We start from the raw sequence: 144,179 nt of genomic DNA, 5'->3' as shown, positions 1-144,179 counted from the left end.
CCTGTAAATCTCCCACCACCACATCACCTGTGGGCCATGTGCTCACCCCTCCTGTGTTTAGATCCTTCTCCCTACCCCTCCCATGCTGTATGCCTCAGAGCTATAGTTTGCCTGCAAGCTCTGTCATTTTTTTTTTTTTTTACTTTGTTAGGTTCCCCTATATTCCTCCTAAAAGTGATACTATCCAATACTTTTCTTTCTCCTTTCTTATTTCACTGATCATAAACCCTTCCAGCTCCATCCATGTTACTGTGAATGGCATGAGTTTATCTATTTTGATTGCTGAGTAATATTCCAATGTGCATATGTATCACATCTTCTTGAGCCAGTCATTTTTTGGGCATTTAGGCTGTGTCCATATCTTGGCTATTGTAAATAGTGCTGCAATAAATGTAGGACTGCAGATTTGCTTTCAAATTAATGTTTTTGTGTCCTCTGGGTAGATTCTTAGGAGTTTATTCCCCTATCTTTTATTTTTTTATATTATTTATTTATGTATTGATATTTTCCATCATTGTTCATTTTTGTTCAAAATTTGCTTTCTTTTCTCAGGTGTAGTGCCCATAGAATTCCCACCACTTCACCAGTGCACCATCACCATAGTCCCTTATGAAACGCAAGCATCTCTTTAGAACAAATGACTTTCCTTTTGTTTATCCTTATAAAGTTAGAGCATTGTGTTAATACCTATAGTCAAGTAGGTATTGCAGAATGTTTTATAAAAGAGGAGCATTGAATGCACAATATAAAGAACACTGACCTAGGGCAAAGTCAATAGCATGGGGAAAAAATTTAAAAGGCATTCTCAACAGATGTGAATGGCAAGAATTGCCCTTTCTGGGAACAGAGAAAATTTTGTCCCCTTTCTGGGGACAAAAATTTCAAAGGAGAAAATGGGAGGAGAGGTATCAATGGCTGTTGAAGACCTAATGAAAATGCAGCCATCACACACAGAAGACTAAGTTTAAAAAGGAGCCCCTGGACCGGTTTCTCACTTGGAACCCTGAGAAAATACCATTTTTCACTATGCCCCCAAAATGTGATAATCACAGCAGAACAGAAACAGCAGTGGGGCACATAGAGGTAGCAGAAATGGTGGCCCTGAGGTTCTGGTGGCTCCATGTGAGGGTGTGGAGGGATTCCAGCATTCTGAGGGTCTCTCAGTGAGGGAGTTCCATGCAGCTCTGCTCAGCAAATGAGAAGGCTAGCCACAGGTTGCCAGGCTGAGGCTAAAGTGACACTCAAGCAGAGGCTGCCAGGTGAATGATCAAAGCCAGGGAAGAATGGAGGCTGTGGCTGAGACCAGCAAACCACAGACCCCACAGTCTGAACCAGGGAAGGAAACTAATGGTGTCCAGGAATTAAATTTCAGCTGCAGAGTCAAGACCAAGCAACCATGTAAACAGGGAATATCCCCCAAAATGACAGCATGCAGGCCCAAGTCCAGATCCTTGTAAGGCCAGTGTTCCCCTATGTCCAGAAGCTGTCTGCACGGAGGCACAAGTTGCAGGGACAGCCTAAAAGTCTGAGCCATCACATCGCATGGAAGCAACAGAGTGCCCCTGTAAGAAGCTGCCGCGCTGCACAGGTGGGCATGCCTTGGGTGACCACGTTTTGGCCTCCCCCTCCCGCCACAGCTCTATCCTCACTAGACCTGACACTACCCGCAAAGTAAAAAATTAAGAAGCGACTATTTTTTGGGCACATATCACTTTTCCAAGTCCTGCATTTTTATCCTTCTCTTCAGTATGAGCCCTGCTTTCCATGTGCATCAGATTTGTCCAACCTGAACTTGAGTCGAGCACACAGCATTGCATTTATCATGAATCCTAGACTATTAAAATAAAAACAAGAATAAGAATGCCATCTACTGGCATGGAAAGCAGCAAGAGCTCTAACAAATCTGCGTTTAGTGTAAATAGGAAAAAGATACAATAGGAGAGCAGGGGTTTTTTTGTTATTTTGTTATGAAACAGCAGTAACAGAGAATGGAGACAATATTAGGTAAATAGTGTTAGTGAAATTGATCACAAATATAAATAAATTCCTTCTTAATTAGTAAATCTTTCACCTTCCCTATCTCAATTTTGTATTTCTTGGTAGAGGCTCCCTATAGACAAAAAAAAGAGGTAAATAGAGTGATACAAAAAGGTTTTGCTTTATTGATTTATCAAACTATTTTCAAAACAACCTAATCTTGCTCCTTAGTCAATCTTCTAACAAATATATAAACATATACAAATATTTTTGCCTATATAGACAGAATGATAGCGCATGTGAATCAGTTTCACTGGTCCCATTTTTTTTTTATATTGGAGTTGTAATGGATTTTTTTGCATGTTGTTATAAAAGGCAAGCCAGGGACTGATGAATTGTATTTGTCAACACTGGTTCCCATTAATATGGTCATTTGTCTGAACTATCCTCATTGGTTGGTGGTAATTCAAATTTTTAAAGTTTTTCAATTAAATTATTTCCATTCATTTATTTGTTATGAGAAAACCTATTCAAACCACATTTTATTGTGCTCTTGATAATTATTCATTAAAATGTCCACATCAAAATTCATTTTATTGCATACAAATACCCAACTGTTACGGCACTGTTTGTTGAAAAAGTATCCTTTCCTACATTTAATCACTTTACCACATTTGTTGGAAACCAATTGGCAATACATGCATGGGTTTATTTCTGGATTCTGGATTCTGTTCCACTAATCTATTTGTCTACCACCTGTATACCAGTTCCACATTCTCTTGATTGTTATATAGCTTTATAGTAAATCTTGATAGTAGGCAGCATGTAGATCATCTAAATTTTTTCCTCTTTTTAAAGTCATTTGATGGCCAACAGGCATATGAAAAAATGTTCAACATTCCTTATAATCAGAGAAATGCAAATCAAAACCACACTGAGATACCACCTTACACCAGTAAGAATGGCACATATCAAAAAACAAGCAGCAACAAATGTTGGTGAGGATGAGGCAAAAAAAGGAATTCTCCTACACTGCAGGTGGGAGTGCAAACTGGTCCAGCCACTATGGAAAGCTTTGTTGAGATTCCTCAACCTGCTAAAAATGGAGCTACCATATGACCTGGCAATTCCACTACTAGGGATCTACCCAAAGGACACAAAAACATGGATTCAAAAGAACACCTGTACACCTATGTTTATTGCAGCACTATTCACAATAGGTAAAACCTGGAAATAACCCAAATGCCCAAAAATAGATGACTGGATCAAGAAGATGTGGTATATACACACAATGGAATATTATTCAGCAATCAAAAAAGATAAACTCAGGCCATTTGAGCAACGTGGATGGAGCTAGAAGGAATTATGCTCAGTGAAATAAGCCAGAAGGAAAAATAAAAATATCAGATGGTTTCACTTATAGCAGGAATATAGGGGAACCAAATAAGATATCAGTGTAAAAAAATAACAGTACAAAACACAACAAAGCAAAAACGGACAATTATAAATCAGAGACATGCTGCAAGGGAGGAGGAGGGAGAGGGATCAGAAAGAGAGAGGGAGAAGCACAGGGGACTGAGGTGATGGTGCACGGGTGCATTGGGGAAGGAAACTATGGGGACGACACCTGAGGGGGTGGGGGAAGCAAATATTGTTTAAAAATGAACAATGATGTTAAAAAATAAAAAAATTAATAATTAAAAAACTGCAAAAAAATAAAAATACAAAAAAAAAGTCATTTGTACAACTTTAGGTCCTTTCCATACAAATTTATAATCAGTTTGTCAATTTTTATCAAAAAGGCTGCTGGATTCTGCCTGGGATTGTGATGAATCTATAGATCAATTTGGAGAGAACTGGTAACTGAGAAATGTTGAGTCTTCTGATCTGTGAACATAGTATATCTTTCCACTTATTTAGATATTTTTAAAATTTTGCTAACCAACTATTTGTAGTCAAAATTTAATTGAAAATGGATTGTAAGCCTAAATGTAATGGTTAAAATTACCAAAAAATTCTAGAAGAAAACAGGAAAAATCATAGAGATCCCAGATTTCACAAAATTTTGTAAATATAACATAAAAGATGACAAATTATGAGGTTAAATAACACATTGAACATCCTTGAATTTAAAATTTTGTTCTTCAAAAGAAAAAATTACTAATAAAAAGTTAGGAAAGGAAAAATATTTGTAAAGCATGAATATGAAAAAGACTTATCTATAATATCTTAAAAACTCCTATGATTCAATTAGAAAACAAACCACTTTTTAAAATGGGTAAAAGATTTGAACAGGTGCATGATCAAAAAAGACATACATATTTCAAACACATAAAGAGATGTCCAGGGCCTCCCTGGTGGCACAGCGGCTGAGCGTTGGGTTGCGAAGCTGCCCGCAGCCTCTGCAGCACCGGTTCGATCCCCGGCTGCTCCCCGGCCACCAGGTGAGGGTCCCACATGGCGCGCAGACCTCTCCTGCCGCCCGCTGCTCCCCTCAGCAGTGTACTTCGGTCCTTCTGCCTGCTCTGCTCCCCGCTCTTGCTCTGGTGAATTCTCTCACCCTCCCGCGCTTCTGACTGTACCCAGTGCTTGTATAAATAAATAAATAAATCTTTAAAAAAAAAAAAAGAGATGTCCAATATTTTTAGTCACTAGGAAAATGGAAATTAAAACCACAATGAGATCTCACTGCATTCTCCTCCAATAGATAAAATTAAAGACTCTCCATACCAAATATTGGTGAGGATGTCGAGCTACTAGAATTTTCTATACTGATCAAGAAAATATAAAATTATATAATCTATTTGAAGAACAGGTTGGCAGTTTTAAAAGTTAAACATACACCTACCATACAACTCAGCAATTCTGTTCTTAGACATTTACCTAGGAGAAATGAAAGTCTATGTACACAAAGCCTTGTGCAGAAATGTTCATAGCAGCTTTATCTGTTTTAGGCAAATGTCCACCACCTGAGGAATGATAAATAAATTGTGCTATATCCATATAATGGATTATGGTTCTCAACGAAAATAAGAGTAGAGCAAACTATTACCATATGCAACAACTTAAATTAATTTTAAAGTAATTTGCTAAGTGAAAGAAGTCAGACTAAAAAGAATACATTATTCCATTTTTTAAAAATCTACCAAATGCAAACTAAATTGTAGTGACAAAAAACTGATCAGTAATTTTCCAGGGATTGAAGTAGATTGGGGAAGGGTGTAAGGGAGACATTATAAAAAGGCACAAGAAATTTCACAGTAATAATATGTTCATTTATCTTGGTGATGGACTGATGAGTGTATACAGATACCAAAGTTCATCAAAGTCTACATTTTATTTATTTTATAGCGGCATGTTTTATTTATTTGTTTGTTTGTTTTGTTTATACAAGCACTGGTTACAGTCAGAAGGGCGGGAGGGTGAGAGAATTCACCAGAGCCAGAGCGGGGAGCAAAACAGGCAGAAGGACCGAAGTACACTGCTGAGGGGAGCAGCGGGCGGCAGGAGAGGTCTGCACGCCATGTGGGACCCTCCTCCGGTGGCCGAGTAGCAGCCGGGGATCGAACTGGCGCCGCAGAGGCCGCGGGCAGCTTCGCAACTCAGCACTCAACCGCTACGCCACCAGGGAGGCCCAAAGTCTACATTTTAAATGCAGGTATATCGCTGTACCTAAAAGGAGAATGTTCCTATGAAATCTTTCATAAGCTGAAATGGTGTAAAGCAAAGAATGAAGGGAATTGCCATTAATTTATATGGAAAAGTTTTAGCATTCCCAGACTCAAAAAATAACCTACCAAATTATAGCAAGTAACATATAAAACCTAAAGTAACACTAACATACAGAAAAGGGAGGAATGTAAGCCTGTATAAAGCAGATCCAAGAAAAGAGCTTGTGGGTACCATGTTGCCACTGTGAATACACAGTGCCCAAAAATACATGACTGGACAACTTTGAATATCTGTTTTGCTGTTGCCTTTCTTCATAAAAATGAAAATCCTCTTCAGGTTTCTTTCAGATAGCAACAACAGCTTATACTATAGCTTCTGTAATAAAACCTTACTGATATAACACAAACTTTTGAGAGTCATAGGATACTTGTGTACACAGCTTATTATATGTTAACTATAACTCAATGAAGCAACAAAGGTAACATGATTCAGCTGTGGTGAAAAACTGGTTAGATAAAACATTAATTTGCAACTTTTTAATCATTCTTTATTTTGAGGAATTTACTTTTGCTTTCATATTTCTGCTGTTTTTATCATCAGCGGTATTATTAGCCCAGTGTTAATAAAACAGAATCTGCATTAAAAAAAATCTGTCATTGTGCAAATTATACCTATATTTTCTATAAACTTATTAAGAGTTCAGAATTTATCTCCACAACTGAATTTGACCATTCAATTATTAAACCCACCTGTGCTGATAGATTTGCAGCTAACTTCCAGCTACTCCTATGGTTCTTTATGGTCAAGCTTATTGTGCATATTAAAAACACAGCCAACCACAAAAATACAACTCAATCTTAAGTATTAGTAATTTAGTGTAAAAAAAAGTCACTTTCCCTTTACTTAGAATTGACCATAATAAGTCAGAAGGAAAACTTTCAAATCCTTCTCCAGCTGTCTTCCCTTCCAGTGGCAACTGGACCTGCTTCCTTTCACTGGGAATGCATAATAAGAAGAGGAAGCAGGAGCTTTTCCATTAGCTTCATGGGATACAGGCCAGCAAGGGGCACTAAATCTGGCCAAGGACCGTGCCCAAATAATTTTCTGGTCATGTCTGGGTTCTTTATCTGTGCACACAATTGCGAGACACTCAAGTTCAGAAAACAACAATGGGGTTTATTTAAGAAACAAGGAAAAACAGTATCACAGAGACCACGAATGGCTATTTACCCTGTTGCAGGGCAACCCCAATGTGAAATGGATGGCCTGACTGTGGGTCCTCACCTGCGCGCTTAAAAAGGACTTATAATGAGACTCAACCGCAGGCACACCCAAAAAGGATAATAGGCTTATTTACAAAAAGAGGAAAATAAAGAAAGGAGAAAGAGATATAATTGGTGAACATGTCCTACCTGTTTCGCTGAGCTGGAACCCCAATAGCAGCTGACGGCTGTGAAAAACCAAGGACCCCACCAAGGCACACGTGACTGGTTATAACCCAAGCCTGGCTGCTTAACTCCACCCTCCATTCCCAGCATCCTTCCTTTGGTGGGGAAGACATTATGGGATTTGTAGTCCTTGGTGTCTTGATATCTTTGGTCTGGGATGGGGGTGTGCAGGGTAGGTAAAAGTATCAGGCTTTTCTGCCCTCCAGCCATCAGGATAGATGAGGGAACCCTAAGGTCCCGAATGCATGCCTGATGGCGGCACCTGGAGTAGGTACACCTGGGGTGAGAGGCTGAGTTTATAAGGGTGGCGTCATGGAGACGCCAGCAGAAGCCAAGAACGAGCAGAAACCGAGAGAAGAAGAGAAGCAGAGAGAACGCCAGAGAGCCCAGATAGAGTGAGGATTTGCTGGGGGGCCGGGAGGCTGGCAGCCTCCCGGCCCCCCAGCACCCCTGCCTGCCATATGCCTGGTAAATCTAAATAAAAGACCTGCAAAAGCCACTGAGGACTCTGACTCCTCCTGTACCCGGTCTGCTGGATCAGAAAACCTGCTTTGTGGTCTTCCTGCCCCTACAGGGTGGGATCCATAAAACCTGTTTGTGGAGTTTGCTGAGGACACCCTTTCCCCCCAACAGCCCAAAGCAGTGCCCAGTGTTTCAACGTCCTATTCGCGAACAGAAGGCCACACTCCCAGGTGGCGTCTAGCCACACAATAGACAAGGATCCAACTCACAAAGACAGCAGGAGACACAACAAGAGATGCTCACCGGAGCTGCCGAGATGCCCCCGCGCAGCACCAGGCAAGCAACACTCAAAACAGCAGCTGCAGTAGCCAAAGACCCACAAAAGGCCACACTCACGCAGCTCAGCCAGCGCCCGGGGGGCTCCAGTCCTTCCTTTCCAGGCTCTAACAGCAGCAAAGCTGGCAACAGTTTCAGTTGCTGACTACCTGCAAAGCCTCCTGACTTTTCTTCTCGGAGGCTGGCTGCTAGAAGCCTCTTCACATACTTCAGAGGCCCACAACAGTTGCCTTCTGGAAGGCTGGTGGGGTGGGGGCAGAATCACTGACCCCGAAAAATGTTGAAATACCAAACGCTGAATCCCAGGTGTTGCGTCTGCAGACCCTTTTATTTCTTATCAGAGTGTCCTATACTCCACCCCTATCCATACTTTGTATTTTGCCTGGGGCTGTGTATCCTCACCAGCAGCCCCATCCAAGGAGCGCCAGCCCCCAGTTACACATGGGTCTGCTGGGTGAAGGGAGAAAATTTCTTGACTATTTAGGCTTAAAAAGTATGTTGAGAAGTGACCTAGAACATTACCTGATGCTGTAACTTGCTAACTACTTTATAAGGCAGAAGAGCTCATTCGATCTGTTTCCCTCCACCCCAACAGGAAAACTTTAAACAATCCCAAAGTAATTATTTACAAAATTCTTCCAATTTTCAGAACAGATCCCTTAATCTCTGTTAAAAGCATTCTTTTTGGTCCAGGCTCCCCTCAACTCTAAGGAAACTCTTCAAAGATCAAAGGACTCATTACCCTTATTTTCTCTGAGTTTTGTCATTTCAGAGTCCATTACCTGATTTTTCTAAGTCCCACCTGTGAACATGCTCCTAATTCTTCAATCTGGTACTTCATGGGCAGCCCCAGGGAATGGCTGAATATGGATGATTTTTGAGGGGCTCCAAATCCACGTTCCTGCTCATGTAGGACCTAACCCTTCAATAAATATCTATTAAATAATGTATGCAAAATATAACTCAGGTATAAACACATTGGGCTGAAAAATCTTTAGATTTTAGAATCTTCAGAATCCAATATGGTTTAGACCAAACAAGTGGGGCTACTGATGAGAATATTTCCTTCACATGGTCATTGTGAGAATGAAATGAGATATTTGCACATATGCACCTAATAGAAAAAATCTGGAAGGACAGAACCTTAGCTAACATGAATAAAACAAGCAGAGCAGCTGAAGCAACTTGTGTAAGTCACTCCTCTGTGAGGAGAAGCCGGTTTAGCTCTCAGTCTCCTGGCTCCCATGTATGTGCTCCCTGCACTTGAGAATGTCACCACAAAACTCCAGGAATTCCTAGGAAATTTGCAATAAATCAAAGATGCACATCAGAAAAATAAGACACAAAATGAACAAATTTGGGTGGGGAAAAATGTGAGAAAAATAAAGCAGGAAACATCAAAGCTGCCATGCTAGTTTGCCATGCCAAGCTTTCATGCTAAATATTCTCTCAGTTCTCAATTTCCACAGTGTAGGGTAAAGAAAATATCAGGCTTTTCTGCCCTTCCGCCTCAGGATAGATGATGGATCCTTGTCCTGAATACATGCCTGATGGCGGGCACCTGGAATAGGGTGTGGGCATAGGTAGATGGGATTCAGCTGAGCTAAGACTGTGCTTTTAAGGGCGGCGTCACAGGGACGCCAGCAGCTGAGAAAGCAGCAGCAGAAGCCGAAGAGAAGCCGAGATCACCAGAGAGCCCAGATAGAGTGAAGACTTGCTGGGGGCTGGGAGGCCTGCCAGCACCCCTGCCTGCCATATGCCTGGTGAACCCCAATAAAAAACCTGCAAAACTACTGAGGACTCTGACTCCTCCTTTACCCGGTCTGCATGGGATCAGAAAACCTGCACTGTGCCCGTTCCTGCCCTACACACAGTATCTCTCATGTCCATTTTTAGCTTCTTTTTACTTGCAAGGAAACTGGCTGGGGAAGGTAAGCAAGGTATTGTAGCAAAGGAGCAGGATCTCCTGACTTCAATTTCAGTGCCATTTCCACTTGATAGCAGCACCAAGGGATAGCAGGCAGTGAGCAACGTGTGGCTGAAAAAGGCCACACCAGGCAACTGGTCTGGGGAATATAATTTAGGTCCTTGAGAGAGAATAGCACAAAGACAAATTCACCTGCTTTATAGTGGGGTTAAGTCCCTTCTGAAATGAAAGCATGGAATTCGGCACCCTGGAAGTTTTCTAGCCAGAGGGTTACAGCTGTCCAGCTGCTCAGGCCAAAGAACTTGGCACCATCTTTAATTCCTTTTTTTTTCCTCACTCCCTGCAGCCAATCTGCTTCTAAATTCTCATGGTTCTCCCTCCACACTATGTCCAAAACCCTGTTCCCACCTCTGGCACCCCTCAAGCCACCTAGGTCTTTGGGGTGGCCTCCTGCTCTCCTTTTTAATACTCCCCTTTATTTTTTTGTAATAGGTTATTGGCCAGAATGAATATTTTTCACCTAAAAATTAAAAAAGAAAAATGTATTTCAAAGTTAAATGTATTACAGTGAATTCTTAAATCCACAACCTTGATTCTACCATGAAAATTTAATTATACTTGCTTTATCATGCTATCTACCCCTTTTGAGGGATTCTTTAAGAATGTTAAGTGAGATTCTGATGCTCTCTCCACAAGAATTTCCCAAAGTCTCCTGTGGTCCTTGGAGTAAAAGTCCAAGCCTGGTAATGACCAGCAAAGGCCCATGTGATCTGCCAACTCCCACCTTCTCACCTTCTACCCTGCTGCCTCCTGCCTCCTCCCCAACTCGCTCCTCTCCAGCCATGCTGGTATTGCTGTCAAATGATACACCAGCCTTTGTCCTGGCTCTTCCCTCTGCCTGTAGTTTCTTCCTACTTAGGTGACTCATTCCCTCATTTCTGCTACATTGGTCAAACATCCCATTACAGTAAGACCTTCCCTTCCCACTCCATTTAAAATCATAAACCACTCATGTCACCTTCTTCCTTTCCCTGTTTTTTACTTCCTCAGTAGCCCTGATTACCACAGCACTCTAAATTTTAGTTACTTCTCTACTGTCTGTCTTTCCCACCTTATGTTATTGTTTGCAACATACAGAGCATTGCAGTAGGCACTTTATAGATATATTGATTCACCTCATTGATTTGTACAACTCTCTGAAATAGATTATTATCCTTTTTTAATAAGGATGCAAATTTAAGGAGGCTAAATAACTTGGCCAAGACTGACATTGTGTGCTCTAGCAAGAATTACAACTCCAGTTTGTCACATGCAAGATACATTTTTTTTTTTCACCACATGACACAAGATCATCTCCGATGACACCGGCAGAGCCCACAGGTCACACATACTACCCAAAGGCCTCTATCATATTCGCTTCTCACTAAGCAGTTGTTTCTTCAAAATGTCTCTATTGAAATTCTACCCTGAAAGTGGAGAAATCTCAAATCAGGAGGAATTGATTTTGGAATAGAGTACATGACAAAAAGAAAACCAATATAGGGTTTATAAGGTAGGGGTCTGGAACATGTAGAATAGAAAAGCAAGGACTACAGAAATACTTAGGCACCAAGGTGCCCAAATGCACGGTTCACAAGCTTTTTATTTTCCCAAATCAAACTAGAACTTACTCAAGGAAAAGCATATATTTTCATTCCTCGGTTACAGAATTTACTATTTAACATAGTAATAAATCTGTTGGTACATTGTTTTTTACCAGATTGTGATTATGGGCCTCTTGAATCTGGGAGATGCAGCTACTCACCCCCAGTGCCTAGCAGGGTTTTTGACATATACTAGAAACTTAATAAATTCTTGTTGAATTAGTTAGTGAAGTGAATGAATGAATGAATGAATGAATCTAGGAGGAACAAAGGGAAACCCTACTACAACTTCTTTTAGGAAACTTTTTCTCTTGACTTCAAACTCGGACAGTGTTATCTTAAATAACACTAATGCAGTGGAATTTTAAAATGATTACTGCTTATCACAATAACTAATGTCCAAGCTTAGAGCTGTGGGTGATTGGTTCAACACCAAACACTAGTGAATCCTGAGAAAAGTGTTGAAATCCAGTAGCTTTTTGGTTATATATTGGTTTAATTTAAATCTGAATCTTAGTCCATGCACATCATTGTCCCCCACCCTTGGCAACAACCGTTTTTAGCTCTCTCTCTCGTACATTAGTATTTGTATCTGTGTCTGTGTACTCTATTATACCATAATTCCTGAAGCCAGGGATTTTTGCTTATTCCAACAACTAAAAGAGTAATGCCTGAAAGATAGTGAGCATTTATATAATGAATAGGTAGATTTACTGTCCTCCCATCCTGTGAGTGAGAATAGGCTTTTACTATGAGTAGTCAATTGTGATTACTAATTCAAGCACACATAAGGAAGGGGAAAAAATAGACAAACTACTGGTCAAGCAACTTCATAAACATCACACAAGACATACCACAAGACAATCCAATGGACCATATATAACAAAACAATTGTCATTATTAATTTAATAATAATGAAATTAATAAATAATAATTAACACTCATTGACCATTTGCTTTACCTAAGAACTGTGTGCATTTATAGATATCAGCTCACTTAATCCCCAGTACACAAAATTCATTACGTACAATTACTCCCCCCATTCACTGAGTGAACAAATTTAGGCATGGAGACATGGAGCAAATCTCGAGTTGTCACGTGTCGTGCTAAAGCAGGGAATGAGCAGGTTTGTATAGACTCAGGGGGTCTGTGACGTATGATTTGTAGCATTATTTTGATTACTTTATTTGGAATTTGATTTTTTGTTTTATTTTGTCTCCTTTTTGTTTGGCTTATATACTTTTTGTTTCATCAAACTGTTCCTTAGATTTTCATAGATTATCTTCAAGTACAAAATCTGTAGCATTTTCAGAGAGACTGCAGGCCTTTATAGGATTTGAGAGTTGATTTTTTGATTGCCCTACACTGTTCTATCACTTACTGTAATAATTACAGAAGTAAAAGTATAATAAAATGGGAGGTTTTAACCCATATTTTATGAGTCACAAATGAGCTCTAAAAAAGCTGCCATTTTATTATTTCCTTTAGAGATACTTAATAGGTAATGTCAGTGGTAAAGTTTAGTGCCCAACCGGCACTTAATATTCTCTACCTTCAGAATTATCAACCCTACTTAAAGGAAGAATAATCAAAGGAGGTTTATATTATATATGTGTCAATCCAATTTCATATCATGTAGGTTAATAACTCAATTGTAAAGAAGTAGGAATTTAAAAGGCCTCCATCAGCAACATATATTCAACAAAAAGAAAAAGTTAGGAAAAGAACTGAAATGCGGGTATTATCCAGAAAATTAAAATTGTATGTGACTGTGCATATGGCATACACTACCTGGAAGAAATGGCCTTAAATTGTAGACACAGCATGAACAGCCATTGCAGAGTTGGTTTGTTTCACATTAACTCATATAATCTGACCTCCTCTGACATAGTTCAACACCTACAAATTTTTCATTCCTCTCTAATAAACGAAATATCTCTTCACCTTGGTTCAACTAGATTTCCAATAACTACCTTTGCCAGAAGTTGCAGATAAGCTGAATTCTTCTTGCTCCTTACTGCTGGTTTCTTTGAATTTTCTGGAAGCAAGTGTAGAACTTTGTATCTAGGCACCATGGAAGTAGCTTGTCACTTCATAATTCAGCTTCAGCAAAGCTTTTCCCGGCCTTTCCCAATACTATTCCAAAGTTGTAGACCGAAGTGTGGTCTCTATGTGGATCTAACCACACAGCTCTTGTCGCTCAAGGTTTTACCAGAGATTTCAGAGTATCTGAAGATCTGGAAGATGTAGGTCATGGGCCAATGTATATAATACTGATCCTTTGAAATTTGTTGAGACTGTTTTTTTAATCCTATTCATGTATGCTTCCATGTATTGTTCCATATAAATGTTCCAGGTGTGCTTAAGAAGTATAATCTTAAAGCATTTGGTTCAGGTTTCTATTAGATCACTTTATCTTATTATGATTTCTGTATCATAATAAAACTTTTTGTTGGATATGATAATAATTGAGGTAGGTAAAATGAATTTTTCACTAATGAAGGTGGTTTGGGTTTATCAATTTTTGCCTTACTTAAGATACTTCATTAGAGGCATACAAGTTTACAGTTGCTATATCTACCTGGTAATTTCAGTAATTTGTCATTATTTATTCCTTTTTTTAATTTATTCCTCTATTCCTTTGTTTTTTAAAGATTTATTTATTTTTATACAAGAGCTGGGGTATAGGCCACAGGTACAGGAGGGTGAGAGGATTCACCAGAGACAGAGTGGGGAACAGAACAGGCAGACTGACTGAAATATACTGCTGAGGGGAGCAGCAGGTGAGACAGGAGAGGTCTGCTGCGCCATGTGGGTTGCTCCCTGGCCAGCCGGGGGATCGAACTTGTGCTGCAGAGGCTGCAGATTGCTTCATAGTGCTGTGCTTAATCCCATGCACCACCAGGGAGGCCCCTGACCCTCTATTCCTAATAATGCTTTTTGTCTTAAGAAAAAGGCATTTTTATCTTTTAATGTATCCATAGCACCATTGTTTTGATTAACATTTACTTGTTATAGTCTTCCATCTTTTAAACCTTTCTATACCTTCATACTTTAGATGTAAACTTAAATATTTTTATCTAATCTGACCACACTAGCATTTCACAAGTATGTTTAATGGGTTTTTCTTTATTGGATTATTGATATATTTGAACTCAATGTTACCAACTTTTTATTTCTATTTGCCCCATTTTTAATGCTTATGACGTTTTTGATTAATTTGTTTATTTTTGTTTGTCTCTTATTTTGTCTCAATTGAATCTACCTTGTATGTTCCTTCAGAGTCTCCTGCACTACCTCCTACCTCTCTCCTATTCCAGCAGCTACTGCAGTGACAATTTCTATATGGACACCCAGCCAGCTTTATATGGGTACAACTGGACAACATCTTGCCTCAAACCCATTACCTGTGTTTCCTACTCAGCCCTGCAGCCTCTGGGGATGCCAGCCATGCAGGCAGAATCCAGACATTCTGGGAAACAGGAACCAGTGGCTAGATGTTATTCCTTTTTGAAAAGCAACCATGAAATTCATTTCACATAGTCTCTCTCGAAGTTGTATCCCAAATGTGAACTAAAGCAACCAGTTGCCTGTGCCAGTGAAGAAGAAAAAGAAGAGGAGAGGGTGTAGAGGAAGCAGAGGGAGTTCAAATTAGAAGATCCTGATTTCTTACTGTTTAGTAACCACTGGCACTGGACAGATGTTGCCAAGTCATAAGCCTCCATAGTGTGATAAAATCAAGACAACAATGTTTATCTATTTACTTCACAGGATTCTTGTAAGAATTAAATATGTCATATAGATAAAACTCTATTCTTCAAGCATGCCTCTAATTCTAAAGTGCTATTTTATTATGGAGTGTTATTTATGACTTGCAGTGTGCTTGGGGGTAATAAATGATTTCCATGGTTTCTGAAGATGATTCTAATGCTGGGCAAAAGCAAAGAATTACTTATATGCTAACAACAGTGGACTTGCCATGGAAATTATTCCACTTATTAATCAATTTAGTTCACAAATATTCATTGAGCATAATGTTGCCATCTATGTTTTTGTTTGGGAGCAAGTTAATTCCTGGCTCCAGCCTGTGTAATGTGACACGAACAAATTATCATCATCTTTCAGGGTAACAGCAACATATCTACCTTGTATAATAACTAGAGAAATGAAGACTAGCTGCTTTACTTCTACCTCAAAGTGCTGTGTAACAATAAAGACTCTGTGGAAGCAAGAGATCTTCAGATCAGCATGACTGCTTCCTTCAACAGGTTTTAAAAAGCATTTGTTTCATAACCAAGAAGAATTTCTGGTTTGGGTTGAACTGACCCCCTAGCTACCTCTTTTATTTTAGTTTGGAACAAAGGTGGTGAACAAGAGTTAAGGCTGCAGGAAGGAACTCATGACTTGAATTCTTCCAGAAGGTTCCCCCAGCAATGAGGTGCAGACTCTGAAATCCCCACTGTTGGGCTAAGGAGGGACCTCACACATGTGATTAATTGCCAAGACCAGGGACCTAGCAGCTCCAGGAGAACATTATTTATAATTAGTGCAGGCAGGACTAGACACCTATCTGTCTGCTCTATAGGCATGAAATGCACACAATTTACCTCCCATCCTTGCAGTTCATCAAGAAAGAGCAGCAGACACCTCTGTGCTAGAAAAGCACAGCTGAACGACTCCCTGTTGACCCCTGTCCAAGTTTTGAGTTGATGCAAAATTTCCATTTTTCTAGTTTTATCTTTTTTTTTATGACTGGGATATGTTATCTAGATCTTTGTGCTTGCTCATATTAATGTAGTCTCTAAACACAAGTCAAAATTCATTCTCTGATCCCAACAGAGCCTATAACTACTTTAAAGAATTTCTCTCCTCCAACTCTTTTTTCAAGGGAATCCAGCTGACAGGCCTGAGTTATTTCAGATGGTTTAGATATGAAATTTTATGCACACATTTGTTTTTATATATACTCATAGGTGTTCACACATATCTTTCACCTACTTCAAAATTTAGAAGGAATAAAAACACGAGCCTTGAGTAAATCATACAAGATCTACTGTCTGTCTAGCACATCCTTTGTTCAGATACATCTCCTTCCTGTGTTTCCTTCCTTGTTTAGTCTATTTTATTCCATTTGAAGAGGCTGGTGTAAATCTCTTCAGTGTTCACTCACTAAGGACCTTGTGCTCTTGTATAATCTGGGAAACTGATCTGAAAACCAGCTCTCTTTCAGGACCTCAGAAGCACCAAACCATAATAAACTCCACAGAGGGAAGCAACTAAAATGAGAAACCTGACCAATATTTCATTCCAGTTCCTAGGAGGAAGGCTGCGAAGGAAACTTGTTTACACATAAGTCAATCCATCCAGAACATTCTTTATGCTTTCTAGGTAGGCTTAATATGGGATTACAAGATGAAAGAAAGCCTTGCAGCTGTCAAATTATTTACCAATAAAACAGCACTCAGCTTGAAAGTGAGTGTACAATTCCAGTGGTGTTGCCTAGTCTCATTGGTAACAACATGTGCAGTATCAATCACATTTCTTTATAACTTTAATTTTTAAAAGGGATAATAAATTTATATGGTATAAAAATATCACCATGTTTAACATTTCCTATTTGTCCTGACATTTTTATTATTCCAAACATAAAGCAGTTTATATGTAAATTGCCATATGCTCTTAAGTTAAATGATAGAATACAGTCTGTGAAGGCCTTGTCATCTTGTTGTATATGTGTAAAAACCCATTGCACAAACAGTTTAAAGAAAAAAGTGTCACATAAAAGTAGCAAACAAACTTTGTGCCTAGTTCAGCTGCGTCATGAATAATATTTTGTGCTTGCTTCTGTCTATATTCTGATAGTGGCCCATCTTCTCTGTTTTAACTGAAGGACATTCAGCAAGGAAACATTATTCCTTACCAGAAAATTCAGAGATTAAACACAAGCTACAATGTTCAAGCAAAAACTGTACCTTCCACTGTGTAATTGTCCCAGCTTTTAACACAAACACACATGCACACAGATGCACACACACACATACACAGTGCAACACATGAAAAAGTATTTATATATTTATGACCAGAAAAGCTCATATATAAAGCAAACTTTCTGTGTGATGAAATAATTTAACTCAAATTTATTCTCACCACCTGCCCACCCCACCCGAAAAAAAAAAAAAACCTGTCCTGGGTAGAGTTACTCCTGAACTAGACTATTTTGCAGAAAGATCCACAATAGCCATATTTAAGTCATTTAATCATCTATTTACTATATACTTTATTTCATTATCCAGAATTCTAAACTATATTTAAATAAATTGAATAGGGTAATAGAACAAATTGCATAGCATTAAATTTTTATACATCTAAAAGATCCATGGGAGAGTGGCTATTTAGGATGAGGCAGGAGGACAAAAGAAGCAATCATTTCTGAAAACAATTATCAGATCCCAGGAGTGGGCTGCTTCTAAGATTGTTCATTCATTCATTCATTAAATGTTTACTAGTACCTCCTAAGTACCAGGCCTTCTAGACACTTAGGGCATGGGGTTGATATAGAATGTATATTTGTGTTCCTCCTCAAATTCATATGTTGAAAACTGATCCCCACTGTGATGGCTTTAGAAAGTGAGGGTTCTGGAAGTTTATTGGGTCATGCGAATGGAGCCCTCATGCATGGAGTTAGTGCCTTATAAAAGAAACCCTAGAAAACTTCCTCATTCCTTCCACTATGCAAAAATACTATAAACTATGAACTAGGTGCAAACCCTCACCAAACACCCAATCTGCTGACACCCTGATATTAAACTTCCATAACCACATGAAATAAATTTGTGTTGTTTCAGTCATCCAGTCTATGGTATCTTTATTTTAGCAGTCTGAGTGGTCTAAGATAGCAGTGAACAAGACCAACATTATCCCTGCCTTCATGAAGCTTGCATTCTAGTAGAAAAGAAAGTAAATAAGAAAATTAACAAATAGTTAAAAAAATATCCCAGAGTGGCTGAGTGCCATGAAGAAAATACAACAGAACAATGTGATGTTTTTAAGCATTATCATATTTGCTCTCCTAAAATATCTATGTGGAAAGATTAAACCGTAGTTGGGCAATTACGGAAGCAGGGGACAGGGCAAGGAAAAAAAGGGCAATTTGATTTAGAGTATTACTAATAAAAGCAATAAGAAGGGGTTATATGTAGAATATATTTTGAAGGTAGAGGCAACTGGATTTGCTAATAGAATGAATGTGGAGTGTAAGAAACAGATGTATCAAGGATATTTCATGTTTTGAAGGATGCAACATGAACCTTTTGTAGAAATGAGAGACACTTAAGGAAGAGTGGATATAAATGGAAAAAATCAAGAGTAGGGCATGTTAAATTTCAGAAGCCTGTAAGTACCTAAATACACATCAATGGAAGGATTGGAAGACAAAGTTGAAGTAATATTCAAAAAACTAGGTAAAAATCAAGGTGATGGATAACAGGAATAGATAGATAGATAGATAGATAGATAGATAGATAGATAGATAGATAGATAGATAGATAGATAGATAGATAGATAGATAGATAGATAGATAGATGGATGGATGGATAGATGGATAGATGGATAGATGGATAGATGGATAGATGGATAGATGGATAGATGGATGGATGGATGGATGGATGGATGGATGGATGGATGGATGGATGGATGGATGGATGGATGGACGGACGGACGGACGGACAGACAGACAGACAGACAGACAGACAGATAGATAGATAGATAGATAGATAGATAGATAGATTCACAGATAGACAATAGATAATAGACAAGTAGGTAGGTAGGCAGATTGACCAACTGACCCAGGACCACCTAAGTGGACCAGCCACCAAACAATGAAACTCTGATGAGAGAAAATAAAGACAATGAAGACAGGAAACTACCAAATAAATGATTAAAAAATATTTGTCATAACTATCCTGCTACTTCTCAGAACTATCCTCAGAACACAAAAATGTGAATCTTCCCATTAAAAGGGACAAAAGGAATCTAACACAATAAATGAAAAATACCCTCACATCATTAAAATCCAGTACACTTGAGAAAACAGCAGACTCTTAGAGTTCTAGAAAGAATGCAAACTTCCTCACAAAGAAACAAGCATCAAAATGTGTTAAGCTTCTCATTAACAAAGTTAGGAACTACAAGGAATGGAGTAATAGCTTTAAAATTCTAGGAAGAATTATTTTCTCTCAAACTTTATACCTAGCCAAAGTATCAAGGAAGTATGAGGATTGAAAAAATTCAAACTTGCAACAAGAAATGCTAGTGAGGATGTGGAGAAAAAGGAGCCCTCTTAAATTGATGGTGAGAATGCAAACTGGTCGAGCCACTCTGAAAAGCTGTGTGAAGAATCATTATAATACTAGAAATGGAGTTATCATATGATTCAGTGATTCCACTCCTAGGAATTTACCAAAAGGACACAAAACACTGATTCAAAAGAACACCTGCATTCCTTTGTTTATTGCAGCACTATTTACAATAGCTAAGATATGAAAACAACCTAAATGCCCCAAAACAGATGACCAGATCAAGAAGAAGTGGTAATATATACACAATGGAATACTACTCAGCAGTCAAAAAAGATAAACTCATATAATCTGTGGTTACATGGATGGAGCCAGAAGGAATTATGCTAAGCAAAATAAATTAGAAGGAAAAAGAAAACTGTTGAATGGTTTCACTTACAGTTGGAATATAGGGAAAGTGAACAAAGAGTCAGGAAAAAGTCAAAACTTGCAGGCAGACCATAGATCTGAGGCACACAGCAGGGGAAGAGAAGAGAGAATTGCCAAAACAGGGGAGGGGAGAGCACAAGGGACTATGGTGATGGTTCACAGATGTTGTGGTGGTGGGAAAATTAGCAAGACTACACCTAAGGGGAGAAATCAAATATTATACAAAATGAACAATTATATAAGAAAATTAATTAAAAAATATTTTCAGCCATGTAACTTCCCAAATTATTTGTTCTCCATGCATTCTTACTCATAAATTACTGATAGACCCTCTACTAAATTGAGGTAGAGCAAGTCAGGAGAGGAGAGGCATGGGATACTGGAATCAGAAGATTAACCATAGGAGAAATAAAAAATAGTTTCAGATCGACAATAAATGGAGGACCCAAGAGGCTAGTATTAATCAGGCTAGAGCATTTCCTCAATTGGAGTAGAAAATGAATGGTAACAGGAAGGATATCAGAGGTGAGATAAAGAGAAGGATTTGCTAGATGATCAGACACATTCAATCACTTTTAAAATTGTGTTGAGAGGACAATAGTCCATATGGAAAAATTCATGAAAATAACAAAAAATAGCAAGAGGAAAAAACTGGCTATTTTTAATACCAGGAAAATGACTTATTTTAAAAAAAAACTTAAACATAGTATACTATTTTGCTTAACATTTAAAAATATTTATATTGGTGGAATAGTGTAAACACTAGTTTTTTATAAAAAAATTTGTCACATTATGAAGGAAGGTGACATAACTATGTGGGTGATGAAATAGTGAAACGAGCTATCTTCATCTACCATGTTATCAAGTTAATAGATGTTTCTAAACTGATACATCAATTTAAGTAACAGCAGTTTAAGTATATTATCTAGAAATATGGTTAAAGGCCATAAGAAATAACTAAAAGTCTTGAAGGTAGTTGCTTTGGGGAACAGGTCTGAGGAGTAAGGAAGAAGAGAGTAGTTTGCAGTGCAAGCCTTCATTAAAAAGCTTTGACATTTTATGTTCAACATCACTTGTAATCAGGGAAATGCAAATCAAAACTACAATGAGGTACCATCTTACACCAGTGAGAATGGCACATATTAAAAAAACTAGCAACAACAAATGTTGGTGAGGGTGTGGAGAAAAAGGAACTCTTCTGCACTGCTGGTGGGAGTGCAAACTGGTCCAACCACTATGGAGAGCTGTGTGGAGATTTCTGGACCTACTAAACATAGAGCTTCCATATGATCCAGCAATTCCACTCCTAGGTAATTACCCAAAGGACACAGAAACATCAATTCCAAAGAGCACCTGCACCCCTATGTTTATAGCAGCACTGTTTACAATAGCTAAGATTTGGAAACAACCCAAATGCCCAAAAATAGATGACTGGATCAAGAAGATGTGGTACATATATACCATGGAATATTACTCAGCATTCAAAAAAGATAAACACAAGCAATTTGCAGCAACATGGATGGCGCTGGAAGGGATCATGCTCAGCGAAATAAGCCAGAAAGAAAAAGAAAAATACTGGATGGTCTCACTCATAGCAGGAATCTAGAAAACTTAAATAAGGGACCAGGAAAAAGAATAACTATAAGAAAGAAAATATCAAAATCGAGAAAACAACTATGAACCAGCGACACTCTATGGCAGGTGGGGGGCAGGGAAAGGAGGGCTTGGGGTCAAAATAAGGGGGTTGTAATTGTATGGGGAATATAAAAAATAAAATTTAAATTAAAAAATTAAATTAAATTAACATAAGAAGTTCAAAAAAAATACAGATTAATTTTTTTCCAACCCTTAAAAAAAAAAAAGCCTTGACATTTTAAATTGTGTTATTTTAAGCCAGAAAGAAAAAGAAAAATACCAGATGGTTTCACTTATAGAAGGAATGTAGAAGATCCAAATAAGGGATTGGGGTGGAGGGAAACATAATTATAATAAAATCAAAATCAAAATCAGCAAGCAACTATAAACCAGAGACATTCTGCAAGGGGGGTTGGGGAATAGGATCAAAACAGGGTTGGGAAGAACACAAGGGACTATGGTGATGGTGCATGGGTGAATGGGTGGTGGGAATTTCACAGGGACTGTAACTGACATGAGAAAGCATACATTGTACAAAAATGAAGAAGGATGTAAAAAAATACAGAAAATAAAAAATATAATATAAAAAATTGTGTTATTTTGGGCCTCCCTAGTGGCACAAGGGGTTAAGAACCACACTGTAAAGCAGTCCATAGCCTCTGCAGCATGAATTTGATCCCCAGCCCACCAGGGAGCAACCCACATGGTGCAGCAGAACTCTCCTGACTAACCCGCTGCTCCCCTCAGCAGTGTATTTCAGTCAGTCTGTTCTGTTCCCACTCTGTCTCTGGTGAATCCTCTCACCCCCTGCATCTCTGGCCTGTACCCCAGCTCTTGTATTCCTAAATAAATAAATCTTTCTCATGGGAGAAAGTCCCTAATATCGTGAAATAAAGAATGAAGCAATAGATACGTTGTCTGGAATATCATTTCCTTCAGTCTGAAAATATAAGAATGCCTTTTGTGACTTAGAATTAATTAAGGAACCTATATTTAGATGCAGGAAAATACCTGCCAGCTCTTCCCATAAAAATAGAAGTCCATCCTTACACTTCATCCTATCTAGATCTTAGAGGGTTTTTATTTTGTTTTGGTTTTTGTTCGGGATGCAAAACAGTACTGCAAATTGATGGCAAATCAAGCCTGACTAATTTACAGTCTCAAAGTTAACTGACATTACATTACATTAAACTGATGATCAACCATCAAAATTACTACAGCAGTGTTTATTTTCTAAAGCATATTTTGTAGTCTTTGAAATGTCAAATATGCATTCCCACTGAGAGGCAAATGTGGATATCCATATGCAAGGATGTCATCAACATGGAGAAGATTGAAAGCAAATTTACAAGGATTCATTATAGAACTAATCCTTCCTAAAAATTCTGATTAAACAAGGGACTGACAGTTTGCTTGATTCTGGGTTATCCAAGTTACTGATTATGACATAGGTACTGAAGTTTCATATTGTTTTACCTAATGTTTTTTCAGATTGGAAGTTTGTGACCTCTAAATAAAGGATAACACGTATACCTACAGTGTATTTTATTCAAATTAAGCTGTTATATATACTGTCTCCTCTGACCGAAAACAGACTGAGTTGTCACCTGACAGCTGTATTCCTTATCACATTAAAGAGCAAGAGGCCACAAACATGCTCATAAGTGAGACTAAACATCACATCCCTTGCAAACATATAAACCTTTTAGTATAAAGTTGGGACATATGACCCAGACCTGCATGCCTATCACTTATGCCTTTACTTTCTGGCTTAACCAATCTGCACCCCCTTCCATCCACCCTCCCCCACATAGGCATCCTTTTAAAAGTACCTATAAACATGTTAAGCCATGACATAAAAGTAACTGACTTCTGGGAACCACCCTCCTCAATAAATCTTGCCTTGCTCCCACCCACAACACACCAAGGCACTAACTGGGCACAAGGACTCTCCTTTGGAGACCTTCTAAATTTTTCCTTACATTAAATATTTGTCAGGGCAATTGCCAAATTTTCTCTCTTGAAGAACTCATAGTTCTTGTGCATAAACGACAGCCAAACAGATAATCTCTATATTCTGACTGAGAAGGGAGGAACAGAGAGAAGGGATGTTCACTTTGGCTGCATTTGAGTGAGGCTTTCAAAATTGGAGGGGACAAGGTAGTGGAGGTCAAGGGCAATATCACTACCTATAAGTGCAGAGTTTTCAAGAACCTATAAATGGGTTCTAGGTAACTGAGGCCAGAAGACATTGATAGAGAATATAAGAAATGAGGTTGCAAAGACAGATTTTGAGGAATAAATTACAATGAGCCTGGTGTGCTGAGCTCAGGAGCTTGGATTTTTATCTTGTAGGCAATAGGGAACCATTTAGAATTTTTAAGTGAGAGAATATAGTCCTAGAAGTTTCAAAATTAATCTGCTTCTTCATGTTTTACCACAAATTCACCTACCAAGATCTGAAAAGGCTCTTATCTCCATTTTAGAGTTGATAGAAGGATTCACTCACTAACACAAATTCCTCTAGTGGCCTTAGATCTAGGGCCCATAAAAGGAGAGAATACATCTCTTCTGTGTGTTTTATACCCCTCTAACTTCTCTTAGCCCTAAGCAAGGGAGGGTCTTCAGTGCATGCTAAATCTAGTCCTAGAATTTCTTGAAGTATTCTGCAGCTTTGAGACCTCTACATATAATATTCACCAAAGAAAACTTTCAGAAACTTCTTGTCTTTCTTCAGCATATTGCTTCAATTTTTCACCACTGTCTGCCAATAGAAAATTTGAAACTACTTGGATTTTTGCCCTTGGAGCAGATGTAGGGTAAATGAAGTTGGTCAGCTTTTTAAGCCATTAGTTTCTGTGGCTATCATCTGTGGCCTTGATCTTGTTAACATAGAGGGTGCATGAGTGTGGGGTACACATTCCTGACTTTGGACCCCATGGGTGTGTGCACATGTGCACGTGTGCACACCTGAGTCTGGAGGTCAGGGATATAAGGGTGGCATTGTCAGAGATGGCAGAAATGCAAATACAAGAAATGCAAATACATGAGGACGAGCAATGGCTATGAGAGGAAGAGACCACAGGAAAAATCCCAGGCAGTAAACAGGCTTTATGATATATTGGCACAAAGTTTAGAGCATGTTTCACAGTGAGAAATATGTCTAGCTTCAGTCAAAGTAAATGAGTAAGTTAGGAAATGGGTACAGGTAATCAGTTATAATTGGGTACCCCAAGATTCCAGCCCAGGTGTCCCAAGACCATTTACCAATGTGAATAAGGAACATTTGGTTTGAACCAGGAGGGCACCCCTCAAACCTAGGTATCCCAAGTCCATTTGTCAGTCTGATTGAGAAACAATTGGTGGAATCAGGGTGCCTTCCAACCCAATTAAAAATAGGATGTTCAGGGCCCTCTTGGTGGCACAGGGGTTAAATCTCAGTGCTATCAAGCTATTGCCAGCCACTGTGGCATGAACTTGATCCCCGGCCACGGAGCTAATCCACATGGCACAGCAGACCTCTCCTGACTCGCCTGCTGCTCCCCTTAGCAGTGTATTTCAGAGATCCACCTGTTTGGCTCCCCACTGTCTCTGGTGAGTTCTCTCACCTCCCGCACCTCTGGCCTACACCCCAGTTTTGTTTGCATAAATAAATAAATCTTTAAAAAACAAAAAAAAAAATAGAATGTTCTGGGCACCAACGCAATAACATAATGCTATAGCAACACACCAAAGCTGCTTCTGGGAAGACAGTTCAGGTAATGTGGGAGACTCAGTGGACTCGGTAACCTAGGAGTCCCCATCCCCCAATCAATCAGCACGAGACAGAAACTGAGATACCCAAGAGCCAAACCCTGACTACTTGCCCACCATAAACACCTACTTCTTACCCCCTTCATGGCTGCCCGCTTGGAACCCCTCTCTGCTCAGAGATCTTTGCTGTCCTTACTCTTATCTATCAATAAATCTCTTACTTTGTTGCCTAATTCTGGTCTCCACATTGAATTCTTTCCTTCAAGAAACAAAAACTGAGAGCCCCTGAGAAACCCCTGGGGGACCCCAGACCCTAGGGCCCAATTTATCAGCAGTGGAGTTGCTAAAGGTGCTGACCATTCATCTCATGATGTTAGTGGTTTCTAGTAAACTGATTTGTATGATCATTTCCCTCCCTCCCTGCCACTGGCCATTGTTACCCTTTCTGGTCTGATGGCCATTGGTCATACCTACGTAGGAAGATCCTCAGGCACCAGGAAACATGCCCGGGGCAGTTCGAGGCCTTGTGTGTTGTGCCCTGGTTGTGAGGTGGCTAAAACAGAAAAAAAAAAAAAGTCATTAAATTTATGTTCTGCTACCAATTAGTTTCCTTCTTTTTCAGAACTCAAATGTTGTTCCTAAACCCTAGGCTATGGGGAAAAAAACCCTCTTTTTCTGCCTTTTCTCACAACCCATGTCTTCTTTCCATGGTGTGTCCAAAACTATTGTTTAGGGACAAGCTGACTGAGAAAACATTTTGTGAAATATAACAAGAAAGATAATCCCTAACTGCTCCTTACATAATAGACCTTCTTGAGGCCCATCTTAGACACATCAAATTATAAATTATAGGTCTTTTGATTACTGAAGTATAATAATTAGATTACATAGAAATTTCCTTAACTGTAGGGTTGAAAGGAACAAAATAATTGGTAATTGGTCTCAACCAGAGTAATGTCCTTCTTTTTATTTACATTTAGTTTTCCTATAAACTGCCTACTGGGTTGTGTGGAACTAAGAGGCTAGCAAAAAACTGAATCCCCATCCATCAGTATTAATCTCACACTTTACTGTGGCTCCATCCATTTATCTTTCCGACACAAATTAGAAATTCAAGAGTTTTAACAAATGAGCCTGCAAATGTAAACTTATTAGGCCATATATTTTTACTACACACTGTGCAGTGCCCTCCACAAAGCTGTCCCTTCAGAGAGCATTTTCCTATTTTGTGTTATTGATGGCAGCTAACTAATCACATTTTTAATGTTGTCTTTGGGGAGGGCTGTTTGAGTGAATGTGCAAGCTAAACTACCCAGAATAAATCTACCTTATTAAATGCTTGAAATTATGTGTCTTTTACGATAAAGAAACTCCCGAGCATTGTTACATTTGCTAACCTTCTTTCTGCAGGAATCAAAAGACTGGGATTAATTAAAATAATACATCAAAACTGGGGTGTTGTACAGAATGTGTCTATGTGTGAGGAAAGGCCAAGAAAAATTGGTTAATTGGTCTCTTCATCCCTATTCACTCCCCTCCGTCTAAATAGCTTTAAGTGTTGCTTTCTGAGCGGGAACTACAATAACATGAGCTGGGGAAGAAGACTCCCTCTGCCTGCTGGTCTATAGACAATGGCTGGTCTATATCCCCTACCCCCACCCCCAGGATTTCATTCTGGGTCACATAATGGCTCTCTGATTAACAAAGAACTGCAAAAAATTTGGTCCTTAGATCTAGATGCACTACAACATACAGAAAGTATAAATACAGCATTATATTTCATCTAAACAAAGGGGCACTGACTTAAATGCCTCTAAACAATATCATTTTTCACAATATCAAAAGCAAACATCTGACAGGTGAATGTGTCTCCCCACAAAGCTCAGGTCCTCCTTTCCTTCACTGTGATGGGCAATCAAATGGTGGGCCTCCCTCAGAACTGTGTGCAATCATTTCATTATTCTGAAGTGGTTTAATTACTGGCAGGTCCTTTATTACTGAGCTCAAGTGCTAATCTGAGCCCTGAGTGCATCTGCTTTCTACCTCTGCTCTTTGTAAAGGTTGCACTCTCAGGAGCAAATGCATACATGGCCACAATTCTGGCTTGTCACATTAATTTCAAGGATTACAAATGATGCTTAAGCTTGAATAGAGCGGATGGAGATCATCTGGGAGCCTCAGCTCTCAATGGCACGAGTGGTACAGAATTCAGAATCCCCATCAATATATTTACTTCAGGACATAAATGTAATAGAAAGTTACCTACAAGGGAAGTAAATGTTTTCAAAGTGGGAGGTGATAAAGTAAAAACTCAATTTTTAACAAATTATTTTCCAATTTCTTGACTATCCCACTTGAGATGTATGGCTTTTGTGAAACTGACATTTGAACACAATAAGCATATGCTCTTCATAGAAATTAAAGTCACAAGCATTTCAAGACTATACAATAGATGACTTTAGTGTTCCCCTGCAATTAAAGTTCTTCTCTCTATTATTTAGCGTGGAGAAGAAACATAAACTTGATTAGTACTTAACTAGAGTGTAATGGCTGATAAATTGGCCTTAATGTTTCAAAACTCAACAACTCTGCTAAGATAGCCTAGAATTTATTTCTTGACTAAAACAGATACACTCATTTTTCTCACTCAGTCATGGAAACCAACAACTTAAGAATGCACTGGCTCTTTTGAAGCGTATTTCTTATTTATCTTGCATTACTTAATCAGAGTAAAGATTTAGCTGTTATCTTTAGCAAAGGTACAATCCAAAAAGAGGTAAAGACTGATGAATTTAAAAAAAAAAAGTCATAGTTGGCAGAGGGGAAACTGACTAGGAAAGACTTCTGCATTAGAATTTGTTTTGAAAAATGCAAGAAGATGTTTATTTAGTCACTCAGCAAATATTTATTGAGCATCTAGTAGGAGCCAGGACCTGTGTCGAGTGTTGGAAAGACAAGCTTAATAGCTCCTGCCCTCAAGGAGCTACTGAAGAAGACAGCCAGGTAAGCAGGCAATAAAACACAGTAAGTGCTACTATAGAAGCATAAACCAAGAGTTAGGAGCTCAAATAATCACTTAAAGAAATGCTCCTGCCTCTCAAATTATATTTGTTACACTGCTTAAAATCTAAATTATACTTGCTTTCATTGTTAATGGAAACAATATTCATGTTTTAAATAGTTACATTTTATTCATTGAAAAACAGGTTAAACTCCACATCATTACAGAGCTTCTAAAAAGTTGGGTTTAGACAGAATTAAAGAAATATTCATTTCAAATAGCCTATACTAAGTGATATTTACTCTTAAAGAGCACCCTGAAATTAATCCTTTATTTAAGCAAAGAACCCTTTTGCAATTTGAACAATTCCCATGTTTATTTGGAGTATTAGCCTGGATTTTCATATATTAGGTTTCAATCATCAAACCCTTAGTGATAGGTCCCCAGGCACTACATTGTATTATCTTCTTAGGCCATGATACTGTCTGTGCTTGCAATGAATAGAACAAAAGACATTAAAAGCACTAATCTCTTTTGCCCTCAGGATAAGGTCCCTACTCTTTAACCTTTCATGGATCTGTTCCCTGCTTAATCCTCCAGCCTCCCCTTGAGTGACAAAAAAGAGTGGAACCTGACAGCCTGGTTCCTGAGTGACGATATGGATCAGAGACCCCTCAACCCCCACCATTGTCGCCTCCTGTCATGTAGGATATAAAGTGTGAGCTATATATAAATAAAACATTTTTCTGAAGTTCCCGGATTCAAAGGTTGTTACAGCAGCATAGCCCAGCCTCAACCTCACCCCTTCAGCAGCTTAGATATTTTGTAACACAGAATTTCCCACACTTAACCACTCAAGTGACATTTTCACATTTTTTACATATATAAATATTTTTACTTAAAGCAACTGAATGTTATTTACCTAAAAACATTTATTTAAAATTGAAACTACATAGCACTATTTCAAGAGAGAAATCAGCATCACTTCCAGCAAAAAGAAAATAACTATAAAAACCATGTCTCTTATAACTATAAAAACCATATCTATGGGCTTCCCCAGTGGCACAGCGGTTGAGTGCTGGGTTGCAAAGCTGCCCGCAGCCTCTGCAGCACCGGTTCAATCCCCGGCTGCTCCCTGGCCACAAGAGGAGGGTCCCACATGGCCTGCAGACCTCTCCTGCCACCCGCTGCTCCCCTCAGCAGTGTATTTCGTCAGTCTGCCTGTTCTGCTCCCGCTCTGGCTCTGGTGAATTCTCTCACCCTCCCACACTTCTGACTGTACCCAGTGCCTGTATAAATAAATAAATAAATCTTAAAAAAAAAAAAGACTTTATAAAAAACCATATCTAATCAAAATCTCTAATGCACATAGATTTAACAGACTTTTAAAAATACTAGTAAAGAAAAGAAGGAATAGGCTTTGATGTCCAACAAAATTATTGAATCCCAGTTCTACTACCAACTATATCTTCAAGTTAATTACCAGACTACTCTGAGTCTCAGACATTGTCTCTCTAATTTTAAGGTGAAAAACTACTAATAAGATTCATTTGAAGATTAAATGAGAAATGTATGTCTTGCACCAGCTAGGACAGCTATTATCAAAAGAACAAGTAACGGGCCTCCTTGCCCGTGCAGGCGGTTGAGTGCCAGCCGCACTGTGATGCTGTCTGCAGTCTCTACAGCACGGGTTTGATCCCAGCCAGCCGGCTGGCCAGCAAGAATCTCTCCTGTCTCACCCGCTGCTCCCCTCAGCAGTGTATGTCAGTCAGTGTGCCTGTTCTATTCCCAGCTCTGTCTCTAGTGAATCCTCTCACCCTCCCATGCATCTGGCCTGTACCCCGGTTCTTGCATAAATAAATAAATCTTTTTTTTTTAAAAAAAAAAAGGACAAGTAATAATAAGTACTGGCAAGGATGTGGAGAAAACAGAATGCTTGTAATTCAACACTTATAATGTAATGTAATGTAATGTAAACTGTAGAGACACTATAGAAAATAGTATGAAATTTCCTCAAATAATTAAAAATAGAACTTTGATGTGATCCAGCAATTCCACTTCTAGGTATTTACCTGAAGGAAACAAATCACTATTTTGAAAAGATATCTGCACCCCCATCTTCATTGCGACATTATGCATAACAGCTAATAAATGAATACAACCTAAATATCCATTGACAGATGAATGGATAAAGAAAAGTGATAACCAAGTTTCTGATGTCCGCATGAAATTATAATTTTTTACCCATTTAATATAAATATTTAACTGCTTTAAATTTACATAAGGATATTATAAATACAAAGAAGATGCAAAATGCATTTGTACATGTATTGTGTGAATTAAACTATGCCTACTTTTTGCCACATTATTGTGATGTGTTGATGACATATATAATGTAAAAAAAAAAAACAGAAGAAAATGTGATACATGCACACATTGGACCATTATTCAACCATTAAAAAAAAAAGAAGGAAACCCTACCATTTGCAACAACATGGCTAGACCTTGAGGGTATTAGGCTATGTAAAATAAGTCAGAGATAGAAAAAATACTGTGATCTCGATTATATGTGGAATCTGAAAAAAAGCAAAAACTGATTCATAGACACAGAGATCAGATTGCTGGTACCGCAGGTGGGGGTTAGAGGGTAGGCAAAATGGGTAAAGGTGGTCAAAGGTGCAAACATCCAGTTATAGGAAAATAAATAAAATAAAAGATATATATGAAATGACTGGCAATATTTTTTGGTGCACATTCAAGGGCTTACTATAATGGCACGTTTTTGAATGCTCAGAAATATTTGATGTTATTATTATTGCTGTAAGTCACTAAGATACACTTACTCATCTTTTAACACTAGCAGCAACAGATACAGTACACCTAGTACTGTACTTTGCGCATCAGAGGTACTAAACAAATGATCTGCATGACCAAAGATTTCTCATCTGTGGCATTTGTTTTCAGTACTTATGTGAATCGATTCTGCCATGCAACTAAATTATTTCCCAAGTTTTGACTAACTTGTTTTGGTTAGGCTTTGCCCAATTCCCACCCATAGGCTCATCAAGAATCCTCATTTTTACAAACTGTTATCTTCCTTCCAAATAATCGATGATAATCTTTCAGTTCAAAGATCTACTAATTAGTAGCAGAGGGAATCTCAAATTTGAAAGTTTGATCGATGGAATTATAATAGTACAAAGAGCCAGGTTTTATATCCAGAAACCGCAGGAGCCAGGACAGTCAGACACACAGAGCATCCATTTTGACTCACTTTTCACTGGCATGTCAGGAAGCCATTCTATGGTGGTGAAGCATACAAATCTACAACCAAGAGTTTGGAGCATGAATGCACCCTGGGGAACTTACAAAACCTCTTTGTCCTTAGTTTTCTCTCCTATGTTATGACCCTATTAATAGCAGTCTCCTCTTAGCATTGTCATAGTGTTAAGTGAAGGAATACGCCTAGCTTCAGTGGATTTAAAATAGGCTGTTGCGCACAAGATGCTAATTATTATTATCCTGTTTAAACCTGATTGTTGTACTTATAAAACTTTACATTCTGACTATATTCGTGAGTTCATACTTTGAATCTCTATAAACATTTTAGTTGACTGAAAGACCTTTAGGCAACCTACAACTTTATATCTGTGTATATATTTAATGTGGTCATTTTGTTAACCCTGATAAATTATGCAGAGGTTAAAAAAAAGTTCCATGAAAGTTTCTCTCTGACCATCCCAAACAGCAGATAATGCTTTAGGGCAGCTCATCTCCATGTGCTGCCTTCCTGCTTACCTTCTGGAGTTTCAGGGTGTTGCCGCATCAACATGCTTGACCACGGAGGCTGCTATGGGACAAACCACAGACTGGAGAGTCCAGTCAGTTCTTCTACTTACAAATCAAACTGCAGATTGTACTATAGAACAAGTGAATTAATCAGGCTTTTTACATCACTACCCTCTGTGGCTATCACCTGCGGTCCTGATCTGCTGATGCAGAAGGTGCTTGGGAGTGTGGACGCGGGGCATGAGTGCCCGATTGTGGACACCTGGAGCATGGGTGCGCACACATGTGCAACTGTGCACACCTGAGCCTAGAAGGCAGGGATTAAGGGCAGTATCACTTGGAGATGGAGGACAGCTATGGGAGGATACGTGACTACAGAAGAGGCCAGACCACAAGAGAATGCCAGAGAAAGAGTAAAGATTCGTGGACTCAGCTGCCTGCCTGCCTCCCAGCCACCACCCTGCCCACCCAACCCATGCCTGCCTCCTTGCATACTGGCCTCCTGGCTCCCTACCTACCCTGGACCTGGTTGCCCCACAACGATACATATGCCAGTAATGGGGAAAAGCTGCCCAACCATCTACCCAAAGGTGAAGGAAAGCCAGTGTAGGGTAAAGAAAAATATCAGGCTTTCTGCCCTCCCGCCATCAGGATAGATGATGGATCCTTGCGGTCCTGAATGCATGCCTGATGGCGGGCACCTAGAGTAGGGCGTGGGCATAGGTAGATGGGATTCACCTGGGCTGAGACTGGGCTTTTAAGGGCGGCATCACGGGGACGCCAGCAGAAGCTGAAAGAGAAGCCGAGAGAGAAGCAAAGAAGCAGAGATCACCAGAGAGCCCAGATAGAATGAAAACTTGCTGGGGGCTGTGAGGACCGCCAGCCTCCCGGCCCCCCAGCACCCTTGCCTGCTGTGTACTAGGTAAATCCCAATAAAAGACCTGCAAAAACCACTGAGGACTCTGACTCCTCCTTTACCCGGTCTACATGGGATCAGAAAACCTGCACTGTGCCCAATCCTGCCCCCTACAGCCAGACACTGAAGAGGAATGGTAATGCCCCCCCCACCCCAAGACTGTGAATGATCAAATAATCACTTATGCAGTGACTGGATCTTGGCAATTATAATTTCTCACAGCTCTTACTAAAAAGCCATTATTACCTTACAAATCCAATAGAACACTTGAAATTGCAAAGCAGATCTTAAATGGCATGAAACAAGGGTTCTATTAAAACATTGTTAACTGACACAATTTCAGGGATTTATACTACCAGTTGCTCCCACTATATGATAGTGAAGTGTCCCTGTGGAAACTTCCCCAAGCCAAGATGGAGCAAAGGGAAGAAGCAGGTAGTTGTTTACATGAAAATATTTTTGAGTGTTCCCAGACCCCCCCAAAATCCTACCAAATCATGCCAAATAACACATAAAGCCTCAAGTATCATCTAGCAAAAGCAGAATTGATGCGACACACACACAGTTTGTACTAAGTAGCTCCAGGGTTAGAAGCTTGGCTGGGCCACCTCCCCACTCAGGGTGTCTGCTGCCTCTAGAACAGTGACTGCCAAACAGGTTGAAGGCTGATTTTGCTTTTGGTCTTTTGCTGCAAAAGTAGAAATCTATTCAGACGTCCCTTGGTTAGTGAGAACAAGCGCTAATGTTAATCTGTTATAAGAAAACAATGTGGCATAAAGCAAGTGTAGGGTAAGGTAAAAAATCAGGCTTTTCTGCCCTCCTGCCATCAGGATAGATGAGGGAACCCTGTGATCCTGAATGCATGCCTGATGGCGGCACCTGGAATGGGTACACCTGGGCTAAGACTGCTTTTAAGGGCGGTGTCACGGGGATGCCAGTAGAAGCCGAAAGAGAAGCAGCCCGAAGCAGAAGCAGAGAAGGCCAGAGAGCCCAGATAGAGCGAAGATTTGCTGGGGGCTGGGAGGCTGGCAATCCTCCCAGCCCCCCAGCACCCCTGCCTGCCACGTACCCGCTGAACCCCAATAAAGACTTGCAAAAAACCACTGAGGACTCTGACTCCTTTACCCGGTCTGCATGGGATCAGAAAACCTGCACCGTGTCTATTCCTGACCTTACAGCAAGTTTCAAGCAGCAGGGGATACCTGTTTGGTCAACATGTTGTTGCTAAAAATTAATGCTTTTAGAAACCACATTCATTCTTCAGTTTTCTTACCACTGAGGTTGAAAACCTTGGTCTATTCTGTGTAATTCCTGTGGCATTGCTTGTTTCCTAATCTTTATGATTTTTTTAAAATGTGTTTTGTTTATTTTTTTCCAACTAACTTGTAAGTTTCCTAAGGTCAGGGAAATGTTTTCATAAAATTAAAAATTTAAATAGGACAAGATATAAACATAATTAGCCAAAAAGTTGTTGGACATTATGTTCCTTTTTCTCCAGTCCTGCCAGCAGCAAGACCAGGAGGCAATCTTAGAGCCATTCAGGGACAAAAAGTGGTTTTATTCACTAGAGAAAAGAAAAGATTCCATCGATGTCTTCCCCCTCTTTTCTTCATTTCCCACCCATTGACAACTTTGATTTTCATATCAATTCATCGATGCTGAAAGTCATTAAAAAATTTAGTCTTCAAACAAAAGATTCAAAATGTTAAAGCATCCATTTGGGAGCTCTTCACATTCCAAATAACAGACCAGAAGTAGTTAGTGAAGAAGGTAGTTCCAATGTGAAGAAATGAGTAAAGACAATTTCAAAGGAAAAAATAATACCAAGATTCAGCAAAGAGAAAAAAGAATCTCAGTGTTTGCTATGGTTTGGCAATAAAAGGAGAGATGTTTACCAGAAATATTTTGAGAAAAGAGCAAGAGCACGAGAAGAGTCAGGTTTAACTAATATTTTGAGTCTCTAATGCTTGTCAGTATTTCACATGCCTTTTATTAAAGTAACCATACACGGTTCTGTGGCTCTTCTTATCCTGAATGAGGAATTAAAGTTCATAGAAACAGTTCTTTACCGTAGTCATTCACACCATCAGAATTTAAATCTGGATCTGTCTGACACAAAAGTCTGCATTCATGGAATGAGGTTGCACAGTCTCCTAATAGAATAAAATAGAAATAGGAGGTTTAGTAGAGGACAATAGGTTCAATGGTTTACTTTAATGAATAAAAAGTTTTAACTCTTTTCAAAAAGAAGAAAAATCCTCAAAAGGATAACTAAGAGTGCGATTAGATAAATAGTGATTAGAAATCATTACTGTAGCCCCCCCCCCCCCAACCGGTGGCGCAGGCAGTTGAGCTCAGTGCTGTGAAGCTTTCTGCAGCCTCTGCAGTGCCAGTTCAATCCCTGGTGGCTGCGGAGATAACCACATGGCGCGGCAGACCTCTCCTGTCTGGTCGGTCTGCCTATTCTGCTCCCCACTCTGTCTCTGGTGAATCCTTTCACCCTCCTGTGCTTCTGGCCTGTACCCTAACTCTTGTATAAAAATAAATAATATTTTTCTAAAGTTACTTAAAAAATGTAAAAATGAAACATGTGAATAAGGAATCAGAAATATTTTAAAAGATGAATTAGCACAACTTAGAAATAGACTGAAAGTAGACAATGGTGTAGACTATGAATTTATTTTGTTTTTACTCTGTATAAGGCCCTGTGCTGTAATAAGATATTTCTATGGTAATGGTTTTATTCAGTCCTTCTTGAAGTGTTAAATTTTGTAGTCCTCTCAAAAGTTTTGGCTTAGAGACATTACATTACATCATAATTAATATTTATCAATATTGTTCATATAACTAGCCACATGTAATTGAAATTTATACAGATAAGTTCATAGAGGCCTTCCCCATAAAATAAGAATTTTATTTTATGCAATGACATAAAAATAGTGAAGTATAAATAAAATGTAATAGAAATGAAAATACGCCCTTGACTCTGAAAAAAAAAAAAAAATGAAAGTCAAAGAATAGTGTAGTGAGCACTTCATACCATAATCTAATGTCTTTGAAGTAAAATGGGATTATACATTGTAAAGATACTATATATTCAAATTTTCAAGTTGGGGATTTAATTCCTCAGTATGTTAGAGGTTTGTGGCAAAGAAGAAAGATATACTGTTTTCTTTAAGATAAAACTGTATAAAATTATATATATATGAACATATAATATAAAAATATCTCTTCAATTCCTCTATTTCATATGACCTACTAAAAAGTAAATCCCAAAGGAACACTGTAATAAATGATGCTACATCCAACTTTTGCAAACCACAAACTGTCACAGTAATGTCACATTTTATTTCAACCCAATTTCAAGACTATAGCTCTCCAGTTCTCAAAGCTAATTTAAGTTATATTCAACCTTAAAAGATTTTAGCATTAACTAATACTATCTTCATTATTGCTTGAACATTAAATACGTAAAATATTGGGGATCAATTAATACTGTAAAGGAATCAGAGGTGATATAAACAAGAGACTTTGTGTGTGTCTCTCTCTCTTGAAAAATAAGTTATTTTACTTTATAAACACACCGCATGCATTGTTTTAATGGGCATCAAGAAATTACCAACCTAATGCCTATAAAAAGAAAGGAGTTAAAACCACTTTGTAACAAACACTAAGCCAGATTGTACATGTTATACACATAAATTTTCAAAACACCCATGTTACATACCATTTAAACAGAATTCATGTGATTGAGTGTTGTAAGCAAAGGAATTTTATCCATTGTTTCTAATACTATTTCAAATGAAATCATTTGAAACCTTGATTAAAAATGTATACCGGTATGTCAGGTAAGGTATTAGGGAGTCAAAATGTACTTCTTAAGATCCATTATACAATTTTTGTTATTTGAGAGTAAGAAGCAAAATAATGAAACTTGCAACAAAGCCTATCCTTAAATTTCCCCTACCAAAAGGTTATAAAAAGAAAGAAAATGATCAAGTGGAAGAGCACACTGAGGCATACACCAGCACTGTAAAAATCAATTTAAGAAGTGCAACTGCAGTTGTCTTTCCTGGGTTTTTAATTATGTGTTTGTTTGCCATGGTGGCCTAATTTAGTCAAGAAGATGAGCCAACATTAAAAGCTGGTAGGAGAGGTAAGTAATCCCCAGGGTGGGCTGCTTGTGCTCAAGAGTTTAAAAGCTACATATACAGAGGCAGAAGTCAAGGCACATTTGAGAAGGGGGTCCACATGACAAACAGTGAAGGGCGAGCAAATCAAATTTTTCACAATTAGTTGAACAACAACTGTGACAGGTTTAGCGCTTAGCATTTTCATTTGTGTGCTCAAATTTGGTTATCTGTCCTCTTTTATGCAAATGCGATGTGACAGGAGAAGCTGGGAGCACTGGAGCAGGCCAATCACTCACAACAGGGGCTAGGGCTGTTTGGCTGAGAGGCCGGGATTAAATGGACTGAATGCTGATGGATAAATGACAGGGGCCTCGCTGAAAGCCTCATGAACTGATTTAAAACTTCTAAGGGAGGATGCCAAGAATATAATTATGCTTTATGCCCTAGCCTAAACTGTCAAAAATAAAAAGATAAAAGAATATAAATTGTACCAAATGAATATTATCAGCATTCAAAACTTAACTAAACTCAACATGTTTATCCTACATTGGAAAATAGATAAGATTGGAAAGCTATGTTCTTATACCACATACCTTAGGGTGGAAGCAAAGTTTTAAAATGTAAAAGCAAATGCAATGGATGGAATCTAAGACATGGCTGCTCACTTATTAAAGGGGGTCCATCTCCAGCAAGGCAGAGGTCCTTCTGCAAAACTGGTATAGTTGGTTCATCTACAAATGTAACTCTGCAAAGAGGTTCCAATTCAAGGTGGTATCTCTTTTATACCCAGGATCTTGGAACCCAATTATCAGCCCCCAGGAGTCTTTGAAGGACGAGTTCCATGAATTGTAGCTTCTGCATTCTGACCCACCCAACAGCATTAAGAGTCATCCAGAAATAAATCCACAGATTTATGGTCAACTAATCTTTGACAAAGGAGCAAAGACTATGCATTGGAGCAAAGAAAGTTTGTTCAATAAATGGTGCTGGGAAAACTGGGTCGCTACATGCAAAAGAATGAAGCTTGACCACTACCTCACGCCATACACAAAAATCAACTCAAAATGGATTAAAGAACTAGACATAAGACCTGAAACCATAAAATATATAGAAGGAAATATAGGCAAAACACTGCGTGATATGCACATCAAAGACATCTTTACAGACACATCACCCAAAGCAGTGATAGTGAAGGCAAAGATAAACAGCTGGGACTACATCAAATTAAAGAGCTTCTGCACAGCAAAAGAGACAATAACCAAAACAAAGAGAAACCCCACCAACTGGGAGAACATTTTTGCACCCAACACTAATGATAAAGGACTGATCACAAAAATCTGCAAAGAGCTGATGAGACTCAACAGCAACAAAGAAAATAGTCCAGTCAAAAAATGGGCAGAAGAGCTAAAAAGAAACTTCTCTGAAGAGGAAATGCGAATGGCCAACAGACATATGAAAAAATGTTCAACATCACTTGCAATCAGGGAAATGCAAATCAAAACTACCATGAGATACCATCTTACACCAGTGAGAATGGCACATATTAAAAAAACTAGCAACAACAAATGTTGGCGAGGGTGTGGAGAAAAAGGAACTCTTGTGCACTGTTGGTGGGAGTGCAAACTGGTCCAACCACTATGGAGAGCTGTGTGGAGATTTCTGGACCTACTAAACATAGCGCTTCCATATGATCCAGCAATTCCACTCCTAGGTATTTACCCAAAGGACACAGAAACATCAATTCCAAAGAGCACCTGCACCCCTATGTTTATAACAGCACTATTTACAATAGCTAAGCTTTGGAAACAGCCCAAATGCCCAAAAATAGATGACTGGATCAAGAAGATGTGGTACATATATACCATGGAATATTACTCAGCATTCAAAAAAGATAAACACATGCAATTTGCAGCAACATGGATGGTGCTGGAAGGGATCATGCTCAGCGAAATAAGCCAGAAAGAAAAAGAAAAATACCGGATGGTCTCACTCATAGCAGGAATCTAGAAAACTTAAATAAGGGACCAGGAAAATGAATAACTATAAGAAAGTGAAAATCAAAATCAACAAAAAACTATGAACCAGAGACACTCTATGGGGGATAGAGGGCGGGAGGGGAGGGGTCAAAATAAGGGGGTTGCAATTGTATGGGGAATATAAAAATAAAATTTATTATTAAAAAAAAGAAAAAAAAAAGAGTCAATGATTCTGGGCCTCCCCTGGTGGCGCAGCGGTTGAGCCCTGTTCTGGGAGGCTGCCTGCAGCCTCTGCAGCACTGCTTCGTTCCCCGGCCACTGGCGAGGGTCCCACCAAAAAAAAAAAAAAAAAAAGACTCAATGATTCTATCTACCCAAAAGAGTTGAAAAACACAAGAACTTTCATCTATTTTGTTTGCCTCACCTTGTTTTATTATTTGATTGTCTTATGCTTAAAAATATTTGACGACACTAAATTTCTCAGGGTTAGAGTCTCCTCTTTTGAAATGGATATGAACTGTTGTCCTGGGTCCCTTTCAACATCTTGTCTTTATAATTTCTGTATTGTCACTGCACACACAGAGACACACACGGACACACACACACACACCCCTTTCTAAGAAGTCATCAATGATTTTAAACAGAAAGAAAATGTCCACTGATACATACCTTAAAAATAAGCAGACCTATAGATGTAATCTTAAATTCTTTTTATAGAAATACCTCTCCATAAAAAAGGATACCAGATAATACAAACTAGTATGAAGAGATTCAGAAAGTAATGATGGTAGCAAATAACTTGCTACATAATATTCATATTCAAGAAAGTAAACCTGAGGTGTTAAAATATAACTTGTCCGAATCAATGATACTATTAGCTAATAGAAAATTTTCCATTCTATAAGAAACTTTGACATAATTTATTACCTTTATTTATCACAGGGCTAACTGCTATAGAGAAAAGTCATAAAATTCAGAAAATATTGTTATATATATGTGTTTAATTTCTTGGTGGTTAAAAATCAGCAAGGAAAAAAATTAACCAAAATTAAGCACACTTGTCATACACAAAATTCTCATCTAAAAAATAATGTGACTAAATTGAAAGCTGAATATTGATTTCCCCTACCTATATTGTGCATGCCTCACTGTGAAAAGAAAGGAGTGGTAGCCAGGAGACCAACACTCATACAGTTTGCAATTTCATTAAACATACCAGGAAATGATCAGTCTCCTGAGTGACTTCCCCCTAAGTGTGCCATGCCACTAAAGCCAGACACATCTACCCACAACTCCCAGTTCTAGGCAGCAGACAAAAGACCCATTCTATATCATTCAAAAGAACATGAGGCGGGGCCTCCCTGGTGGCTCAAGGGTTAAGCATGGCACTATGAAGCAATCCTCAGCTACTGCAGCATGAGTTTGATCCCTGGCCGGCCAGGGGGCAACCCACATGGCACGGCAGACCTCTCCTGTCTCACCCGCTGCTCCCCTCAGCAGTGTATTTCAGTCAGTCTGCCTGTTCTGTTCCCCACTTTGTCTCTGGTGAATCCTCTCACCCACCCCCCCCACATCTGTCCTGTACCTTAGTTCTTGTATGCATAAATAAATAAATCTTTAAGAAAAAAAAAAGAACATGAAGCACATTTTAATTTTTCTAACATTGCCGATGTTCTTTTCGAAATTAAAAAAGCCTGTTTTACTTTTAATACATAATGTGCTTTGCCAGTGGGTAAATGGACAAGTCTTTAGTGTTCAACTTCATGACTAATGTCACACAGAAGGGAACCTGGACATCTCTGCCAGTCAACCATGACACTAAGAAGGCTTATCTGCTGCCAAAAGTGTACGTGCATATTAAGAAGCAAATCTAACTGCTAATTCTTTCTATCAGATATGCCAGTACACAGTCACGATTCACAACATCAGCAACCAAACCCTCGGAACAAGGCTTAAGTTTATGTCAGGGAGAATTGCGGTCTGGCCCATCCTTCCTTCTCCCTGACAGTTTTCAATAGCTCATCAGGAGGAGCTGAGGTCTAGCTCGCTTCCCTCTTCCTCCTTTCCCCATAAAAACCTGAGGTCTAAGGAGTGTTATTTTTTTTTCTCTTCTTCTGGCGGTTGGGGGGTGGTCATCTTTACCTTCTAGGACACAATCAGCTTGTTCCTCTCTAGGCTCCACGTTACCTTGCTTCTGGTGACTGACACCTCTTGTTAATCTGATACTTAGTACTTTTTGGTTTTTTTGGTCCTATTCTAGCATAAGATACTGCTTTCATTTCTGTATCCCTGGAGAAGTGATGTCCTTTCCTGGAAACCCATTATGTAGGGCCACCCCTTTTCAAATCCTTACACAAATTCCTAGTGAACACCTCAAATTCCCAGTCCCTTTCCCAGCCAGTACACCTCTTCCTTTCTTTCTGAGTCTCCAGTTTTGACCAGCACCATTCTGTCATCTCTCCTTCCAAGCTATTTCCTAGTGTTATCATCCCAAACTACTTAACTTTCCATCTGAAATGGCTCATCCCTCTTCTCCCGGGCAGTTCATTTGCACTTCGAGGTCCACATCATTTGACCATGGTTTCTTAAAGAAACATTAGAATAATCTTTAATAATTATCCTTCAGCTTTCTGAATTCCACTTAACTAGCCCCCTCCAAAAAAAAAAAAAAAAAACCCAAAATATAATTTGTGGGGAGAAATGCTTTTTCAGTAATGCCAAAATACCTAAACACTCCTCCACCATACAAAGTTTTTTTTTTTTTTTTTTTTTAAAGTTGGTTCATTTATTTTTTTTTTTAATTTTTTTTAATCTTAAATTTTATTTTTATATTCCCCCATACAATTGCAAACGCCCCATTCTGACCCCAATCCTTCCCCTCCCCCCCCACCCCCCAAAAAGTGTCTCTGGTTCATAGTTTTTTGTTGATTTTGATTTTCACTTTCTTATATTCATTTTCCTGGTCCCTTATTTAAGTTTTCTAGATTCCTGCTATGAGTGAGACCATCCGGTATTTTTCTTTTTCTTTTTGGCTTATTTCGCTGAGCATGATCCCTTCCAGTGCCATCCATGTTGCTGCAAATTGCATGTGTTTATCTTTTTTGAATGCTGAGTAATATTCCATGGTATATATGTACCACATCTTCTTGATCCAGTCATCTACTTTTGGGCATTTGGGTTGTTTCCAAAGCTTAGCTATTGTAAACAGTGCTGCTATAAACATAGGAGTGCAGGTGCTCTTTGGAATTGATGTTTCTGTGTCCTTTGGGTAAATACCTAGGAGTGGAATTGCTGGATCATATGGAAGCTCTATGTTTAGTAGGTCCAGAAATCTCCACACAGCTCTCCATAGTGGTTGGACCAGTTTGCACTCCCACCAACAGTGCACAAGAGTTCCTTTTTCTCCACATCCTCGCCAACATTTGTTGTTGCTAGTTTTTTTAATATGTGCCATTCTCACTGGTGTGAGATGGTATCTCATGGTAGTTTTGATTTGCATTTCCCTGATTGCAAGTGATGTTGAACATTTTTTCATATGTCTGTTGGCCATTTGCATTTCCTCTTCAGAGAAGTTTCTTTTTAGCTCTTCTGCCCATTTTTTGACTGGATTATTTTCTTTGTTGTTGCTGAGTCTCATCAGCTCTTTGCAGATTTTTGTGATCAGTCCTTTATCATTAGTGTTGGGTGCAAAAATGTTCTCCCAGTTGTCCACCATACAAAGTTTTATTCAGCCTTTAATACTCAGCTCAGGTGCTGGCTCCTCTGTGAACCCTGCAGTAACTCCTTGAGACAATGCAAGTCATCCCATTCTTTGGGTTTCACATGGCCATTGTAACATTTAATATGTTGTATTGTAATAACCTGCTAGGATGTCAGTCTTCCCCACTGGGCCATGAACTTCACAAAAGCCAGGGCTGTGCCTATTCATCTTTCTATCCCCCATTTCAATTCAAGTCAGCAAATATTCCAGCACCTAGCACTGTGTCAATTTTAAAGTTGGTACTTTAATAAATATTTCATGAAGAAATGAGAGAGTAAGGAAAGATAAATTTACATTACTTTAAAACTCTTCCCCCAAAACTCTGACAGAAACTTCCTTATTCCTACTTCCAGAAGAAAAGTATGTTTTTTCAAAATCTATACTCACAGTGGGAAACTCAAAGTTTGTTTTATGTTTGTAAATTTAAATTATAAATAACTTGAATTATAGAGCATAGCACAAGTGACCTTGGAGGTAATCTAGTCTAAGGAAACTGTTAATATCTGGCACTCTTGGTGTCACTCTCCACCACCTGCATCACAGCAGACAGCAGTAGTAGATCATGACCGTCCTTATTACACCCAGACTTAGCCTTAGAATCCTAAACTCCACACTTAACAGTCTGCTTTCTAGCATTAGTGGTCAAGATGCATGCTGCTTGTCACTCCTGATTTAGCTCATTCTTTTTTTTTTTTATTTAAATTTTATTTTTATATTCCCCATACAATTACAACCCCCTTATTTTTACCCCAAGCCCTCCTTTCCCCGCCCCCCAATCCCCATGGATTGTCTCTGGTTCATAGGTATTTGTTGATTTTAATATTTTCTTTCTTATAGTTATTCTTTTTCCTGGTCCCTTATTTAAGTTTTCTAGATTCCTGCTATTTCTTTCGGTATTTTTCTTTCTCTTTCTGGCTTATTTCGCTGAGCATGATCCCTTCCAGCGCCATCCATGTTGCTGCAAATTGCATGTGTTTATCTTTTTTGAATGCTGTAGCTCATTCTCTCTTACTACATAGAAGCAAGGTGAGATCCAGAGAGGTTAAATGGCTTTGACAAGGTCACAGAACTAATTAGTGGTAGAACCTAAAGTAGAATGTAACTCACCTAAAGGTTAATTCCACTAGAATACACTTCTTATTTCTATAGCTGGAACAAATACTTCATAGAAAATACTAGTTTTGTTCATATAATGCATACAGGGGTTGCCTGCTTTTCAAAAGTTCTAGCTAAGCTACTTCACTTTTATGAAAAACCTGTGTTCTCACCTGTTTGCACTAACTGAAAGAAATCCAAAGATATTTGCTCTTGTGGCAAAAAGCAAAAATAGCATTCAGCATTTGTTTTGCAGTGGCTGTCCTAGAGAGAGTAGGCACTCTGAGTAGCAAAAAGGGCATCACCAAGCTCCTTCCCTGCAACTACATTATATAGGTTATGATTTCATCACATCATTCCTGCTTTTACTATATTTTAGTGTTATTTTATGTGTCATATGTTATTTGATAATATTTGGTAGTTTATGTTTAGGGCCTTGAAATGCTCAAAATTTCTTCCATATAAATTAATGGTAATTCTTCATTTTATCCCACTCTTATGCAAATTCTCATAGGGACATTCTACTTTCAGATAAAAATCTGTATATGTATGTGTTACAGACTATGTTACATATTATATATAATATTATATATTATACTATGTTACATATTATATAGTTTAGAATCCTCGCTTACTATTTCTGACCAATGTTTCAAAAAAAGCTCATTGGTGTGGCCTACCAAATCAATCTTCCCTTAAACTTTGGAGGCACACTTTTCCAAAAACTAACTGTAGCGTGGTCCAACATTCTGGGACAAATATACAAACTTCTTTTTTTTTTTTTACTTCATTTTTTTTTAAAGATTTATTTATTTATGCATACAAGAGCTGGGTACAGGCCAGAGATGTGGGCAGGTAAGAGGATTCACCAGAGACAGAGTGGGGAGGAGAACAGGCAGACTGACTGAAATACACTGCTGAGGGGAGCAGTAGGCGAGACAGGAGAGGTCCATCTCACCATGTGGGTAGCTCCCTGGCCGGCCGGGGATCAAACTCATGCTGCAAAGGCTGCAGATTGCTTCATAGTGCGGTGCTTAACCCCCTGCACCATCAGGGAGGCCCACCAACTTTTTTTTAAACAAATGTGAAATGCCTCTAAATGTTTGCCATACTAGGTAAAACACAAAAAAATGCAATGAAAAAAATAAAACTGGTCATTTTAATTGTTTGATAATCTTTCTTAGAGTTTCTTAAGATATTAAATATACATTGAAAAAAAAGTCATAGGAGTTAGAATATAAGCAGGACTTATCATTTATATTATTTCTGTCAATTGTGTGCTGTTTTTTGCTGAGGTAGTAATTTTTATTAACTTGCTCAGGAAAGCCAACTTACCCTTTTTCATTCAGTCTTCATCGCCACAGGTACACATGGGTGTCAGGTAGGATCTCAGAAATGTCTTCAACCTGCTCAAACACTATAGGTATCTATATTTATCACACTAAAGAAAACAAATGCAAGTCACTGGTTTGTTTTCCAGAGCATAAGCTTAAAATTCTCCAAAGGCTAGTTTTGTTTCTTCCCCATGGGCCAGCAGGGGTATAAGAAAGAAATACTGAAAGTTGAAATAAATTAAAATCTCAAATTCTTTAGCCTCTTTTTCTTTGAGCAGCAAACTGTAAAAACTCCCAAAGAATCAACACCCAGGACACCTCATTATCAGAAATAGGGAGGCAAATAGGAAAAGGAATAAAGAGGGGAAACAAAAACTCTACAGCCTAAGAATACATAAAAGAAGGCAAGCAAAGTTTTTTGGATATGGAATCACACAAAGGTTAGTCATTTGAGGATAGGAAATGAAATAAACTATTAGCACATAGCAATGATAGCCTTTGGGGGAAAAAAATGTCTGATTTTTGTGGACCAAGAAAAACATAGTTGTAAGTGACCTCTGACTGTTATTTGGGCAACACATGCCTCTTTATTTCAATGCATGACTTTACACAAGTATAGCAGACTTATGACAGTGGCCTTGTAGATATGTATCTTCAGAGACATAGGGTATCAAAGAAAGGCATTAACAATCCTTTTCCTCTAATAATCTCTGGGGAAAATGGTGATTGCATATTGAAACTATTTACCAACTGCTTCTCAGACTCAGTTCTACCCAGATCCAAAACATTATTTGGCTCCATAACATCAGGTCTGGGTGTCTGTAAGTTACATTTTCCAGACTAACTTGACAACTGACTTCTAGTTAGGTTTTCAAAGGGAGGTACTATTAGGAGACTGCCAGCTAGAAGAAAGGGAGAAATGATGCTCCCACTTCTAGCTTTTGTATACATACTTCCAGCAACTTCTCACCTTCACAATCAACTTTGTGATCTCTCTAGAATTCCAAGCACCAGTTATCCCTCTTCCATGACAACAACTTGTTCCAATCTATTCTTTGCAGAATCTGCCTGCATTACCTGAATTAAACGCAAAATTTCTCATTCTATTTGATTTTTAGGAATCATATCCTTACCCAAATATTAAGCCTTCTGTTCCAAATAATTCTCAAATTGTATGCTCTTGGTTGCAGTCACACTGGATGTCTTCGTGTGTACCATATTTGGTCTCTATTATTTTTGTATAAAATTGTTCATTCCACCAAAAATATAGCTGTTCTTCTCCCCCCACCCCACTCCCACCAGAGAGAATATCTTCCTGCTCAACATCCAGATCTCCACTGAAGGATCACCTGTTATGGGAAAACTTTCCTGCCATCATAGGTCAGGTTCATTTGCTTTATACTCCCACCAAACTGTTCATTTACTTTCACAGCATTTAATTTTTAATTTTGCTTCTGTTCCATGTGTCCTTTTCCTTTGGGATGAGTTAAAACCACCCCCACCCCCCCGAATTATGGTACAGGGCAGGGAGAGCAAGGTAAACATCATTGCTTTAATCCTTACCCACCTTTACACAGGTAGGTGAACTTTGCCATTTTTCAGTATGAAGTTCATTTCAGTCAGTAACGGTTATGGCCTGAATAAAAGAGCTAACATATGTAGGACTACTTCATTTACTGACACTGATTGTTGTGTAACCAGTGGGAGAAATAATTCTGCAGTATCTCCATAAATTTACAAGCATACAAACTAAATTTATCCCTTTCAGATACTTCAAATTCTTGCTCTGAAGACCTCATTCTTTAGAGGGAGCACACATCCTTCCAACATATTTCCCCAGATTGTACCCCAAGATGGAACTTGTTAAATGTTACTTTGACTTTACTTTTTTAAACAAAATAATTTTAAATTTATATGCAGTTGTAAAAGGTGAATAAAACCCTATATGCCATTTACCAGATTTCCCCCAATGGTGCTACTTTGCAAAATCATTTTACAATATCACAACCAGCATACTGACATCAATGCAGCCAAGAAACAACACCTTGCCTTTATTTTCCTCACCATGTTTCCCTTATGCTGTCCTTTTACAATCACACCCACTCCCTTCATCCCCACCATCTCCACAAGTCCTGTTCCTATCTCTTTAATGTTGTGATTTCAAAAATGTTATAGAAGTGAATTACGGATTAGCTTCTTAGGGTGGGCATTTTCTATTCAGTGTAATCTCTGAAGATTCATCCAGGTTGTGAAATGTATCAATAGTTTCTATTTTACAGTTGCATGGTATTTCATGGATGTACCAATTTAACCATTCACCCACTGAAAATTAAAATGCCCAGGAGTATAACTGTTGATTCATATGGTAGTTGCACATTTCTCTCTTTAAGAAATTCCCTGTTTTCCAGTGTGGCTATACAATTTCACATTCCCACCAGCAAAGTATAAGTTGATCCAGTTTCTCTGCATCCTTGTCAGATTAGCAGTGCCACTAGTTTTATTTTGGCAATTCTAATATGTATTTACTGATACCTCATTGTGGTTTTAATTTCCTTTTCCCTAATGACAAAAGATAACTGAGTATCTTTTCATGTGCTTACATCTCATCTGAGTATCATCTATATTCCAATTGGATCACTTATTTACCATTGCACTTGGAGTTATATATTGCAAATATCTATGCTAACTTTCTAGATATGTGGTTTGCAAATATTTTCTCCAACTCTGTAGTTGATCTTCTCATCCTTGTAACAGCTCCTTTCAAAGGCCAGGTTGTAAGTTTTGATGAAGCCCAATTTATGCTTCTATGGTTGGTGTTAAGTCTCAGAACTCTATACTTATACATAGAGCCCAGATTTTGTCATGTTTTTTTTTTTCTCTAAAAGTTGTATAATCTTACATTTAAGTTCCATGTTGAGTTAATTGTAAAGTGTGAGAATTAGGTTGCTTTATTGTGTTTCCAATGGCTGTTCAATTGTTCCAGGTTTATTTGTTGAAAAGGCTATATTTCTTCAATTGAAATACTTTCAAAGTCAATGCCCAAATTCAAAATGTCTAACATTCAATTGCTTTTTACACCTTGTTAAAAATCATTTAGGCACATTCGTGTGTGTCTGAATTCCTTATTCTGTTCCACAGATTCCACCAAGACTCATCCATCAAGAATAGACTTGATTACAGCAGCATAAAGTGTCTTGAAATTGAGTAAATTAATTCCTCCTGCTTCTCTCTCTTTCAAAATTATTTTAGTAACACTAGTCTTCTTTCCTGTTCATATAAACTTTAGGATAATCTTATAGCTACAAAAAATCTTGTGGGATTTTTTTTTTAAGTATTGCTAAACTTGTATGTCAATTTGGGGAGAACTGACACATTTACTATGTGTCACATAGTAAATTAACATTTATAGTATGTTGTGTCTTCCAATCCATGAATAGCAGTATGTTTCTCCATTTATTTGGATCTGCTTTGATTTCTCTAAATGGTATCTTACAGTTTCAGCATACAAATCATGCATATTTTTAGATTACATAAAAATATGCCATCTTTTCTATGTACTATTATAGTTGGCAATATATTTTTCAGTCTACAAGTGTTCAATACTAATATTCAACTTATTTTTGTATGTTTATCTTTCATCCTAAACCCTTACTGAGTTCACTTATCTTATATATAGGATTTTGTATATAGACATTATCTACAAATAGGGGCAAGTTTTCTTCCTTTCCAATCTGTATTTGATTTATTTTCAAGTTTTACTGCATTTTGCTAGAACTTCCAGCATGATGCTGAATCACAAAAGAGGCCATCATCTTTGTTTCTGATCTGAGGAAGAATTCAGTTATTCACCATTAAGTATAACATTAGCTGTAGGCTTTTTGTAGTTGCTTTTAATCAAGTTGAGGAAGTAAACCGATCCCTGTTTTTCTCATTTTTAAATCGTGAATGGATGTTGAGTTTGACTTAGTAAATGCTCCTCATCCGTCAAAGGCCTCCCCCACCCCCTTAGCCTGTTATGGTGGCTATTGGTTTTTAAATATTGAAACAGCTCTGCATCTCTGGAATAAACCCCATTTCATCTTTGACATATTGCTGTTTACTTGCTAATATTTTGCTAAGAATTTTTCCATAATTATTAGTGAGGGATCATATGGAAGGAAGCTCCATCTTCAGCAGGTTGAGCAATTCCACTTCTAGGTATTCATTAATTGAAAAGGGCACCTGCACCCCTATGTTTACAGCAGCACTATTTACAATAGCTAAGCTATGGAAACAACCCAAATGCCCACAAATAAATGACTGGATCAAAAAGAGGTGGTACATATACACAATGGAATATTACTCAGCAATCTAAAAAGATAAACTCGTGCATTTTGCAGCAACATGGATGGAGCTGGAAGGGATCATGCTCAGTGAAATAAGCCAGAAAGAAGAAAAATACCGGATGGTGTCACTCATAGCAGGAATTTAGAAAAACTAAAAAAGGGACCAGGAAAAAGACTAACTATAATAAAGTAAAAATCACAATCAACAACCAACTATAAACCAGAGACACACTATGGGGTGGGGGGAGGGATTAGGGTCAAAATAAGGGGGGGTGGGAATTGTATTGGGGAATATAATCAAGATGAAAATGCACCATACATTGTGCAAAAATGAAAAATGTTAAAAATATATTAAAAATATTAATGAGGGATATTGGTCTATGGTTCACTTTTGTACTTCTCTGTCTGGTTTTGGCATCAAGATAATGCTAACATCAAAAAATGAAGTATTTCCTCCACTTCTATTATCTGGAAGATTCTGTAGAATTGGCGTTAATTCATCCCGAAATGTTTAGAATTCACCAGTTAAAACATCTGGGCATGGAGATTCCTTTTAGGAAGGAAGTTTTTAATTATGAATTAATTTCCTTAATAGTTATAGGACTATATACATCCTTCAGTTTTTAAAAACAACAAAGTTGAAATGGGAGTCAGATGAGCATATAAAAACAGTTGAATATAACACAATGTGGAAGATACAAATGTAGACAGAACATGGCTCTTCAATATCCTTAATCAAATAAAAACCTATGTAGAATTGTTATACAGTTGCTCTGGTTAAAGCCCTTTGTTAGGGTTGAAGAATGTCGAGGGGTATTTTAACATACTTTAGGATTATACACATGTATGCCCCAAGTGTACCTACTTGGAAAAATCCCAGGTCCAACTGGCCAAAAGTAATCACAGGTTATATGGTGCAGCACACAAAAATCTTGGGACACTGAATCTGAACCTTAGGATTGAATGATCTTATGGCTTTATGTGATAATGTAAATTGTGCTGAGGTGCTCTTGTGGCAGATAAAAGGGAATTCTTAAGGAAACCTTGGAATTCATTCAGGTTGCTATCATCACCCTTAGCTTGAATGCTTCCTTATGAGCAACACACGAGTAGATGTGCTCACCATATATGACAAAGGACTCATATCCAAAATTTCCCAAAAAATCAATAAAAAAGAATTCAAACAACCCAATCAAAAAACGGGAGAGGTGCTAGACACTTCTTCAGATATAGAGATGGCCAACAGACACATGAAAAAATCCTCTTCACTTATCAGAAAAATGCAAATCAAAACCAGAAAGATACTCACACCTCTGAGAGTGGCTCATATAAACAAGACCACTACCTCACACCTCTGAGGGTGGCTCTAAACAAGACCAAAGACAAGTGTTGGTGAGGATGTGGAAAAATAGGAACACTCATGCTGTTGGTGGGAATGTAGACTGGTCCTGACCCTACACAACAGTATGGAGATTTTCCAAAATATTAAGTAGATCTACCATATGACCTGTCAATTCCACTGATTCTACAATTCCACTTCACTTCATTACCTGAGGAATGCAACACTACTCACAATAGCTAAGCTATGGAAACAAATTAAGAGCCCAGAGAGGTGAGTGGATCAGGAAGATTTAGTAAATATACACAACGGAATTCTATTCACCTATGAAAAAGGTAAACTCTTGCCATTTATGACAACATGGATGGAACTGGAGGGGATTATGCTAAGCAAAATGAGTTAGAAAGAGGAAGACAGTACCTGATGGTGCCACTTATATTTGGACTACAGAGCAACAATACAAAGGGTCAGATAAAACTTAACCATTTACAAAACCCTAGAAATTTGACTGTAGAATTGAGGATCTAAAGGGAAAACGGGGTAAAAGCAAAGTGGGGAAGGGGCACAATGGACTATGTTGGAGGACTTTGGGTGTCTTGGTGGTGGGTGTGGTATGATTAATAGACTGCTGAAAAGTGTGATCCTATATTCCTAAATCACATACAATGTTGTAAATCAGAGTCACCTCAATAAAAAAAAGAAACCAAACTCAAGGTTCTTAACCATCCATGTCAAAACAAAAAAGATGAAAAAGCAAGACATCCTCTTAAATGACATGCTTTTCTATTAAGTTTTTGTCTTTTGGTGCTTATTAAAGCTTATTAGTGGGGGGGCAGGGGATGGGGAGGCAAAAACAAGTACTACTTGCTTCCAGGCCATTTTCAATGAGAAGTTCCACAAATGCAGGAATAAACGGTTCAGCCTCTTCTTCCCTTCCATGGCATTTTAGATGACTCTTTTTTGTGAGCACACCCAATATGGGATTCTTTTTCACTGGTGATCTTTACAAAACAAAACTTTAAAATTCTACCCCTTTAGTTTAACCAAAGAATGGCTGATTGGGATTCTATTACATTTTAATGCATGTAGTTTCCATCCACTTTGGTATTATAAATACATGTAAGGGTTGTTAAGACTAATAATCAGATTAATACTCAAAAGAATATTTTTGTCAAGTTAGCTGTTTGGTTTTATTGAAATCCTTCCTTCATTCAGACATAACAAATGCTAAGTGCCAGAACTCTTCCCTATCATTCCTTGTGTTAACTTCAAATAACTTGATATGAAAAACAAGTAAAATTGGATTATAACCTGCTTGCCACAAAAGGAACTAAACAAATATTGCACTAAACTTAGTACAAATTTGACAGCTATTCATTTCTCATGCCAAAATTGAAATAACATCTATTTTTAAGTATTTTGACTTCTAATATAAAATACAAGTCTTAAATCATACATATTACTTTTTTTTCTAAGTTGATTTTTTTTTTTAAGATTTATTTACACATACAAGGGGTACAGGCCAGAGGTGTGGGAGGTGAGAGGATTCACCAGAGTGGGGAAAAGAACAGGCAGATTGACTGAAATACATGGCTGAAGGGAGCAGCGGGTGAGTCAAGAGAGGTCTGCTACAGCATGTAGGTAGCTCCTGGGTCGGGCATGGAACTTGCACCACAGAGGCTGTGGACAGCTTCACAGCGCTGTGCTCAACCCCTGCGCCACCAGGGAGGCCCCTTATTTTTATTTTTTTTAAATTAGGTTGGTAATATCCTTAGCTTTATGAACGTCACTTGTATTTCTAGACACTGAAATTTATTTAAATGGGATCTTGAGATAAGTAACATTTAAAATGTCTAAAGAATGTGAAAAGCTTGTACTCTTATCATCTTTGAAATAAGATGAACATCCTAAATTCAAAAACCTCAAGTACTTCATTCTATTTTAGATAGTCAAAATTATTCTCATAGCTTTGAATACCATGTTTTCTTGTATACTTCGATATACATAACATTAAGAGTATAAAACGCCCCCCCCCAAAAAAAAATCTGCAAATAACACTGCAAACCCTCAAACACTGGAATTGTCAGACCATATTGCATATTAGATAGTAACATGACTGTTAGCTCACAAAATGTTCATGGATTACAAGAAACTTTATTCTTCCCAATAAAATGGGGGAAATGCCCACTTCTGTTTATGGCATAAAAGGAAAACATATGGTGATCATTATCTTCCCACTTCTACTGAATTTTCTTTTCAATTTTATTCATTATGTTATAGTAACAAATGTTCATGAACTTCATGAGGAAAACAAATTCTAGAAGAGCAGTTTGAAGAGTTGAGATTAAAACACGAGTTTGTTGTTGCTATAAATGATTTGGTACCACCTTGTATTTTGGGCATTGCTTTAGAAAATGCAAGTTCTGGTCCCATCTTGTCCTTTATTCTATCCTGATTACCTGTCCTGCCTTTCAATAGACTTACAGTAATGAGACTGTAAGCTCTTGAATATTTATAAAATGCTGTAACAAAATCATAAAAAAAAAAAAAAAATCTGTAGCTCCAGGAAAAAATTTGCTATGGTATACAAAAGGCTATTTTATATACATTGTAGAAATTACCAGGAAGTCACTATTGCAGCAACATATTATGATTCCTCTGCAAATGGAGTTCTTAAAAATGGTATAAACCTGGTATCATAAATGAAAATACAAAACAGTATATATAACAGAAAGCCGTTTTTACATGTCTGGTGACTATTTCCAGATAACAAGTTTTCTATTATCCTTTGTGCCTCTTTAAATTTTTCTACAATAGCATCAGCTACATGTGACTCTAGAAAAGGAATTTTTAAAAGGGTTGTCTTTTTTGGACAACATTCATACTTTATGCAGACGCTTTTCAGGTTAAGTGAATGTAAGAACATGCTCAATCTGCAAATATTCTGCAGATGCTGCTAGTGTGTGTGTATATTTTATAACTTTAGCAAGCATGTTATTATTATCCAATGCCTTCTATTTCAATCCAGTCTTCTATTGCACCAGATTCCTTTAGATTTCAATCAAGACTTTCACACTTTTGTGATGAGAATGTATTTTCTCACACAAGCAGTGATAAGTGGAAGTTACTACCACTTATTTAACCCATGATATAGAAGATGTAGTTGCAATAAAAAGCAAAATACTGCATTATATTCAGTAAAATTCAATATGAAATGAATATGCTGAATGCTGGAAAAGCATGCAGGGTAAAGCAGAGCAGAAGAAATGTTCTGATAAAAACTGAAAATATGGGGCCTCCCCTGGTGGTGCAGGCAGTTGAGCACCAGGCTGTAAAGCTGTCTGCAGTTTTTGCAGCGCCGGCCGGCAGGCGAGGGTCCCACATGGTGCGGCAGGCCTCTCCTGTCTTGCCCACCGCTCCCCTCAGCAGTGTATTTCGTCAGTCTGCCTGTTCTGTTCCCAACTCTGTCTCTGGTGAATCTTCTCACCCTCCCGCGCATCTGGCCTGTACCCCGGATCTTGTGTAAATGAATAAATAAATCTTAAAAAAAATGAAAATGTGAAGGGAGGTTCTAAAAACCTTCAGTGACTTTGGAAGTTGACAGTGTAAGCACTTTATATACATTTTCTCTTCAGAATCATTCTGAATCATGTACTTCTTTGAAGTCATATTATTTTCACACTTACCAATCACGATAATGAGAAACTATTTAGCCCCTAAATGGAATAACGAGAAAATCCCCAGCAGTAATGAGGCAGGGATTAGGGAAAAGGATACGGAGAATTTGGTAAAGGTGTCACTAGGCCAGTAACACAAAAGCCACATAGGTACCAGAGGTTACTAAGAACAACTGAAAGTGTCAGGGAGTTAAGCTGGGGAGTGAAATAGGAGAAAGGGAACATGGAGACATTTCTTTATATAAATATTTTCAAAATTCTCAATTGTGCAATGCCTGCAGGCTACAAATTTTTCTTTGTAGTCTACATTAATATAATTAATGCAAGGTGCAGGACAATCTTAAAGAGTTAACAACTGTTTTTTTAGTAAGACTATTTTATTTAAAAATTTTCAAAATATAAAAATAATAAACATTATGGATATTTAACAAAGAAAACAACATAATTCAACTATAAATAAAAATGTTGACAACCCCATAAACATGTAATACTATAAACATTCTAGGCATACAAGAGTTTTCTAGTTCAAGTTTTACCTTTTTCAGTTCAAGTTTTATCACTTTTAGAAATAAACAAACAAACAAACAAAAAAGCTGCTACAGCTTAACCAATTACTTTCGCTCCACTCAAAGAGCAGGGAAGTTTTTTTCCCATGCCAACACACATTCGTGAAATGGGATATTTTATGGGCACAGGTATTAAAAACTGGAACAATCCAGCTTCCAGACAAGAAAAGACTCCTTTGGTGTTTTTAGGTTCAAAAATCCACAAAAACTGAGTTAAACTAAAACATTTAAGGGAAATCTTGTGCCAGACAACATGTTCTCAAGCATTATCACACCCCAAGCAGGTTCAGGAATCAAAAGTAAACCTCTATGAATGCTTTGTTGATACCTAAAAATTGTACCTTGAGAACATTCACTAAGGTGCTGGAATGAAGTCTTGTAGATGTAGAAATCTACACATCAACACAAAATGTGTACAATGTAAATAATACATCTCTTTACAGTTCATCAAATGGTCTGTAAGTATCTTAATTACCCTGCCCTCCTGTTGAGTAAAAGACAGGTGAGACTTGAAAGCAGAATAGATTACACCATATTTTAGGACTAGAAAAGTTCTCCATTTGAAATATGGGAAAACTAAGCCATGCTGACTGCATCATTTTTTAATTTAGCCAGATAAACACCATTCCTCTTATCAAAAGAGCAAATGACAAACTGAAGAAAATATTTTCTTTTTAGGAAGCTGGGCATAAATATGTATAGTTATTCTGATTTATATCATTAAATTACAGGATTTTTCTAAGGGGCTGGGATCTTTACCTGACTCACCACAGACCACTTTTATAATTAAACTGCTACATAGACTAAGTCACAAGCAATCATAGATTAAAGCCTAGCAAAGTCTAGATAACAGCTTCAAAAATGATATTGAAAGGTTTTATAGCACCAATGACTTTTTCCTAAGACACTTGAGGGGCTGCATCACTTTAAAGTATTATTTATCTTGTAAACAAGACCAAAAATATTCAGTTGATCTGTATTTTTGAGGATATTTATAAACTATTTAAAAAAAAAACAAATACAGCATGACTAGTGCAGCAAATATTGTAAAATCTAAATATATTGAAAAATATAAAGATATATAAAATGCTTCCATAATGCAATCATGCAGAGGTAAACTGCTTCATTCAGTTACACAAAAGTGATTCTGTACAATTATCTACACATAGCTCCATGAGAATCCTATTCAGGAAAATGTAATAATGAAAATATGTTATCTTTAATTATCAACATCAGGGAATTTAAGTAACTCACCTACCAGATCTCACAGCAATTTTCACAAAGTGCAATGATCTTAATGAAACCAAATCATCTTGACTTCTGATTCCCAATAGCATATTCAGCTTTGTTTTTAATTTAAAAGCAAGGGAAAAAAAAAGGAAGATGACACTATAAAGACATATAAAGGTAAGGGGTGGTAGTATGTGATTCATATCCATTACCCAATTAAATTATTAACGGTAAGTATGGTCTCTTTAGGAAATGTTCTCTGGGTTTGTAACCTAATAGGTAAACCACTGTTACATGGGCAGAGAATCTTTTCTCAAAAGAAAAAATACTGAAATAATCTGGGAAATATCTATGAACTCGCTGTGGCTAACTGCTAGTTTGCAAGTGTGAACTATAACGAAAGTCTAATTTAAGCCATAATTATATCAGAACTTACAAAATGTGTACTGTACCTTTAAGCCAAGCATAACCACCACGCTATCGCTAACTAATGTGGATCAAAACAGATAATTTACATTATGACTGATGTATTTATTCTTTTTATTTTTCATAAAGACAAAGACAACGTGTACTCAGGAAAAAATTGTTTGCAAAATAGCCTACTTTGTGCAAAAGTAATGAGTATGAGTATGTATGGGCCCCCCCCAACACAAACACCACCACCCCCCAAAAAAAATCACAAGGGTGAACAGAAGCGTAATTTGGACTTCTCTAATAGACTTTACCAAGTATAACTTCTACTTTCACAGAAAACTCATGAGATTCTGTGAAGGAATACTTAACATTCGTGGATCTTTTTTATTTTTTTTTTTGGGTGCTCCTTATAAAAAAATAACATTTTGGATGAATCTTTAGGATAATACTCAATCATACTCTTTATAAATAATTCTAAGCCACATGGCTCCTAAATAAATAATGTAGATACACACCTTTTAAGACAGGAAAACTATAGTCTATAACAATGTTAAACACACAACACTATTTCCCCTTGCTTTTAAGATTGTCCTTGAAGTCTTGATTGCGAGTGAGGACAATATGGAAAAACTGTATAAATTAGACATTTAATAAATATTTCTCAAGATCTTATAATCTACAGATCACTTTGTATTATGGTTTTGAAGAACTAAGAATTAAAAAATAATATTTGGGTAAGTGGTCTTGGTAACTACTTCAGTAAATATATTTAGAAGAAAAGGCAAGTTATAATCGTGTGTAGAAAAGTATTTTATCATCTGTTCAAAATTATTTTATCCTAACCCCAGATAGGTATCCTAAAACAGAAAAATTAAAACTAAACCCATGCTTAATTCTTTAATCATTTGCTTCATTCTAAATTCATGTTAATGAACGCAGCATCATGGCTTTATAGATTTCCTGGACACAATTCTCAAATAGGCTGAAAATGAATTTATCTCATATTAGGAAACCAAGAGATCTTTCTCCTTCTTATGGTGTTTTAAAAATAAATGGCTATAAAGGGGAAAAACATTTAAGAATAAAGTCAGACAAAGCACACACTCAGATATATTTCTGGACTCAGATGTACCCTTAGAGAACTGTAAAGACAAAACGCTAATTATAGTACATGTAAACATATATTCAAATTGATAAAGGGCAAACATAAAATGACAGGATGATATTTATAACAGTCGTCTCCAGACAGGAACAGGTCTTGCTTTTGTAGTCACAAAGCTAAATTCAGGCAATGATGATCTCTCTCTGCTGGAAAAAGAGAAGATTATTAAAAAATACTTCTGAAATTGTAAATAAATCTAAAATTTGAATTGAATTACAATATAACTAACCTCCAATTTTTCTAAATATTTAAAAGCTTCTATTTGAGAAAGTAATTAAAATCAAAGTTGCAGACAAATCATACAAATAATCAGCTTTGGTTAAATAATTTAAAAGACCTCTCTACATCACGTTTCCTTAAAACTTTTAACGTAAAAATTACAGCATAACAACACGGCTATGACCTAAAATTTTTTGTTAGGAAATGTAGTAACTGCCCATATGGTAATTTTTTGATACAGGTGTGCAAAGGTAACTTTAAGAAATCATGAACAAATTCCAAGATCTGTTATATAAAAATGAGAATAATCTTCTTAAGTTCCCCAAAAGACTTCATAGTAATTGCAAGGTATATCTAATTTCTTTGAACTCCATATGATAATTGTTTCATTCTTTAATCATGCGATATGACAAACTCTATACTAAGTACAATGATCAACAACAAAAATAAGGAATGTATCAAAATGAGACTGTTTATATGATGGGAAGATGAGTGATAGGATAAAATAAAGAAATGAGGGAGCGAGGACAGATTTAGGAAGCAGCAAATATATAAAGTTGACACCAAAAAATTCAAATAAAAGATTCTTTCAATTACATTAAGTAGTGAGTACACAATACTGATAAAGTGCAAAAAAGTTATTAGGAATTTTTTTTTTTACTAAAAGAATATAATGTTTTCATCAGAAATTAATGTTATTCATATTCACCAAGATTTCTCTCTCTCCTAGGACTTTCAAATAACTATTTTGGAAAATTATACATATAGACCTCTGATAGGTATATACCAATCAGTGAGAAAAAAGAAAAATAAGAAACTACTCTTCTCTAAGAGCATGTATACATACCTTAGAGCAACTAGCCAGTTCAAGAAGTTAGTAAGAACAAGGTAGTTCCTGAGATCTGGGAAAAGGAAATTTTCTTTCTGCCTTACAAATATTGTACTCTGATGACTTAATCCTAAATTTCCATTTTTAATTTATAAGGTTTTAGAAGAACAAGAAAAACACTGAGAAATACCAAAAAGTGAACTAACAATTAGCCAGAATCTCATGCACAGGATATTTTTGCTATAAAAGACTAATAGACTTACTTTTCTAAGTGAATAAAAAATGCTTACCAATATTTACATAAATTCTATAAGAACTAATTTTCTATAGTTAGTTCACAGTATATGTAAGGAGAAAAAAAGAAAATAGAGATTGATAGATTGAATAACACTCTAAAATAACCATTGAAATTTCAATACATTAAACAAGCAACTTCTTTTGCTTTCTTTTTGTAACTGTTAGAGCCAATGATTCCTATTCCAAGAAAAATTGGAAATACAGTCCCATGAAACAGTTCTAATAAGAAATTTCCTACAATTAAGCTCAGTCATAATTTCTACAGGTAACCAGCTGAAAACAATGAAGCTTTTTCTTTAAACTAATGGCTGTTACATTTGATGACATTACAGTAAAACAAGAGCTATGGAACACTCCCCAATTCCTGCAACATGTTTCCATTAGATGCTTGGGCATCTTAAATACTAAAGTTAATTTTTAAAATGTTACAATTACCCAATAGCATTTAAAACAACACTACTTTAGTAGAGACAGAAAACAGTGAGTAAAAATATGTAAAATGACAACCATCCCTTGAGGTAATCCTAATCAATCTTTTAAACCAGTAATAGGTAATTTTTCTAACTTTTTCCTGTATGAAGTAGCTATCTATCAATACATTGTACTCCTTTTTTAACTTCCAACTCAGTCCACAGCTATACTAAAGCAAGGAAATTATTAGGATAATTTTAAAAATTAAAAATGTTTCAAGTTTTTGGTAGCATAATGTAATAGAAAATAACTTTAAACACTGAGTTTAGAGTAAAAAGGAAGAAGTACTAGTGAGTACAGAAGTTAATATATATAGGTTCAATGGAATTTGTGCCACAAAAGGAAAGCATCTGAGAACACTATATTAAAAAAACTGCAAAAACTATTATATGAACTGTATGACCATTATATGAACTGTCAAAATCTAAGTTGTCTCCATTAATGATAGAAACTAAAACAAACAACATAGGGAGAATTGGTGTAGATACATTTTATATCAAACACTAATGTACCACCAGGCAAGCTATAGATGTGAAAGGGACTTTAGAGATTATCTAGTCCAACCCCTTTCATTTTACAGACAAGGAAACAGTTCTGGGTAAAAGACTTGTCTAAGTCCAAAGAACTAGTTGCAGAGTTGGGACCAAAAGCTAAATCTCTTAACCCTTGTCCAATACTCTACACTAGGTCTTCTTTAGACATAAAAAATTAGTGGGATGGACTAGATTCGTGGCTCTCAGCAGTCCTATTCTTATGCAATGATAGTATCCAAAAGGCTATTTTACTCCTGGAACTGACCATGACACTTACTATTCCAAAATATTAAGGCCTTATTAGTGTTATGGAAATCCTCATGCTAAGACTATATGTGCATTTGTAACCCCACTGATGTGATATTTAACTGTATCTATCAATTGTTTAGTAAAATGGTCCCAGTGACTAAGACCTTTGATATTTTTTTTTAAATTGATAAGAATTAACAAGGGAGGTAATTGTCACTCCATTATTGGAGATTCAAATATGCATTCATTCACTAATTCATCCAATAAATATCTGAGTGCCCACTATGAGCCAGGTTTTGTGACAATCACTACAGATTAAAAAGATGAATAAGACATGGTCCCCTTCCTAGAGGAGCTTGTAATCTAGTGGGGAAGACAGACATATAAACCAGATAAATTATATTACAACATAAGTACTATAACAGAGATATGAACAAAGTGCTGTATTAAAGGGGAGGGCAAAGATATGAACTGGCTAATGACCAAGAAATTTTCTAAGTCTGTGCATGTACTACCACATTTTCCACACAATTTCATGCTCAATCAATAATTAGAAAGGAGGCTGCAATGTAGAGTTAAACAAGTTGATAATGAAATCAGAATGCCTGCATTTAAATCTAGTACTTCCTCTTATTAACTGTGACTTTGGCCAAGTCACCTCATCTCTATTAGCCTAAGTTTCCTTATCTGTAAAATGGGAATTAACAACTACCTCAAAGAGATATCTTCAGTTTTAAATGAGAACACATAAAAGTACAAATATAGTACTAGTATTTATAAACATACTCATTACCTTTTAGAATCAAGTAAATACTGAACAATATTTAGAATTAAAATTATATTAATGATAAAAAATAACTGTGAATCTAATGAATATTGCTAATAATTAATCCCCATACACGAAGACCAAATCAAAACATACTTGTTCTGATTCTTTGAAAGTGACAAATTTTAAAGCATTTTTAGTTTAGTTTACTACAGACTTTGAGACTAGGGGAAGTGATTAGCTATTTATTGATTTAAATAAATAGGCAATTTCATTTATAAGGGAATTTTATAATTTCAGAGCATCAGGCTAAACTCTACTAATTAAATTTTAAAGCCAAAAATCAGCATGGAGGTTTAACTGGCCTTTGAAAGATTTACTTTCTTTATAATACCTGTTTGGTGTTAAGAGAAGAAACGTGAGCCTCTGCCAATTTGGCACCTTTCACGACTACTAAAAAGAAAAGAAAACAAACTTACCTAATGATTCAGAATAGCACATAGTCAACATATAAGAGACTACATAAAAATATATTATATATCTAAGTCTAATAATGACGTTCTTGAGACAAGTCACTACTTTGACAAAAGAAATCTGACCTTGAAATATTAAATATAAACGTGCACCAACTGCAAGCCAAACATTCCTATGAAACAGTATTACCATCAAGACAATATATATACAACTTTAACCCTGAGTGTGGGGAGAAAAAAGGAAAGAAGAATAGTATCCACTAGTTACTCCATTAGCAGAAGACTACAGTGGTAGAAGTGAAGTTGTGATTGTGAGGATCCCAGTATGGGAAGTGATTTTTTTTAATGTAACTTTAAATATAATCACTACAATCTTAGGAGGGGCAGAAACACTTGCAATCAAAATGATGAATTTCAAAAGGTGAATATATAATATCCTACCCCCTCATTCTACAAAGAATGTATTTATTTAACAGAAAATGCAGTGTCAACTTTCAATGATTATGTTCATTTGCCAGAGAAATTCACTAAAAATCACAATTGAATATTCAATATTGTTGCAAATGTGTAAGATTTTTATACAAGTATAGGAAATGCACACTTAAAATATCAGACTGGAGCACTTACCAAACAGTGTTTTCCTAAAGTAGTATCTATAGTACATTTCTTTATTCATACATCTTCAAATGGTCAAGTTTTCTTTCATACATCCAAAATGTAATGTGATGTTTTCTTATTCACCAAATGTTAGCTCTACTTGAAGTCTGGTTCCAAACTAATCAGAGCCTGCTTTTAAATTTTAAGACATTGTTGAAAATTTATAGGATCAAACCGAACTGAAGTGGAATAAATTTTAAACATTGGATTGCACATTATTGTAAAGGTACCAGAAACCATCATTATTAAGAATAAGTTAGTGATTATAGCTCCTTTTGTGATAATTGGGGGGGAGGGTAGATCACCATCTGGAATGGTCTATTTATTTTAATATTTTTTTCTTTTCTTTTTTTTTTTTTTCTTTTTTTAAATCAAGGAACATTGTCTTGGTACTTTCTTTTTGTCAGTGCTTTTTTTTTTTCTTTTCTTTTCTTTTTGAGAGACCATTCCACTTTATTTTTAACATCTGAATGCATAAGGACTCATATGCAAAGCAGTCATACACCATTATCATTAAAACCCATGGTAAAATACATACACAAGTCCAACAAAAGGCTAATACATAGTAAAGCCTAAGCATACTACTATGTAATATTATGAATACATAACTTGGGAGACTTTAGTTAGAGTACTATGTTATCTATTCATTTTTGAAAACATTCATTAAGATTTTAAATGCAAATTCATTCCTTATTTGGAGTAAAACAAAATTCTCTAAGTTATAACAAGTATTGGTCATAAGTGTTCAGACCTATTCATTAAATTACAAAGAACCCAAAGAATTCTGTAATATTCAGTAGAAGTATGTAATAAAAACATTGCATATGTTTCTAGTGTGATGTCTTTAGCAACTGTTTACTGAAATAAAACGCAAACATCAATCTTTCAAAATACAGGATCAGAAGGTAGTTTTCTTCTCTTTTGTCTATTTGTGAAATCCATCTTCATCACATTTTACCAAAAATTGTTTTTACAAATATGTAAAAGTACATTAGATAATACTAATGAAACACAGGTAGAGTTCTAGCATATGCAGATCAATGATCAGTCAAATCATCTTCTCCAAGAACGAGATTCATTGTCCTCTTCTTCTTCATCATCATCTTGAAGCAATGAGTCATCCACCAAAGACTCTTCCTGAAACTTTAGGTTAAAATGCATTTAGGAATTTACCCAAAAAAAAAAAAAAAAAGAAAAAAAAAAAAGAAAAAGGTAACACTTTAAAATACTGATTTCTCTCAACAGAGTTGAATACAAAAGGTATTCTATAGCTAGAACATTCAAGAAATAGAGAAAATCAACCTTTATCCACTCAGTGGTTTCTCTTAATCTCCTATTGCTTGTATCAAACAAGCACTAAAGAAATATCAGAGAAAACCTTTGTACATGCCATTTCTCCTGCCTCTTCATTAAATTATGCCATCTTTTATACTTATAAAACATACCTCAAAACTTTTTTTTCCTATTATTTTAAAAGAAAATATCAATGAATCTTCTATGGCTTAGCTTTTTTAACCCTGGACACTAAATTAATCAATAACTTGTATAAGTCTATCAAGATTTGTATTTCTCTTCTACTGTAACAAAACATTTTCTTTTATAACATTCCTTTCTTTTCCCCATTCCCTTCATAAAAGTTTCTCAGACTACTTTCCAAACTTTTCAAAATACCTAATACCAGGAGCTCTCCTGCTTTTCTCCCCATTGAATTCAAACTCATGGAAGGACAAAGGTATAATCTAAAATATAAAATGACAAATCATGTATATGAGTTTCAAAATATACATTTTATTCTTGCATTTGACTACGGATATGTGTAACAGCCTTAAAAGCTCTTCAAACAAAATGAAGTGCGATTATAAAAACCTAGGTAAGTTCCCACACCTTACCTTCATTTATTAACTTCCTCAATTGTTTTTCCACAGTTTACTTCACAATTAAACAAAAACAAGTTTTTAGTTTCAAAGGGCTCTCTCACTATTATTCTTTATAACCACACCTCTCAGTCATCAGACTAATTGCATTACTCAAGAAAAACATCTTTTCAGAACTACCCCCTACCTAAAATGATTTTTCTCATCTACATTCAGAGCCCAGTTCTAGGTTATAAGCTTTTATATCACTTAGGGTTCAACTCCACTGTCACCACCTCCTTCACGAATCTTCTGGACAGAAATAATCATTCTTTCCTCTGACGTCCCACAGCATATTGTTCAAATCTTTATTATTTAGTTTAACACTCTACCTTTTATTATAATTAGTTTCTTATGTGTCTGTCACCACCCCCTTTCCAGATTATAAGCTCCTTGATAGGGACCGTGTCTTATTCATTTTGTATCTATCACAGTTTCTACCATATAAACAGGTATTCATTCTAAGTAACTAAAATGGTATGAATTAAAATAAAGGAAACCTGAAATGTTAATAAAGCAACTGAGTAGAATATATACTCTAAAACTTAAAATATTACAAGATTCCCTGTGGATAAAAATCTAATGAATAATTATTGTCTTCTAAGAGTAAATGAAAACTGAATATATGTGTGTGTGTATATATACATACATACATATATGTGTGTGTATATATACATATATGATTTTCGTATATTCTTTTTGCTTTGGCAATCCACAGTTCTCAATCCAGAAATTTTAAGTTGTCTGCATTTATCTGATATGCCCTGCCTAGAATACACCTCAGGAATAAAAATTTTATGTTAAAATTATAGCCATAAAATCACATTTTATATAAAAGCATGTAAGGGAAAAAAACAAATTAAAAAAAAAAACATACTTCCTCTTCATCCGGTTCAACTTCTTCCGTTTCAACAGCTGAAATATTAGTTATTGGTTTATTCCATGCCAGTTTTAGATCCTGCCCTTTGAAACGAGCTCCATGAACTGCAGCCTAAAACATTAAGAATATTGAATATATAGCATTAATTATTTCTGAAGAAAAAATTGAAATGTTATAGTACTTAATACTTAAATTTGCTAAACACAAGTCAAGATAGTCATCTATTCATATGCATGTGGTTATTTATGTCTCTATTTACTATTTATAATTATAAACTAATCTGCTTTTTATGTGTATTTACTTTCTATAACAAGAAAAAAATAAGTAGAGCTATTTGAACACTGGCCCTAAGTGACTATAATAGCTATGTCTACCTACTTGCAATACAACAATAATTGCTATTCAGGCAACAACCCCAAAGCACTTTAAGAACCTGACTGTAGATTTTGAATCAAAGTCTACATTAGGATCAATAAGCTAAATATATTTTATTGCATTTTAATTCTTGTTAATTTACAGGGTACATAGTTAACTATGAACAAGGAAACGCTTAACAAATATAAATGTGTATATATTCAAATTATATAAAAAGACCACAAATACCATCAAATATATGATGTACCACTATTACAAAATATAAGTATCTCCATAAAGAAAACAAAATGCTCAACTTTCCTACTGAAAACTAAAGTAATTCCTACAAAGGCTTTAGAACTGATTGTGATAAAACTTAAACAGTACATAATCAAGTCTAAGTACTTGCTAATATTAAGTGGCTGGCTTGGAAATAGTACATTCAAATTAATGTAACATGAACTAACATAAATCAATGTTAGCAACATACCGAATAACTCATAGTCACAAAAGATTTATAGCACAATTTCAAAGTACAGCATAATATGAAATGTAGAAACAATTACATGTTCAATGACATCTGACCATAAGTTGTGCAATATTAAAGTCCCCAGATATAAATTTTAAATCCACACATATCAATTTATGATAAATTTAATAGTCCGTGCCTATTAAAATTATGTATCAGGAGTTTTAAGTCCATGGCCTTATCACAGTGTCATATAACTTAAAAAAACCTTAAGTTCAGAAACAACTTGCAATTTTGAAAATTTAACTATGATTAAAAATATATTACTGTAAAGGAATTACAACTGTGTCATGCAAAATACCTACACATGTAACTGTTTTTATCCACCTTAAAAAAAGCAAAAATCATTACTGACATTTCTTAGCAAATTTCTCAGTTAATTTTGTAGATATCTATACATCCACATAAATTAAAATTTATAAACTGGGTCAACAACTCTTTTTAGAGTTTAAATTTTAAAATTATTTATACGATGATTTTCAAACCTGTATGTATTTAATTTTGCTTCATTAGAAACTCTTGGGTATTTGGCTGTGAAATTTTTAATAAATTCTTTCTCAGAAGGTGCAATTTTTTCAGGAAATTTGTAACAAAATATTTACGAGTTCTTAAAAATTCTGCGACTCACTTTTTTAAAAATCCAAAAACTTCAGACCACTCTTTTTACAACTTTCTTTTTATATTAACCCAACTTTGATAGATCCTTTCCATATCCAGAACAACAGATTTGTCATTGTTCTTAAATGGCTATATATACTGTGTATTTAACATTATTTAAACCAATTTCTTAAATGGATTTTGTCATGTTTTGGAAAAGTATCTTTTTGTTAACCATATTCCTATTTTATGATGTATGTTTGTATTGGCTGGGAAGGGGATTGTTGGAGTTCTTTTGTTTTTGTTTGTGCCATGAAGTTTTTTTTTCAATATTCATGTACTGAAATATTTATTTTTTATGGCTCCTGGATACTGTTTCAGGTCTTTCAAAGCCCTCTCCACACAAAGATTATTTTCAGAAATCTCTTATTTTTACTAGTCTTCTGTATTGGAAAACAGAAAAATCTTTTATCCAACTTCAATTTATCCTGATGTAAAAAATAAAGACATAAGCCAGTTGTCCTAACACTAAACAATAAAGTTTTATAGCCTGATTTAAACAAAGCATTCCCTTTCCAATTGACTAAAATCCTGTGTATAATTTATTTCTGAATTAACTTTTGTCCTATGATCTATTTTATGCTGGTATTACATTTTTTAATTCTTTATTTCATAATGAACTCAGTACCAATCCTCATCCTTTTTAGGATATTCTCGGTCATCTACATTATTTTGCTCTTAGGACCTTTGGAATATTTTAGTCAACTCCAGTATCACTGCCTTATTACTAATCAAACAATATGATTAGATTAGTGATTTTCAGAACAATGCACTGTGGCAGTTGCTCAGGAGTTAAACAAGCATTTAGTTAAAAGGTACTTTAAAAAACAAACTTTATAAATATTTGTAAAATTTTAATAAAAACATGATGTTCAAATATACTTCTATAGGATGCCAATTTTAGCAACATGGAGGTGTCCATAAAGGTAAAGTGGGGCTAAATGTAAAAATATACAAATTAAGAAAAGGAAGTGGGGAAATTACAGAGTAAGATAAAATTAAATTTTCTCATATCAATACAGTTATAGTTGATAATGTAGAGGAAAAGGTTATTTTAAAAGCTAGAAAGGATTAAAAAAACCCTAAATAAATCACTCCCATAGAAAAGATTTTAAAAAGATGCATGATCTAAAAATCATTAGACCCTGAGTTTCACATGAATTCTATTAAACTTAATTTTTTTGTGTGTGTGCATGTAGATTTGGGATGTAGGCCAGAAATGGAGGGGGTAAGAGGATTCACCAAAGACAGAGTGGGAGGCAGAACAGGCAAATTTACTGAAATACACTGCTAAGGAGAATAGCAGGCATGATAGGAGAGGTCTGCTGTGCCATATGTGGGTTAGTTCCCTGCCTGGGGATGGAACTCAGGTCACAGCACTGAGACTTAACCCCTAGGAAAATGTACAAAGAAAAATAGAAACTTTTCAATTATTTTTTGTGAAACAGGGAACAACAATACTCGATGAAAATATTACCACCCCAAAATATACAAACCAAACTTACCTCTGAAAATTGAAAGAAAAAAGTGTTAATTTAATTAAAAATTTAAAAAAGAACAGACTTCAGCAATTTATCAAATAAAATGAGACATGCCAAAAGTGAATGATTAGTTCATTAGGAAACAATATAAATAGATGAAAGGAGGGAAAAAACTCATTCTTTAAATACACAAACGATGACCAAATTCATTTTTAATCAAAATTTTTAAAAACTCTACTTTTAATAAAACAGGAATCATTTGTATTCTATCTTAACCTAAAAAGTCAGCATCATACATAATACTACAAATACTAGAAGTTATCTTTTTCATTATTTCATAAGCTAAGAACAGTAACAATTTATGAGTAAGAAAATAATGTGTCTTAAAATAGTAATGTTACTTAACATTTTTCTAAAGGTATTATTAAATAACAGAAAGCACTGTGTATACAATGTAGAAAACAGAGGTGAAGGATTACTTAAGAGACATGAGTGAATGAATACCTGAAAAACCCAAGCAAACAAAATTGGTAATTTGGTAAAATGGCAGTTACATATTTAATAAAAATATATGAATAGTTTTTCCATATACAATCATGAAATAATACAATGAGGGAAAGTAACATTTAAATTAGTAATTAAGTGAAATTATCAGGGAAAAGCTAATAAGCAATATATAGTATCTACATAAAGAAAACTTTAAAGCACTCTTAGAGAATTAAAAAAATATTGAAGAACTTAAAATACAATGATGAGCTCCAGAGGAAGATTCAGTATTAGTAAGATGCTAATTTTTCCACAAATTGTTAAGCATATTTTGGAACCAGGAAGATTATTCTAAAGCACATATTAAAAAATAAACAGAATCTACAGAACATTCTGAAAATGAATAATAATGCACATGAGAGGGAATCTAAACAACAACCTTGACAAACTCCTAAGATATAAAATTACTTGAAAACAGGAAGGAAGAGGCAAATGAAATGAAACTGATCAATGGAGAGAGAACCGAGTCCGGATCAGCCCAAAAAAACACATGGGAATGCCTTTATATACTAAAGATATTTCACCTAAGTTTGGAGAACTAGTTTTACTCAGTGAAGTCAAGTAGGCATCCTATTTTACTTCTCACACCAAAGAAGTGCCATATGAATTAAAAATAGGCAAATGATCTAGAAACCAACAAAATGAAAAAAAAAAAAAAAACTATTAAGGCATTAGAAAAAAACAAGGGATATTTTTATAATCTCAGATCGGTAAGTCTTTCAAACTATGGAAAAAATTAACTGGATAATTACTATTACAATGGTAAAATACTGCACAAATGAAAATTCATGAAAACATTTATGACTTATGAGCTAATTTTCTATATATAAAAGAGCTCCCATAATTCATTAAGGAAAAAAACTCAATAAGACAACTCAACAAAACAACAGAGCTGACAGGAATAAACAGCATTTAAATATACAAACACTGTTTACTTTCAATCATAGAAATGAATTAAAAATGAAATAAGTTGCTATTTTACAAAGATAAATTTGTCTAACACTTCACTATCTGACATACCCATAAAATGTTTTCTGGAAAATCAGTAAAAAACACTGCAAAATATACACTATGGCAACTGTTGAGAAAAGACACTTTCACACATCTCTTGCGGGCAAGCAAATGCAGTATAACCTGTATAGAGGCCAACTTAAGAACTATTTATCAAAAATTTAAATACACTTATCCCACAGACACATTCTCATACATACTCACAGAAATATGCATCAAGAATTATTCACCGTTACACAGCAGAAGAATAAAAACAATTGGAAGTCCATCATTATGGTTAAGTACATTTGCACTTCCATATAATGGAATACCTATGCAATAATGATGAGTAATGCAGTTCTTGATAAGAAATAATCTTCAAGACAGACTGTTCATGTGGAAAAGGCAAGGTGAAGAACACTACATGACTGCTACCATTTGGTAGGGAAAAAAGTTACTAATGTGTTCTTATAGATTTTAGACTTAGACTGAAAATATGAACAAACAAAAAAACCCACCTAAAAACATTTGTAATCTCTGGCAGGGAACTTGGTAACTATGGATAAGGATGAGAAGATAATTTTACTTCTTACTTCACAACTTTTGGAGTTCTTATATAATGAACATGCATTGTCTATTAAAAAAATAATTTAAAAATAAAATTTAAAGCTATTTTTAAAGTAGTAAAAACCACTCAAATGTTTGTATCAGCAACTTCTAACACAATATACATTATCAACAAATTAATGTGTGCTGTCAGTTCAGTAGATTTTGTGTAGTTATACCATCCCTACTTTACTAAAACATTTTTCAATTACAAAGAAAGTACTAAGAAGGCAATAATTCACAATTCTTTAGGTAAATGGGGATTTTCTAATTGCCATATAAAGACAGCAATAACCACTTGATAAAATAGGCAAACTAAATGATGGATTTTATCTAAAAATGCCTTCCCAATTTAAGATTTTATATTCACAAAAACTGACTCACTGGCTCCAGATACGTATTTTATTCTAAGTATATGTTGTATATACCTAAATATTCCTTAAGGACAAGAAAAAACTCACAATATTAAACCTTTTAAGCAGCAATTATGTTATTGATGGTAAGACGGTATTTTTATTCTCACACTTACTAAGCAAGTAACTAATAATATGGGTGTCTGTGAAAAATGTGAGTTTTCAGCATGAAAAAAGGAGACAGGTATTAAGACCCTTGAAATTAAGTACAAACCATAAAATACATAGAATTAATATGAATTTACCTTTTTCTATCTACCTACCTACCTAGCTCACTCTATTTCAATGTATAAAAACCTTATCATCAAAAATTACATGGGAAATATCAGTATAAACTTTGAATTTATATTCTGTATACATGTGCTTATGTGCGCATGTTTGTTGTGTTTTTTTTTTTTTCCTTTCATTTCTAGCTTTGTCCACCAAAAAGGATTAGTGACAATAATATACTTAGTAGTATTGAGCACTCAGGTTGTGGTCTCTAAATACCTTTGCTCAGTAAAAAGGATCAGAGTTCCTTAGAGAAATGGTGAATTGCAGGTCTGGAAGAGAAAATGTATAAGATAAACCTGGAATATCTTTTCTTACCAGAAAGTAAAGAAACTATCACAGAGTCTGCTAGGGGTCCTGTCAAGAGGATAAAATTTATATATTCTAGTAACTTGCCAAAGATAGAATAATAAATCAGTAACTGAGAATAATGAATCAAGAGCCATGAAATGTTTCAATCTATGAGTTCACTCACTAATATTATTAAATAAAGTTACTCAAAATGTGTGCCTTATCAGGATGCTTAAACAAAGTGTTTAGTAAAAAATGTGTAAGATAACTGAGGATATACAAACTCTGACTGGTTATTTGGTAATACTTAGGAAATATTAATCATTTTTAGGTGTGATAATGTATTTTTTTGTTAAAGCTCTGAAACTGAGACACACTGAAATGTTTATAGATGAAATGATATGCTGACTGGGTAGCTCCAAAATAAGGATCAAGGAGGGTTGCAGTGGGTGGGATAGAGACAAGATAACATTGGCCATAAGTGACTAGTTGCTGCAGTCTGATGACAAGCTATGATGGTGCATTTTACAATTCGCTCTAAGTTTATGCTATGAAATATATACAAAAAGTCTGTTTAAATAAGCTTAAGTATTTTATTCATGGGCTCACCCAGCCCTTGGCCTACTTTTTCATGCTCATGTTCATTCAAATTTACAGCAAGTTAGAAACTAAGAAAAACAGGCATACATACACTAGAAAAAAAGTAATTTCTGAAGCTCTGACAGATGAATAATGAAAAAAAAATGTATTAAAAGTAGTGATGAGGCACGTTCCTTATCTTACATGGAAAATGGTTCTGGAAACTACTGACATTTGGAAAAGGCTGATATATGCAAAATTACACAGGTTTATTTACTTTTAATTTCTCAAGTCATTTAGATTGTACTCTAAAAGAAATATACAAGTGTAGCTTTGTACAAACTTATCCCCAACAAAAAGAATTTGTAAGGGAGCTCTTAAAGAAATAGTATTCTGTAAAAAACAGTGTGGAGAAAACTGACCTAAGGTCAAAGTGTTAAAGTTGAAACCTTACATTAATAACCATGATAAAACTAAATCTACAGAAGGCTAAAAGCAAGTTTATTAATATTAATGAATATAACAAATACATCCTAAAAATGTTTATATTTTTTAATTCATTCATTTATAAACTTTTATTGAGTGGCTACCACATGCCAATCACTTTTTTTACTAAATTTTTTTATTAATTTTTTTCTTAGGTTATTATAGTCCCCATATTTCTCCAGCCACTGTATCACCCATGAACCATCACCACATTCTCTTGTGTTCATCCCTCCCGTTCCCCCCTGCCTTCTTTGCCTCAGTTCTATGGTCAGTTGGCTAGTTTTGACTTTTTCTTGATCTTTCATAAAAATGTTTACCTTAAAGGTCCACAATTAAAAAAAAAAAGTAAAATCTAGTTTCTAGAACTTACAGAGGAAGACTTCCATTTCTTTAATGAGTTTAAGCTGCATGGTCACGTTTTCAAAAGCTTCACACTTAGATTTACTAATTCCGGTAGCCATGCTACCGCAGTACATAACTATTAAGTAAATCAGTAAAAATACACACGAAAACTACTATGTACAGGATTTGAATTCTCCTAAATTCACTTACACATATTGTTCTTACTAAAAATTTACTTTTTATGTAGCTCTATTAACTTACAACTGCTGATATTGTACTATCTTGTATGAATACAATTTTGTGATTCTAACTTCAGGTCTAAAAAATGAATTTCAAAATCATTTATTCTATCTTGTCTCCACTTAAGGTTTAGAAGTCAATTCTTGTTCTGAAAATAAAAACACAGTATTACTAATAGCTAACATTAAGAGAACTTGATGCGGCTCTGACACTGTTCCATGTATTTTCACAAGTTTTGAGTTGTGAATCCTCATAACTTCTTTGAGGCATGAGTGAATAAAATATATCTTTTCTCAGATATAAAAAGCTATATAATAAATTCGAGACTACAGAGCTTCATCTGGTTCTTATAACACAGGAACCTAACTATCCCTATTCTGAAATTGGATCCTGGTTTCTTATAAATATATGGAAAATCCAAAGTAAAAATAATTATGTTCTAGCCAGTCGTGAGAAGAGGTTACTTTTTCCTGTCCCATTTTGGTACTTATCCATTTGACTCTGGTTACTTTATTTTCACCCAGCCCTTGGCCTACTTTTTCATGCTCATGTTCATTCAAATTTACAGCAAATTAGAAACTAAGAAAAACAGGCATACATACACTAGAAAAAAAGTAATTTCTGAAGCTCTGACAGATGAATAATGAAAAAAAAATGTATTAAAAGTAGTGATGAGGCATGTTCCTTATCTTACATGGAAAATGGTTCTGGAAACTACTGACATTTGGAAAAGGCTGATATATGCAAAATTACACAGGCATGGTGATTGTCAAACAGTAAAATAGAAAATAAAGTAACCAGAGTCAAATCATAATCATCTTATCCTAAAGCTAAAAATGTTATTTTTATTTTTCTATTAAAATAACATTGGCTTACAACACTGTATATGAATCGGAAATATAGGTGTTATATTAATTTTTTTATTCCTCAAAATACTTCAATCTCTTTCCTGGAGAAATTTTGCTTTCAGTCATATTTGAATATCTCAATTACCTTACCCCTATACTTTCACTTTGAAATACTATTTATAGATTATTAAAATATAAAGAGAAATTCATTCAATCATCCAAGACAATGGTTCAGAAAGTAAGAACAATGCCATATCTGAAAATAAACATTAGCAAAGGTTGACCATTTTCTTCTTCTGAGGGCCTAACCTTTATATCTTCTTACATTTTTGATGTTAGAATTGCGTTTATATAATGATGGTGATGGTACATAGCAATTTTGTGGGTACTTTTTAAGCATTCTTCCTTGAAAAGTTAAATTAGCACCCACATGTAAAACACAGTAATTTTTAAATTCCTAAACCTTAATTAACATTCCCTGAAATCCGTAAGTTTGAAAACCACTCTTTTAGCTTATATCTTACTTGCATTAGAAAGATAAACTTCAACTTCATTTTTTATTCTTTACAAAAACAGAATGTTACAAAATTTTAAGAAATTTTTTGGTGACAGGAAATGTTTATGATTTAACAATTTCTACAACTTAATTCCAAATACTTATTATAACAATGGTAACTGTTCTTTCAGCCTATTAAAGTAAATCCAACTAAAATGGTATTTAACCTGATAACAATCTTTGTACCTAATTTGATCTTAGATATTTTGTTACTTATTCAACCTTCATATAATTCAGTGCTAATCTTTCTTATATATTAGTTTTTCTTATTTATTATCTTATAAAATAAATAACACTCTCTCCATGCGTGTGTTAGTCTTTTTTTATATATTGATCCCTGACCTTTTGTATTGATTGCTGTTCATTTTAAAAAATACATACATCACATAAAAATATACAAAAAAAAAAATCTGAGATGGGTAAAGCAAGGGGAAAAATTGAATGCATATGTTAAAGGGTTGTACCAAAAAGAAAGTCTTACAAAAAATAAAGTTTCCAAAAATTATTTAAGGAGGGAGAAATAAATAAGCTAGTTACTACTAAATCCACAAACTTGATATTATTTTAGCATTTGTACAATAACAACTACCATTGTTTTAAATGGCTATTTCCTAGAAAATAAAACATAAAGAGATGGCATGCAAGCTACTTAGCTAACATTACTTTGAAAATTATTACCGAAGCTATATTTAAAGGCTTATTCTAAACTTGTACTCAGTAATACCTTTGAGAGAAAAACGGAAAGATCTATTTTTCCAATGTAATATACACACATAAAGTTTATAAAAAAGATTTAAACTCTCATCAATCATAAATTACTTTTTACTTTCATAGAAGATCCTTAAATAAAAAATGACTTAAAACTTGAGGACAAAACTTTAGAACCAGAAATTTCCATTCTATAAAATTATCCACTACTTACCCCCAACCTTGTACAGGCCCCACTTGAACACTTTTCTAAGACTTACTGGACTCATAGTATACTGGTTACAACCCCCAGCAATCATGTATCATTGTGCTGGCAGAGTTCTCACTACACTAAGAGGATAAGTCAATTTAACAGGTTTTTCAAAACTTACTTATGTCAAAATCAACTTAAAACTTCTGAAGAGCATCCCATGCTTCCATTCTCATTAGATTAATTACTTGGAACTCTTAAAAAACTTTTTTCCAAGGGCAAAATATTACATCTATTTATTCACAGTCCTGAAGAAAGAACACACAAGGCTAAAATGTTCCTACAAATCTCCTACACTTCACATTGATTTTCCTTTTTCTAATCTTAAATGCAGATGAAAATGAGGTTACATGTTTTTCTGGTCTTTCTTTGCAAAGACAAATGCAAGACACACAGTTTAAGACAACCATACTTAAAGGATCTTATAAGCTGAGGGATATATCATGTCTTGGGTAAAAATTATAGAGGCCTGACTGTGGTATGCTGAGCTCAGAACACTTCTTTATATATCAGCCTACTGGGACTAGGAAACAACAGATAAGGATGGTTAAGAACTACCACAGGATTATAGCTACCACAGGATTATAGCTCAGCTTCTCCTTATTCTTCACCACCCACTCTGTCAAACCAGACCTTGTTCTAGGCCTGCTGAAAAAACAGATTAACAGTAAGTGGGGTGGCTCTATCTCCTATGAAAAAAAAGAAAGAGAACAGCTGTGGTCTCAAGAAAATGACTTGACAATTTACTTAATGACTAACTAAATTCGAAACCATGTTACATTATACATAGAGAATTAAATACAGAATTGCATAACTGCTCTAAGACATTCTTTGTGACTGTGGATTCCATTTTGTATGTTCTATCTACTATCAAACAGTAGCTATTTAAAGTTTTTTCAAAATTCATTTATATTAAAACATATTTAAGTATTATTTATAAAACATTTCCATCTGAATTTCCAATAAATTAGATTATTTGTGATACTTACTGCTTCAGCTTCTGCTCTTGTCTTGAAAGTGATTACTGCATGAAGTGAAGAGTCATCAATCTGACAATCTTCAATTTCACCATATTGCTTTAAATTAAAAAAAAGTATTTCCCCCAAATAAATATTTCGAAACATCCAAAATTCTAATATTTTAAAAAATATTTTAAAAATGGTGAATAATTCATTTTAGTACTTGGTATTGAAGATAAATGGTGGCCTTACCTTCATTATTATTTATAATCCTATGCTTTTTAGAATTAGGAAAACTTTTACTTGACTTTACTATTTTTTAAATAAAGAACAATGTTCAGAGTCTAAGCTTCCTTATTGTCCTTCCTAAACATGTTGATCCCAGAACATGTTGAATTCTTCTCAGGGAGAATATTTAATCTTCAGAATGCTATGAGTTTTTTTTAATCATTCCCAATTTAAAGATAGAGGGAAGTAAGATCTGGAGAATTTAAGCAATTTCCCCCAAGTTAAGTTAATTACCAAGATGGGAGTCCAGGTCTTTTGATTCAATAATTTAACACTATCTGAACCTGCTTTCACTCTCATCTATACTCTAATAGATCAGACTCTTTAGGACATTTAAAAGCTAAACACATTAAATTATGCCTGTTTTTGGTTTGCTGGATATTTTTTCCACTTTGTAGAAGTGGAAAGATCAATGCTGATCATATAAAATTCTAGCCCGCTATACATTACCAGTAACTTCCTTCTTCCTTACCCAAAAATAAAATTATAATCACAATCTCATAAAATACAAAAGCACACACACTCTTTCCTCTTAAAGAGAATCAACTTTAGAATCAATCAGATCTCCACTTTGTCATTTACTAGCTGTGTAAATTTGAACATCTCAGTCTCTTTAGGCTTCATTTTCCTGCTCTGTAAAAGGGACAAAAAAGGATACCTACTGCAAAGTTGTGAAATAATTGATAATTTAATTTATATAAGGTATTTAAAATAATAACTGCCAAAATAAGTATAAGTTTTAGCTTTAACTTTTATTACTATTATTGGTCCCAGTAGATGAATCAGAGAAACCTCTTACTAACCACAATATATAATAAGTAATGGTCCTTTAATAAAGTAGTGTTTTTTCTCTGATAACCTGTCATGTGTTCAAATCACAGGTTGAGGTGGAGAAGCTAAACATTAAACCTGCATTCCTGAAGACTGATAATTTGAAAATGTACATTACCGCTACTAACTTTAAGTGCAGTTGGAATCTCAAAAAAAAAAATTTAAAAAAAAATCTCCATTTAATGCCTCTGAATATTCCTAAAACCAACTCTCTTTGTTATAACAACTCACCTTATTTGTTTGGATTATTTTAGCATGTTCAGTGCTAGTTGTACAACTATATCCAATATAAGTCAGCTATATGTTGCCTCTTGTGAAAGGTGTGGAAGTGGGGTAGACAATAAGAAAAAGTGGGGCTAAATTATCTTCAAGCTCCTGGCTAGTTCTGATTCCTTTCTTTCTCCCTTTGAAGCTATCAAGCATAGGACTTTCCATATTCTTCATCCTTAAATACTAATCATTTAAGTTAGTTCTTGAACATATGCCATTTCCTTCAATACCTCCCTGAGTCCTAACAAAGTATAGTTACATCTTTGTAACTTTTATTAACAGCCTGGAATATGACTGCCAAACATTTAAATCTCAATTTTCCAAACATTAAATCATGTGTACACCTATCTACAAGTTTATGCATTAACACCTAAACTCCAGTTTTATTACCTCATGAAACTTTACTCTTCTTTTCCTATCTAATTTCTGTGAAAAATACTTCTCTAAGTTACTAAAGAATCTAGTTTTTATAAACTTAACTTGCTTGTAAATATGTAAATACTTGAAAGTAAAAAGTAGTTGTGCCCTTCATAGCTCAAAAGCAATTTCTGTAATTCTGCCAATAAAACTAATGCTCAGTAAGACCTTTAGGATAAGCATCACAACATTTAAGTTGAAAATGCCTTTAGGCAGGTATAAGCTTCTTCTAAATATCAGCCCAATGGATGCCAGGAAGCTCAAGGTAAATAATGGATTAACAGCAACTAAAATTCCATTCTCTTTTCTCAGAGAGTGGTCTATTACCATTGGACTGATTCCCTTTATTTAAACCCTGGCACTAACTAAGGCAACATGAAGATCATACGCCAAAATTTTGTCTTGGTTCATTTCTAGGTCAGCAGGATCAAGAATAAAATTCCACCCAAATAACAATAAAGTCTGGATGGCCTGTGCAATGGTTTAGATTTTTCCTTAAAAGTAACTATCAACTGAAACTAAATTATAAAACTTCCTTCTTCCCTAAAACAAAGTCCAAATTAATTTATTTCACAATATCCGAAGAACTACTAAGTGCCAGAATAGTCAAATTTCTTATAGATAAAAATTAAACAATAAACCTCCCAGGTTTTTAAAAAATAATTAACAGGATTATTATATATTAATCAAATTATTTGACCAGATTAATGGGTTTCAATTATTCATGTCATTTTCAAAATTTCCCCATTAATTATATCCATTTTCCCCAACAATAGACACCAGTATTCGTTTCGTTGGGCAGTAAAAAAGTACCGCAAAGTGAGGAAGAAGATCTTCTCTATCACTCTCCGTAAATGCAGAAATCTCCAATGCTCTGGGACGGTGATCCACCACAGCATGACCAGGTACACCTCGACCCCGACCTCGAACCCTGCCTCGTGCATGAGCTGCACCTCGACCTCTCGAATGAATTCCTCTACCCCGACCAGATGAAAGTATCCCTCGTTTTGCAGCCTAGAAAATGATTGAAAGTTAAATGTCACAATTACTAACATAAGTGTTACACTCATTCAGATGAGTCAAGTATTTCTACAATCTGATACCATGTTGAAACAAAGCCATATAACAGGATCTCATAATTTGAGTTTTTAGTTTGTAAAATGAAAGCAAAGTTCACTAACTTTGCTTAGGAATTCAGAAAATGAAACAATAATTTAAGAAATGTTTTGAAATTACTAAAAGTGCCTTTTTCTACTAAGTTCTTGACCTCTAAGACATCAGACTATATCACAAAAAAGACGAGCAACCCTTGATTTCCAAATAATATAGTGTACACATTATTGCAGAAGTCATAATAAATATATTTTCCAGTTGTGGTTTTCAAATAGTATTTCTATTTGTTAGCCTGTTGGCTTAAGCAGTTATCTCAAGTTCATCATTTTGATCACTTACACTAACACATCATTATACAACCAATGTAGCATAACTCCATGTGAATAGCAAATCATTCTTTCAATTCCACAAATACTTAATGAGCAGTTTCTGTGTGCAAATCCTAGATATGCACTAAGACATTAAGCAGTGCAAGTTATTTAATTACGTTAACAAAAAGTGATTTAAAAAGTAAAGAAATGCATTACTTAAAGATATCACAGAACATTAGAGATTTGGAATGAATAAACTCTAGAATGAAAGTTCAATGAGAATTAACCCTTCTTTTACTCTGTACTTTATCCCAAGCACCTACAACAATAGCTGATTGGTTATAAATAATATTTATTCAGTGACTCAAAGAAAGAAGAAAGAAAAAGCAAGGCAAGGGTGAGGGACAGGAGTTACAGCATGAACAAAGGAACAAGGCTGAAAGGAACATGGTACTAGAAAGAACAAATAAAATCCAGTATAACTGAACCACATGGGAGAGAAAGATGAAACCAGAGAAATAAACAGAACACCATAAATAACTCTAAAGGCCACATTAAGGATTTTGATTTTTATCTCAAGAGCCATGAAAATCAATTAAAATATTTTAAGCAGAAAAGTAGAGTGATATAACCAAATCAATGCTTCAAGTGTTCTCCTAGCTATAGTTTTAGAAGTGAATAGAAGAAGAGAATAAAGGTGGGAAGTCAGTCAGTAGGCTACAATACCTATAGCAACTGAAGATAGAGCTTGATATAAGATGATGTTAATGAAGAGAAAAGTAAACACAATTTAAATATATTTGGGAAAAACACCTAAAACATGGTATTAGATACAGATTCTGAAGGTAGAAATCAATTAAGACCCCCATATTTGTTTGGGTAATTGTACAGATGGAGTTTAGGTGCAAAATAAGCACAATTTTGAACAGACTTAGTAGGAGGATATGAGACATCAAAGTGAAAATATTAAGCAGGCACCACTGTCAATGCTCTCCAAGTATAAATATTTCAGCTTCATCTGAAGAGTGTTAATATTAAAATAGGCTAAAATAATTACCTAAAATCCAATTAATAAACATAACAAGTTAAGGATTAATGTTAATTATAGAGCAGCATTTATAAAAAATATGCCCTGGGAACATTCAACATCTCAAAATGCCTGAAAAGGTAGGTCTATGGACACACAGTTTTGAGCAATACTGAATATTTAATATGCATTTTTGAAGAATTACAAATTAAAAGACTCCAAGAAATCCTTCAGTTAAAATGTATGTCAAATATAACATTTTCCAAACTTATTTGGCCTCAGAACTTTTTCCACTAATATTTATTAACAAAAAATGAAACAGGTGTGGTGCATGAACATCCTCTGGGAAATACTACACAGACTAGTATTAACTGCAAAAACAGGTTTAGCCATCATGAAAGAAAAACAGCAAATGTCATCAGTGTTTAGCAGTGCCATGATAAAGAACCAAGATGGCAATATGATCCAAAGTAATACACAGAATCAATGCACTCCCTATCAAAGTTTCAATGGCATTCTTCACAAAAATAGAACAAAAACAACAGAATTTCATACGGAACCACTAAGGACCCCAAATAACCAAAGCAATATTGACAAAAAAGAATGACAGCGGCATCACATTCCCAGACTTCAAACTATACAACAAAGCTATAGTGATCAAACAACATGGTACTAGAATTAAAAACAGACACACAAATCAATGGAGTAGTACTGAGAGCCCCCCAAAAAAACCCACACTTCTACGGACAGTTAATCTATAACAAAGAAGATAAGAGTATACACTGGAAAAAGGAAAAACAAATGGTGCTGGGAAAACTGGATGATAACATGCAAAAGAGTAAAACTAGACTATCTCATATGACATACAAAATTAACTCAAAATGGATTAAAGACCTGGATGTTAAGACCTGAAGCTATCAAAAACACAGAAGAAAACAGGCAAAACTCTAAGAGATGGGCTTCAGAAATATCTGTGGATTTATCACCAACGGCAAAAGAAACAAAAGAGAATAACAAGCAGGATTATATCAAATCATCTCTTTTGCAGAAGCAGCAAAAGAAATGATCATTAAAGCAAAATGACCCTAATAAATGGGAGAAAATATTTGTACACCATACATCTGGCAAGAGGCTGCTATGCAAGATCTCCACAGAATTCATACAACTTAACGAAAAGAAAATGACTCAATCAAAAAATGGGCAGAAGAGTTAAATAGATACTTCTCAAAAAAAGATGACAACAGGCACTTGAAAAAATGTTCAAATCACTTATGGTCAGAGAAATGCAAATCAAAACCACAACAATGAGATCCCATCTCAAGAAGACCAGAGACAAGTGCTGGAAAGCATGTGGGAAAAAATAAACTCTCATACACTGATGGTGGGGATTTAAACTGGTCCAGACTTTATGGACATCAGTGTGGAGGTTTCTCAAAATATTAAAAGTAGCTCTACTATACAATCCAGTAATTCCACTCCTCGTTATCTACCTGAAGAATGCAAGAAAACTAATTCAAAAATACAAGCGCATGCCTATATATATTCACTGCAGCACTGTTTACAATAACCAAGCTATGGCTAAACGAGATGAGTGAATCAGGAAGGTATGGTATATATACACAATGGAATACCATTCAGCTAGTTAAAAAAAAGAACTCTTGCCATTTGTAACAACATGGATGGAACTGAAGGGGATATGCAAAGCAAAGTAAGTCAGAAGGAGAAATACCAGTGGTTTCACTTTATGTGGAATACAGAGGAACAAAACAAAGGGTCAGATAGTACCAAACCAGTAACAAACCCTGGAAATCTGACTGTAAAATTGAGGTTACCCCTTATCTGGAGGGGGAAAGAGGGTGTGGACCGCTCCTGCCCAATGCACTACAGCAAAGGACTATGGATGCCTTGGAGGTGGGCACAACGTAATAACATATACGAAGAGGTATGATCCTACACCTCTGTATGGTAAAATAATGCTACTTAAAGAAAAAAAAAAAGATGAAAAAAGGAAAAAAGAATATTGGAAACAGTATTACTTAGTTCTTTTTTTTAAAAAAGATGATATTTATTTATGCATATAAGAACTGGGGTATAGGTCAGAAATGCGGGGGGGGGGGTGTGTTGAGAGACTTTACCAGAGACAGAGTGGGGAGCAGAACAGGTGCTCGACTGAAATACACTGCTGAGGGGAGCAGCGGGCAAGATGGGAGAGGTTGGCTGCACTATGTAGGTCAGCTTCCTGGCCGAGGATCAAACTGGTGCTGCAGTGGCTGCCGATAGCATGACGGTGCTAAGACTTATCCCCTTGTGCCACCAGGGAGGCCCAGTATTACTTCTCAAAAAATACTGGGCTGGACCAAAATTTTGAAAATGATAGTTGATTAAAAAAAAAAAAAAATCAAGTACAGTGCCTCTGTACTTCAAAATGCAATTCTGATATTCAAACATCCCCTTACATTAAAATATTAAAAATTCTCATGTATAAGTATCGATTTCACTAGGAGTTTTTTCTTAAATAATCATGTAAGTAAATTATAAGAAAGTAGTGTATTTCTCTTTTATAAATATCCACAGCACCATCTATAGGCAAAAGTAGGCATGTTCATCAATACAGTTCTACCAAAGTTGCTCATCCCAGCTCAATATAATATGCATATTTATCTACAGAATCTCTTCATAAGAGATTCTGAAATGACAGTGATAGACTTAGGTCTCAGGGAAAAGTTCAAGTAAAAATAGAAAAGGAAAAAAATTCACTAGAAGTGGAGGGACTCCAGTAAATAGTTATAATTACTAACACTCCTCAATAAACAAAGTATTTTCTTACTAGTTCTAAAAAATTTTGTCTCTGCCCTCCTTCCTTTATGTATGTTCCCAATATGCATGCCAGAGATTAGCAAAAACTGATCCCAATGAGGGAAATATAGTTTCAAAATAACCACCACTATATCTGCTCCTCTTGAGCATACTGCAGTTTTGAAACATACTTCCAGCTGTAATTCTGTATACTTTCTCCTGAGTTCAGTTACTTCTTCTCCAGCTTGCATCTTCTTATACAAATCCAATTCTGTGTCAAGCAATTCTTTTTGCATCTAGAAAATAATAATTATTATTTTAAGTGATAGTAATAGCCTGTATTTATACAGAATTTTTTCTTTCACAAATTCCCACTTAATCCATACATTTCTCTATCACCAGGCCTATCAGCCTAGTCCAATCTATCAATCACCTCTGGTCTATACTACTGCAATAGCTTCATAACTTGTTCCTACTTCCACTGATTTCCCTATAATTCACTCTCTGTATAGAAGCCAGAGTGAAATTTCTGTGGATTGATATGGAGCAATTTTCAGGAAATTACTGTGAAGAGAAAAACAAAAGCCTAAGTATTAATAAGCAATATATACAATATGTTTTTATGTAGGAAATACATACACATAAAGGAAAGGAAGAGGTACTGTGTCAGGGATAAAGGTATATATTCTATATATACCTTTTGAAATAGTTTGCTTTTTGAGTCATGTTAATGCTTATTAAAAAAATAAAATGATATGAGCAAAGATGGGTGGAGGGAATCCAAAAACTTAACAAATAAAAACACACTTAACTTTATCAAATGGTAACACAACCATACAAAAGAAAAAGTACTCCTAGATAGTTCTAACTCTTCTCTTAGTAGAACATAATGTGAAGTTGCAAAGAGTGCAACTAGATTCTGAATTTCCTATTTAGTCAGTTGGAAGTATTGTTGCAGTAACACTGGAAATATACGGAATGTATTAGAAGACTGTGTAAATGAATACTGCACTGATGTCAGTGGCAACTAAGTTGTTATGGGACTAGGGAGGAAAATATGGAATAAGAAAGGAAAGGAAGACACCAAGGGTTGTTAGAGCAGAATCAGAAATATCAGTATAAATTCATGAATTTATACATATATACACATCCACTAAGTATTAATACTGTATAACTTTGTGGGATTTTTTAAAATCACTTACTACCACCTGAAATTATCTTGTTCACTTATTTGTATCTAACGAGTAAATAAATCTACCTGAATTTTTCACTTTAAATCAGTTCATTTTGTACAGTCCTCGCAGAATTAAGTCTCTGTTTATTTACCTTTTATACACCAACTACTTACAAAACAAAGCTCAAACTCCTCAGTCATGAAATTAAGTATCTATATCAATTTTGTTCCCAAACTACCTTTTCAAGGTTATCTACAACAGCTGTCCCAATTACTAACTTTCTGTGTGCATATCACAGGATTCAAAAATAGATTAGCAGATTTTGCTTTTTTATCTATCTACTTATAATTTATGGAGGAAGGGGAGAATGGTAAGATACAATAATCAGATTTGGAGCAAAGGATATTACCCAAATTCTTAAACAATAAAGTGTCTTAATGTTTCTTAACCAATAGTAATATGAGTAACAACACAAATTAAAATACCTGAGTTTTAGTTTTTATACTTTTTGGAAGACAGCGTCCAGGAGAAGTAGCTTTGACCTCATCTTTCAATTTGGTAATATTTTTTGTCAAAACCTCTAAAGTTTTCATTATTTCTGCTTTATCTTCAGACTTCATAGTTTTGTTTTTCTCTAGTTTTGAAATTAACATCTGCCAGATTTTTTAAAAAAGGAAAATATAAGACACTTATTCTTACTGTTATTAACAAGGTAAACACTGCAGAGTAAGTAAATATAAAAATAACTATTACTTTCAATTTATGTGTTTATGATAATGCTTTCAAGCACTGAGATATCTGAATAGCAGATATGGTGATGCTAACTATCTTAATTCAAGACAAAACTTTGTGAAGAACTCTGTTAGTACACAAGTTTCTTGGAATGTTAAGTTCAAAGCACACAACCGTAAGAAATTCATTCAATCATCAAATCATAATCATATTATTATTTGAAATAATATCAACAATTTTACTTCCTAATTCATTTGTTGATTCTACTGCCTCTAAGTATTTCTACTCCAAATGTAGTTTGCAGCCCAGAAATAATCAGAATAAAAATGTCAGAATTAGTTCTCTGTTCATTATATGACTCTGTTCTAATAACGATATTAGAAAAATGGAACATTTAATTACTTTGTTTGTCACAGGGAAGAGTACGTGGATAGCCTAAGAATATCTCCCCCAACATCGACAGGAAACAAGAATATAAAGCAAGGTAATATGGGCTGGAAGACACCACAGAATATTTGTAAGTCCTCTTAGTCAAAGTCGGCTTTAGGTATAAAACATTGTGATAACTCTTTATCATGTATTTTCTAATTTAAACTAGAAAAGACATACATTCTACATGATAATGTAAAATGTCTCACCTTTTATTAGGCGTAATCAAGATGACACTAATTTATATTAAAAAATTAGTGCAACACTATATAAAGAAATATTGCAAATGATATGTAAATTTTCATTTTCTAGCAGCCACAATAAAACAAACTAGAATTAATTTACTAATAAACTCTATTTAACCCAATATATCCCAAATGTTACATTTCAACAAAAATTATTGAGCTGCTTTACTTTTTTCATCTTATTATGTCCTGAACTTTGTATGTTTCTTTCACTTGTAGCACATCTCAATTTGTACTAGACACATTTCAGTTACTCAACAGTTGGATGGGTTATTAACTACTTTACAGAACTGAAGGATCACAAATCAATTGATGAAAGGTACAAGTCTCAAGACAGAAAAAAAAAAGATTCCCTTTCATTCTGTTAAACAGAGTTGTGCAGCGACAAACCTCAGTAAACACCTAATTTTCATTTCAAGTTCATAACCAAAGTTCCACTTAAATTATTCCCATTCCCAATCTACCATTGAATGTACGCCCTTCATTCCAATACAGTACTCTATTTATTATCAAGATAGTATTTCAGTTTTTCCCATTATCAATTACACTAAAATGTTTCTCAGGATGATCTATATAGTAGAGGATTAAATTCAGTCAAAATTAGGACATCTGTAAATATATTTGCCAATTCTAATGTTTTACCTTCTGTGTTTCAATGTGCTTTTCTAAAATTTCTTGTTTCCTTTTCCTTACATCCTGCTGAAGTTTCAGTGCCTCCTAGAGAAGAGGAATCAAAACTACCATTAGAATATTACTATTTAGGGCCTCCCCGGTGGTGCAGCAGGTTGAACACCTCACTGTGAAGCTGTCCACAGCCTCTGTAGTGTGGGTTTGATACCGGCTGGCCGGGGAGAATCCCACATGGTGCGGCAGACCTCTCCTGTCTCACCTGCTGCTCCCCTCAGCAGTGTATTTTGCTCGTCTGCCTGTTCTGCTCCCTGAGAGGGTGAATCCTCTCACCCTCCCACGCCTCTGGCCTATACCCCAGCTCTTGTATAAAAATAAATAGATCTTAAAAAAAAAAAGAGATTATTACTGTTTATTGCCCAACTATTATAGAGAGAAATGGTTCTATCTGCAGAAGTTTGGCAACAATAATTAAATGCAAAGTTTTGCTATGTAAAACTTATGTATGTATGCAAGTTTCAAAAATCACATCAGGAGAATCTTCTGTTCCATGTAAAACTATTTACTGCTGTAATACGGAAAAGAGAACTTCAGTAGCAGCCAAAATACACCTTTCTTTGAATTCTACTTTGTAGTAAGCATTGAAAAAGACAGACCTGCAGGAAAGCTTTGCTACATGCAAATTTTGTACACTACTAGGTGTATTTACCTGCTTTTTTTTCTGTGCTTCATTATTATCAACTGCAGAGGTGGAAACAAGCAACGTTTTTTGTGCAGCCTTCAAAGCAGCTGGATTATACACAGTTTTTGTTAGGCCAGTAGACGTAGACAACACCTGGCAATACAAATTCAATTTCTTAAAAAAAAAAAAAATCAAGCATTTTCTTCTAAGTCCTGTTTTCTACTAAATTAAACTTTAAAGCAATTCTGTCAAAATTTAGCACAGTGAACTAAATGTATAATGTACATATAATAATTAAACCATATTTAGTGATTTGAAAGAGGTTATGAATGAGGGGTAACCTATAAAATTAAAAAAAATTAATTAACAACATACATAGCTTTAGGAAATAAGCAAATACAAACATACAAAAACTTTAAATCAAGGGGAAAAAACTGCCATTAATCTATCAGTGAGAAAATATTCATTTTTACTGAATACATTTACTTCTATTCGTAGCAGTTAAAGCAAAAACTATACACAAGAGCATGGCACAGAAGGAAATTGGATGCTGTCCCTCAAAAATTTAATATGATCATTTCAACCTGCAGTTCTAAAATTAACCTAATTGTTTTCTTTCTCCATTCCTTTGTTAGTACTGTTTCTTTTCTTTTGAGCAACCATATTCCATTAAATCCAGCTCAAGTTCAGCAGTCAGGACCTCTACAAAACCTTAATCATTTCTTCCACTCCGGTCCTTCTCAGAACTTTTATCCCTTTAGTTATTAATGTTTAATTAAAAAAAAGCCCCAATGATATATTAATTCATGTGTCTCGTCCAAAAACCATGCTTGTCTCCAATTTTTGCTTCTTCCCATATCTAAGCCCTTCTCCCAACTAATTTTGACACTCAGGAACATTTAGGACCTCAGTTTACTCATCTATAAAACCGAAGAGTTCAATTTGAATGGTGTATAATGTCCTAAAAAACTGAAAAATTCATTTTTGAGTACAGTTTTTCTTGCTTATATTTGCAGTGCTTACCTGAGTGCAAAGGACACCCTGTAAATACCTGATAAATACTTCTGCACTAATTTAAAGAGATGAAGAATTAGAGTAGATAACTTTTCTGCAAAAGTGTCAACTCAAGGGCAAAAAAATGCCCTGTATTTTTAAGCTGTATATTCGATTGGGTAGATTATTAGTCCATAGAAAACAGTCCAGGGATCCCTTTAGGGAGATGTATGAATGTTATAAAAAGTAAATGTGTGTGAACATGTAACTTTCCAGAGGCAAAATACAGTTTCAAAGGTCTTTAAAGGAGTCATGATCTAAAAAAGGTTAAAGGAATTACACAAATAGAAGAGTTTCTGTAAGGGGGGAAAAAAAAAAAAAAGGTTCCACCTTTTAGCTGTTAAAATGTTAATATCTGCATATATCAGAGACATAGCAATCTGGACACCACTTTCTAATCTTTTATCATGAAATTAGATTAGGAACCACCACAAAGTTCAGGCAATTCATCATCTCTTAAAAACCTGGAATACTATAACTATGTTGTTCAATACAGCACAACTGATGTTTAAAAATAAAGGCTCTTTACAAACCCAAGAAGTTCTTTCAAAGCTGTATCAAAATTTAATTTATAAATTTCATCAATAATAAAAATTAATAATCTATTATCACAAACAAATGTGAAATGATTGCATTCAAAGAATTATGTAGTAAACATATTTAATGTGTAAACACAGATTTTAGTTCTCATCATCTGCAAATGTAGAGAAAAATTTCTTTTGTGCTACTTTACCATGCCACACAACTTGCATGATTATATAATGAGACAACTTTATAAAGGGTGAAACATAATTTGCTTTAGACAGACTCTGGTTTCATAAACTTCCACACAACAGTTACAAGTTGAAAAGTTGCAACTACAAAAGACATCTACCCCAAATAAATTGGAAACAATGAACAGCATAACCCAATTTTCTAGTTTTAAAATGCATTTTATCTGACGGCAGTCAAAAGGTATAAAATTCAGTGATAATATAAGATCTTGGGATGTAACATAGAGCATGGAGACTAGTCAATACTATATAATATATTTGAAAGTTGTAAAGAGTAGATCTTAAAATGCTCATATCACAAGTTATAACTATGAGGGTGAACCAGACTTATTAGGGTGATCATTTCACAATATATACATATTGAATCATTATCTTCTACACCCTGTTAATCATTATGTTGTAAATGCATTGTAAATTATACCTCAATAAAAAACACTGACAGAAACATTAAAAAGCGTATCAAAGTTGTGAGACGCTCACAACTAAGGTAACCCATATAAATTTGTTTAATCCAGGATTTCTCCATTTTCAGTAAGCAGGGAACACTCCTTTTCACCATATTCAAATTCATATCTGATATCTAACTAAGAGTTCTGGTTCAAAGTGAACAAAAAAGTATCTGATGAGAATGAGAAAACTTCTTTATTCATAGCAGCATCCCATTTCCTGGTTTTATCCAAGAACTTCCTTCTATAAAAATAGAATTATCAGCTAATATATTACACACAACATACACTATCATTTTATATACCCTTCTTAAAAAAAAAAAAGACTGTCATTTATAACACAAACACAAACATCTGCAAGCGACAGCTCAATTTCAGAGGTGTTCAAATGTGTTTTAGAAACTGTGTGATTTACAAATACAGCTCACTATCTGAATCTATTTGGTTTCAAGTTTAGATATTAAGAATCTGGATAGCAACAGGTACTTTATTTCAAAAAACAAAGAGTTGTGATAAAAGAGAAGAAAACCTGTTAAAAGTGAAATCAATGAGGGGAGTCACAAATCCAAGAAAAGAAGATGCTACACTTATTAAGAAGAGTCAAAGCACAGGCAGTAAGTAGCCTTTTCAAACAAACACTTTCTCTGTTTTCCGGATGGGTTTTTCCATGTTTTGTATTTTACATAATGATACTATTTCTAGTGAATTTATTGTATTTATGTATTAATTCCAATTGTTTGCGAATTCTTTTGGGTTTTCGGTACACAGTCATGTCATCTGTGAGTAAAAGCAGTTTTTTCCCTTTACTTTTTTTTTTTAATTAAGGTAACACTGGTTTACAACACTATGATTCAAAAACATAAGATCCCACCTCTTCAGATGTATGTTCCCACACCATACCCACCCAAGAAAAACACAGTCCTCCACCATGGAATACTATGTATTCCATTTTCTGACTTTACTATACCAGTTAGGCCCTGTACTACAGAAAAAAAAAGTGATGACAAGGAAATCCTTTCTTGTTCCTGATCACACCATTTAATATCTCACCATTATACTGACTGCAGATATCCTTTGTTAAATGAAAAATTATCTTTCTATTCTTATTTCAGTGTTTTATATGACTAAGTAATGAATTTCATGTTTTTTCCTGCTGATACAGGTGGGGTATTCATCCCCCGCCCCTATATTTTATAAATGTAGTGAGAGTCAAACTGATTTTCAAATGTCAAATCATTCTTGCACTTCCAGAATAAATCTTACCTAGCTGTGATGTATTACTTTTTTCCTATTACTGTATATTTTCTAACACTTTGTTCAGAATTTTTACGTTCATATTCATAAAATATGAATATGATTGTCCTTTCTTATATTACAGTTGTTAGGACTGGCACCAAAACTATGTTGAATTCACAAAATGAGCTGAAAAATATCATATGTTGCGTTGCTTAAATGTACATCACTAATAATTCTTATTTTCCAAGTCAGAAAGCCAATTCCCTAATGAGAGAAAGGTTATATCCATTAACATTTCCTTATCATATATCCTGTGTAAAATATTGCCAATCATTACTACTACTAGTACTTGTAAAGAAAAACAGATTTTTCTCATGGGTAAGAATGAAAGGATAAAAAAGCATTTTGAAAAATTACTGACTACAAATTAATTCGTCCAACTATCATTTTTAATAGACAATGCTCCAGTTAAAATCAAACACAAAAGAAGCACAGTTACGATGTATCGTTGCCATATTCAAGGTAAGTTCTAACAGTTTTTTAAAGAAGTACCTTAGAGTAAAATGTAACAAAAAGGGAGTATCTGAGGAACTATGCATAGAAAATTTAGTTATTAAGTCAATTTTCATATTAAGTAAATAATCATTTTTCCAGTAAACTGAATGTTTACTGATGATATCCATGTGTTTTTTATAGCAAAAACTACCTAATTGGGAGTTCTGATAAGACCTATGTAATTAATAACTGTACTTTCAGAGTCCAATTCTTAACATAAACAGATCCTAAACAGTAAGAGGAGTCTAGACTTTCCAAAACTGCTCAGTACTACATAAAATATAACAGGCCTTATGTTGCTTTCTTTATTCCTTAGTTAATTATCATTATGGAGGAGAAATCTCATCAAAGTAAATATTTAGATAGTGCCAAAGGTAATAGTGTAAGCTAAGCAACACAAATTCAAGAAAAGGAAGTGCGTCACATGAAAAAAATTGGAGGTTTTATGGAAGAGGCTAGAGAGATTCTCAATATTTAAAAAGAATGAACAGAACTCAGTTATGCCAAAGGAAATGCATTACATGAAAACGATCACCAAAAAAGAAAACAAATGCAGGAAAGAGCAAAGGACAATGAGCAGAAAGGACTTGTTAGGGTAGAAAGACTAAAGCAAAAATAACAGAATGAGAATAACTGAGATATGGATGAACTATCAATCAAGCAAAGTCATTTAATAGAGAAAATGAATATTTCTGTAAGGAATTAACATTAAGATGTAGGATAGAGTGCTCGCTTCGGCAGCACATATACTAAAATTGGAACGATACAGAGAAGATTAGCATGGCCCCTGCGCAAGGATGACACGCAAATTCGTGAAGCGTTCCATATTTTTGAGACACTTTTTGGGGGTGGGGGCGGGAGGGGAAGGATTGGGGTCAGAATGGGGCGTTTGCAATTGTATGGGGGAATATAAAAATTTAATATTAAAAAAAAAAAAAAAAAAAAAAAGATGTAGGATAGAGGCAGTGTAAAATAAAGCCAGCTCCAACACTGCATCCAGTGGCCAGGGAACAGAATTTGGTAGAGAAAGAGAAGTGAACTATAACACATGTAAATAACTCTAAGGGTTTCAGACCATATAACTTGAAAATGGTGGTACCATCTTGAGAGGTGGTGGCTAGGCAATTAATTTATGTGGAAAATAACAAATGAGTTAAGGCATGTTGTGCCTGAAGTAACGCTGAGGTATCCAAGAAGAAAATCTGATACACGGAATGTCAAAATTTAACATAGCAAACAAATAAAATGATACACCGAAGAACGAGCGAGGAGAGTAGGTCAGTTTTTCATGGGATGCTCTATTTACCTACGAAGTCAAATTCCTATGTAGTCTTCACTATGGAAAGAGCCATGGATTAAGAATATGAGACCCAGATTCCAGTCCAATTTCAATAACTCACAGTATACAGCAAACATAAAACTATTTGGACCTTACCTTCCTCTAAAGTAAAGATAAAGAAAAGGAGAAAGATTATCTAATTATAAAATTCTATGATTCCACACACCTCAAATAGGACTAAAGATCTGGGCATTCATTCATACCTGAACAAAAAAAAAAATAATACATCTACACAGAATTATAAGACAGGTGTCCATAAATGGTCTTCAGTTAAATCAGTATTCACCCCCTACTTATTTAAAAAAAAAAAAACTAAATGTATTGTCAGGCTATACACAACAGCTATTAGTAATCAATAAAAAAAAATGCATTTACACCATTTTTTCTAATTTACAATATACCTTTAAATAAATGATTTTACTTAAGCCTCAGAAAACTTTGTGAGGAAGACAAAGATTACCCACCATTTAACTGATGAGGAAAAGATTCAGAAAGGTTAAGAGCACTACCAACATCATGCAGTTAGTAAGTAAAGAGCCAGACCTCAATCTCCAGCAGAATTCCTAATTCATTTTCCTTTCTATTAGAGTACCAGAATTTTCAAATTAAAATGTACAATATCTCTAATGAAAATATAGTAAATAAAAAGAAAAAAATAAACAATAAGTTTGGTGCACAGAGAAATATAGTGAGAGACAAGTATATAAATGCTGATGCAAAACATGAAAAACATATGCAAACTTTTTTTGGCAAATAGAAAGCAAAAAAGTTGGAATAAGAGATACAGATAATATTAAGAAGCAAAGTTTGGAATTATGAAAAAAATTAAAAAATTAAGATGCCACCTGAAAAACATTTATGAAGCCAAGACAAACACATCATGCCATATTCTTCTTACCTTTTCAGTTGCTGAAACAGATGGCTTTGATACAAAACCCAACCTGTCCTTCACAGATAACTTAGTTACATTCTAAAAAAATTAAAATGGACATATTCAGTGTTTCCCCAAACACATATAAGTCTGTTGGGATTTTGAACATTCTGGCTCTACTAACATACACTAACTCTGTAAGTATTTGATGTTAATCACATAAACATGGGCAATTTTTAAAGACAGAAAGAAAACATGCGCAGAAAAATCAGACAATGTGGAATATTACTCAATCATGAAAAGTTATGCTATAAAACAAAGAGGTTTGAACTAGATGCTTGCTAAAGTCTCCACCATGATGTAGAATAATAAATTCTTAGAATCCTATGTTGACAAGTAGAACGTTTGAACATTTTAAATATTAATTAAAATACCAGCCTGCTTCTTGAGCTTAAGATAAAAAGCCACTCTCCTACAATATGTCTTACAGACAAATACTATTAAGATTCAAGCTAAACGAATTTGGGTACTTCACTTTTTAAAGTAACTAATATTTTACCAATTTACATTCTGCATTTTTTTTAAGTAGAAATTAAATATCTTACTCTTCAGCAAGTAATTTGAATATATTATTTTAAAAAGACTATTTTAATATGGTGGCATCCATTAATTAGGAAACCATATCCTAACTATTTTATACAGCTAAAACATCTGGAAACAAAGGAAAGCTAAGTTTCAGAGAATGAGGGTGTAGAAACAAGAAACTGCCACTCAAATGAGGAAGGGAGTGAGAAAGGAATGATATATGGTGAAGAGAACCCAAGACTCAGGAATAAGTGAAGCAAGATTCTAAGAGAGCTATGTAAAACCTGATGGTTTTAGCCATTACTTCCCAAAAAGTTTCAAAGAAGTCTAGTGCATGATTACCTCTGGAACAGAATTCTAGTTAAGTAAAAGATGATGGGGAAAAATAAGAATTTGTGAACTGAATGTCACGTTTCAGGACATTTTGCTGAAAAATATCTCCTCCACAAAGTAAAAGTAAACTCTTTCTCATAGAGAAGTATTAACTATAGAGAAAAATTTAAGGTTCAAATACTATAGCAAAAGAGAGACTATGGAAAATGTTATGGTAATGGTTAAAAAAAAAAAAGAGCTCACAGGTGGGTTTCAAATATATACAGGCTATCTCATTTCTATATAAATATACACAATTAAGTATAAATAAAAACACCAAGGGAAACTAATTTACTGAGAACCTATTAAGTGACACAAAATGGTAATACTTCATATACCTGAGGAAGATCTGAACTGGCACTCTGGGCTTCAGCTGGCTCAATGGTACTTGAAGGTACTGGACCCAATCGCTCTTTGACTGACTGTTTCACAGCAGGTAAAATGGGTTGCTGAACTAACGGCTGCATTACCTCAAGACAAAATATTGTTAAGAAGCTAATTAGTTCAGGAACATGGAAAGTAATCTTATCACTTTGTTATTAAATTGCCCATAAAGAGAAAGTTTTAAAACTGCAGCTTGTAATCAAAACCTGACTTCCTATTTTCTTCATACATGTGTATAGATGACTTCTTTGCATAAAATAATGAAGCTATTTTTATTTTATAAAAATAAAGTAATAAATCTCTATCATCTATCTCTTTTTTTTAATGAACAGGAAAAAGTTAAATAGAGAAACAAGTTGCTGTAATACAACTCTATAAGCAATTAATCTAACATTACATATTGACTGAGTCACTGAAGAGAGAGGGAGAGGAAAAGAGAGGAAAGGATTTCCAAGATGAACCAGTCTGAGTCTAGAATATGTATAGCTATCATGTACTGTCTCCTATTTACCAGGGACTGTTCTATAAGCTTTCCATATATTATCTCATGATTGTCTAAACTAGGAATTAACTTCACAACAAAATAAAAGAACAGGTTAGAGAGGTTAGGTAGCTTCCTTCATATTGCTCACAGTATTGGGCAGAGCCAGGATCTTAACTCAAGTCTACTTGACTGCAACACCTCTGTGCTGAAACACTACACTAAGAGCTTTCTAAGCTTTTAATTTCACATAAATTTCTCTTACCTTTGGAGCAGTAGTTTGTAACTGCTGGGTGCTTCCTTCTCTGTGCCAATAAACCTTAATAAAGCGATTGTTTAGCACTGCTTCTGTACTAGATATTGCTTTTTTTGCTTCTTCATATGTTGCAAATTGGATAAGAGCACCTTCGGGATCACCATTATAGGCAACCTAGATATAAAATAGTAAAAAAAGTGGATTTCCAAATGAATCTGTTGCTTCATACAGTAAAATTCCTCAAGAAGTGAGGTATCAGTCCTTCCAAATAAGAGTCCTATCATCACACCTCCTTATAGATAATTACCATAGTCATTTTCAATGCATAAGAAATGCTAACTGCAGATTATTTAAAGTTGACAAAAGCCTCCTCTTTATAATATTTAGTAAAGAATGCTGACTGCACAAATGCTATATACAAACATTCAAAATGATTCTCTTTATAGCCCAAATATTAATACTGATTATGAGAAATAATCCCAAGTCAATAATGGACTTGGCCAAGATCCAAATATCAAGAAAAGGCAGCAAACTGTTTTGAAGAGTGATCTCTAACTAAAAGTTACAGGAAAAACTCACCTATAAAAATTTTCCAAATTCGTAATTCTCACATAATTATTTCTAAGGCATGAGAAAATTTAAAGGCAAAAAATAAAAAAAATAAAAAAGACTCACACAACACAGCAAATAATCACATTTTACAGATAAGGAAACAGATTCAACGAGTATGGTATTCTGTAGACCCATAAAGCTAATGAGTAATGGAGCCAAGGCTTTTTTACTTCAACAATTCTGTTCTTTCCATAATAGCAGTGTCTTTCAAAGTGTGGCATATAAACCACTGGTGATATGTAACATAGGAGAGATTAAGAACATAGACTCTGTATCAAATTGCCAGGCTCAAACCTTGACTGTTACACTTACGTAGGGAGCATAAGGAAGTTATTTAAAGTTTCTGTGCATCCATTTCCCATTCCATAGATAGGGTATCAATACCTACGTTATAGTGTTAAAAACTAAATAATTCATGGGGAATTACTCAGGGGAATAATTCAAAGTATACAGTACATATTCTTTAAATACTAGCTTTAGGGATTTCAGGAAGCACGTTAAAAATAACATTTGTGGAATCTGAAACATCAATTTTATGAAGTGTAAGATAAAGCTAAAGCTTTTTACAATTGATTTTTAAAAATAGCTATTTTATAAATAATGATAAGGTAGTATGCAGATACAGCAAAAGGACTAGTAAAGAGATGAGTCAACCTCACTGGAACTAAAAAAATGCAAATTGAAATATGAGATACCAAGTTTTGTCCCTCAGCTAAATTTTTTAAACTATTACCAATACAGCTAATTGTGTGAGGAAAAGAATATTCTGAGAACTTTTTTTACATCTAGACGTGAACATGGTACATCAAAGTGAATTACCACAACAAGATATTCAAGACAAAGGAAACAATTACAAAATATATGTATACTATGACCTATATATTTTTAATGTATGTATATTTTTAAGTTTCTGTATTGATATACTGATTGATACACATAGGAATTCCAAAAAAAATCTAGAATATCACATAGCAAATTGTTAACAATAATGTAATTATATTATGGAGATATATGAGGAAGATAAGAAACAAAGTTAAAACCACTTTCTTTAACTTCTATATAAATCTTTACTGCCCCATCTGAAGCAAGTATGCATTTTTTTACTTTTATATTTTTTAAATGGCAAGGAAACAACAAAATTTTCTAAAATAGCAACTTAAGCTGTATTCTCTAAAATTACTTTTACCAGATTATAAAAAAAAATTTAGTTGAAAAGAATGTTATACAAACTGAAAAAGAGAAATTCCAACATTATTTTGACACTTTTAATAACATACAAACAATACATGAAAAATTCTCACAAGTTAGGTGAGGTCAAATACATATTACAGTATTTATCCTGAAGGAAGCTCAAAAATGGCAGAAGAAAAAGTAAGTATTTCAACTAATTAGAGATTACACGGAATTTGGGCCTCAAGACTATTTGCTAAAAACATCTCATCAGAGGGCCTCCCTGGTGGCACAGAGGGTTCAGCACCACACTGTGAAGCTGTCCGCAGCCTCTGCAGCCCAGGTTCGATTCCTGGCCAGCCTGGGAGAAACCCACAAGGCGTGGCAGACCTCTCCTGCCTCACCTGCTGCTCCCCTCAGCAGTGTCTTCGGTACATCTGCCTGTTCTGCTCCCCACTCTGTCTCTGGTGAATTCTGTCACCCTCCCGCGCCTCTGACCTATACCCCCAGTTCTTGTATAAATAAATCTTTTTTAAAAAATCTCATCAGAGAACAAAATAAAAATAAATGATTGAAGCATTCTGCTAAAATGATTTTGAGAAATAAGACAATGAAAATTACTATAAGATTATATTTTGTCAGTATGATTATTTAACTTGATGTGATTCTATGACAATTGCTATCAGGTAAAAAATTAACACTCTAATCAGTGAAAACTTCTGTCTTTTGAAAATAAAAATTAATTCCAAAGCTCACATTTTTCTAAAACATAGTTTCATTTCATACGCAATTTTCTGAATTAGAATATTACCAAGTTTTTCATAACGTTGCCTTATGAAAGAGTTATTACATTAACTTCTCTCCCAAAATAGCTAAACAAAGACAAAAGAATCATTCATGGTTCTTACCTGTAAGTTAACCAAGGTTCCAAATCGACTAAAATGCTCATTAAGTTTACTGATATTATTTAATTCTGGAGGAACTTTTCTAAGCTCAAGTTTGGTGTTCTCATTTCCAAACTGAACCTTTTTCTGGAAGCCTGGGCTGTTTGTTCTATTAAAATTTGGTCTGTAACGAAAAAACAAGTTAATCAATACATTCATTTATAAACATTGACCTCTAGCAAGTACAAAAGAATAGTTTATACTTTAAGTTCATTTTTTTTCAATAATGGTTGATAAAGGAAATTTAAATTTTCTTCCAAGAAATGAAGCTTCCAAATTCATAATGTCAGCTTTACAAGAAGTTCAATTGAAAATGGTTCTTTCCTTATCAGCTGTTACTTTCCACTTCTAATCTACTTCTACTTAAAATTCTTAGCAGGAAAGGTTCTACCACCCTCTTTCATTCAATTTGTACATATGACCTCTGTTCCATTAAATCAAAAGCTGGTATACTTAAATGTACTCTCTTTTAAAAGCAAGGAGTAACAGAACCAACCTTTTTTCCAACTGGAAAACAAAATTTAAAAATGTGAGAACTACAGACCGTATATTTGATACTTGAACCTAGAACTAAACTCTGGCCCAGAGAAATTATACTTCTTGCCCTACATCACAGAATTAAAGGTAGAGGTAGATCTATAAGTCAACCGTTATTAAATAGATACTAAAGTTTTACAAGTATGATCCTAGTTTCTCTTTACACAAGCAATTTTTTATAAATGAATCATCACATACATTAACGTTCTGATTCTTTACCCCTTTTTCTGAAATCCTTCCTTGATCACTTCAGCATCTATCCAAACCTCCCCTATCCAGCAAAAGATCACTTTTTTGTTCGTAAGAGGAATTACCCACATGCTAAAGCCTCCTACCAATACTTCCTTCCCTAATGACGGATTCATGATTATCCTATATACAACCAGTATTCAATGACATATGTAAATTAAGGGGTGCTTTTCTTAGACAAAATTTAGGAAATAATTGTGTCTTCAATCACATACCATTTCTATATGGAAATACCACACAAGTACCAGACACCTAACTTAAACATTATATGTAAATTAATACTTTTGGTGGAGATTGCCTAGAGAAGAGAGTATGAATTTAAGTTGGAAGAAAATACTATTTTTTTATAATACTGCAACAATTCTAAAATTCGCTGCCCAATTAAATTCCTCGATTTTCCCTGCCAGCTTACTTATCAAACCAAGTCTTCTTTGTAGGAATTCCAGGCTCCCCAGAACCAATGGTTCTTTTCCTTGACTCTGAATCCACTACTATCCTCATACTGCTTTTATTAGGAGGTTTTTCTGTTTGAAAACAAAAGAAAGCACAGATTAGTATTTTCTTTATCATAGCTACAACCTTAAATATCACATTGGAGCCTAAGTTCTGGGTCTTTGTTTTTGTCCAAATATAATTTTTGGAAGAAAAACAAATGTTCATTTGATAATAATCTAAAGGATTTTAGCTTATTTCAAATTCATTTCACACCTAACTGTAAAAAGTCATCAGGTATTCTCATATGTCCAAATAAAATACGCTTCATTACTTTAGGGGGGCGAAGGAGACATAAAACCCCTGTCACTACTCCCATTTGCTATCACCCTAACCACAAATAAATAACAGAAATAACTAATAAATTACTTGAGACTCTGGGCTCATAAGTTTTAAAATCAAATGTATAATATAAAAGATTTAAAATTTAACACTACTTCAGCAACCTTTCTTTAAGACAATGAGTATAGCCTTGGGGGCTTGCCTGGGGCGCAAGGGATTAAATCACAGCACTATGAAGCTGTCTGCAGCCACTGCCCAAGGTGCTGACCCACACTGAGCAGCAGATCTCTCCTGTCTCATATGCTGCTCCCCTCAGCAGTGTATTTTCAGTCAATCTGCCTGTTCTGCTCCCCACACTCTGGCCTGCAACTCAGTTCTTGTATGCATAAATAAATAAATCTTTTAAAAAAAAGAGTAACCTAGAGTTGTGATTGAACTGCTTATTTAAACATCAACAAATTAACATCATAAAAGTGTATTTGATTTAAAAAGGTAAATATCCAAGATTGAAATACAGCAAAATCACTGTTAATACCTGCTATTTTCAACATTTTACATTTACTTAGGTGGAATTTTACTTTAACCTGTTAATTTCCAAATGACAACAATGTTAAAAAGATGAAACCTGATCCACATAGTAAAACATAATTTTAAAAAGTGGATAAATTGGTTGTATAAATCATATTTTTCATATTTCTAAACACAAACTAACCCAGTGTATTCAGGTCTGTTTCAACACAATCTCTTTCAAGGCCACAACAATGATCTCCATGCAGAAGATCGTATCAATCTATCACACATGAATTCTGCTCTAAAGATTGGGCCTACATTTCTCATTTCTGGGTTGTCTTTGGCCATTTTATTTTAAATGTAGTTTTTCATCTTTTGCAAAATTTGTATTAATTAAGCTTCCTTTTCTCAATCTTATTTCAGATTCTGCCAACATCCCTTTATCCTGCATTTCCTTTCAGTTGACAACCTTGATACAAAATTGCATCATGTTTAACCAAGTGTACACCTTCCTAACTGGGCTTCTGATACCAGATTCTCCCGCAATCAATTTTGCCACCAAAGAGCCTTGCTGTTTTCATCTTGAACTATTCCTTGTAAACTGGTATTCTATTCATCATTACACAAGCTCAAACCACTCCATTTTTAAAAGAAACCTCATAGAACCTTTTTCCTCTCCAGCTAGATTATTCTCTCTTCTCCCTGGCCTTACAGGTTATTTCCAAGAGATATCTACACTTGCTAATTCTGATTTCTTACCATGCACTCACTCACTAATCCTCTAGAAATAGGTAAACGGCACCTACTGCTTATTTAACTTGCTCATGCTTATGTGACTGGTGTCATAACTTTTTGCCTTAGATTGCAAATACATCTCAGTCCTCCTTACTTGACCTCTCATGAGCATTTGAAGCTAACGACCACCTACCCATCCTCCTTCTTAGATATTATCTTTCCTTGATTTTCATAACTCTCCACACCTTGCTGTTGTCTGTACCTTTCTGGCTTCATTTTCACAATGCCCTATATAAGTTCCCCTTTGCCAGCCATTCCTCCAATGTTAACATTCCTCAGGTTATTTACTTGGGATCCCTAAACTAACACTACACAATCTTCCTAAGACATCTTTATCTATTGCCATGACTTTACCATGTTTAGTGATAAATTGATTTCAAGGGGAACAGTGTAGTATCAGAAACTCATGAGAAAAGCTTTTGGAACTTCAATCAGTCAGGCTCACAGATCTGGAACAGAGATAGATTAAAAAACAAAACTTCTACCTGCCCATGACTCCAAAATCGGCATTTTCTGATCAGCTATCTCTCATAACTCAGCATTCCATATTCTACCTCCCATTGTTCATTTCTAGTCAAATGCACCATGGCAAAGCACATTAAACACTTACAAAACTTTTATCTTTCTACCAAAACTCTTCTCCTCCTCCAGGACAAAATCTTGCTGTCTTTAATTTCACCTTCTCCATTACCCCCATAAATCCTATAATCCAATCTAGTCACAAGTGCTGCCAACTCTCCAGTACACTAAAATCTTGCACTTAGCACTGTTACTTGCCTATCATCTTTCCTAAGATCATTTTTTCTACAATTCTTCAAATGCCTTTAGTGTGCACCTTACTTTCCATTATTCCCTTGTTCCAGTCAAAAGTTTCCCACATTTCTCCAAAGTATTATAAGGTGTGTATGTGCTTTATCTACTATTCTCTACCTAATGCTGACTTATCCTGTATCTCCACAACAGACCACTTGGAAATATCTGGTATCTGGCATTGGTGACATTCACAGTGGAATTTGCAGTTTCTCTGCCAACTGGTATCACAGGACCAGTTCTAAAATAGAATTTTTGGCCTTATTCCTTCTTCCCAAGTCTGGCTGACCCCTTTGGACAGTGCCTGAGCTGTCCAATATCCTTTTTTAACTTTATTATGTTATTTATCTGAAGGTTTACTAAGAAAGGCTGTACTGTGTTTTTTCCCTAGTAGTTATGATGTGTTTGCTCTAACTCACACATATTCTCCCATTCAGGTTCTTTCAGTGTAATTTGAAAGCACTGAAAACACAGAAACAAAACTCCTCTTGATATATAATTAGCAAATGTGTCTACTAAGTTTTATGAACTACTATGCCCTTCTTCCTACCTATAGACCAAATTTTCTGCCACCTTAGAAATCTGAAAAACAGGTTCTTTCAGTGTAATTTGAAAGCACTGAAAACACAGAAACAAAACTCCTCTTGATATATAATTAGCAAATGTGTCTACTAAGTTTTATGAACTACTATGCCCTTCTTCCTACCTATAGACCATATTTTCTGCCACCTTAGAAATCTGAAAAACACAAAAAAAAATTTTAATTAAGGTCATCTATGGGCTATTGGAAATGTATAGAAATTATATGATAATATTATAAGCTTTTAATTATATATCTGAAACAATCCAGGGCAGTAAATTTCAAACCAAATGGAAAATAGGCACTCCCTAGTGGCCCAGGGGTTAAGTCTTAGCGCTAGAGCCTGAGTTTAATCCCTGGCCAGGGAGCTAACCTACACAGCGCAGCAGACCATAGAAAATATGTACTTTTGGGAAATATCTTTTTCCTGGATGGTAGGATAGTGTCACCAATGTAACATAGAGAACCTTTCTCTCATTACACATTACCTTTTCTCTCATGATAGACACCAAAGGATCCAAGGTACAAACACTTACTCAATTCCAATAAATGCATGATTGACTAATCTTTATAAATAACTTGCCACTCTTTATATTATGAATATGATAAAAGAGCAGTATTACCTCTGGGTGGCAAATCCATATCCCCTGATGTTAGTCCTATCAAGTTAGGCCTTTGTGCATGCACTCTGTGTCTATACATAGGTCTGGAAGTGTTTGTTATGCTTGGAGCTTCAGGATTATAGCCATCTGTGTCATACGTATCTGGTAATACAAAAACTGTAATTAAAAAACAATTATAATAGTCCAATTGATAAATTTTTTTATATTAATAGAAAAGGTAAACTATGTAACATACTACTAATATATAACAAGTTTTTAATGTATTAAAATAAAATTTAGGGGCCTCCCCGGTGGCGCAGCGGGTTGAGCGCAGCACTGTGAAGCTGTCCGCAGCCTCTGCAGTGCAGGTTTGATTCCCAGCTGGCCAGGGAAGATTCCCACATGGCGCGCCAGACCTCTCCTATCTCACCCGCTGCTCCCCTCAGCAATGTTTTCTCTCAGTCTGCCTGTTCTGCTCTCCGCTCTGTCTCTGGTGAATCTTCTCACCCTCCCGCACCTCTGGCCTGTACCCCAGCTACTGTATAAATTTTAAAAAAAAAAAAGCTTAAAAGAAAATTTAGTTTTATAAAAAATGCCATTAAGAAAATAATAACTTTGCTTTTTAAAAAATTGTTAACTGAACTTAATATTTGATGTACACTCACCATGCCTACATTTTATACAATTTTAATGAGAAAAATAAATAGAACAATTTAATTTTCTAAACATTTTAAAATCCTTTGTCAAAAAAATTCTGCTCTAAAACTGTGATAAATTATGATATAGAGAGGACCAAAACTGCACCTGCAGTAAAAAGAGAGGGTGGAGCAGGAGGAGGCTGGTGATGAATGCCAGTTGTTACTACAGTAGGAACAGAACTGGTTGCAGAGTTTGGGGGAGCATCCATGCCAGATGGCTGCAAAGGAGGAAGTGGTGGTGGTGGTCCTGTCAAAACCAAAGAATAAGAAATATCATCTGAAAGCAAACAAATAAAATAAGTTATTATAGATCCAAACACAATATTTTCACTTATCAAACTATACAAAAACCAAGTTATTACAACTACAATGTATCAGTTTTCTGGGGTCTAATATCCATTTATTATACTCTAAAACAGGTTTGTCTTAAACTGTAAAAGACTACAGGCAGCCGGGATTCATCAGCAACATGGCATAATTCAGGGTCACCCTAAATCCACAAACCATAGACTGCCATAGTCTATTATAGGTGGGAATATAGTCCAAGGGGAGTATTTTGTTTTTAAGTTTTTAGCAGGCAACTATATTACTACTTTTGATACTTTTTTAAAAAGCAAGCATTAAACTGTTAAATGTTTCAAAAGACTATGAATGAATATACAATAAGTACAGGAAAACAAACACTTATTACCTGTGACAGGTGGTAGACTGGGTGGTAATGGGCCTGGTGGTGGCACTGGGGGTCTCAGATTCACAGGTGGGGGTGTAAGAATTGGTGGAGGTGGGGGGAGTCCAGGAGGAGGTGGTCCTTCAACAACAGGAGGCTGTGCTGGGAAAGGCAGCATTCCAGGAAGATTCACATCTTCTACAACTACTGGGTCACTTCCATGGTCAAAAGGGCACATATCTCCTCTCATACAGAAACCCTTTTCTGTGAAGTAGAATTGTTATGAAGAAATATGGAAAGTGCTGAACATATACATTTTCTCTAAGTCAACAAAATTAAGATACTTAAAAACAGGAATATTTTTAATACCGGGCAAGTATAATTGACTATATCACAAGAGCTACGTACTAATTTCTAGTAATTTAAAATACTTATCAAGTAGTAACAGAGCTGACATATGCACTAAAACGAGATTACCAAATTAAAATATACCTAGCTAACAGGATAATATAAAACTTACACATACACATGTACACACACACATATTTTTAGAAATATCTTTTATTTAAATTTTTCACTTAAAACCTTTAAGAATACTTAGCTGTACCTTTAATACAATCTACAAAACTTTTTACAGTAAAACTATAGTTTTCACTTCATTTATAAAACTCTTACATAAATGATATTCACATTTTTAGTTTCTACTTAAAGATCAATTAACTATTCATCTCTAAAGAAGTGAGCTTCTAAACGTTTCAGTAGCATAACTCAATAGATATCACTCTTGTTTACAAAATTTCAAAATATACTAAGGCCAACATTCAAATAAACACTACCTTTAAACTGATATTCAATAGTCAGTGGTGACTAATAAAAGGGTTAGTAATATTGAGGGATTCATAAAGTGCTTAAAATTGACCACAATTCCCAACAAGATTAAGGCTTTGAATAACTGTGTGCAACCTAAAAGTACAGTATTTAGTCAGCTTAAAGTATTAATTCAATATTTCATGAGATATTTAAAAAACTTACCATCATAGTCTCTACACCGTTTCTTTGGCATTGGTGGTCTTACATAAGAGTTATGGTCCACTTGGTCTTCATGAAATTCAGACCAACTTTCTGTAGTGTTATTACCATGATGAGTAGGAGCAATTACTGTAATAGTGCTGCTCAAAGTAGGTACAGGATAATGACCAGATGAAATATTAGGTACCGAAGAGACTGGAGTATAATTGTTTTCTAATGGATCTGTTCTATCCAGGTCATATTTTGGCTTTACCAGATCCCTTTCTGCAACAAAACAGAAATCACTTATAAAATTATATGCTATTTTTAAAAAGGCCCCACCCATATCTAAGAAATAGTGATGTTTTTGCTAAATGTAGAGAAAGTGTTCAAAATTTACAAAAACTAATCAATACACTATGTTCCAAGATAAGTTACTTCTTTTGCACGACCTAAACTATAAAACCACCCATAAAATTGTTGCGGTTAATGAGCTTTTTCTAAGAGTTTTATTTCTGTAAAATGTTTTTATTTTATTCACTGTAATGTTAATACACACAACTTCAGCCCACAAAACAAAAATCATACAATAAAAGCATGAGTTATTTTTTCTGAGATATTCAGTTGTCACTCAGCTAAAAATCTCAGTGTGTCTTTTTATGAATAGTATTTGTTGAAGATGAGGGTAAATGTGCAAAGGAAGGAAAAAGATTTCATATAAAACATGAACAAGAAATTAATTGGGTTGTACATGGTCACAGGGAAAGAAAAAAGGTATTAAAGAAACTAGTTAAGTGAAGCAATGTGCACTTAGATCAGAGGTGTAAAAATAAAAGTGAAAAAGAGAAGTACAGGGCTTAGACAACAGCCAGGCCCTAAATATTTCCTAACAGGGTGCAAGGGTAGCAAAAATCTAAGTTTCAGTTAAGATGCTTCATTCATTGTTTTATTGTCTACAATACCTTCTTTCAATAATGCATAGTGGAAGAAAAATTTTATGTTGGAAATTACATGTACTTGTAAATATGAACATCTAAAATGAAATTTTTAAAGTGTTTTCATGGTTTTTAGGTATAACTGATACATATATATGAACTGAACATATTTAAAATGTACAATTTAATTAATGTTGATCGATGTATATAACTGCAAAACCAAAGAGCACAATCAAATTAATGTACATACTTATCATTCCCAAAACTATCTTTGTGTTCCTTCCCTCTATAATAATCCTTTCTTCTTTATTACACATACATACCAGGAAATTTGTTTTGTCATCATAGATTTATTTGCATTTTTTAGATTTTATATACATATTTTTTAGATTTTATATACATACATACATTATATACATAATTCAGAGTTTTGTCTGAATTCTTACACTCTGCACAATTACCTTAAAACGCATATAGTTTATCTCAATATCAACAGTTCTTTCCTTTTCATCCATTATATAGGTACACTATGATTGTTTTATTCATTCCCCTATTAATAGACATTTGAGTTGGTTCTGGTTTTGGTTATTACAAATGAAACTGTCATATCATATATATATATATATATATAAAAAAAAGTCTTTGTGTGGAAATATTTTTATTTCTAGAAGGTATAAACCTAGAAATGGGCAATGTCTGGATCATTTGGTAGGTATAAGTTTAATATTTTTAAGATACTGTCAAAGTATTTCCCAAAGATTTCTTTATCTTTACCAATCCTGAATAATTCAGTGTTTTTAATTTGATTTATTCTGATGGTGGTGCAGTGGTAATTCAACATGGCTTTAATTTGCAAGAAATAAAAAATTTAAAAGGAATTTTATAAAAGTTCATAGAGATCACAAAATACATCAAGTAGAAAAAATGACACCAATCCAAACAGTTTGTAAACCCTCAAATATGCAGCTTTTTTACAAAAGACTATCAACCAGAATGTACACATACACAGATTACTTACCCCTGCTTCGTGTTCTGCTTCTGCTTCTAGTTCTGCTTCTATCTCTGTCCCTGTCACGAAGCCTCTCTTTACTCCAACTTCGACTTCGACTCCTGCTGTAACTTCGACTTCGCCCTCTTCTTCTATTGTATCGATCTCTGTATGAGTCTCTTCGAGGAGGGTTGCGATCATAATCTCTTTTGCGAGAACGATCATCCTTTTTCCTCTCATCACGACTTCTAAAAGAATTGTAAGATCACTTCTAAGTAAATAATTAAGGAGCTACAGAAAAAACGAAATTTTAAGAAGATCATAGTCTTATAACAGCATGCTTTTTTCCCCCCACTGTCTATCAGAATACAAATATTAGGAAACTGAAAAACTGAACATGTCCTGTGTAAGTGCTCTAAATCCCCTTTATAGGGAAAAAATCTTTTATTAAAGTTTTAATCCTTAGACTTATACACAAAAACATCTATACTTTTAGGCAACTGTATATGTCTGCTTATACACATTTTGTTGTTTTGTACCTATAGTCTTAGGAATTTATCATATGCATTGCATTCTATGTGCTTTTAAAGCATTAACAGGATAAATAATTTCTTCACATTAAAGGCACTGTTTGGACAAAAAAATGGTCTGACCCTAAGATTTCTCTGCCATTTGAAATTGGCAATAAAAATAAGAACTAACATATGCGCCAAGCACTGTTCTAAAATTCACTCCTAGAAGGTGAAAATTCAGTCTAGATATTCTTGTTTGAAAAAGCTCAAGTCACCTTTTGCTAGACTAATAAGAAAGCAGACATCATTTCACCCTATGTAAAAGATAATCAATGACTAAACATTAAACATGTTTCAATAAATCACCTATTTTCTCTGTATCGGGAGCTTGACTGAGGAGGACTATGATTTAGCCTTCTAGAAAACTTCTTTTCTCGCTCTTCCTCCTTTGTGATCTAATTAATATACAAAGAAAAATGTGTTTAAGTTTAGCATGTTAGTCTTTACATTACTATTTCAATGACTTACCGACATCAAAATATGGATTAAAAATGTCTCCCTCTAAAAGTATTCAAACAAAATAAAGTTATTTTCTAAGTACAACAGTTTAACTATAAAAGAGGTTTGTTGAAAGTTTAAACTCACGTTATTATTTTAGATAACGGTTGTGAGAAAACATTTCAAGCCAAATGTCAAACATTTTAATATAACTAGGGGAAAACTAATTTTATACCTTCTTTCAAAAGTACAACATACATTCACGTTTTAGTTTCACAGACTTGGTTTGGCACCAAATATATCTGAGAATACAAGAAAATGCATCAGAACAAACCAAGACATAGAAAAAGAGGACATTTGAGAAAACAATGTACAAAGTGAAATAGTTCTCCAGGTTCTCATAGCAGTGTAGCAGCTATATATTCTTTCTCTTACAAGTGCCTTTATTTTTGCATAATTAATAGAAGGCAGTCCTGGAAACTGATCAGTGCTAATTTCTCCAGGCTACACTGCCTAGAATACTAGTTCCATAAAATATGAGTATTACTAGAAAAAAAAGACTTAGAGGATAAACAAACAGGAAATATTGAACATGTGGCTTCTATAAATATGGAAGGGCTCAAGATTTTGAAATTTTTAATGGGAGTCCTAAGATATTTTGATGCAGGTACTCTAAAGATCATATAAATACGATCTGATTTATGCCAATTGTTCCAACATCCCTTTGGGTAAGAGCCTTTCATTGTCAAAAGTATCCCACATTACTGTTATTTTCTGTAGTCAGAGCTTCCTTGCTAAGTACCTCAGCTGTGGGACAATACTTTGTAATCACTCTTACATTAAGCACACTGATCTTGGGAGATGGGTCTTCATGATATAGACCTGTATCTTGGACCTTTGCTTTCAGGGACTAAAACCCAAGATGTTGGACTAATGGGTCTAGTGACTAGTAGAATATGTATTCACAGTTATTTAAACAATAATCACTTTGATCTTACCTTATTTTTGGATTTATGGCAAGGGGAGATAACCTCTCTTATTATTGGTAAGCTCAGCTATATAATATTTTATGATTGCTGTATTGTTGTTATAGTTCATGCAGTACTTTGAGATGATTGGGAAAAAAAGACATATTCATTTTAGTTTGCCATCTTGCCTAAAATTAGAATTCTCTTCTTGTTGAACTTTTGTAAGGATAACTAAAATTGTGGATGTTTATAGTTACATCTATCTTAATATGCTAGGAATTCCTTTAAAAGAAAATTAGGGATATGTTTTAGTCATTTGTGTATGACCTTCAGGATTTGTGGCATAACTTAGAAGACCATTACTATTTATTTCATATTTTGTAAAATCAACTTACAAAAAAAGTATCTCACACTAAATGATAAATTAAACAGAAATCCTATCAACAGGCCAAATTCTGAGAAATGTTGCTTTACCACCTTTTCTTAATAGTTGCCTTTTTCTTCCTTTACTTCTGTTCTCCATTTACTTCAACTTCCATCCGCCACCCCCCACCCCGAAAAAAAAAAAAACGGCGACAAATAAAACCTCCAAATGTACTTTTCCCCTTGTATTCTTTCAAGTAACTTATGATGACAGATCATCATATTTCATAGCACTAGCCCAATAGCAATTTATTTTTTTTAAAGATTTATTTATTTATTTATAGAAGTACTGGGTACAGTCAGAAGTGCGGGAGGGTGAGAGAATTCACCAGAGCCAGAGCGGGGAGCAGAGCAGGCAGAAGGACCGAAGCACACCGCTGAGGGGAGCAGCAGGCGGCAGGAGAGGTCCGGCGCCATGCGGGACCCTCACCCGGTGGCCGGGGAGCAGCCGGGGATCAAACCAGCGCTGCAGAGGCTGCGGGCAGCCTCGCAACCCAGCGCTCAACCGCTGCACCACTGGGAAGGCCCTCCAATAGCATTTTTTTTTTAATTAATAAATTTTATTTTTATATTCCCCATACAATTGCAATCCCCCCATTCTGACCCCAATCCCTCCCCTCCCGCCACCCACCCCCCAAAAAGTGTCTCTGGTTCATAGTTTTTGTTGATTTTGATTTTCACTTTCTTATAGTTATTCATTTTCCTGGTCCCTTATTTAAGTTTTCTAGATTCCTGCTATGAGTGAGACCATCCGGTATTTTTCTTTTTCTTTCTGGCTTATTTCGCTGAGCATGATCCCTTCCAGCGCCATCCATGTTGCTGCAAATTGCATGTGTTTATCTTTTTTGAATGCTGAGTAATATTCCATGGTATATATGTACCACATCTTCTTGATCCAGTCATCTATTTTTGGGCATTTGGGCTGTTTCCAAAGCTTAGCTATTGTAAATAGTGCTGCTATAAACATAGGGGTGCAGGTGTTCTTTGGAATTGATGTTTCTGTGTTCTTTGGGTAAATACCTAGGAGTGGAATTGCTGGATCCTGTGGAAGCTCTATGTTTAGTAGGTCCAGAAATCTCCACACAGCTCTCCATAGTGGTTGGACCAGTTTGCACTCCCACCAACAGTGCAGAAGAGTTCCTTTTTCTCCACAACCTCGCCAACATTTGTTGTTGCTAGTTTTTTTAATATGTGCCATTCTCACTGGTGTAAGATGGTATCTCATGGTAGTTTTGATTTGCATTTCCCTGATTGCAAGTGATGTTGAACATTTTTTCATATGCCTGTTGGCCATTCGCATTTCCTCTTCAGAGAAGTTTCTTTTTAGCTCCTCTGTCCATTTCTTGACTGGATTATTTTCTTTGTTGTTGTTGAGTCTCATCAGCTCTTTGCAGATTTTTGTGATCAGTCCTTTATCATTAGTGTTGTGTGCAAAAATTTTCTCCCAGTTGGTGGGGTTTCTCTTTGTTTTTGTTATTGTCTCTTTTGCTGTGCAGAAGCTCTTTAATTTGATGTAGTCCCAGCTGTTTATCTTTGCCTTCACTATCACTGCTTTGGGTGAAGTGTCTGTAAAGATGTCTTTGATATGCAGATCACGTAGTGTTTCGCCTATATTTCCTTCTATGTATTTTATGGTTTCAGGTCTTATGTCTAGTTCTTTAATCCATTTTGAGTTGATTTTTGTATATGGTGTGAGGTAGTGGTCAAGCTTCATTCTTTTGCATGTAGCGACCCAGTTTTCCCAGCACCATTTATTGAACAAACTTTCTTTGCTCCAATGCATAGTCTTTGCTCCTTTGTCAAATATTAGTTGACCATAAACCTGTGGGTTTATTTCTGGATTTTCTATTCGATTCCATTGGTCTGTATGTCTGTTCTTGTTCCAATACCATGCAGTTTTGATGATTATGGCTTTGTAGTAGAGTTTGAAGTCTGGGAGTGTGATGCCTCCATTCCCTTCTTTTTTTTTTCAGGAGAGCTTTGGCTATTCGGGATTTTTTGTGATTCCATATGAATTTCATCAATAATTGTTCTATTTCTTTGAAGAATGACATTGAAATTTGGATTGGGAGAATAAACATTATTAAAATGGCCATCCTACCAAAAGCAATATACAGATTCAATGCTATTCCAATAGCATTTTAAATCGAGATTGTTAACTGACATTGTTGGCAGTTACAAAAGATCAGAGGTAAGTATCTTTCAATTTGTAAAAAAAAAAACCTGTGATGAACATTCATTGTATTAACAGATAGACTGAAACTTTGTAGCTAACTTGTGGAGGGGTGGAAATTTCTTACTGTTTCTGAAACCAAGAGCCAGTGATTTACTAAAGATTTTTCAAGAATTAAAACCTAATTTGGAATAACAGAAATCTAGAGTCAACCAAAACTTTCATTGTTGGGCAAAACTTAAAAAAAATGTATATCTTTTGCACAACAATTGTCAACACAATATCTATTATTCTTTTTTTCTTTACTAATAGAACCTCTATCTAGACAGGTACAAAATACACAATTACAAAATTATTTCTTAACTTCCTGTGCAGGTAGAAGAAATGGGGGCATTTATGTGCTTATGTAAGTCCCCACAACTATATATATATGTACATACACACACACACACATGTGTACACACGTACAGCTATACAGAAATGTATTTGAGAATAATATGCATTATTTACATATAAGAAATATATATTACTTATATAATCTGGAAAATAACAGAATATGAGGGAGAAAAACAAAAGCTCACATCGTATCTCCCAACACACAACAATATTTCACTCGTAACAGCAATTACTATTTGAGAACATGCCACATACTCTGCCAAATGCTTTATAGATATTACTTTATTATTCCTCAACAGCCTCATTATATTTCCATTTCAGAATTGAGTTAACTAGGGCTCAGGACAGTAATGTTTTCAAAGTCACAAAGCAATGACTGATAAAGCCAGACTTTTAACCAAGAATTATTTTCACCTAAAACTAGGTTAACTGAAAAAATATAACAGCGTAACTTGTCAATTATTTTTGCTGGAATTAACAATCTTTAGACATTAAACAGAGAAGATATGAATTATCATATGATTAAAGAGTGTAGTTGTGTGATAGATCTCCATGGTGCATGAATGATACAGATGTATCAAATTGATTATTTTCAAACAACATAGATAAGGTTACACATCATATATGGTACTATACAGAAAAAAGGAAAAAGCAGCTCTAAAAGGCCTGCTTACAAGATAGGTCCTTGGCTGGCATATGTGAATTTTCATTTCTGGCAGGGTTCCCATCATTCCCAAAGTAGTTCACTACAGCTGAATTGTCTGTATGAACAGTACAATTTATGCTAAACACCCATCGTCCCCTACTAATCTGGATATTTGGTACAAACTAGGCAGAAGGTGTCTAGTCCTAAACAAAACCCCTGAGGACTGAGTCTCTAATAAGCTCCCTGGTCCATATATATTGGCGCTACTCATTAAGTACAACCTGTATGACTCAGTGGGGTCAGCCCCTAGAAGCTCATGTTTTTTGCCCAGGCTATGCACCATACACTTTTTCCTTTGTTGATTTATTTTTTCTCTACATCCTTTTGTTACACAATATCATAGTCACTGGTATGCAAAGTTCTGTTGAATGCTCACCTGTGGGTGATCTTGCTAACTCCCAACACAGACAAAGAAAATAAAACTCACTTTAATTATTCCTTATACATTTTTTTATTGCAGCTTTAGAGTCATTTTTTTACTTTTAATTTTTTTATTTTATATATTTTTTACATCATTTTTCATTTTTGCACAATGTATACATTTTCATCTTGATTATTGTCCCCATACAATTCCCACCCCCCTTGTTTTGATCCTACTCTTCTTCCCCCGCCCTCCCCCCTTCCCTGGTAGTGTGTCTCTGGTTTACAGTTGCTTGTTGATTTTGATTTTTACTTTATTATAACTAGTCTTTTCCCTGGTCCCTTATTTAGGTTTTCTTTTTTTTTTTAATTAATTAATTAATTTATACAAGTAGTGGGTACAATCAGAAGCGCGGGAGGGTGAGAGAATTCACCAGAGTCAGAGCAGGGAACAGAACAGGCAGACCGATGAAATACACTGCTGAGGGGAGCAGCAGACACGGCAGGAGAGGTCTGTCGTGCCATGTGGGACCCTCGCCTGTGGCCGGGGATCAAACCGGCGCTGCAGAGGCTGTGGGCAGCCTTGCAGCCCAACGCTCAACCGCTGCACCACCTGGGGAGGCCCTTATTTAGGTTTTCTAAATTCCTGCTATGAGTGAGACCATCCAGGCACCCCCATGTTTATTTATAGCAGCACTATTTACAATAGGTCAGCTATGGAAACAACCCAAATGCCCCAAAATAGATGACTGGATCAAGAAGATGTGGCACATATACACCATGGAATATTACTCAGCAATCAAAAAAGATAAACTCATGCAATTTGCAGCAACATGGATGGAGCTGGAAGAGATCATGCTCAGTGAAATAAGACAAAAAGAAAAAGAAAAAATACTGGATGGGCCTTATACATTTTTTTAAAGAACATGTAAGGTTTAACACAAATACTTACCTCTTCTTTTTTTATATCTTTTTCTTGGTGCTGAAAAAATTCTACCTTTAAGCTTCCGGATGATGGCTGCTCTGGAGGAGGTAGGTAACTCTTTGTATTCACAGCATCAAAAAGTTTCTCCACAAATATCTGGGTCTCTAAAATAAAATCCAAAAGTACAGATTAAAAGGCATTTACTAAGATAATAGTTCTCTGCTTCCACACATCAGACAAGATGATGAAATATACCTTAACTTTTATAAATCCAGAAATTATACTAAGACTCAGCTTCCTAAGTAGTGCGCCATGGCACAAGTCCTATGGTAACGCTGCGACAGTCAATGTTAGGGTGGTGAGGATTAGAATGATCAGAGCCACTGGATCAGTCAACCATGACTAGACTGCATGTATCCCACCTAGTGTGCCAAACACAAATTTTATTATCTATATGCTGTCAAAATAAAAAAAGTTGAACAACACTGTGCTACACATTTCTTAAACAGTACTATCTGCAAGCAAATATTCAGTGATGTTTTTAACCTTTTAAAAAAATATATTAGCATGTGTAAGAAATGAACACATGAATGTTAATAAAAGAAAATGTTTCCACTATAAATAATCTATGGGTATAATCATTACTAATATTGTTTGTTCTACTTTGTTAGAGTAAAACAGAGCCTACATCTGACGATTCCTTTGATACTCTAGAAAATTTTACTTAAAATAATTTTACAATAAACTATTATTTTCAAACCAAACATCTTACCTTTCTGAAGAAACACGTCCAGTTGATCAATACATAATGCCTTTAACTCTTTTTCACTTTTGTCTTTCTTTACCAAAGCGAGAACATATTTTGCTAGGGCTGATGGATCTGCATCACAGCTGAAGAAAAAAGCAATACTGAATGAAATTTAGCCACAAGCAACTTTACTTTCTACGAATTCCAGTTATAAACTGACTTAATAGGTATGATAAATAGCTGAGTTAAATATGTAAAAAGCAACCAGTTCGTGGAAGGTAATGAAGAAAGCTAAGTTCTTTTCTCTTAAATAATATACTCTACATTGTCTGTGTAGTCAACATTCATTCAGTAGCCTTCCAAATATATACTAATACAAGCATAAAAAACTCAGCCGGTTTTACTGTTACAAAGAGAAGTTATAACAAAGTACAGGGCCTCCCTGGTGGTGCAAGGGGTTAAGCACCGTACTATGAAGCAATCTGCAGCCTCTGTAACATGAGTTCGATCAGGGGCCTGCCAGGGAGAAACCCACATGGCGAAGCAAGACCTCTCCTGTCTCACCCCCCCTCCACGCCCCACTCCTCTCAGCAGTGTATTTCGGTCAGTCTGCCTGTTCTGTTCCCCACTCTGTCTCTGGCGAATCCTCTCGCCCCCACATCTCTAGCCTGTAAGCCAGCTCTTGTATGCATAAATAAATAAATCTTAAAAAAAAAGTTATAACAAAGTACAAACAATATCGAAACAGCAAAAACTAATATAATTAGTGTGGTAACAAAAATACCAAAAGACTTCCTCTCCCCCAGAAACAGGCAGGGAAAAAAAATAATACACATTATTATTTTAACAACAGAAAAAAAATGTCTAGATATAGACCCAAATATAGAGAAATTTTAGACTTTATAAAGGTGGTGTCCAGATCAATGAGGAAGAGATGAACTATGAAATTAAAAATAGAGCCAATTTCATTTTTTTTAAATAAGCTGGATCCAATTTATTCCATATACCACAATAAATATAAAATGGTAACATGAAGTCATCAATGTATTACAAGAGTTCTATAACTGTGGAGTAATAAATACCTTTTAAATTATGAAAGATATCCATATACCATGAGTAATGTGATTATAATAAAGTAAAAACTTCAGAAAAGTCAACAGACATAAGAGTAAAAATCTCAAGTACTCTAACATATCACAGAAAGTAAATTGTTATGTTATTTCTATAATCAATAAGAAAGGGGAGAGGGGGTAGACAAAGGATGTGAATAAATATTGAACAGAAAAAGTAAAGTGAATCTTAAAGGACTAGAAATACAACCTTACACCCATGAGAAATTAAAATTTCAGCTATACTGAATTATTATTTTTTGGCTATAAAGCAGGCAAATTACAAAAATATATTCTGGAGGCAACACTATGGGGAAACAAAGTTTTCACACACTATGGCTACTGTGAGTAAACAGGCAGCCCCTCAGAAAAGTATTCCTGCAGTTCCATGATCACAAATATAAATGACCCAAAAATAATAATTCTATAAATTTATGTTATAGCTAGACTTACATAGTCAAAATGACATATATACAAGTTATTCATTGTCACGCTGACTGTAAAATCAAAAGTGTGCAAATGTTTATTTACAGAGAGCTGAAAAAAGAAAGAACACTAAATCTATACAAGAGAATGGCATATAGCAAAAGGACATAAAAAGAATGGGGAAGGTTTCATATCACAGAGAAATGTTCTTATCAATGTATTAACCTTAAAAAGCGAAATAGAAAAAAATGAGTAGTATGTTACCATTTGTGTGTACAAGAAGAAATTATGTATTTGAATTAGGAGCAGCGAATCGGCTCCTAAATATGTGGAAATATGACCAAGTAACTATGCATACTTATTGGCGGGGAGGGGAGTGGAAACTAAGTGAGGGAGGGAGGAACAGGGGCAGAAGATTTCATGCCTGAAATATGTCGATTCAATACAAAAAAGCAAATAATCTGTTTTTCAACAAAACTAAAATTACTTAACTAAAGATCACTTAACATTTAGGGAAAATATTACGTAAAATAACAGCTATAACTAATCCTGAACACCTAACTTGTGCCATGAACTGCACTCCATACTTTACATACTACAACTCATTTCACTGATGAAAAAGCTGCAACTCAAAAAAAAATCTAAATGAACCACCCAAAACCTCATGAAAGGTAATAACAGAACCAAATTTAAACCTAAATTTCTTACTCCAAAGTCCACACTCTTAACCACTGCTATTACAATGAACTGCACCATAGTAACCAGATTTCCAATTTATTGGTAAAAACACCTAGTTATAGCCACCAACTCCCTAATCCACCTGATTATTCCTAGTGAAAAATGATCAATGTCTAGTGTGCTACGAAATTTCAGGGTAATCTGTTACTCAGTAATAGTAAACCAACTTTTCTCATACATCTACTTCCATTATTTACAAAGACTTGAAGTGTGTTATAACTTAAACAAGAAAAATCCATTTCAGAATGACATGAGAATTTTTAAATTTTCTTTGAAATTAACTTCAATATACTTACTTATAACAATTTTTTAAAGAGACAAAATGATGGTAATATCTTAGATTCAAATGTTTTCATGTTTTATCATATTGAGCGAGGAAATACTTTGTGATGAAATAGTCATGGAGAAATGGAACAATAACCTAATGATATAACTACAGAAGTAATTTTATCTGGCAATCTGGTCATATTGCCTGAGAGACCACGAAACAATACTTAATTCTTAAAGTGAATAACCACATCCAACTAGCAACTAACCTGCCCAGACATCAAGCTAAACATATTTCAGTTTACGGGAAAATCACTGATAGGAAATACTATCACTGTGTTAATGACAGTAGACACTATGCATCTTATTGCAACTATTATTAACAAACACAGTCTCTACATTGTTCAAATGCTGTAATTTAATTCAAAAAGAATTGGAAAAAAACAATAAAAGCAACAATAACCAAAACTCAACTACCCAATACATAAATTTTAAACATTTCCAACAGTCTGAAAGGCAGATTACTTTTTAAAATATTAGACTGCAAATTGTATGGTAGAAGCAAGGTTTGTAATTTTACATTTAACAGTAACACAGGTAAGTTTGCATTTGGGAGGCAATTTTTTAAAGTCCAGTGAGATCATTTTTACTTTGATATCTTTAAAAAAAATCATATACTTGTAAACTATATGTGAGTAAAAAATAATTTGACCCAGAGAAATTAAACAATATACCAAAATGTTGGATCAGGGACAGAAAGTAAAAACGTGTTGTTCTCTTTTCTATTTGTCTCAATTAATATGAAATACATGAGTAATCTTCACTTCTAACAATGCTACCTTGCTATGCAAAAATAATGGAAAATTATCTAACCAAAGAATATATGGGGCTAGTTTTTTAAAAAAGAAAATGTCTCTATGGCAAACAAGATTGTTTATACTACACCAGTTGCCACTGTTGATAACAAGTATATGATCTAAAAGGTACATATCTTGTCAGAACTACACTATGCCCTCTGCTATATAGCTAGCATTCTGAAAATGTGTAAAAGAAGGACAAAAATCTTCTTTCAGATCAAGGAGATAGAAAAAAAATATATATTTTGAAAATGTTTAAGGATGAAGAAATAATACTAAGAGTGACATGTTTATTCCTACCTTAGAAAAACAGGCCAAATTCCCATTGATTCTATAGTCCACTTCTTAGCCCAGCAAAAACTTAATCTGCTAATAAAGCATGATTCTGATCATAGAGTGCTCCAACCACAGGAACCCTTCTGGGTGTGTACTGGGGGGTTTCGGGGGGAGGGAACAGGGAAAGCACAAGACACTTGTGGAATGTAGAATAGAGGAGGAGCACGTGTCTTAGTAAGTCAAAAGATTAAAGCATGAAAAAGTTGAGGAAAAACTTAAATCATGAAGATGAATAAAACAGAAATCAAAAGCTCTCCTATGCAGTGAGGACTGTCACTGCTTTCAGTTGCAGGTTGCTACCTTTTATAAACATAGCAATAAACTCAGATTTTCAGAAAATCACCAGAATGGTAAATGAATCATTATGAGAGCACTTACTAGGAATTCTCAGCCTAGAAAATTAAAACGTCTGAAAGAACATGGTAGGGTTTCAAGTAATTGAAGGGTTATCACAAGAAAGAAGGATTACACTTATTCAATATATCCTCCGTGGGATATAATTAGAACCAGTAAGTGGAAGCAACAAATTTTGGCTTAAAATAGAGATGGACTATTTTAATAATCAGAGGTTCCCAAAGGCTGAATAAACTGCCCGAAAGAAAATGAGTTCATCATTAGAATGTTTTCAAGCATAGGCTGATATCCCTTGGCAGGTAAGCACTGGATTAGAGAGTAAATCCCTCACAAACCTGAAAAAGCATAATAATCCTTAGGTTCAATTTTATTCATGGAATTTGTGCAGATATATGAACTATAAGGTGACACCATATTCTGTTCAATGACTAATCCATAAATGTTAGTAATTTTTAAATTATACTACACTGTAGATAAAATACATACTATAAAGATTTATCAAGAAAATGCCAAAATCCAAAAATAAAAATTCTTACTCATGCAGTAGCCTGACACACTACCTGAGACAAAATATTAAAAGAGAGAAAAAAATATATATACACACAAATCTAGCTCACTAGATCAATAGCTCACCATTCTTTTTCATCCTCATGAAATTTTGAGAAAGGCTTATTGATTATCCTTTTAATGATCACAATCATCTCTCAAAATATTTTTAATAAGCATCTACTATGCCAACCAAGCACAGTTCTAAACCTTGAGGATAAAACTAACAAAAAAATTAAGTCCCTGTCCTTAGAATTTACACTGTGGGTATGGGGGTGCATGCTGAGGGGAGGGAGGATGTAGACAATTCAAACATGCACACGCTGTATTGTCATGCAGACAGTGTTCTGAAGAGAAATAAGGTAAACAATAAAGTACAGAGGAAAGGGAATAAAAGAGGAAGAAAGAAAAGGGAGGCAGAGTGAATGAATGAATAGATCTTAAATAAGATCATCAGGGAAGGACTGCACTTGCGCGCACGCGTGCTCTCTCTTGCTTTCTCTCTCTCCATATATATATAAATGTTGCAATTAATCCTCCTAACATACTCATTACTTTTGGGTTTGTAATTTAAGACTTTCAAAATAATAACCAGAGAATAAAGCAAAAAAAGGCTGACAAGCCAGTACATTTCAAAAAAGAAGTTTGTTTTGCTTTGCTCAAGTTTCTTGGAGGGCTTAGACATTCAGAGGACGAAAACTAATGGAATTTAACCCAAGCTTCCATTTTCAGTAATCCTGAGAAGGTGGAGCTGGAGGCGGCAGTGGGAATTGAAAATTAAATTTAAAATATGTTAACTCAGTAACTTTAGAACACGGATATACACCCACATCTGTTCCTACCAAATTTTCATTTTATATTCAAGAGAAATCTAATTTGCATCAAGTCATGGTTCTATTATTCTGTACTTAGGATTACTCTTTTTAAAAATCCAAACTGTCCAAATTGAATTCCAACAAATACCATGCACACATTGAAAAATTCAATTGCCGTAGTTTACTATACAGTTTCATTCAATTTAAACATGGGGGCAAAAATGTTATTTGTATGTAGGGATTAAGCTCATTAAGAATCACTGCACATCTACTTCACTGTAAAATAACCACAACAAAATAAGTATATCTAAACATGATCCATCCATGAGAGTCACACAAATCACTTTTATCATTACAAAAACATCACAATACACGTAATTAAAACATGGAAAACTATTCAATCAATTCCTTCATTGCCCTAGACATAGCAGTGATTCCTTCTTCCTTGAGAAAAGTGCTCCTCAAGCTTTTTGGTCTCAGACTACCTTCACACTTTAAAAATTCGAGAGAACCCCAAAGTGCTTTTTTTTAGGAGTTATGTCTACCAATAATTTAACATATTAGGAATTAAGCTTGGGAAATGTTTTAATTATCAATTTGGCTTAAAATAATAAATCCATTACAATTTAACAAAATAAATCATCGGAGGGCTTTCAAAAGGAGGAATTTACTGGTACAAAAAAATGGGAAGTCCAATGGTAGGCAGAGTGAAATCCAGGAGTTGAAATGATGCAAACAGGACTCTATTCTGTTTTCCCTTGAACTCACTTCATTGTCAAGCAGGCCTTCTTCATGTGGCAACAAAGATGGTGCCGAGTAGTTCCAACCTTACATTACTGACAGCCAAAGAAGCCCAAGAAAGAAGTCTGCCTCTTCATAAACAATATTGGGCCATGAAAATGACTAACTTCCCCAGCATGGGCCACATCCCCAGGGGAGAGCAGGAATCAGCAGAATTCCATAATTAACAGACCTCTTTGAAACTAACAACAGAATAAAAATTTGGTAACAAATACCATAAATGACTGGCTTAAAATCTGACAGCTCTTTACATTCAATCTTTTGTGACATATTTTGGTTGAAATATATGAGGAGGGCCTCCCTGGTGGCGCAGGCAGTTGAGTGCAGTGCTGTGAAGCTGTCCGCAGCCTCTGCAGCATGGGTTCCAGCCCAGCCAGGCGGGGAGATACTCACATGGTGCTGCAGACCTCTCCTGTCTCGCCCGCTGCTCTCCTCAGCAGTGTATTTTAGTCAGTCTGCCTGTTCTGTTCCCTGCTCTGTCTCTGGTGAATCCTCTCACCCTCCCGCACATCTGGCCTGTACCCAGGTTCTTGAAAAAATAAAAATAAATCTTAAAAAAAAAGAAAGAAAGAAATATACGAAGATAATCTTGTCTCACACAAACATATAGTTGGAAAAGTGGGAACCTAACAGACTCCATGAAAGGATCTTAGGAAACTCCAGGAATTCTCACATCACACTGCAGAAAACAATGATTTGGAAGTTATTTAGAAAGTACTAATCAGGTGTTTAAATCAAAAGACAAAGTTCTCTTCGTACTCTCAAGGATAAGACCCCATAATCAGATTGTGAAACTGCTGTTCCATGCAAACTTCAGTAGTCCAAAGGGTAAATTAAGCACAGATACATTCCGGTTAACATTTCAGTTAGAAGTAGAGGAAAAGCTCAGTTCCCTGGGAAAGGACTCTGGCTTCCAAAGGTCACCCCTTATGTTATTCAGATGTGGACTCACCTTCTACCAATATACAAACAGGTCTGGGTTACTTCATCCCTTCAGTTACTAAAAGGAAAAATGAGAGACTAGAGAACATTTTCTCTCATGACCACAAAAAGAGGCAGAATTAGCAAAAAAAAAAAAAAAAAAAAAGGCACTAAGAGGAGAAGAAAACTGAAAAACCTAGTACCATCATTCTCTTTTATGAACTTCAGTCAGTCCGTTAAAATCTAACAAGCTGTTTCCTCACATATACATAACACATATATTAAAATCTGGCCAATGCTGTATGGTTGTACATGGTATGTATTTACTTCTAGGTCTTTTTCTAAAGTTGCCACTATAATTTTCTAATACTGCTACCATACCATGCTGAAAAGTATTTAGTAATTATGAGAAATTATTATAAAGAATTCTCAGGCTGCAGAATTTAAAGCTTCAGTTTCTTCCAGTAAATAGCTACTCTGTCAAGCTAGAAACAATTACAAATAAATATGACCATAAGTATTTTATTAACCTGCCAAATATGCTAACAAGTGAATTACTAATGAAACAAAAATTTTAAGTTATACAATGCCTATCTCACTGCCCTTCCCAATAGGCTTTAAAACCAGGTTTCTATATGTTTAGTACCCTCAAACCATGTTGTCCTCTAAGCCAAAACACCAGCCTTTCTTTAAAGTAGAATGGTACTGTTAAAAAAAAAAAAAAAGTACAGGACTGAACTTCAAAAATTCTGTGGGTTTCAGATTTCTAGTCTGGGCCTCCCTGGTGGCGCAGCAGTTGAGCGCTGGGTTGCAAAGCTGCCCGCCGCCTCTGCAGCACAGGTTCAATCCTCGGCTGCTCCCCGGCCACCGGAGGGACCTCTCCTGTCGCCCGCTGCTGCTCCCCTCAGCAGTGTACTTCGGTCCTTCTGCCTGCTCTGCTCCCCGCTCTGGCTCTGGTGAATTCTCTCACCCTCCCGCGCTTCTGACTGTACCCAGTGCTTGCATAAATAAATAAATAAATAAATAAATAAATAAATAAATAAATAAATAAATAAATAGCAGATTTCTAGTCTGGTGTTAACCCTATCTTTGTCATGCACTACGTAGCTCTGGGTTAGTACTGTACTTCTCTGGCTTTCAGCTTTCCCATTTTTTAAAAGAAAAGACACCAAACTGGATCATCTGAAAAGGTAGGGTCATTTTTATGAGTAAAATGCTGAGCTTTGAACATTATCAATCTCTCTTCTCATTCCCAGGAACCTTAATTGAACACAGCACGTAATTTGAAAACATTTTTTTTGAGATCTTTTTCAAGAGCTACAGAATCCTCTTTTCCCATGAGCAAGTGCTGAACCTTAAGATGGGATAATTGGTAAATTCTACAATGCAGAAGCATTTTTCTGTATTTCTCCTAAATTGCCAGATCTTAAGATCTATACGTAGTTCTACCTCTTCTAAATTGCTATTAGTGGCATGCTTATCTGGTTCCCCACAGGCATCCTACATAACTATGTCTACCTTTAGCCTGAACCAGTAACAATGAGCTGAGAAGTATCTACTATTTATGACATTACAGTCATCCCTCCATATCTGAGGAGGGATTGGATCCAGGGCCCCCTTTTCGGGTATCTGGATACTCAAGTCTCTTATATAAAATGGTGCAGTATCTGCACATAGCCTACACACATCTTCAAATCATCTCTATATTACTTACAATACCTAATACAACATCAATGCTGTGTAAATAGTTGTTATATTGTATTGTTTAGGGAATAAGGACAAGTAAAAAAGTTGTCTCCATTCAGTACATATGTAACCATCATAGTTTAACTAAATGATATGTATTTTCTGTCTGTAGCTGATTGAATCTGCGGATGCGGACCCACGCATGGGAAGGTCCACTGTATTCGTAAGAAGCATTTCAACCCACTACATAAAACCAATTCTCAACTTAGGTCAAACCCAATTAAGCTATAGCAACAAGTTCAGAGATCTGCGCAGATACAAAACAGTCAATAAAATCATCTCCATTTTGACAAATCTTTTCTAGTTGCCTTTTCCTCCCCTATCCTGGCCCTTACTTACATTGAGTACGTACGTTCCAAAAATATCAGTTTTTCTCTTCCTACCTCTTGCCAAAGTCTAAAGTGCCATGTTGAAAATAAAGTATTTGTACATTTTAGGGACTAGGTTTTTTGGGTTACTGGGGAATACTAAACAAAGTAAGGGAGTAGAATGACTTGGTCAGATCTCTACAAGGCTGATACTACGTTGTGTAGTGGTTTAATTTTGTAGCATTTTGGAGTCAACACTAGTTATTTATTCTAGTACTGAAAATATGTTGTGAAATGCTTAAATATCAAGACTGCACAGGGATCCCTTTCCTCCACTACTACACCTGAATTTGTTATCACTTGTCTTTTTGATGGTGGTCATTCTAAAAGGCCTAGGGTAATAGTTCATTGTGATTTTGATATGTATTTTCCTAATACCTAGTGATGTTTAACATCTTTTCCGGGACCAGTCAGTGTTTCATATACTTTCTTTAAAGAAATGTCTATTCCTGTCCTTTCCCCAGTTTTAATTGGGTTACATGTTCTTTTGCTAGATGGATGAGTTGGATGAGTTCCTTGCATATTTTGGATATTAACTCCTTATCAGATATAAGGTCCGGAAGTATTTTTACCCATTCCATATGTTGTCTTTTTATTTTGCTGATGGTTTCTTGTGCTGCACAGAAACCTTTTTGTTTAATGCAGTCCCATGTGTTTTTCATTTTGCTGCTTATGCTTTAGTACTATGTCCAATAAAATCATTAAAAAGACTCTTGTAAAGAATATTTATACCTGTGTTTCTTCTAAGACTCTCATGGTTTCAGGTGCTATTAACTTTTAAAGTACTAAAAGGGGATGGAAAATTAGTAACTGAAGTAGTTAGTATAGGAATAGCAGGATGCAGAAAGTTTTAATATTAACAAATCAAAAACAGACAAAATATACAATCTGCTCACTTCACTTCATTTTAAATGGCTTTTTGACAAACGAGGAATTACCTGCCACAATGCAGCACATGATATTATAAAACAAACTGATTGGAACAACTGGACTTAAACAAATACTACCAAAGTACACTTAACCCAGCTTTCAAACACACAATTCTTAACTTAAAAAGGCTTCTAGGGCCTCCCCTAGTGGAGCAGGTGGTTGAGAGCCACACTGTGAAGCTGTCCGCAGCCTCTGCAGCACCGGTTTGATCCGGGCCGGCAGGCGAAGGTCATGGCGCGGCAGACCTCTCCTGTCTTGCCCGCTGCTCCCCTCAGCAGTGTAGTTCGTCAGTCTGCCTGTTCTGTTCCCCGCTCTGTCTCTGGTGAATCCTCTCACTCTCCTGCGAATCTGGCCTGTACCCCAGTTCTTGTATAAATAAATAATCTTTTTTAAAAAAGTAATTAAAAAAAAGAATTTAAAAAAAATTTTAAAAAAAGGCTTCTAACAGGAGCATTACGTGACAGCTAGAAAGTAATTCCCACTAAGAAAATAAAAGAAACTACATAGAGAAAGATGATTATTAGTTATTTATAATGTAAAAAGAAACAGGAAATTGACAAGAACAATATGGTTAACTAAACTATGGCATACAATAAAATTGGATTTCAGCCATTTTAAAAGCATAAAAATATGCATTAATACTAAAAGTGCTGGGGTGGTAATTATGAAGAAAATTTCTACTTTTTCATTTCAAAAGCATCCCGGTAAGTTTTCTTTTAACTATGCAGGGATTAATTTAGCTATTTTTTTTCCCTAAAATATAATGGTCATATTCTTAAATGAAGCACTATTAAAATGAATTGTGGTATATTCACATAATGTAATAGCATGAATAACATTGGGAGGAACAGAAATCTACTTAAGAATTTACTCATATGGGAAGACATACGGAGGGTCTGTTACCTGCAATCTTATATATAGTAACACATAATAGATCCTATCCATATAAAAAATTACAAAACTACATAAACATGCAATACATATATACTTATATTTAAGATATATTTTTATATACGGGAAACAGGAAGGAATTAGAGTCAGTCTTGGTTTATATTTCAATGCTTGAGTTTTTATTAAAACAAGCACGTACTGGGGTCTCCCTGGTGGCGCAGGGGTTAAATCACAGTGCTATCAAGCCATTGCCAGCCAATGCAGCATGAGTTCAATCCCTGGCCAGGGAGCTAATCCACATGGCATAGCAGACCTCTCCTGTCTCGCCTACTGACCCCCCTCAGCAGTATATTTCAGTAGATCCACCTGTTCTGCTCCCCACTTTGTCTGTTGAGTCCTTTCACCCACCCCACCCCCACCTCTGGCCTACAACTCAGCTCTTGCATGCATGCATAAATAAATCTTTTTTTTTTTTAAAGCATGTGTTACTTTCAATCAAAAAGATAAGAAAAATTTTGTTGACTAGTCAAGACTAAAAATAGCATGGGCATTATCACTACAACTATATAGCATGCATCTGACACTGGAATACTACTCAGCAATAAAAACTACTACTCAGCAATAAAAACTCAAGAACATGAGGGAAAGAAATTTAACTCAAAAAAGTATACATTTTATGATTCCCTTTATGTGATGTTGTACAATAGGCAAAATTAATATATAATTAAACAAATCCAAACAGTCTGCTTCTAGGGTTAGGGGCATGGGAAGGGATATGAGGAAACTTCAGTATGATGGTCTTTATTTTATTTGAAAAAGGAATTTATTTATAGAGATGGATGCATTCGTCGAAACTCATCAAGGGTATACTTTAGATCTGTACACACTACTGTATACAAATTATATAAAAGATTTCACTTTTAACTAAACTGAATTTAATTAATTATACATTAGAATTACAGCTATGTATTTAGAGATAAATGCTGATTATATCTTCAGTTTACTTTGAAATAACATCAACTTATCAAGTTTGATAAGTACATATTAATGGAAGAAACTAAGTAATGGATATATCAATGTGTCACTGTGAAATTCTACCAACTTTTCTGTATATCTGAAATTTTTCATAATAAAATATTATACAAGTAGCAAATCAAGTCTTAACAGGAAACTGTACAAGTCTTAACAGGAAACTGTACAAGTCTTAACAGGAAGTAAAAAAAAAAAATCGCCAAAATTCAAGAATGTAATCTGATAAGAGATAAATCATTTTGTTATATAAAAGTCTAGAATAAACCCAAAGAAATATAAGAATTTAGTATGTAATTAAAGTGGCATCTGAAATCATTAGGAAAACATGGATTTGCAGTCAATTGTGAAGGGATAACTTTGTATACATCTGAATAAAAATAAGCCATCAAAGAACAAACGAAGGATCCATATTCATACCCAATGTTCAAACATTTCAAGTGGAGAAAAGACATTGATTTCCTCAAATCCCATTTAAGTGTTAAAAATAGGATCATAAAGGATATGGATAAAGACCCAAGTGTAACTGGGTTCAATTTCTAGCTCACTGATTTACTGCGTTAAGTCAATTAGTACACTGGCAACACAATAAGCACCACAGTGATAGATAATATTGTATTATTATCAATATCTTCATTTCAGAATAGGAAGCTTTTTCTAAGACACAAAAGCCAGGCACCATGAAATAAAGGATAAATTCAACTACATAAAACAAAATGTTAAAAAAAGATCATAATCAGAATGAAAATATAAATGTTGATATGTAAAGAGTTGCAGCCCATATTACAATTTCCCTAAAATATGAAAAGTTCCCACCCATCAACATTTTAAGAAACTAAAACATAATAGAAAAGAAACAGTAAAAGAAAGGAAAAGGTGGAATAGGAGAGTTAAGTAAAACTCTTCAGAGGCATTCAAGCCTTCACGGAGAATTGAGCAGTTATCCTATAAAAAGAAAAGGAGAGAGCAATAAAGGTACAATGCTGAAAGGTAACTCCAAAAGTAATGAAAGCAGGAGTGAGTGTAAAGAACAAAGAGATCTCCACAGAAACTCAGAAAACTGGCAGAGATGTGAAGAAAGAAGAGCCATTACAGCTCCAAAACTGGGAGACCTAGAGCTAAAGTAAAGGCAGATATCCAGAATTTCATTACTGTTCAGATTCTAGGACCCCACAAAAGGGAAATTTCCTGATCTGCCCTCAAAACATCTGAAGCCAATGGTGAACAGAACCAAACGAGAAAGATGTTACAAAGGCCAGAATAAGGTCAACTTCAGAGTAATTAACTCAGCCTCCACTCCAATGGCCTAACAAAAAAGAGCAAGCCCCTTACCAAAGAGAAATGTTGTTCGATCCCTATTTCACTGTTCTTTTATACATAAAGTTCAGCATAAGATCAAATAAGAACACAAAGTTAAGAAAAAGTGATCCACGTGATAAAAAATAATGATAAAAATGCTTTAAAAATGTACTTAGATTACATGCATTCATATAAAGAAGTGAGGAATTCAGCTAACAGAGAAATTATAAAAAAGCGTCAAATGAAAAAGCCTAGCAATGAAAATATGATACAGAAAATAAAGAACTACTTAAAAAACTATTTATTTAGCCATCATAAGAAAAAACAGCCAACTTGAAGACATGTCACCATTAATATTCAGGAGGCTAGAGAATCCCATGTATACAAAGTTCAGCAAATTACATAAACCATAAAACCTAGCATTCTCCCACTGTTTCTCTCTCCAACAAAATGGACACAGAATGGACACAGAACTTTGGAAATGGGCTTTCAGAAATTGTAAAGGTCAATGGAAGAAAGAGAAAAAGAGAAGTTCGCTCTCTGCTGTTTCTTCTATTATTTTGTTTCCAAATAAACCCTGTCTGTGCCCTTACCAGCTTAATGTTTTTTAGGTAGACAACAGGGAAAATGGAAAATATCCACGACAAAAGCAAAGTGACAAGTGTAATTTTTTAAATTATTTCTGGAACCTGCAGGGCAATATAACATATAAATAACTGAAGTCGCAGAAAAAAAGTGAGGAGACACTATGAACAAGGACTTTCCAAAAGTGATGAAAAACATCCAAACAGAACCAAACTGGCAAAACCAAACAAGGTAAAATGAAACACACACACACACAAAGCCTTAAGATTATCACAGTCGGGCCTCCCTTGGTGGCACAGGGGTTGACCACTGGGCTGCGAAGCTGCTGGCAGCCTCTGCAGTGCCGGTTCGATCCCAGACCTCTCCTGCCATGCCCGATGCTCCCCTCAGCAGTGTATTTCATCGGTCTGCCTGTTCTGTTCCCCGCTCTGGCTCTAGTGAATTCTCTCTCACACACACACACCACACCACACACACACACCCCCACACCCACGCTTCTGACTGTACCCAATGCTTGTATAAATAAATAAAAATAAATCTTTTTTTTTAAAAAAAAGATTATCACAGTCAAACTGACCAAACAAAAGAAATCTTGAAAGTAGCCATGGAGAAAAAAATTGACAAACACAATATACACAGAACAAAGACTCAACTGATGGCTGATTTCTCATCAGGCCATGGAAGATAGTGACAACGGCATGATATTATAAAACAGCTGAAAGAAAAGTGTAAAACCAATGACCTAGGTTCCACTTTAAAAGGAAAAGGGAAGCAAATAAAAGTCAAAGGAGGTAGAAAAATAGAAATAGTAAAAGAGAAAACAAAAAAACCACCAACAAAGCTAACACTGTTCTTGAAAAGATGAATAAAATCAATTAACTACTAGACAAAAATGGTCAAGAAAATAAAGGTTAAAATTACAAACATCAGTCATAATTTTTAAAAAGGAAAGAGGGAGCATCACAATAGATTCCATAATCATTAAATGAATACTAAGCCAACAATGCAAACAACTTCATGTCAGTAAACATGGCAACTTAAGAGAAAAATCCTTGAAAAACAAACTCTCAAAAATAACACAAGAAATAGAATATGTAAAAAGCACTGTAACTATTAAGGAAACTAATAATGTAACTTAAAAATAAAAATTAATTCCACAATGAAATCTTCAATCCCAGATGGCATCAGTGATGTGTACCAAATGATTTAAAAATACCTAAATAGAAATAATAACCTTTTCAGAAACAAGGCAGAATATTCCCCAGCCTGTTTTAATAAGGAAAGTACAACCTCAATTTCAAAGCTTAACACACATTACAAGAAAATCACAGATAGGCCCCATGAACTATATCAAAAATTACTAACAAAATATTAGTAGATCAGGGCCTCCCCGGTGGCGCAGCGGTTGAGCGCTGGGTTGCGAAGCTGCCCGCAGTCTCTGCAGCACCAGTTCCATCCCCAGCTGCTCCCTGGAGGGTCCCACAAGGCCAGCAGACCTCTCCTGCAGCCTATTGCTCCCCTCAGCAGTGTACTTCAGTCCTTCTGCCCGCTCTGCTCCCCACTCTGGCTCTGGTGAATTCTCTCACCCTCCCGCACTTCTGACTGTACCCAGTGCTTGTATAAATAAATAAAAAAATCTTAAAAATAAATAAATAAATCTTTTAAAAAAATCAATAGATCAAGTACAGCAATATGTATAAAAGGGCTAATATCAATACATCATGATCAAACAGGGCTTATCTCAGGAATGCAAGGTTAGCTTAACATTTGAAAGCCAATCCATATAATACAAAATAATTATAGAAAAAGAAAATACAACCTTCACGATAAATGTAAAAGAATCGCCAAATTCAATGCCCTTTCATGACAAAAACACTGAACAAATTAGGAGTACAGGGAATATCCTCAAACTAGTAAAATGCACTTACAAAAGACCTAAAGCTCCATCAGTTAATAGTGAAATATTAAATCTCTTTCCCCCAAGACTAGGAAAACAATACAAGAATGTCCACTTAAATTCAACTTCCTAACCAGTGTTAGCATAGAAAACACGAAGGCATTAAAAAAAAAACAAAAACAAAAAACAGAAAAGTGAAACCATCACCATTCACAGATGACATGACTGGCACAAGAAAATTCCACAGAATCTACAAAATAGTTACTAGACTACTAAGTTTTACTTTGTAAAGGTACAGGATACAAGGCCAATATGCAAACATCAACTATATACTATATACTAACAATAAAAATGGGAAAATTAAGTTCTAAAATGCTCTTATAAAACATCACAAATACAGGGTGGGGGGGGGAATAACAAAAATTTACAAGACCGCTACACAGTAACCTACAAGATTATTGTTAGGAGAAATGTAAAGATATTCCACATTCATGGACTAGAAGACTAAATATTATAAAGATATTCTCCTAAAATCCTACATTTAATACAATCTCTTTCAAAAATCACACAGGCTTTCTTGCACATATTCACAGGTTGATGCTCACATTTACAATGAAATACAAGAATCTACAATAACCAAGATAATCTTTAAAGGACAAACTTGAAGGGCTCACGTAAACTAATTTCAAGACTCAGAAAATTAGTTAGCTTTAAACAGTGTGGTATAAGCATCAGAATGAAAAAATTGTATCATCAGACAAAGGCAGAGTCCAGAAACAGACTCACAGACATGTCTAGTCAATTGATTTCTGACCAAGATCCCAACTCATCTAATGGGAAAAATTAAAGTCACTCATTTAATAAATATTTCTGGGACAATTAATGACATCCTTATCAAAGGAAGAAGAAACAGTAAGCCCTATCTCACTCCACACACATTAAAAAAAAAAAAATCATGTAAGATGAGTAATAAACCTATACATAAAACCCAAAGGGAGTAAATTTCTAGAACACAGTATTTTCACAATGTTGAAAGAAAGTTTTCTGAGATATAAACAGCACTAAGTACAAAAAAAAAAAATGGCTTAATAAAAATTCTTAATTTCTGTTTACAAAAAGGTATCATTACCTATTAGCCACAAAGTGGGAAAAAACATGCAGCACATAAGCTGCATATGAGTATATAAAACACTCCAACAAATCAACAATAAAAGCCCAATTTTTTAAATAAGCAAGACTTGGACACTTTACAAAAGATATGATAGTCAATAAGCACATGAAAATGTCCTCAATAGCATTAGTCACCAAGAAAATGCAAATCAGTCATTAAAACAATCAAACTGTCAGTCCCAAAAAATAAGATGCCATTTCACACTCATCATAAAGGTTAAAGAAAAAAAAATCTGACAATACTAAATATAGCTCAGAATGTGGAGCAGCTGGAACTCTCACACACCGAAGGTTGAGCAATATGAAATTGTTAGATTACTTTAGAAACAATTTGGGAATTTCTTAGGTTAGACATAAAACTACCCTGTTACCTAGCAATTATCCTCCTATTTACACCAAAGAGAGAAAATATTTCCAGAAAGATTTAAATAGAATATTCACAGTATCCACATTTATGAATGTCAAAGTGATTATCTTGAGGGAAGACTTTGAAAACCATACAGGGAGCATTCTAGACCTTGGTTTAAGTGATGATTACAAAAATGTATATAACTCTCAAAACTTATCCAATCCATCTATTGTATGTCCAGTGCACAAAATATAGTATATTCATTACACTGAAAATACTATGGCATCCTTAAATGGAAGGGGAGAGGAGAGGGTATAGGAGGAGGAGAAGGTGACAAACCTCTATGTGCTACATGGAACAATCTCCAAGTATAATACAAATTATATTAAAAAGGTAAAAGATGAATACATAAATGTATTTGATTGCATACAGATAAAATAGCTCATGAAAACTCACTGAGTAACATATCTCAAATGTACACACTATTATTTCAGACACCCACAAAATACTAAATAGAACTCCACAATAAAAATAACTTTTACCTACTTCACAAGTTACTATTTGAAAACTGAAAAGGATTTTTCCAAAAAAATAAGGTAGCTTGAGGGTAGATACACTCATTCCTCTCATCTCATTCTCTGAAACTAGAGATAGGAGGAAGAAAAAAAATTCCTAAAAGTCATTTAGTTCTAACTTGAGTTAATCACTCTCAATATGTATACATCAAACACTGAAATATCTTATTTCCCATTTTGTTCAACCATTCCTGTCTTTTGCTTTATACATATAAAATAATTTTATTTGAGAAGTGCTAAAACTTATAGAAATGCCAGTTAAAATGCTTTTTAACTACTGAGTACTTAGATGGAAACCAAGGTAGACTGCAACAGTGAAATGCAGCAAGAGTAAATTCAAAAAAAGTTAGGGGAGTAAATAATGTAAAGAGATAATGAAAAACTATTTTAGCCAATAATTATAGAAAAAATTCTTCCACCAGTAGTGCAGCACCAGAGGTCCACAATTCTCCATGAAACAGCATTCAATAACATATTAATGAATAAATGTTAATACTCAATATCATTCCCCAACTCAAAAAAAAAAAAAATCACTTAAGCTTTCCCTAACCTGAAGTTGTTACCAGGTAAAAATAGAAAGTATTAAATAAAATGAAATAAAATTCCAAAGTATGGTAGATTTTATAGTTTCACACATATACCTCTTCCTTCTGCTTATTAGGTCACTGGAACAAACTAGAAATTGCCATTAATGCATTTAATACTCAGGTGTGTACCACACACAGAATCTACCTCACAAACAATGAACGCACAATGATTAGCATAGAGTATGCACTCAATGCATGTTACCTACTACTTAAAATAAACAATGTGATTGAGTCACAATGAAAATTTCTGTTTTGCTAAAAGTTTAAGGTTTGTGCAAAATCTAGGAAGATATAAAGTGGAAAGAGTGAAAGAGAACATTAACATTCTGAAAGCCAGGTTTAAACATATGTAATTTATTATTTACCAATACTAAAGGTCGGGATCAAACAATAAGATATAAACAAGGTTGGGCGTTCACAAAAAGAGGAAAAGGAGTGGGTGTAGGAAGATCCGTTAGGAAACAAATTGCAGTGGTTTAGAAAAGGAGTGTGAGGCCCCCTACTAAGCAAAGCCATTAGTATTAACTAAAAGAGACAGACTCAATGATTAACTGAATTGGGGGGACAGGAATGAAGGGAGAAGACAATAAAATTTCATGTCTGCATAATTTGGAGGAATGAAATGGAAATAACTGAATTCAGAGAAAACTCATTTTCAGAAACATAGTTTGAAAAGTTCAGATGAGAAAAACAGGTGTATATACAGTTAGCAATTGAAGAGCTTAAGGCTTTGAAGAGTAGTTAAGACTAAACGTGAAAAATAGAGACTCCCTTGAAAATCTCTGAAATTCAATGTGTATGTAGTGTGTGCAACAACACAGGAAAGGAAATTTTTCATCATCTTTCAAAGAATACAACACACAGTCTTTTAAGTACCATTGGCTTGGATTATATTAGAAACCACCCATGGGAATGAATGTGAATGAGGTATCAGAAGTAGAAAGGCTGGGGGGGGGGGGGGTATGGGAACAGAGCATGGCAAAAATACAAGAAAAATGCAAGAAAAAGAACTAACAGAGATAAGACTGATTTAATTTTAAAAAAGAAAAAAAGAAAGAACCAAAGTGTTGGGGATTCAAAAAAGACAAGTTTTTTAAAAAGACAGATCAACATTGCCTTATGTTCTACACTGGTGAAAGACTATAAAATTAAAAATAAACATTTAATAAAATTAAATTCATTGGTAAGACTGAGGTAAGTAATTGTGTTTGAATATAAATAGGAAGAAAACAATATTTAAGGTATTAAGAAATAAATTACTGGGGGTAAATGAGTGAAAAAAGACTGCTATTCAGATTTACCAGTGAAAGGAAAAGACCAGCTAGTATGAAAGTGATTAGAAGTATAATTGTATTATTTGCTTTGTTTTTGCTATCGTTGCTGAATTTTTCTTAAAAAAATGGGAGATTCCCCGCTCTGGCTCTGGTGGGTTCTCTCACCCTCCCGCGCTTCTGACTATACCCAGTGCATGTATAAACAAAACAAACAAACAAACCAGCAAACAAATAAATAAAGCATGCCTCTATCAAAAAAAAATAAAAAAAAAAAAATGGGAGATTGACAACAAGCAACTGTAGACCAGAGACCCACTACTGGGGCAGAGGGCAAGGAGAGGAGGGATTAGGTCAAAATAAGGGGGGTGGGAATTGAACGGGGAATATAACCAAAATGAAAATGCATACATTGTGCAAAAAAGAAAAATGATGTAAGAATTATATAAAATAAAATAATAAATAAATAAAGGGAGATTGAGTCCATGAACTAAGGACCTGTAGAAACAGAAAGAGTAAATTTAGGAGGGAAACAGAAGTAAAAAGATCGTCTTTCAGTTCTTCCTGTAAAACAAGACCAAAAATAAACTTTGATGTGGTGAGAAAGGTATGGTAAAGGTGATGGGGCAAAGATTTCAAAAACTCTGAAATTTTTCTATAGCACTGTTAAGCATGATACTTTGAAACTCTGTATTTTTACAATAGCAGCTACTACTATGAAAATGTAATAGTAAAAAAGTATGTGCAATAATAAAAAGACATTGTATTGTGCTGTAGTAAATTAAGAATATAGCTCCAGAGTCCAAAAACTTGATTTTAAATCACTGTTTAATCACGAGCTGTAGTGTGTTTGGTCAAGCATCTTAACTTCTCATCCGGTCTCAGTATTATCACCTGTATAAGAGGTACCAACACTTGCCTGGTGGAACTTGGAAGTAATACAATGTATACAAATGTTACCAGTAGGGATAGCGGCAGGGTGGTGACACCAGTTACAGTGGCAACAGTAATATAACTCTAAATTTCAACCAGTACTTAAGAAAGAAAGGAGGAGCAAGGCTTTTAAAATTTGTCATTCAATCTTTTCAACTACAGAGAGAAACAAGTATAATTCTCCTATTACACCGATAAGGAAATGGGAGGTTCATTTGCCTAGATTACTGAGTTAATAAGTGGCAGAACTGAAACTTGAATACTGGTCTAGGTGGACACAAAACTTATTTTCTTTCTGCTTCAAAATACTTCCCCAACACTACACAGCAGGAGCACAAAACTAGGCATTCTGTTCTTTGCCACCAAACTCACATAATCGTGGCACATAATTAAGTTTATTTGCCTTTCAATTTTATTCTCCAAAAAATTAAGAGGTTTGATTAGATCCTGACTTTTCCCTTCAGATAAAGAAAGTTGATGATTTTATTAAGTTACCACATTTAGTGATGTGTAAACTCACACAAGATTTAAAATACAGCAAAAAAAAAAACAACCCTTTTTCTGTTTAAACAACAAAAATAGAAGTTGAATATCAAAAAATTTTGAGATTCAAATATTCTAGCTTTATTATTAGCAAGTATGACTAAGCAAAGGTTTGAAAGAACATCAACCTTCAGTATTTCAAGATGACAAATTTAACACCTACATTTTCAATAATTTATGAAAAAGAAAACTAAGAATGCTCACACACCTATAGACCTTATAATCAAATAAAATACACATTTACCAACTTTTATTTCATATTGAAACTACAACCAAACTGATTTGTTTCTTTTTTTGTCAATCTAAAACTTTTCTATCCTAAAACTCTTCCCTGGTTTCCCCCAGTAGTTTAATAACATCCAAAATCCTTAATATAACTCAACAAAGTGCTGTGTCAACTAGCTCCTCCCTGAAGCTACCCCCTATAATTGTTCCCCTTGCTCTTTTTTTCATTTTCTCTCAATTCTTCCAAGACACTTGTTTTTACTTTCCCATTTCAGGACTGTCACACAATCTGTTCTCCAAAACCTAGAATGCTCTCACAACACTCTATTCCTAATCTTTTGTCCCAGCAAAATGCTCTTCAACATTCCAGAGTGAGAACATTTCTGATGTCCCAGACCTATATTCTGACAGCATTCTGGACTTCTTCATAACAGTCAGCAGTTTTGTAATTACTGTTCAACATGTGTCTTCCCTCCTGAACGATATGACTAAACAGTCATTTCATGTCTTAATTCCTATTTCTTCAATATCTAACACAGTTTAGCACAGAGTAGATTAGCAGCTCAATAATGCTGGATTAATACATTCAAAATGAAGGTAAGTCCAAAATCAACAGATATTTTACTAGCACAAGTAGCTAAAAAGTTCTATACAAATTTTGAGTTACATCTTACCCTTGTTTTTTTTAAAATATAAATAACACATCTTCAAGTTTCAAAAATCAAGGGTAAAAATCACAGGCCTTAAATAATTGGAATCAGCTTTTGTAAGTCATCATCTAAAAGAGTTCACCTGAAATGCAATTAAAAAGACAGGGCAGGGGGGGCTCGATGTTACCACAGCAATGTACATTATTAAAGGACTAATCCTAATTCCTACCCTATGTAGGCCTTACTAGTAGTGCATCTGATTTATTCCAACAGTAATAACTACTTTCATTCTTGTACTCTTAATCTCCACAAAGTCAACTGAGTAGGTTATATATCTGGAATATGCTTGATAAAAATCAAAGAAAACCCACAAGTATACACATTAAGTAGATATAATCTTCTGGGAGGGGGGAGGGAAATGGTAATAAAATTGGTAAATAATTTGAAAACTGAAGTCTCAAGAAAAGGAATGCTATTTCAACTCATAACAGTTTTCAGTGCACTTAACATTAAGTATTACAAAGCAGGTAGTGTTCAAAAACTTTCTTAACACATACTCATTGTTTTCCTCATTTAAAAGATGAGGAAACGGAGATATCAAGTTAAGTAATTTACCCAATATTATATAGCTAGTAAGTGGCAGCGTTGAATTCAAAGTCAGTCATTCCAGATCCCTAGCTCTTCCCAACCACTAGACTATACCTACTCTCTTTCCAATCCATTAAAATGGGGCTTCTATCTGCACCACTCAACTCCAGTGAAACTATTTCGCTAAAGTTACCAATGACTTCCACCCTGACAAACCTAATGGCTACTTATCCGCCTTCCTTTTTTTAACTTCCATTCTGCAACAAGTTGACAATTTGCCTCTCCTGTTACACATGTATCTCAGTATTCCCACCTTAGACCCGGGCCCTCCTCTGTTCCCAATCTACACAACCTTCCTAGGAAAGCTCCAACAATTCCATGACTCCAAATTTCTGTAGTCCTGGCCTGAGTTCTAGATTCATACATTCAAACATTTAATAATCAAAACTAACCAACCCTGTTTCTTCCCTTATTCTCTCTCTGCCACTACTCAATCAGTTGCTTAGGCTAACTTCTTAGTAATCATCTTTAATTTACGTTTCCCTCATCTTCCCCATCCAATCCCATCAGCAAGTTGTATCAAATCTACTTATAAAACATTTGGTTCTCTCTCCACTCTCACTCTAATGCCACTATCACTCTATATCTCTGCTTATAATGCCCTTCAGAAAGGCCTTACTTCCATTCTAGCTCCTTTACTCTTCACAAAGCAGACAATTAAAGTCAAATCAGTCCTTGCCTGCTTTAAATCATGTAATGTCTTCCCATTACATTTTAAATACATTCCTAACTCTTGACTATGGATTGGCGATCGTACAAGACTTGGTGCCTGCTAACTTTTCCAAATGCATGTCCCCTCTCCCCATCACAAAGTCCCTTGCAACCACAACTGCCTTCTTGCTTTGGTACACACCATGATCATTGCTGCTATAAGGCCTCTGCACTCTGTACTTCCGCTAGGACGTTTTCTTTAGACCTCCACACAGAAGTTTTCGCCTCCTCCTAAACGGGTTGCTCAAATGTTACCTCCTCTGAAAGGCCTTCGAATCACTCTTTTATGTGTTTCTCTACTAACAATGCAGCATTGCTCTTATTATCTGCAGTTATCTTGTCTTAATAGATGACTTTGGAATTTAACAGGTCTATCCACAGCACACAGTAGGTGCTCAACAAATGTATTAAGTAAGCAAATTTTCCTCAATGCATTTTATTTTAAATAAACCAACTGTAATTATGTGCCCCAAGATAAATGTTACATTATGCTACATTAATAGATAAATCCTTAAAACACTCCTTGATTTTTCCCATCTAAGACATTTCAGCCCTGGGTCTCCCATCCCCTCCCCCCACCGCACCGCCCGGCTCATCTAAAGTATGGCACTTAAACCGCTAAATAGTCCATATGGCTAGACGGCATTTTCTCCCTCCTCTCTCCAAGCCAACGACCACGTAGCTGGGAAAAGGGAATTTTACTGGGCACCTTAGCACCTGTTACATCCTCAATCCGTTAGGAGAGCTAGCGTTCAGCCAGACAGCACATGGAAGAGGCCTTTCTTTCAGGGATTGCCTTTTGGCAAAACGTGAGTGACTGGCACTAGAACTATCCTAATTCCTGCGAGACACACTTCAATTAAAGAAACAAGGTAAAATCATAGTCGGCGGGCAGGAGGCTATGCTCGGATTCACTGAAAAGAAGAAACCGATTTGGGGGGCCCTGGGCAAAGAAAGAAAAAAACAAGTGTATGCAGGTTGGGGTCAGTCTGCAGATAACGGGAGATCAAGAACAGGGGACAGTGATTCAGGGATCAACTCAGCAACGAGGTAAGGGGGGGGGGCGCAGGCTCTGCGGGGCGAAGGCCGGGGAGGCGCAAGACACCCCGAGCCCCAGGACCTCAGCTCACCGCTTCGGCCTCCGCCGCAGGCACTTAGGAAACCGCACACCTCCGTGTCCGCCTCCCTCCCCTTGCCATCCCTACGAGCGAGCCCCCGGCTACTCACATGGGCTCGAGAGTCTTGCTGAGCCAGGACTTGAGCGCCTCGAAGTTTTCAATGATCATTTTAGAAACCATCCACGGCGGCCCCGAGGCCCGTCACACTCCTCCGCCCGCCCAGGTCGCAGCCGCTACGGCCGCCGCTGCCCCCGCCCCCTCCTCCGCGCGCCGCCCGCGTGGGCCGCGGTAGGAGGCGCCGGTGGCGGGTTCCCGTGAGGCCCGATCAGCGAACAGCTCCGCGAGGACAGCCGCGGGCCGCGAGTCCACGGGGTGCCGGGCGCTCCCTCGCCCCGGACCGCAGCCCCGGCTGAGGCAGCAACGGTTTGCTCCGGCCCTCCCCCGCCCCTCCACCCCGGCCAATCTTCTCGGACCAGAAGAAGCGCGGGCCGCGCCTAGACCCGGGCTTTCTCTCAGCTTCGGGCCCGGGTGGTGATTGACAATGAAGAAGAGGCAAAAGTGAAGAAAGCGAAAACGAAGGGCAGCTCAATGGGAACGGCTCAGGGGGTCTTCCCGGCTCCCAGCACCCCCAGAAGATGGCTGCCGGTAAATCTCGCGAGCGTCAGCGAAGTCTCGCGGTAACCCCGGGGCCTGCTGGGTAGAGACGTAAAATCGGCGAGGCGCGTGCGGCGTATTGGCGCGACTTGGCCCGGTCGTGGCTTGTTGCGCCTTAGTCCTCAGGGAATAAAGACTTTTTTTTTTATATAAGGCGGGAGCGGCGTCTGGCTTCGGGAGCTGCGGCCGCCCCAGCTCGTCCTCTGTAACGGAAGGCCGTGGCACGGCCACGGGAACGACCCTGCGGCCGGGGCTCCCGGGCGCGTCCACGTGGGAGGCGCTGGCCCCGGGCTCCAGGTGTGCCGCGCGGCGCTCCCTCTTCCGTTTACCTCGGGGCGCTGCAGGGCCGCGCTCTGGGCGCGATGGGGACGAGATTGGAAGCCCAGATGGGCCTAATCTAGCCCGCTCACCTCCGCAGGGTTAGTGTTTTGTCCAAGTTACTCGACTTGTTGACAGCACACCAGTGACCTAGGGCTACAGGTGAGAAAACCCTAATCGTTTTCAACCACCTGGAACTTTGAGAGTTTTTTCTCAGCGTGTGTGTGTGTGTACGCGCGCGCGCGTTCTCCTTGGAGCATATTCAACCCCACATGGGAAAAGACGCAGTATCAAAAGAGAACTTTCAAATCAGCCTCCCAAATAGCTAAGTTAAGTTCCCTTCTCCTGGGTGAGCTCCATGACTCACTGCCAATAAGGTACTACGTGGAATTTTGCAAAAGGTCATAAACTATGGCATGAAACACTCTAAAGACAAGCAGACCGGTAAAAACCTTTTACGGCAGACACAGTGGTAAGCTAATTTGCCGTTAGCACTGAGTTTAGAATTTGCTAGAGTGTAGTGTTCTTAAGCGTTAGGTAGAAACGTCCAGAAAAACTAGATAGATGTTTTAAAATAAAGCACATAGAGTAGAATACAAATTAGGATCCAGCTGCTGAATAGCCAGTGTATTGTATGATTCCACTTACACAGTACCTAGAGTAAATAGAGTAGTCAAACTCCTAGAGCCCCCAAAAGTTCTATGATAGTTATCAGGGCCGGAAAGGAGGGAAGAAGGAGGAGTTACTTTTTTTTGGGGGGGGGGGTGAGGAGGGACGGAGAATATACTTTCTTTTTAATTTTTATCTTATTTTATATATTTTTTACATCGTTTTTCATTTTTGCACATGTATGCATTTTCGTCATGGTTATAGTCCCCATACAATCCCCACCCCCTTTGTTTTCATCCTTCTCCCTCCCCCCCTCCCCCATGTGTCTCTGGTTTATAGTTGCTTGTTGATTTTGGAGTTACGTTTCAATGGGAATGATGAAAGCGTTCTGGAAATGTGGTGTTTAGAGTTGCACAACAATGTGAATGAACTTAATCCCAATACTACTTAATATTCTTGCATTGTACACTTAAAAATGGTTAAGATTGTAAATTTCATGTTATGTACATTTTACCACAAAAAAATTAATTTACCACAATAAATTAATATTGCCAGGGGAAAAGTTAAACCCTAATTGTTTGGCCTATTATTTTTTTTTCACCTTAAGTCCATTTGCTGGGATAGCCTATTTATTTTATAACTTTGCCGCAGGCCAACTCCACCAATAATTTCAACTCATCATCAACTGTTCCATAACTCACCCTCCACTCTAGTCTTTCCCTAATCACTGCATTTCTAGCAAATACTGTGTACTCCAAGTAAGTTGATTTGCTAGCCCTCCCCCTTTCCAAACATTTATTCACATCATTTCCCACAGGGAATTTAGCTGCTTTTCTAGTTCCCCAAATCTTGCCCATCCTTCTCACTTTTCCTAAACAATTGTTAGAGCCATTATTTCAGCTCCCTGCCTTTTAGGCTGCCCCCATATCAGTTTGTCTTCAATTACCTTTATCATCTTTGCCTTTAGTAGTAATCATTTTGAGACTTAGGACTAGTCACGTCACTTCTCTGCATAAAATTTTCATCAACTCCCTCTTCAGAATAAAAATCCAAATTCTTTAACATCCTATAAAAAGACTTTCATAATCAAACATCTTCCTGACTGCTAAGGAACTTCTTTTCAATGTCTTTTAGCCTTTGCTTCAACCATTCTAAACTATTTCATGTTCTTTGGAAGGACTGAGTTATCTCATTGAATTTTGGAGCCTACTCCTCCAAAACTCAGGGCAGACAGCATCAACTTTGGCAATTCATCCCTGGCCTCCCTAATTTTAAGGAAGATTACCTCTGAGGTTTTCTGGAATCAGTCTCTGAGTGCCTCAATTACAGTACTCTGCCTTATTTTTGCAATTACCTGATTATCTGTTCCTTATTAGATGATAGGTTTGAACCTCCTGCTCCAAAAACAGCCCATGATATATACAGTGATTCTCAGTTTTTTGAATAACAAAATGGGAGTCCTACAGCTTCTATGAAATACTTCCTGACCAACGTAACAGACAGCTGTCTCTTGCTCCTCTCAATCCAAGGGACAGTCCTTGCCATCACTCCATAATTAGTCATCAGTACATCCTAGCATGTTTCTCTTTCTTTGCCTGTAACATTTATCCCTCCTAACTTCAGTGCTTCAACTTCTTGACTTTGCCTTCAAAGGTGTTAATTAGCTAATACCATAATAACCATTACTAAAAAAAGACTAAACCCCCAAAACTGTTTTCTCCATTCAATAACCAACATTTCAGAATACCCAGAATTAGATTACCTACTTAACATTTTCCTGACATACTATGTTATTTCAAAGTATTGAAACTCTGTTAGTGCTATTCCTTTTTTCCTGGAATGATGATTCCTTATTGTTCAAATACTAGCTTCTCACTGATGCCCTGCGCAAATGCAGCTTAGGTGCTAAAATTTCTTTTGTTTTCCCTTCTCTCTCCCTTCCTAGATTATGAATTCTTTAAGGATTGTTTATTGCAGTACTCTTTACAACAGCTGAGTTATGGAACAACCAAAGTGCCCAAGCACAGTTAAATAGGTTGGGAAGATGCAGTATGTGTGTGTCTGTGTGTGTGTGTATGTATATATTGTGTGTGCACACAATGGAATACTATTCAGCTTTAAAAAAGATAAACCCTTGCCAACTATGACAATATGGATTAAACTGGAGAAGATAATGCCAAGCGAAATAATTCAGAAGGAGAAAGACAAATACCAATTAGTTTCACTTGTATGTGGAATATAGGGAGACAAAACAAAGGGTCAGACAAAACCGACCCAATAACAAACTTTAGACTAGAAATCTGACTGTAGAATTGGGGCTTCCAGAGAAAGAAGGG

General features: G+C 35.5%; 1 protein-coding gene and 1 non-coding gene across 10 annotated transcripts; one reads left to right on the top strand and one right to left on the bottom strand.

Annotated features, from left to right (window-relative positions):
• Positions 1–55,273: 55,273 nt before the first annotated feature.
• Positions 55,274–140,922, bottom strand: RBM26 (RNA binding motif protein 26). Of its 9 annotated transcripts, none has more exons than XM_054701490.1 (22): positions 140,372–140,496; positions 115,592–115,710; positions 114,847–114,983; positions 108,737–108,825; positions 107,889–108,106; positions 105,960–106,220; positions 104,952–105,191; positions 104,367–104,537; positions 103,584–103,739; positions 99,904–100,015; positions 98,670–98,829; positions 95,989–96,153; positions 95,197–95,328; positions 93,929–94,000; positions 87,656–87,781; positions 86,962–87,036; positions 85,399–85,566; positions 83,930–84,034; positions 79,305–79,505; positions 76,716–76,802; positions 65,578–65,691; positions 55,274–58,439 (listed from the first exon to the last, which is right to left on the bottom strand). In XM_054701490.1, the coding sequence occupies exons 1-22, from the start codon at positions 140,440–140,442 to the stop codon at positions 58,416–58,418; spliced, it is 3,003 nt and encodes a 1,000-aa protein (XP_054557465.1). In that variant the 5' UTR covers positions 140,443–140,496; the 3' UTR covers positions 55,274–58,415. The 9 variants fall into 9 exon arrangements, with proteins under 9 accessions (XP_054557465.1, XP_054557467.1, XP_054557464.1 ...); XM_054701492.1 differs by having other exon boundaries at positions 55,274–58,436; XM_054701489.1 differs by lacking the exon at positions 55,274–58,439 and adding an exon at positions 63,185–63,930 and having other exon boundaries at positions 103,584–103,724; positions 104,367–104,507; positions 140,372–140,922.
• On the top strand, positions 92,417–92,523 carry LOC119260086 (U6 spliceosomal RNA). The gene has a single exon (XR_005128701.1). It is a non-coding gene; the product is annotated as a U6 spliceosomal RNA (small nuclear RNA).
• Positions 140,923–144,179: the final 3,257 nt, after the last annotated feature.

The sequence above is a fragment of the Talpa occidentalis genome, unplaced genomic scaffold (assembly GCF_014898055.3).
Source record: "Talpa occidentalis isolate TD23 unplaced genomic scaffold, MPIMG_talOcc4v2.1 talOcc4.5, whole genome shotgun sequence".
NCBI classification, from domain to species: Eukaryota; Metazoa; Chordata; class Mammalia; order Eulipotyphla; family Talpidae; genus Talpa; species Talpa occidentalis.
Note: the sequence above shows the minus strand (reverse complement) of the source record. Positions and strands in the feature narration are given on the sequence as shown.

Coding starts and splice junctions, on each gene's coding strand:
- RBM26 (XM_054701487.1), bottom strand. CDS start 140,442: ATGGTTTCTAAAATGATCATTGAAAACTTCGAGGCGCTCAAGTCCTGG. Junction 115,711..140,371: donor AGCAAGACTCTCGAGCCCAT/GTGAGTAGCCGG, acceptor TTTTTTCTTCAG/CTGTGATGCAGATCCATCAG. Junction 96,154..98,669: donor GAACCTTGGTTAACTTACAG/GTAAGAACCATG, acceptor TTTTATATCTAG/GTTGCCTATAATGGTGATCC.